Source organism: Pelophylax lessonae, assembly GCF_965119305.1.
Source record: "Pelophylax lessonae genome assembly, chromosome: 10".
NCBI classification, from domain to species: Eukaryota; Metazoa; Chordata; class Amphibia; order Anura; family Ranidae; genus Pelophylax; species Pelophylax lessonae.
This window is the reverse complement of record NC_138777.1, coordinates 17,847,865-17,969,760: the sequence shown is the minus strand read 5'-3', so window position 1 is coordinate 17,969,760 and position 121,896 is coordinate 17,847,865. Positions and strand designations below refer to the sequence as shown.

At 45.7% G+C, this 121,896-nt stretch overlaps 1 protein-coding gene across 1 annotated transcript; it reads right to left on the bottom strand.

Annotated features, from left to right (window-relative positions):
• Positions 1 to 1,002: 1,002 nt before the first annotated feature.
• LOC309565500 (uncharacterized protein) lies at positions 1,003 to 89,575 on the bottom strand (the record flags this gene model as incomplete). The annotated part of the gene is made up of 7 exons (XM_082270470.1): positions 1,003 to 1,064; positions 9,225 to 9,518; positions 22,281 to 22,634; positions 28,313 to 28,735; positions 48,153 to 48,485; positions 52,810 to 53,163; positions 89,488 to 89,575. The coding sequence occupies 7 exons, from the start codon at positions 89,573 to 89,575 to the stop codon at positions 1,003 to 1,005; spliced, it is 1,908 nt and encodes a 635-aa protein (XP_082126596.1).
• Positions 89,576 to 121,896: the final 32,321 nt, after the last annotated feature.

The following is a 121,896-nucleotide window of genomic DNA, read 5'->3' as shown; positions in this document are numbered from 1 at the left end:
TAATTAGATTATAGTGCACATGATAAAATAGTATGATAAAGGAGATATAAAATAAAATTACTATGTAAACCCTGCATCTGACTCCTAAATATATAAAATATAGTTCATACAAATGAATGGAGCTCACACACTGCAAGATGACAAAGGCTAAAGGTACAATAAAATTATAATGCAAAATATGTGATAATGGTGAGATAGAAATAAAATAAAATGAAAAAAAAAAAAAAAAAGATATCATATATTATAATATATATATTTACATATATATAAAAGGGGGTGTCCATATGCATATATACACAACACAAATAGTGTTGAATAAGGCTGTGAATCAAAGGGTAATAATAATAAAAATAACTATCTGCAATGGATTGGTGGGAAGAAAGATATACAGTATATCAAAAAGTGACACATCTAATCAGGTGTTAAGTAAAAAATGACTAATAAATAAATAGAGGCCAGGTGTGTGACAATAACAGACTCATAAAATATGCAAATACATAGATATAGCCAAAAAATATTAAGTGAGCTAAGAGTGACAGTAGAATAAATAATGATCAGACCTAATCCATCCTTGGGATAATAAAAGAAATTTCAAAATGTGAATAATCTGATAAAAACTCCTGATCTCTGCATTCTGAGTGCAACTCACTCCTGATCCCTACATTCTGAGTGAAAAGCACACCTGATCTCTGCATTCTGAGTGAAAAGCACTCCTGATCTCTGCATTCTGAGTGAAAAGCACACCTAATCCTTACATTCTGAGTGCAACACATTCCCGATCTCTGCATTCTGAGTGTTTAAAATTAAATTTTTGTTTTAACTATCATGACATTAAAGAATGGATGTGGGGGCATTTTGATGACTGTGATTTTTTTTTTTTTGGGGGGGGGGGGGGGCAGTATTTCATTCTTGGACACAGGCAGCACAATATCTTGGGCCAGCACTGGCCGCATTCATTAGTTATAAAGAAGCTGGCTCAGGTAATGGTTTGCTTTCATCTTCTTATTCCTCCATTTCCATGGTGGCTCCAGGTCCTTCATCTTGTGCGGTGTCTAGCGGTTGTTCTGTGGAGATACAGTAAATACATAGAAATATTAAATTGTAATATCATGGCTGCAGCAAATTGTCTTCAGCAGCCTGACATAAAAGCTGAATGTTATACAGTATAATGTGTATGTAAATCTTTTTGTAAATCCATCCTTTTACAATTATGTTGCAAAGTTTCTAACCTGGAGATCCTGCCAGTAATAGCATTTCCAGTTGTGTGCGCTCCCTTAGCTTGTCAATGGGCTGACAATCTGAGAGACCTGAACTGAAGGAGTACACACAGCAGGCTGACAACGGTTATTAGAGAGGCAGTGGCTCATCGTTGTCAGTCTGCAACAGGAAGGGCTGTTACTGGCAGGATCTCCAGTAAAGAACTATGAAATAGACTAACAAAGGCTTATTTGTTTAAGAAAATTGTACACAATCGGGGATAATGCTAATCATACTGAATCATAGATTTTGGGCCTACATACATGTGACGAATGCCCATTTTCTGGGACGTTCGCCACGGGCTACTGGAGGAGTGTGGAGGCCAGCCTCCTGCCCACGGACCACGGGCCTGGCTTGTAGGGGAGTGCACCTCTGGGTGGGGGTATATGCTGAAGGACCATGGGAGTAGTGTTGCTTTGGACTCAAATCCATGTCACCCCAAGATACAGACTGGGATCAATGTTACAGGCCTAAAGCTGCCTATTGCAGCAGAGGACTTCTCCACACATTGAGAGACTAAATAAATGCTAATGATGTCTACTGTGGGGATGTGTATTGACAGTTATAATAAGGTGTGTTGAAAATGGAGACTGGCAGTCTGAGAGCCTATGTCTTCTGCTTTCATCTGTTTAGAGGTGAAGTGTGTTAACACTTCTAGGAATGTGTATTCGGCTTGTTGTTTGTTGATTGTTGAATTAATTATGATAATGTTGCAGTCCCATTCACTTATTGTCTCTTTTCAGAAGGCCAAGGTATGTTAACTATGTTCTGTATACCATACATTTGCATATAATAATGAAATCAAACTCATGAGACTGTATATATTGGAAGTGAGTTGGTGAATAAAGTGTCTTTTGTTTTACCCTTCATCAAGCTTAGGCTGATGTTTGGGGGGGGAGTGAGGGGAAGGTCACTGCATCATGTGAGATTCTGGAGACAGAAATACTTGGACCAAGTATTAGGGATCTGTTACACTTGTGGCAAGTGGTGGGATGCTTCTCTGAATAGATCCCAAACCAGAAATGCAGTGAGGAGCCCAGCAGCATCTCGGTCTAAGGAGGAACTCAGGAGATGGAGCAAGCTAGCCCCCGGGCAGTGTCCCCATATGAGGTGGAGTTCCAGCGGAGACTACAAGACATACTGGCAAAGGAACAGGGCCATATGTCAGCCAAGGACAAGGGGAACTGGAGAAAAAATGTAATGCAAGAACTCTGGCAGGAGTCCATGGAGGTAGCACAGCTTCGGCGGAAAGAGAAGCTTCCAAGTACAGCGCAACGCTGGCAGGAACAAGTGAGCCAACGGATGTTTATTCTGGGAGAACAACCCTTGACGCTGTGGGAAAGGCACCTTGAGTGCCTGGTCCAGAGAGAAATTATGCTGGACGACTCGTACCGGGCACTATGGTGGTACGCAGTCCAACGAGACCCTTGGTAGGCAGAAGGCATTCAACCAGAGGGAGGGGGGGGGGCTATGATGGCCCAGGCCTGTTGTGGAAGGCCATGGAGGAGGATAATGATGATTTTGGGAGTCCTGCGATGTTGCGGTTCTGGGCTATTTATTATTACCGGAGAAGGATGCTACCAGTCCAGTTGTTGTTGAAGCTGAGACTAGACCTCATCTACCGATCGCACAGGCCAGCCGGGAGAAGCACCGGAGGGGAATGGGAGGGGGGAGATGTCCCCTCTGAACTGACGCTATGATTGTTTTTACGGTGCAGGAAATCAAAGGCAGAAAAAGAAGATATCTGAATAATGCCTGCAGCTGCACCCATTATTCAGATATCTCCAATCAAGACGGCGTTGGGCGTGAAGTGGTAAATACAATTTTGTAACAAATAATTTTTATACAAAATATTTCTCTGTGTATTTATGTCAATGCTCTGAAAAGTCCCATATTTCTCCCATTTTCCTTTAGAGACAGTGGTTTTACTCTTCCCTACCTAAAAAATTTTGACTTCCCCCATAGAGACAGAACAGCGATGTAAACAAGGCAGACCGCCATTCTGTCAGAGATGAACACAGTTCCTGCTATTTAGGAACACAGATCTCTATGTTCATCTAGTGAGTCCATCCCCCACACAGTTAGAAAGCACCCCCTAGGGATACATTTAACCCTTTGATCACCCTTGGTGGTAACCCCTTCCCTGCCAGTGTCATTATACAGTAACAGTGCATATGTTTTAGCACTGATTACTTTAGTAATGTCACTGGCCCCCTCAAAAGTGTTAAGAGTGTCAGTTAGGTGTCCGTTCTGTCCGCCGCAATGTCGCAGTCCCCGCTAAAAATCGCAGATCGCCGCCATTACTAGTAAAAAATAAATACAAATGCCATAAATCTTTCCCCTAGTTTGTAGATGCAATAACGTTTGCGCAAACTAATCAATATACACTTATTGGGATTTTTTTTTACCAAAAATATGTGGCAGAATACATATTGGCTTAAAATGATAAAAACAAATTGATTTTTTTAATTTTTTTCATTGGCTGTGTTTTATAGCAGAAAGTAGAAAATATTGTTTCTCTTACGTCCTCTGACAGTCGCCTCCCAATGGTATTAGCCTTCACTAATGGGTAATGGCGCACTCTGCAGGAGCAGGCTAGGCAGATAATTGATTATCCGGTTAATACAAAAAAACTGTTATACACTAGCACGCCACTAGGGGGCCATCCCACAGCCATTATCCATCCCAATCTGATATTACCTCAGTTTGAAGCTGCCTAGCGTCAGGAGTAGAGCTAGGTCTTCCCTGCTGAGACCTAGAGTCTCGGTTTTCTTTATATTTTTTTCTAAATTTATGTATTTTTTTCTTTACACAATAGATTTTTATTTCTCTCACTATCACTAGTTAGTCAGGGATTCCTTTCCTGGAGGACTACAAGTGACTGCAGAGCTGGACCTTGGACTGCCATCGAGCGTCGCAGGTTACTGGTATGCCCAGGCCTCATAACGACAGTGCCCCTCCATATGGGGATGAGCCGCGGAGTTGCGTTTTGCTGAGGATGTCTCAACCCGGATCGACCGCCTGTTGCCAGCGTTCCTCCATGGCTGACGGCACCCCCATTTAGGGTGGGAGGTCTCCCGTATCTGAGTGGTGCTCGCTTCTGGACTGGTGAGTACTGATACCCCCTTGTTCCTGGGGAAGTTTGGGGGGTTGTGGGCCCACTCTTAGGGGATAGCAGTGCTGGTGGTCTCTGTAGGATCCCCCTTCTGGCCGGGTTGTGGGCTGTCCTCCCTTCCCTGCTCCCGCTGGGAGTGCTGTATGGTGCCGGGGTCTCTCTGGGGTCCCTGATGTTGGTCAGAATGTGTTTGTACACTTATTTTGCCGCCGTTTGGGGCGGCCGCCATGTTTTATGGTGGGCAGAATCTAAGCTCTGTGTAAGGACAGCAGCCATCTTGGGATTCTGCACATGCTCTTCCCGTCCATTTTCCACCTGTCCCCTGGTTGTCTCAGCCATCTCATGGGGGCTGTGCACGATTTGCTTGCCCGAGGAGTCATTGTGCCCGTTCCTTTCAGGAATGGTTTCGCTGTTTTTACTCCAACGTGTTCACAGTGCCCAGGAAAGAGGGTACAGTGCGTCCGACTCTGGACTTGTAGTCCCTGAACTGCCTTGTGCGGGAAGTTCAAGATGGACTCCATCCGGTTGGTGATGGCCTCGTTGAGGCCTGAGGACTTCCGGGCATCCATCGATTTGCGGGATGCGTATCTCCACATCCCTATTTTTAGGGTCATCAGAGATGTCTCGGCTTTGCGGTGGCTGGGGAGCATTACCAGTTTGTGGCGTTGCCTTCCAGTCTCGCTTCGGCTCCCAGGGTTTTCACCAAGGTGTTGGCTCAGGTTCTAGCTTTGCTGCATTTACGGGACATTGCGGTCCTCGGTTACCTGGACGACCTTTTGTTAAGGTCGAACTCATGTGTGATCTTGGCGAAAGATCTGGCCGTGACGGTTCAGACACTTCAGGTGTTTGGGTGGACCGTCAATTTTCAGAAGTCAGCACTGACTCTCTATACTCGTCTCCAGTACCTAGGGATGGTCCTGGACTCTGCTCAATCTCGGGTCTTCCTTCCGGAGGCTATACTCGGGACTCTGCAGGAGGAGATCTGAGCTCTCAGGAACGATGATCTCTCCTCTTTGAGGACCTGCATGCGGGTTCTGGGCCTGATGGTCTCGGCTTTTGCAGCAGTTCCGTTTGCTCATTTTCACACCAGGTCTCTGCAAGCGGGGATCCTGGACAGGTGGGACAGGACACCTCAGTCCTTGGAAAAAAGTATTTCCTTGAGTCATCCGGTGCGGTCGGATCTCCTGTGGTGGCTCCGGCCGCGGTCCTTGACACAGGGTCGGTCCGTCTGACCTTTATTATGGACGATTGTCACCATGGATGCCAGCCTGTCGGGCTGGGGAGGGGTTCTGGGCACGCTTTGCGCCCAGGGGACGTGGTCGGCGGGGGGGACTTCGCTACCGATCATCGTCTTGGAGTTCCGAGCGATCAAGCTTTGTCTGTTCCGGTGGTCATCTCAGCTTCAGGGGTGTCCGGTGCTGGTACAGACGGACAATGCCATGGCTGTGGCTTATGTCAATCTCCAAGGGGGCACAAGGAGTGCCCGGGCGGCCAAAGGAGTGGCCGAGATTCTGTCCTGGGCCGAATCGCATGTACCTGCATTCTCGGACATTCTCATTCCGAGTGTGGAACACTGGCAGTCGAACTATCTGAGTCGCCAGACTTTGGACCGAGGGGAATGGTCCCTACGTCTGGAGGTGGTTCACCTCCTGTGCACCTGGTGGGGGACCCCGGGCGTGGATTTGTTCGCGTCCTGTCTCCACCAAGAGGTAGTAAGGTTCGTGGCCAGGACTTGCGTTCCTCTGGCAGACGCCGCGGACGCTTTACGGTGCCTTGGCACCGCTATCGGCTACTGTATGCCTTTCCTCCGATTCAGCTGTTGTCCAGGTTCCTCCGCAGGTTGGCGTCGGAACGGATGTCAGTGATTCTGGTGGCCCCGGACGGGCCTCGCCGTTCCTGGTACGCGGACGTCGTTCAGATGGTCGTCGAGCCTCACTGGCGGCTTCAGCTGCGAGACGATCTTCTGTCTCAAGGACCAATCTTCCATTCTGTTTTACAGGCTTTGGCTTTATTGGCATGGCTATTGAAGGCCCGGTCCTGAGGGATAGAGGTCTTCCTCGGACGGTCATCCCTACCTTGTTAAAGGTTCGCAAAGCCACTTCTAGGAAGTTTTCTCACCACACCTGGAAAGCGTATGTCGTTTGGTGCGAAGTGCATGGTTTTCACCCTCGTTCCTTCTCGGTGGCGAAGGTCTTGGCCTTCCTGCAGAAGGGCGTGGATCAGCATCTTGTGCTGACTACGGCCTTGGCCGTCCTTTTTTTTTCCAATGACCTTTGGCGTCGCCTTCTTGGGTCTGCACCTTCATTCAAGAGGTGCGGCATTTGGCTCCCCCGAGGAGAGCTCTCTTGCTTCCCTGGGACCTAAATTGTTTTTTGTCAGTGTTACAACAAACCTCCCTTTGAGAACATCAGAGAGATTTCTCTGTCTGTGTTGTCACGAGAAGTTGCCTTTCTGGGGGCTATCACGTCGTCTCGCAGAGTGTCTGCATTGGCGGCCTTGTCCTGCCGTTCTCCTTATCTGGTTCTTCCTAGAGATAAGGTAGTCTGCGACCGACTCAGTTTTTTCTTTCCACGGTGGTTTTTTTCTTTCCACCTCAATGAAGAAAATGTTGTGTGCATGATCCTAGCATCCTAAGGAGTTTGCCTTGCATTCTCTGGATGTGGTTCGGGTGGTCGAGGCTACCTGTCCGCCACGGAGTTGATTCGGCAGTCTGATTTTCTATTTCTTCTTCCTGAGGGACCTCAGAAGGGATCGGCCACCTTCGCGGCGACCATTTCTGTGTGAATCAGACAGACGATTGTTCAGGCCTTTTCCATCACGGATCAGGTTCCTCCTTTCCCGGTAAAGGCCCATTCTATTCGAACCGTTAGTGTCTCTTGGGCTTTTTGCCATCAGGCGTCTGTGGCTCTGATGTGCAAGGTGGCGACCTGGTCGTCCGTGCACATTTTCAACGGTTTTCCAAACTTGCTGTTTTGGCATCTTCGGATGCTTCCATTGGCCGCACAGGTTTGAGTGCGGCAGTTGTTCAAGGGGACGTTATTTTTACTGTCCCTCCTTATGGGGTGTTCTTTTCTGGGTTCGTTCCAGTTTTTTCCTGTGGGCTCAGGTTGTTACTGGCCCGGCTATTTGCGTTACCTTCTACATTTGTTGCGTTGCTTTCCCACCCCTCATACCTGCACTGCTTTGGGACGTCCCATTAGTGAAGGCTAATACCATCGGGCGGCGACTGTCAGAGGACGTAAGAGAAAATAGAATTTTTGTAAGAACTTACCGTAAAATTCTTTTCTCTGAGTCCTCTGACAGTCGCCGCCCCTGCCCTTCTGGTTTTTGGATCTGGGGGTTGTTGCCTTCTGGTACTGCTTGCTACAAACTGAGGTAATATCAGATTGGGATGGATAATGGCTGTGGGATGGCCCCCTAGTGGCGTGCTGAGGTATACCAGTTTTTTTTTATTAACCTGATAATCAATTATCTGCCTAGCCTGCTCCTGCAGAGTGCGCCATTACCCATTAGTGAAGGCTAATACCATCGGGCGGCGACTGTCAGAATTTTACGGAAAGGTCTTACAAAAATTCTATTTTTTTTTTCAAAACTGTCGCTCATAGCACAAAAGATAAAAAACCGCAGAGGTAATAAAATACTATCAAAAGAAAGCTCTATTTGTGGGGGGAAAAAAGGAAATCAATTTTATTTGGGTACATCGTCACACAATGCCGCAGTCGTCATTTAGAGTAACACAGTGCCATATCGCAAAAAAATGGCCTGGTCAAGAAGAGGGGGTGAACCTTCCGGAGCTGAAGTGGTTAATATTTGAACCCAGTTTTGCAACCTTGTCAAGTGTTAGGAAAACCGTACATATCTTTGCAATTACCTTCTAGGGGGGGTCTATGTATAAAAAAACAATATTGGATGAATGTGACAAGAATTTGCTCATCCTTGATGACTTCTGATCATATTTTTGATATCTTAATGCATAGAATGCGTTAAGATAAAAAAAACCTTCGACTTTACAACTTCTTTAACCTGGGGGTCCATGGACCCCTAAGTAGTTCATGGATGGGTTTCAGGGGGTTTATGGAGGTTAGAAAAAAATAACATTTACTATACTATACAGCCCCCCCCCCCCTTGTCCCAATCAATGGTTTCCCATTGACAGAAATCTTTGTACCCTGCCACTGGTGACCACTTAAGCCCCGTACACACGTACCGAATGTCGGCCGAACGATCGGCCGTCTTTTGTCCAGGGCTGTCGTGTCTGTTGAAAACTGCAAAAGACTGCACACGAGTTTTGTCGGCCAACAACAGCCGACTGCAGAAGTGATGTCATGTGATGGTTAACTTTCCTTGTCTTTTTTCTTTTCTGAGCATGCCCAGTCTTGCAAATCTGCTGTCTGTCGGCCGAAATCTGTACTGGCTGGCGAACAATCGGCCGTTCTGCTGTCGGCCTACAAAAATTTTAAAGCATGCACATCAGATTCTATTCGGCCGAAAGTGCGCTGTCGGCTGTCGGAAGCATCATACTAACAAGCCTACAATCGGCCGATCGTTCGTCGGCCGAATATTTACGTCCGACAATCGGACCTTTTTTACCTTTTAAATTTGTATCATCGTGGGGGTCCATATCTTTTCTCAGGTTTCCAGAGTGGTCCATGACTCAAAAAAGGTTAATAACCAGTGATCTAAATGGTTTCTATGTCCCTGGAGTAAATAGTGTTACGCATAATTGAAATATCATTTTTTGTGGAATTGATCTTTGGAAACAAAGATTTGACAGCTACTAGTGAACATATAATTTTTTTTTTGTCTTAGTTTTTATACATTATCTTTTTTACCACTCCTTATATCTACTCACTGAAGGTCCATTCTCGGATCTTGGGATCTTCGAGGCTCTCATGGCCAACTTTACACCTAAACTTCTTCCCGAGGTCCTCCAATTCAAAGGTGAGCTTCAAAGTGGACACAACATTGTAGAGGCCATGGTCATCAACCCTTGTGTCCCATGTGGGTGGCAACAACTCATCCTCCTTATACCAGTCTACCATCAGCTCCCGCGGATGGAATCTGAGGATTTTGCAGGAGAGCTCCATCTGCTGACCAGCAGACGGTATTGCTGGTTTGGATTTTATAGGGTTCACGACAGGTACAGCTGAAAGAAGAGGTAGATTGTAGTAAAACAGCCGAATTTTTTTTTTTTAGGGAAAACCAGTACCACAACCCTCCACCATATGGTCAAATATATACATTGCAATGATTTAATACTCAACTCCGGCCATCCCCCTCCCACCCCCCTCAAACAGTAATTTTTGATTTAATACCTACCTTTTCCACATGTCTTTAGGTTGCCTGATCATGTGACGTACAGGGTCCGCTTTCTATATGGAAATGGCAGGAGGTCCTCAGTGATGCATTGATGTATGTGAGCGCAGGGCTCCATGTTTTTGTTTTTTTTTTTTAAACCCCCGCTGAGGGGACTATTTGTGAACCTAATACAAGTATACCCACTGGTTAAGCGTGCAGTTTATCTGAAAATGCATAATAAAATGTCTTAGTACTTTTTTTGCTTTAGTGTTATTTCTCCTTCCCCTCCATTTGGTATGAGAGGATCCTCATAAAGACGCTTGGTGACTTGCGCCAATGTCACATGTCTTAGGAGCCATTTAGCTCCTTGGGAACTGTTACACCCACCATAAGGCTGTAGGCAGAGACAAAGGGATGAATGACATCCTTTAACACTCATTGCCTGTAGCTATGTGGGGCCAAGACTTGATCTCAAAGGGGAGGTGGGCTGAGAGGCATACACACTACTACAGTGTACAATAAGGTGACCAGATTTTCAAACAAAAAAAAATGAACTAATAGTTGAAGGGGCCTAAAGGGCATGGTTTAAAAAGACCTGAGCCTACTTTGCTCTGTGCAGGCCTACTGTAGGTGTGCACTGCAGGTCATCATCACAAGCAAGGGTAAGGCAGCAAATAACCTTACCTAATGCAACAAAGTCTGCACAAGCTGAGAGACAGGGGACTGGGAAGACCGTGTAATATCAGCATGTGAAATAATCAATAACCCCTGACACAGCTGGGAGCAGGCACACCCTCCTCTTACTCAGTCTAGAGCAATCACAGAAATGTTGCTAAGATGGATTACGACAGGGCTCGACAAACCCCAGGCACCAGGTCGCATTGGCGACCAGAATTAGCGGCCTTGTGCCTAGGCTACACCGTGTCAGGTGTCCTCCCACCATGCAGGCCCCCCCCCCGCAGGTGTGAGTTGCCGCACCTGCCGGTAATTGAGGCTGCGGCTTTGCGGCCTGCTGGAGCGAGATGCTTACGTCAGGGAACTGGCGCCCTCTTGTGGTGGCCAGGGCTGCAACAAGCAGTCACTGGCGGCGCTGAGGGTTTCCCCTGCCTGTTCTCACTGCCCGCCCATCTCTTTCCAAAGAGAAGAGGTTGAAGGTGTTGCGGACTTGACCTGGCACCCTGTCCTTACCGGTGAGTGGACAGAGAGTGTGGAGCAGCTGGTTGGAACGGCCTCAGTTCCATTTACAACTCCACAAAGATGAAAACAGTTTGTTATTATTATTATTATTTTTTTTTTTCATTAAAATTAAATTTTTATTATTTTTCTTTCTCTCCCTGTCATGCCACACAGCCGAAGGCCCCTTTCACACGGGCTGTCTGATCAGGTCCGCCTGTCAGTTTTTCAGGCGGACCTGATTGGACCCTTCAGTCTCCTCTATGGAGCAGCAGATGTCCGCTGACAATCGCTACCATCCGATCCTATCCTGGTCCTATGGGTAGAACTTAAAAGGGAAGGCACTATAGGGAAGGTAATATTGGGCGTATGCTATAGGCCCCCCAACCAGAGGAAGGAGGGGGAGGCGGACCTCCTTTTACAGATAGGATTGGCAGCAAGGATGGGAAATGTCATTATAATGGGGGACTTTAATTATCCAGATATAGATTGGGCAGAAGAAACCACGCATTCGGCCAAGGCTTGGCAGTTCCTAAATGTTTTGCAGGACAATTGCATGGGTCAGATGGTGAATTCACCGACAAGAAGCAATGCGGTACTTGACCTACTGATTACCAACAATACAGACCTGCTCACGGATATAGAAATACGGGGCAACTTAGGAAACAGTGACCATAGGTCAATTGGTTTCAGTATTACTCATAGTAATAGGAAACACAAGGGTAATATAAGGACACTGAATTTCAAAAGAGCCAATTTCCCAAAACTGCGCTCTCTGCTAGAAAATATCAAATGGGATAGAACCCTGGGAACAAAGAACACGGAGGAAAAATGGGAGTGCTTCAAGAGCATACTAAACAAAGGGATTGGCCAGTGCATTCCAAAGGGAAATACATTTAAAAGAGCAAAACTAAACCCTGGGTGGCTAAACTCCAACATAAAAATGCATATTAATGCTAAAGAAAGGGCCTTCAAAAAATACAAGACTGAGGGGTCATTGGCAGCATTCAAGCATTACAAAGAGTGTAATAAGAAATGTAAAGACGAAATCAAGGCGGCTAAAATAGAACACAAGAGACATATAGCGGAGGAGAGTAAAAAGAACCCCAAGAAATTCTTTAAGTATATAAACAGTAAGAAAGCAAGACCAGAATACATTGGCCCCATAAAAGACGACAAAGGAAACTTGGCCACAGAGGACAGAGAAAAGGTGGAAGTGTTAAATAATTTCTTCTCTTCAGTCTTCACAAAAGAATCGGAGGGGCTACACTAACCCAGCTTGTAAGGCCAAACTAAATAATACACCTCAGGAAGTACCGCCATGGCTAACAGAAGATAGACTTAGAACTAAACTAGAGAAACTTAACATAAATAAATCACCGGGATTGGATGGCTTGCACCCGAGGGTTCTTAAAGAGCTCAGCCAGGTGATTGCCAGACCATTATTCTTGATCTTTAAGGATAGTCTACAGACGGGCATGGTGCCAGCTGATTGGAAAAAAGCCGACGTGGTACCAATATTTAAAAAAGGGCCGAGATATATCCCGGGTAACTATAGGCCGGTCAACCTAACATCAGTAGTCTGCAAGATTTTGGAGGGGATGTTAAGGGACCACATACAAGACTTTAGTAATGAAAATGGTATTATTAGTAGTAATCAGCATGGATTCATGAAAAATCATTCTTGCCATGGATTCATGAAAAATCGTTCTTGCGAAACCAATCTATTAACCTTCTATGATGAAGTGAGCTGCCACCTAGATAAAGGTAAACCTGTGGATGTGGTGTATCTGGACTGCAAAGGCCTTCGACACCGTTCCCCACAAACGCTTACTGTACAAACTAAGGAAGGTAGTTATGGACCATAGGGTGAGTACCTGGATAGAGAACTGGCTCCAGGGGAGAGTGCAAAGGGTGGTGATTAATGGGGAGTACTCAGATTGGGCGGGTGTGGAAAGTGGGGTCCCCCAAGGTTCTGTCCTGGAGCCAATCTTGTTTAATTTATTCATAAATGATCTAGAGGAGGGGATATCTAGTACAATCTCAGTATTTGCGGATGATACTAAACTAAGCATGCCAATATCTTCTATGCAGGATGTGGAAACCTTACAAGCGGACCTGAACAAAATAATGGGGTGGGCAACTACATGACAGATGAGGTTAATTGTTGAAAAATGTAAAGCAATGCACTTGGGTGCCAGAAACTCGAAAGCAAGCTACTCACTGGGGGGAACCTCTGGGTGAGTCTAGGATGGAAAAGGACCTGGGGGTACTGGTAGACAACAGGCTTGGCAGTGGCATGCAATGCCAAGCCGCTGCAAGTGGCATGTATAAAAAAGGGGATTCACTCCAGAAATAAAGAGATTATTCTTCCACTCTACAAGACTCTGGTCCGGCCACATCTGGAGTATGCTGTCCAGTTCTGGGCACCGGTCCTCAGGAAGGATGTGCTGGAACTGGAGAGAGTCCAGAGAAGGGCAACAAAAATAATTAGGGGAATGGAGGACATCAGTTATGAGGAAAGACTACAAGCACTTAACTTATTCTCTCTGGAGAAGAGACGATTGAGGGGGGATATGATATCAATGTACAAATACTGTACTGGCGACCCTAGCATAAGGAAAAAACTATTCAAAGGGAATACAATAAGGCACGTGGCCACTCACTAAAACTAGAGGAAAGGCGGTTTAACCTTAAAATTCGTAAGGGGGTTCTTCACCGTCAGAGCAGTAAGGATGTGCAATTCTCTTCCACAAGCAGTGGTATCAGCAGGGAGCATCGATAGTTTCAAAAAACTATTAGATGGGCACCTTAAAGACCACAACATACAGGGGTATACAATGCACGGTTAATAGCAAACACACACACACATCATAGGTTGAACTGGATGGACTGTATGCAAAAAAAGAAAAGAAAGAGGCGCCTCTAAGTGCAGACTAAAATAACCAAATTTATTCCATAAAATATGCACTCACATTGTGCGTATGCAGAAAGCATATGTAGTAAATTCTCCTGGGGAACTCCAAGATGGATCCGGTTTTAAAAGTCATCCATTCCGTGCTGCCGACTGGAGAGCCGGTCTCCTCTTCGCCGCAGCCTTGACTGGAGCTTTGATGAAGGAGCGCGGCTGCCCGCCCTACGGCAGCACGCACGGTCGAAAACGCGTCGCAATCCAGTGACGTCATCCATATGTTCCTGCTGTCCCTGCCGACCAAGCCTTGCTTTCAACACACGGACGCTTCCGCTCCACTTCCGCCGCTCACTGCAGGCTGCGGCGAAGAGGAGACCGGCTCTCCAGTCGGCAGCACGGAATGGATGACTTTTAAAACCGGGTCCATCTTGGAGTTCCCCAGGAGGATTTACTACATATGCTTTCTGCATACGCACAATGTGAGTGCATATTTTATTGAATAAATTTGGTTATTTTAGTCTGCACTTAGAGGCGCCTCTTTCTTTTCTTTTTTTGCATACAGTTTGGAGAACCTTTGGCTCACTGGTTCTGGACGGCTGCCCTAATTGTTGGATTTTTTTAGTGTCCCCCCCCCTATCCTTAATTATTATACCATTTACCCACACCCATTGGACATTATATGGACTTACATGGACTTATGTTGTAATATGTGGCTAAGCGCCTGTCATATGTTTTTATGTTGAACTGGATGGACTGATGTCTTTTTTCAACCTCACAAACTATGTAACTGCCCATCACACCATCAAGCCAAGTACACACACGGGCCGAATGCCGGGCAACATCAGCCGGTTCAATAAAACTGGCCAACATTCGGCCCGTGTGTATGGCAGCAGGTCCAACAGAAGCCAGACATTCGGCATGCGCAAAAAATACTGGGTCCTAACTTTTTTAGCTGGCTCATAGATTCCAAGCACATTTGTCAAGCCCTGGATTACCATCACCAATATTAATCACTTAAGGACCTCCCTATATCAGGTATACTGCTACAGGGCGGCCTTCCTGTGTAGAATCGTGTGTGTTTTATATTACCAAAAGTATTGGGACGCCTGCCTTTACACACACATGAACTTTAATGGCATCCCAGTCTTAGTCCTTAGGGTTCACTATTGAGTTAGCCCACCCTTTGCAGCTATAACAGCTTCAACTCTTCTGGGAAGGCCGTCCACAAGGTTTAGGGGTGCGTCTATGGGAGTGTTTGACCATTCTCCAGAATCACATTTGTGAGGTCAGTCACTGATGTTGGACGAGAAGGCCTGGCTCGCAGTCTCTGCTCTAATTCATCCCAAAGGTGTTCTATTGGGTTGAAGTCAGGACTCTATGAAGGCCAGTCAAGTTCCCCCACCCCAAACTCGCTCATCCATGTCTTTATGGACCTTGCTTTATGCACTGGTCCAAATCACTTGGTGGAGGGGGGATTATGGTGTGGGGTTGTTTTTCAGGGGTTGGGCTTGGCCCCTTAGTTCCGGTTAAGGGAACTCTTAAATCGTCAGCATACCAAGACATTTTGGACAATTTCATGCTCCTAACTTTGCGGGAACAGTTTGGGGACGGCCCCTTCCTGTTCCAACATGAATGTGCATTGTAGTAGTGTGAACCCAGGCTAGTCTGTGTGACTAAAAGCCTCTGTTTATTCTATGTGTAGCACTACTCCCTTGGGAGCTGCTGAGTGTGGGTTCCCCTGGGTTACCATTAGCAACAATAGAACAGTCTGGCATGTTTCCAAGTGTTTTTAGACAAGGACCAGTCCAGTTTCTTTGGTTTTTATGATTCATTTGGAACTGGTTAACGTTGTGTAACGCTGTGTTGAGCTAGTCATGGCTAGGCCGCATCTTCACTTTGCCCTTGGCTGTGAAAAGAGTCATTAAGCTTCCTGAGGTAATCCTTTACTGAGGAAGCCATTCTTTAAAGGTATACTGTACTGCTGAACAACTTCAGGGCCATTCCTGGCACCCCCTTTATTCCCTAATCTTCAGGGCTTAACTATTTGGCACCCCCTTTACTGTAACACTCTGGGTTAGCTAGCTCTTTGATCCCCTTGACCTCTCTGGAGTGGTCCCCTCTCCTAGGCAGACCCCTGGGCAGATCCTTGAGTACTCACGACACTGTTTTTCCTGAGGTAATCTTCCCACCAGCTCCACTAGTCAGCACACTGGATCCTCTGCAGAACAGCTCAACCCCTGGTCCCTAGGCCGACTGCCTGGACCACCTTCCTCACTTCAGCAGGAGGAGAGACAGCCGTCACCTCCTCCTGGGACTTTGCTCCTGCCAAAAGACACTCTGTCACATGCTCCCTCAGGATTTATTCCCAATCCCAGGATGCATTACAGCAATGCCCACCTACTGGGACAGTCATAAATCCTGGTGTGCTATTGGCTAGGTTTCCTCCACTGTCCAACAATATCCCTCATTGGATGCAGTGGGGAGACTCCCCAGACCAAATAAGTCACACCTGGAAGCATGTGACAGGCTAACTAACAGATCAGGCTCTCCTGATAAGCAGAACAGAGCCACACATATATTTTACCTAGCACCTATCTAGGAGGGTGCCACATATGTGACAGTCAGGTGTTTGGACAGCGGTAGACTGTTCCAGACCTGGTAGACAGGTTCCTGTGTTTTGCAGTTAGACAGCCAAAGTGGCAAGGGTTTATTTTCTGTTGTTTTATTTTTGCTGTTTTGATACCTGCACTTTGTAACCACAGACTTGTAAATAACACCCCGTTCACACTGGGGCGACCTGTCAGGCGACCTGGTTGCCTGACAGGTCGCCGTAGGTCGCCTGCCATAGAGAAGCTGTGGACCCGTTCTAATAGGAGCGACACAAGTCGCTCCAACTTAGAAAAAGGGTCCGGAGCTTCTTTGGGGCGACCTGGAGCGACCTGCATGGACTTCAATGATATGAAGTCCATGCCGGCCGCTCCGAGGTCGCGGTGCGAGCTGCGCACCGCGACCTGTGAGGTCGCCCCGGCAAGAAGCGTCGCCCCAGTGTGAACGGGGTCTAATTACCACAGTTTTGTTTTCACAAAGATCCTGCTGTCTGTCCGTGCCTACCTCACTAGTGTGACCCATCCAAGGGGTCCTGCACACACCACTACTGAGATAATCCCTCACATACGGTAGAAGTTTTGCGGGCAGGTGAAGTAAGGCCAGCAATGGAAGAGATACAGAGACAGCTGGCTCTGGCAAATGCAAATCAACAGACAAATGCAAAATTGCATCAGAGCCTTGCAGCCCAACAAAAGGCCCAGCAGCAAGCCATTGAACAGGCGGAGGCCCGTCATAGGGAATTTCTGGCACAGCAGCAACAGAGACACCAACGGCAAAATGAGTGAAACAGCTTCAGCAGAGGCAACAGACCAAGGCTGGGAGCGAACCCAGTAACATACCAACTTTTCGGGTAAACCATCTGTTGCCAAAAATGACTGTGGATGATGACCCGGAGATGTTTTTTACCCTGTTTGAAAGTACAGCTGGAAAAGAGAGCTGGTCTAAAGAACAATGGACTGAACTAGTGCCCCCCCCCCCCCCCCCCCCCCACTATCTAAGGAGAGCCCCAAAAGGCTTATTTTTACTTAGAGCCTACGGAAGCAAAGAATTATGATCGTTTGAAAATGTAACTATTGGCACGACTGGGTGTAACCCTGGCTGTCCGTGCTCAGCATTTCCACAATTGGAGTTATTGGCTGGGAAAGCCACCCTGGTCACAAATGTATGACCTTATCCATACCTTCCAATTTTTTGAGATGGGAACGAGGGATTCCTATTAGCAATTGTGTGTAGGCATAGGACATACACCCCCCTCGCGTGTGCCCGGCGGACCCGATGTCCACCGGACACTCGCGATCGTCCGTTACACCAGGAGAAAGGCAGGCGGCTAATGTAAACACAGCCTGTCATCCTCCCCTGTGTAAGAATAGTGATCATACGGTTCTGCTATGTAGGACCGTTGATCTCTGTTCTTACATCACTAGCCACAACCAATCACAGTTAGAATCACGCCCCTAGGGACACACATAACCCCTCCCTCTAAAAAAAAAAGTTAACCCCTTCACTGCCAGTGTCATTTTTACAGTAACAGTGCATATGTATAGCACTGATTACTGTAGTAAAAAATGTATATATCTTCTACTTGTATACTCCCAGCTGTTCAGTTATTATAACGTGTTACAGCTTATATTTTTACTATTTTGGTAATACATATATATATTTACATCTTTGTATCTTCAGCCAGTGTCATATCACTTTCCACTACACGCTTCCTCGCCCGGCTCTCCACTGCTGCGGGAACTCTTGTCCCTTCAGCTCCCGGACCAGACGTTGGTACCCCCACTCTATGGCAGCACTCAGCAGTCTGATTCAGCCAGATGTAAGTGTGATTTCCCCATTCGGGTTACACATTTGTTGAAATCTCACTATCATTGGCCAAATATCTTAGTAAACGTTAATATTCTGATTAAATTAAATTTTTTACTTCCAGACATATTCATCTCTATACTCCTGATGAGTGGGCATATAGATCCACGAAACGCGTCGAGTTTATAACATAGATGTACTCATTGCTAGAATATGCAGACGCTGCAATGTCATTATTATGTGCACATTGTTATGCTACAATTGTGTCATTGGTTCACATGCTCTGTATGTTTTGCAACTATGCCTCTGGCTATGTATATGTGTATATTTAATTTATATATTTATATTTATTGTATGCCTGTATTTTTTTTTAATACATTTTTTTTTTTACTTTCTTAAAATCATTGTGTTAACCTCATCTAAAGTCCCATGGGGCATCCTCCTTTTGTTGATTACTGTAGTAATGTCACTGGTAACCCCAAAAGTGTAAAAAATGTCAGTCAAGGGTCCGATCTGTCCGCCGCAATGTCGCAGTCCCGCAAAAAAAAAAAAACGCAGATCGCCGCCATTACGCGTTAAAAAAAAAAAAATGACAAAAATCTTTCCCTTAGTAAACGCAATAACTTTTGCGCAAACCAATCAAAATACGCTTTTTGCAATTTTTTTTTTTACCAAAAATATGTAGCATAAAACAATTTGGCCTAAAATGTTAAAAAAAATTTAGATTTTTACATTTTTTTGGGGGGGAATTTCATATAAAAAAAATGTGAAAAATATTGTTATTTTTGCTAAATTGACGCTCTTTTTTTGTTTATAGTGCATGATCAAAAAATCGCACAGGTGATCAAATACCACCAAAAGAAAGCTCTGTTTGTGGGAAAAAAAGGACGTCAAATTCATTTGGGTACAGCGTCGCACAACCGCGCAATTGTCCGTTAAAGTCACGCAGTGCCGAATCGCAAATTGGGCCCTGGTCAGGAAGGGGGTAAAATCTTCCAGGGCTTAAGTGGTTAAAGAAGAATTATACAAAAAAATATTAGTTAAAACCACGCCTGCTTTTTTTTTTTACCACTGCTATTCCTTTATATTGGCTTTTGAAATATTCAAAAGCAGCAATTTAAAAAAAAAAAGAAAGGTTTTGCTCTGGGAACTGCGTTTTGAAAGATAAATAATGCTTACAGCTATAAAGATCAGACCAAAATGAGGGGCAAATGAGGAAGACAGAGGGACTTTATTCCAAATTGGGGAGAGTCCCTCAAAATCAGGGACAGTTGGGAGCTATGCCTTATCCATTTGACCAGGAAATGGCTGCAGCCAGAAACTCTGTCTGGACCAAACATTGTGGATCGGGTGGTCATGGACAAATTTCTGAGGTCTCTTCCTACCAGCTTGCAGAAATGGGTGAGCCATAGAAATCCGGAAACAGCAGACAAACTTGTAGACCTTGTGGAAAGGTACCGAACGACTGAGAATCTTGCATCTTCCCTCAAAGACGCACGGACTTTTACACCCCAAGACCAGACCATCCCCAGCTATGGGTAAGACTGCACCAAGAGATGGGGGTAGAGAGAATGAAAAAGGGGGAACTAAAGGAATTTTTCAGACTGCTTTTAATGTCTGTGGCCTGGAAGGCCAATCCCACAGGAGGTGGCTAGAAAGGTAATTTGTTACCGCTGCCGGTAAAAGGGACATGTAGCGACAGTTTGCCAGCTATCGATGAACCAAATGCACTGTGACTTTCTTACAGAGGAACAACAGTCCGTATTTGCAACTACATGCACTACAGTAAGGGGGAAATGAGAAACCTTTATGCAAAATGTGAATAGATGGTAAGAATGTTGTATTGTTGGATTCAGGTTGCCTGTAACCCTGGTAAAAACTGAACTGGTGGTGGGAAAAACCTTGCACCCTAGGAAAATGGCGGTCATTTGTGTACATGGTGAAACTCGAGAGTATCTGGTGACCACGGTGACCTTTGAAACCTCCCTCAGTAATCTGTGTAATCAGCTGGGTTTGGTTCCCCGACTACCACATGACGCCATTTTGGGAAGGGATTTCCCAAAATTCTGTGAGCTCTGGGATTGCCCAGATTCACCATTAAGTGGTTCTTTCAAGCGTAAAGGTTCTCCTAGGGAATCCTCTAGGTGTGAGGACTCTCCTTGTCAGTTATAGTAGTGAAAACAACAGGGCCTAGGGAGGGGCCTGCAACCTCAGAAGAGGAACAGCGACCTGTAGTGTTTGATGATCTAGAGCAGGGGTGGGGAACCTTTTTTCTGCCAAGGGCCATTTGGATTTTTGTAACATCATTCGGGGGCTGTATGCATAAATATAATAGGCATTGCTTTGCGGCAAAAAACGCTGTAAAAAATTGCGTGACTTTGAGGTCACAAAAGTATGAAAGGGGCCTTCAGTAATCAAGGTATAGTGTGCCCCCTTTCAATGCGGAGTGACCACAGCGTGCCCCCTTTCAATGCGGAGTGACCACAGCGCGCCCCCTTTAAATGCAGACTGACCACAGCGTGCCCCCTTTCAATGCAGACTGACCACAGCGTGCCCCCTTTCAATGCAGACTGACCACAGCGTGCCCCCTTTCAATGCAGACTGACCACAGCATGCCCCCTTTTAATTCAGACTGACTACAGTGTGCCCCCTTTTAATTCAGACTGACCACAGCGTGCCCAATTTTAATGCAGACTGATTGACCACAGCGTGCCCAATTTTAATGCAGACTGATTGACCACAGCGTGCCCAATTTTAATGCAGACTGATTGACCACAATGCAGAGTGAACAGCGTGCCAAGCCCCAGTGCACTTGACTTACCTGTTGTAGCGGCGGATTCCTCTCTTCAGTCCTCGCGTCTCTTCGAGTCCTCCCGCGTCCCGCCTCGGCCAATGGCACTGGCCAAGGAGGAAGCAGGATCCGTGAGACAGTAGCAAATTTTCATTCGCTATTGTCACACAAATGGGCGGGCTCGAGGCGCACTGCTCTGCGCCTCGGGTCCACCCTTTTCGGAGATTCACAGTGTCAGAACGGAGCCATCGGCTCCTTCTGACACAGCAGCATGGGGGGGGGGCGGACAGAACGATCGTGCGGGCCGCTTGCGGTCCCGCGGGCCGGAGGTTCACCACCCCTGATCTACAGGTACACAGAGAAAGTAAACCCTTGCCACTTTGAGCATCTAACTGCAAAGCACAGGAACCTGTCTACCAGGTATGGAACAGCCTACAGCTGTCCAAACACCTGACTGTCACATAGAATAAACAGAGCTTGCTTTCCCAGTCCTATACATAAATTTGGTTCCAGGGTAGAGCATTTCCCCAAGCAGCCTTGGAGGTTTATAGAGCCTTGAGTGCTTAATCTGTTACACCTGAGCTCGTTAACCCTCATTGAGCCCAAACAGGCTCACTACACAGCACAAACACTAAAGCAATCAGGGTACAGCATGAACATGGGACAAATATATCTCCCATCCTGGACACAACCCATAGATTTTTCTAGCTTCCTGTCACACAACATTCCCTTTGTCAAATCATGTGTAGTGACAATAGTTATATTAAAGTAATTTTGATCAGTTAAAACCCCATTGAATTTTCAGTTTAAGTCAGCTAAGTACATTCGTAATGCATCAAAACAAAAAGCATGCTAAGTCTTACAGTTTATTTTTATTTTTTTCTAAAAGAACCACAATATGAGTAGAAAAGCCTGTCTCCTGACAGTGTGCTGCAGAGCAGGACCCTTGCTCTCTGTGTGGAAGCAGTGGTCTCTCTGTATAGGTCTAAGATGCCCCTCCCAGCTGCATCAGACCTATAGCTCTGCAATCAGCAAAGCTCATGCTACCTGCCGATTGGAACTTTGACGCAGCAGGGGGCGTGTCAGATTTCTGCAGAGAAACCACTGCTTCCACACACACAGAGAAAGGGCCCTTCTCTGCAGCATGCTGGCAGGAGACAGGCTCTTCTACTTAGTCTGTGTCTACTTTCTAAAGAAAACAAGCTGTAAGACTTTGCACACCTTTTGTTTCATTGTGCCAGAAATGTATTTAGCTGATTTGAACTGAAAGCTCAATTTGGGCTTTCAATAATATCGATACGATTTCAATGACAAGCACATACCTCTTACATACGTGTCGAAGTTCAGTTGCTTGTTTAGGCTTAATGCGGGATAATAAACTCGGCACATGTATATCTGTCCATGATCTTCGCTAACATTTGCTGTGAAGGTCAGAGAGCTGGAAGAACTGAAGACACGACCCTCCTGGTGTTCTTTAGGTGCATGTGAATATCTGCCATTACAAGTCACTCCTTTCTTATAGATAATCTGAGTCGGCTTCTGTTTCATCATGTCTTTTTTAAGCCAAATAATTTGTAAAGGTCCTGGGCTGTATTTAGTTATGTTGCATGTAAGAGTCACCTCTTCACCGTGGATTGAGTGTTTTGGGGTGATAACGGGTGACAGTTTGAGATAATCTACATAAGAAAACACAACACATATTATAAGAGGCAAAACACACACTTTATAAAAGGAATCCATAGTCTTTTTTAGTAAAAATTGGATGCAAAGAAAAGTAAAAGCCCCACATACACAAAGTACCCCTGCAGACAGGGCCGGTGCTAGACCATTTTATGCCCTAGGCAAGACCAGCTACTTGCGCGCCCCCCCCCCCCCCCCCCCGGAAAAAAGGGAAGGGGTTAAACACTCCTCTATGTGACCCTGATCTGATGGTTCCTCCATGTTATGCTGTCATACCCAGTGACCCCCATATTCCTCCATTTCACACCCGGGGACCCTAATGTCCCTCCGTGTCACACCCAGGGACTTTGATGTTTTTCCATGTCACACCCTGGGACCCCAATATTACTGCATGTCATGCTGTCATACCCACTGACCCCGATGTACCTCTATGTCAGATCCTGATGTTTTTCTATGTCACATTTGGGGACCCTGATGTTCCTCCATGTCACACCTGGGGACCCCAATCCCTCATGGCACACCCAGGGACCCCAATTCCTCATGGCACACCTGGTGACCCCGAACCCCTGTTAAACGTGGTAGCTCCTGGTGGAGGGAAAAGCAGCAGTCAGAGAGCTCCACACATCCTTCATCACTAACCTCCTCAGACCATTCTGGTGCCTCGTTGCTTCTGCCCCAGTAAAGGTTCCGCCCTCCAGTGCCAAGCTCTCGCTCAGGTGCAGCTCTCCTCCGCTCCCTGCTTAATACCGACCCAGGGAAATAAACGGCTGACCACCAGCTCAGTGCAGAGAGTCACTCGCCGCTCAGCTCCACCTGATGAGGATCATCATGCAGGCAGCACTCTGGGGGGCTCCCTTCTTGCCTTTTGGGGGCACCTCTAACAACTGTGGAAAGCCAGGGCCTGGTAGTTCCACCACTGCCCAAGACACTTGGCATCTTCCGCTGTCCCTTCTTCCCCCCCACCTCCGCCCTTCGCCTCAGCTCACAATAATCATTCATGATGGAGAGAGAGTGCAGACTCCTGGCTGTGCCCCTAGGTGGCAATGCGCCCTAGATGGCTGCCTAGTTTGCCTAGTGGAAGCACCGGCCCTGCCTGCAGACACATAATGTTCACAGGCACACCATTATGAAGCACAGGTAATCATTAGTCTCCTATTACACTACACATACACTATATGGTCAAACATTTGTGGACACATGATCATCACACTTATATAAGTTTATTGGACATCCCATTCGAAAGTCATGGCCATTATTCTGGAGTTGGCAACTTCTGTTTGTTGGTATAACATCCATTCTTATGCCTCGTACACACAATCGGACGACTTATCGTTCCCATTTTGTTGCATGACACTAGTATCGAATTCAACAATGCGCACTAAACGTATGTTTTTTTTCCGTATGATTCTAGAAAAGCTTCCTGTTCCCGTAGCTACGTATCGGATAGTGCAAAACAAAAAAAATGGCAACCAGGCTTTTTCCGGGTTATTTTCATGTTTCTGATCATGCGTGGTCTTTGTCTATCAATTTTTAGCGAACGCATACTGTACTGATTAACCACTTACCGCATATCGACCTATATTTACGCCGGCAGACTTTGTGGGGGTATACCGGGATGATGCCTCTAGCTAGAGGCACCATCCCGGTACTGTGGTTAACAGCCAACGGTCGGCTTTCCGTCGGTAACGACCGATGCGGCTCGGGAGCCGCTCGATCGTTACCCGGGTGAGCGGGAGGGGACGTCTCCCCCCTCCCACCGCCTTCCGTGACTTTGCTCGGGGCTCCCGTCCCACCGGGAGCCCCGAGCACCCAGCCGGCACGTCCGCCGGCTGAATGGAGTCCCGATCAATGCCGGAAACAGCTTTGATCGGGTCTCCGATGACGTAACACGGAGGCGGCGTCCATGACGTCACTTCCGGGTTACTGTGCTGCAAAAGGGGTCTAGGGTCTTTTAGACCCTCGATCCCTCCATAAAGAGTACCTGTCATTACATATTTGTGTCACAAGGGATGTTTACATTGCTTGTGACAGCAATAAAAGTGATCAGATTTTTTTTTTTTTTTTTTAAAAGCCTGTAATAAAGTTAAAAAAAATAAAAAATAAATAGGAAAAAAATAAATAAAAATTTAGCCGCCTCCGTCACCGCGCACAAAAAAAAACGTATACAGAAGTCGAGCCGCAAATGAAATCGCTGTTCAAACCACACATGTGAGGTATCACCGCGATCGCCAGAGCGTGGGCAATAATTAAAAAAAAAGACCTACACTCTAACTCTAAACTGGTAACCGATAAATAAATTTAAAGCGTCGCCTATCGAGATCTCTATTGACCGTAGTTTGCCGCTATCCCACGGGGGGGCGCAATTTTAAACCGTAACATGTTGGGTATCTATTTACTCGGTGTGACATGTTCTTTCACAATATACAAAAAAAATGGGCTAACTTTACTGATTAGTATTTTTTAAATGCAGTGAAATGTGATTTTTCAAAATTTTTCCAAAAAAATGGCGTTTTAAAGACCGCTGCGCAAATACCGCGTGACAAAAAATATTGCAATGACCGACATTTCATTCTCTAGAGTCTTTGCTAAATATATATATATATATATATATATATATATATATAATGTTTGGGGTTCTAAGTAGTTTTCTAGGAAAAAATGCTGGTTTTAACGTGTGAACAAAAAGTGTCCGAAATAGGGCTGGGGCTTAAGTGGTTAAATGATTGTCGTTCGCTAGGCTATCGTATGACAAAATTTTTTCGTGTTTTTCCCTTCGGATTTTGTTGGATGAAATGTCATGATCGGCTGTCGAAAGCTGTGTACTAATGATCAGATTATTGTGCGATCAATTCAAAAGTGATTTTTTTCGTACGATTATCTGACCGTGTGTACGAGGCATTAGGAAGGCTTTCCACAAGATTGTGGAGGGTGGAGGGTGTTTCTGGGATTATATGCCCATTTGTGAGGTCAGGTATGAATGTTGTGTAGCACAAATCCCAGCCATGGTGCTGGATGTGGGTCCCCCTGACACGTTTAAATATGTTTCTCCAAGTGTGAGCACTGAGACAAGAACCAGTCCAGTTTCTTTGTTTTTTTGGGTTTATTTAGGAACTTGGTTGGGAGAAGGGATGAGTGGGTTACTCCAACAACTGAACTATGCAGAATTAGGCAGGGACTCTAGAAAACGCTGACTTGACTCTGGTTACCACTGGCTGAATGCCTGTTAACGCTGACTTGACACTGACTTTGGCCTTTACTTGCTAAAGTCCTTTAAGCTCCCTGAGGTACTGCTTCCTGAAGTAGCTGATGATTGACTTTGACTGTACTGCCGAACACTTCAGGGCCCTTCCTGGCGCCCCCTTTTACTTCCCTATCTTCAGGGCTCTAACAATTGGCACCTTTCACTGCCACAACTACTGGTTAGCTGGCTCCTGGATCCCCTTGACCTCCTGGAGTGGTCCCCTCTCTTAGGCAGACCCCTGGGCAGATCTTAAGTACTCATGACACTGTTTTTCCTGAAGGTCTCTGCCCAGCAGCTCCACTCGGTCAGCACACTCTGGATCCCTTTCTGCAGCCCAGCTCAAGGATCCCTTTCTGCAGCCCAGCTCAACCTCTGGTCCCTAGGCCGACTGCCTGGACCACCTGCGCACTTTTCAGGAGAGGAACAGCTGTCACCTCCTCCTGGGACTAATGCTCCTGCCAAAAGAAGCTCTGTCACATGTTCCCTCAGGATTTATTTCCAATCCCAGGGTGCATTGCAGCAAACTGCACCCACTGAGACATAAACCCTGGTGTGCTATTGGCAAGATTTCTTCCACTGTCCAACAAGATCCCTCATTGGATACAGTGGGGAGACTCCCCAGACTCAACAGGCACACCTGGAAATATGTGACAGCTAACAATTCAGGCCCCCCTGATAAGCAGACAGGGCCACATACTGTATGTGTTTACCTAGCACCTACCTAGGAGGGTGCTACAGTTGGATGAGAAGACCTGGCTCACAATCCATCACAAGGGTTGAGATCAGCACTCTGTGTAGGACACTCCAGTTGCTCCACCAGGTCTTTGTGGACCTAGATTTGGACATAGCGACACAGTCATGCTGGAACAGGAAAGGACCATCCCCAAACTGTTATCACAAGACTGGACAAGCACAATTGTCTATAATGTCTTTTTATGCTGTAGTATTCAAATACAAGAGCCTTTGTGAGGTCAAGTACTGCTGTTGGATGAGAAGATATGGCTCATAATTGGTCTTTTAATTCATCCCAAAGGTGGTCAGTAGGGGTGAGATCAGGGTTCTTGTAGGGCACTCCAGTTCCACCACAAAGTCTTTATGAAGGCTTTCCACAAAATTTTAGAGTGCGTCTCTGGGAATATGTGCCCATTTTCGAGGACAGGTACTGATGTTGGATGAAAAGACCTGGCTCTCAATTGGTTTTCCAATTCATCCCAAAGGTAGTAAGTAGAGTTGAGCTCAGGGCTCTGTGCATTACACTCCAGTTCCTCCACCATATCTTTATGGACCTGGATTTGGACATAGGGACACCATCATGCTGGAACTGTTATTACAAGACTGGACGAGCACAATTGTCTAAAATGTCTTTGTATGCTGTAGTATTCAACTACAAGACCATCTGTGAGGCCAGGTACAAATGTTGGATGAGAAAACCTGGCTCATAATTGGTGTTCCAATTCATTCCAAAGGTGGTCAGTAGGGGTAAGATCAGGTCCTCTTGTAGGACACTCCAGTTCCTCCACCAAGTCTTTTATGGAGCTGGAGTAGAGCACAGGTACATCGATTGGGGAATTTCCTTTTCTGTTTTAGCATCAAACTGTTACTTCAAGATTGGAAGAGCACAATTGTCTAAAATGTCTTTGTATGAGGTATTATTCAACTACCATTTGTGAGCTCAGGTACTGATGTTGAATGAGAAGACCTGGCTCATGATTGGCGTTCCATTTCCCAAAACTGCTCAGAAGGCCCCTCAAGCTCCCCCGCAGCCAAACTCCTCATACCATGTTTTTTTGAAGCTGGTTTTGTGCACAGGGATGCAGTCATGATAGAACTGAAAAGTGCCTTCCCCAAACTGTTATCGCAAGGTTGAAAGAGCATAATTGTCTAAAATGTCTTTGTGTGGTGTAGTATTAAGCCTGCATTTACACCTAAGTAGAGCCTATTCCTCCTAATTTTGAAATGTTTTTTTTTAATCATTCTTCAGGTGAATTGTAGGCTGAACCAATCAAATTCTACCTAGGCAGAAACAGTTCCTTCCACTGATCGTCAAGGAAGACTTAATGGGGGAATTGATTGGCTGTGTATTGCCATTGGTGGCATTATTGTTGTCCTTGATTGCTAGGATAGAGGCAGCAGAAACCACTTTAGTTAGCAGCAGGGGTGGCCAATAGAGACAATTTACACTGAAAGACTCTACGCATGTAAATGTAGTTGCATATGTATAGAGCATATTCTGATGTGCCCTGTGAATAAGCCTTTAGCAGGTAAATAACATTTCAGGATCTACAACAGCTAAATAAGAAAGAAAAAAATGATAACTTATTATAAGATATTTAAGTAACTAAAACAAAAAAAAATTGTCTGGAGCTTCTCTTTCAATAGCTATCAGTTATCATGGGGAAAACAGACCTTTAGAGATATATAATTAAGTCTTACCTCCATTCACCTTTAGGGTACATTGTTCTGAGATGGGAGATTTCAGAGCAGGATGTTCCACTTGTATGGTCAGTTCTGCCCCATCATCGGTCTCAATGTTTGGAGTTATGTGGAGAGTACATGGGCAGTTGTAATAAATAATAGACCTTTTTGGGCTCAGAGGTTCCAATTCAGTTTCCAAGGTATCGGCCTCCGCATCATCTCTATTTAGTGGTTGGGCTTCGATATCTTGACTTTGATGTCCTCTTTGCTCTTGGGGGAATTTCCAAGAGCAGATCCGACGCTTCTCAGAATCATTGACTCTCTTCAAATATACATTTACTTTAAATTCATTTGGTTTGAATTCCGATATAAAAAAATTCAGGTTGGATTTTTTCATGTGAACTAAATGTTCCCCTCCAGCGATGCTTAAAATCTGTGGAGCTGCAGGAAATACAATTAGTGCAGATATGATGATGTTAAAATAAAAATAAACCCAATAAGTAGCTTTTAACAGAAGTTTTAACATGTAATACAATCTCAGAAAGAATACCCGGTGGTCCATGTTTGGGTACTTCCTGTTATGGGATGACGACTGTCTTTTAAATGCTCTCCTGTGTTGTCACCCTCTCACATGTGCTTCTGATGTAGATAACGGACAATGCCAAAATACATTGCATGTAAATGGTCCACAGTTGTCACTATCAGAAAACCAGCCCAGAGCAATAATTGCGAGTTCATGTACACGGGAGTTGGTAAAGGAGACAGCAGTAGGGATGAGCAAATTTTGCCCAGGTTTGGTTAGAGCCAGTTTTTCCGAACCCAGCGGGAAGTTTGTTAACCCCAAACCTAATGCCAAACCTCATTCTTAAAAAAATAGCATAGGGAGCTGGGAATTGCCATGGGGTGCATGTGCCCACACAATTTTTTTTATAATTTTCATGTGGCTTGAAGGGTAACATTAAAAATACATAAATCCTTTAGGCCCTTTACACCCACCTAACACATATTTGTGACAGCAAAATAGTGGGCTTTAACTTTAAATCTTCACATAATTTTTGGAGGATCAGATGTGGGACAGAGGTTCTTGTTTCCCAAGACTAGGACAAGGTACCTTGAAAGGGTGTTGAGGGTTTGCCACCCACCTTGCAAGGTACCAGCCCCAGTACCCAAAGGCATATGGCCAGACAGCATGAAAAAGGTCATGTTGTAAAGGTAAACAAAACAGTCCGGGATTTGGGAAGGTGAACTGGACAAATTGTGCCAAATAGTTTGCCAGGTCCACAAACTTAGACCGGCCTGGGTTCATCTTTAGCCCAGGTCTGACCTGAATTCAAATCTCACCCCTAATCAGCAGCACCTTAGCATTTATATCCATACAGATAGCACCAACACCTTGATCCAATTGCCATGGAAAGGAAGAGGTCTATGGACAGGATGGAGGGTGCGAAAATGTAAAAAAAATTATGGAACCACCCTTTTCTGGTTACATAGCCCCATCCTTGGTGCCCAGGGACCAGTATCTGCTTTTTGGCTCCCACCACACAAACTGGAACACAAACTGGGGGTCATTAAAACTTTGCATCATCAGGCTAAAGGCAAAGAACACAAGCATTACATGAGTGTTTTGGAAGTTTATGGCTACCCAGACTTGGCTTTTGTAAAACATGCACATGGTCAAGCAAACATCCAAATGTCCATAAGGTAAATTTAAAACTCCGGGTCATCGAAAAGAGCGGAGGGGCAGAACACAGAGTAATATAGTCATCCTATATTTAGCTGGAGTCTTGGAAAATCTTAGAAGGATCTTTATCCATTTCCCAGTGGCCGTATGCATATATATGAGGCCTCTGGGCAGGTGGGCTTTAACACCTAGAGGCCACATATAGCGTTGATAGGTCAACCGTTTACTGTGCTGAGAGCGTGCTCACTGTGGACTCCCAGTAAAGTAACTAAATTGTCACAGAGACTACTGATGCATATTTGTGATCGGGAGCTTTTAATCATGTGATCACTGTGACATCCAATCACAGCTGTGACATGATCTAAATGCCCGCCTCTGCCTCCCTGCATTTGGATCCTGTTAAAGGCCTGGAGGCGGCTGCTGGAAGAGGTTAGCAAACATTGCATTATTGTGTCCTTCAAGTCCAGCCATAAACTGAGACAGAAGCTATGACATCCAAAAGACCCAACGCAAGGAAAGTAACCTGGTATATAAGGGCGGTGTAGTGAAGAAGATCTGTACTTTGGAGAGATGAGGCAACCTGTCCAGAAACCAAAGGCCCAACATTGAAGGCAACGTTATACAGGTCAAGACTAGTGGTTTACCAACAACTTAAGGAAAAACACATTGTTTTGGGAACAGTAAAGTGCATTTTTTTGACAGAGAAGACAACTGATTTGCAAGAGGTGTGAAAGAGGCCATCTACATCGAAATGGAACAGCCATCCCTGAACAGAGGGGGAGGTCTTCAATTTCATCTCTCTTCTACATATAATGCCGTTTTAACATCTGTATCATGGTGTACCCTGGCTTTTTGACAACAGGTCACACCTTAATGGAAGAATTAACATTAAGGCTCCATTCACATGTAGGCGTTTTGGGGCGTTTTTGGGGAGTTTTTCTGCTCTAGGATCAGCTCTCAAAATGCCCAACAAGACAAATCCTATTCATTTCAATGGCCCCTGTTTACATCTGAGCGTTTTGACGCTGTAAGCAAAACCCCCAACGCTCAAAAAAGTACATGAGCTTCTTTTTGGGCAGATTACAGACGTTTTCCATTGGTCTCTATTCAATCTAAAAACGCCTGCACAAAAAATCGCGGTACAATCGCGGTAAAAAATGATCAGGTGTGAATATAGCCTTATGAAATCTTCTTGCCAATAAGAATGGAAGAAGACCTATCATCCTGTTCTTGGACAACAATATCTGCTTTTCCATGATGATTGGATCAAGGCATTGGTGCTGTTTGTGTGAATATAAATGGGGTATCTTCAAGACACCCATTAAAACTGAAGAAGTAGCTTGGATAAGTTGCAAAATATCCAAAAAGTCCATATATACAGAACAAGCCCAGTTGAATACCTCTAGCTACAATATACCATGACCTGGATACATGAGAACCTTCACAGACATACTGAAAGAAGTATATACGGTACTTTCCTTAGCATATCTAAAAAAAGTTAGTTTTGGTTGTGAGTAGATCTTTAAAGGAAGTGAAATATATTCAAAATATGTCATATCATTATGTAATACATCAAAGCAAGCTGTACTATAACTAAACCCCTGTACTATAGTTTCTATTGTTCAAAGGACTTTCCTGAGTAAGTGGGATACACATGCATCCTTCTAATGGCTGATTAGTGAAAAATCTTTAATAGAATAATAATTAAAGTTAGCCTACCTGAAAATTTGGAACTTGTACTGGGCTACCTCTAATCCATGGTTCTCTTAGAATCCCTTGCCATGTATTAAATACTTCTTTGTGAAATTAAGATTCTATATGTCTGTTTGTCTATCCTTTCATTATCTATCTATCTATCTATCTATCTATCTATCTATCTATCTATCTATCTATCTATCTATCTATCTATCTATCTATCTATCTATCTATCTTTTCTAAATAGAAGATCCTGCATATTATTTTGTCTGTAGTTTTAAAAATTGACTCATAACATTGAAAATAGATACATCCTTACCTTTTTTATAACAAAAATGTATCCAGACTGCTGCTACCATCGCCACCACCACCAGGGAACAGGGAACAAAAATACTAACAATAATGGAATTCATCCAAGAGGTGGTGGGCTGTTCTGCAATGATAAAAAAAAAAAACAAGACAAAGTTAAAGTGGTAGTAAGCCCTGGTGCGATTTTCCATGCGATTTCACAGTTCAAAACCGCATGACAAGTTACACCCCATTGCCGGGCAATGAAACTGTTCAAATCATTGCGACTCAAGTTGCAGCAACTTAAAACAGTTCCTGCACTACTTTTTTGGTATTCAATTGTGACTTGCATATACTTATGTTCAATGAAGTTGCAAGCCGCAATGAAATCAGAGGTCTAAATCGTACTAAACGGCAGCTTTGAAATTGTGTTGAAGTAGCGTGTTTTCCAAGCCGCACTGGGTTTTACTAGGGCTAATCCTCAGACATGAAATCTGAACAAAACATATTTCTGTAGTGTTTACTTGCCTCTCGGCAAAGCACTGAGAATTTACCAAACCTTGTGTACTCAGAATCAGGCGCAGCTGTGCAAGGTAGCCAATCAGCTTCTAACTTCAGCCTGTTCAATTAAGCTTTGACAATAAAACCTGGAAGCTGATTGGGTTCTATGCAGAGCTGCACCAGATTTTGCACCATGCAGTTTTAGTAAAAAACCCAAGTGAGTGTCATTTCTCACTACTGTCTAGTTCCCCTGATTTCTACAGGGGTCACTTATGACAAGTTTTCCTGATTCCAGCAGCTAAAAATGTGACAGGGGAGAGAGCTCCAGCACGCAACCTGTGATTGACAGCCTAAGCTCTGTTCCTGAGTTCTGTGTGAAAGGGGGGGGGGGTGTCCCTTCCCTCCAGTCAGCTTTCAGAGTTCCTCTACAGTGCAAAACTACAACTCCCTGCTTGAGTTGTAATAGGATGTACAGGACAAATAGTTGTAGATAAACAGGTGCAACTTATGTAGGAGGACTTGTCTCACCTTCTGTGTAGCACAGAAGGCCACTGAATAAGGGGTTATAACCACTTTAACAAAAGTTATGAGAGTTGCCAACTTGGTTTATTTTTGGTTGATACAGCGAGTAACCTTGTCAGTGAGAGCGACAGGAAAAAAGAGGCTTTTTTTTCAGCTGGAACATAGTGGAACTCAGTTTCACCTCCTCTGGCTCAGGCCCTCTGCTCCCTGCTCACCACTATCACTTGTAAACACAGAAGTCCAGCTTCTGTGTTTACAGATGGCAGCTTGTCTCCCACTGGCTCCCGTAGATCTGATCTCCTGAGTGGTTCCAACTGAGTGCAGGATGGGGACAACGGAGATGCAGGTGCAGATGCTGACACCCCCACTGGATGATCTCCAAGCAAGTGAGAGAGGCAGAACCACCTACAGTGTGGGGGGAGGCACTAGAGCCAAATGGGTGAGACGCATGGAAGATGGTGGAGCTTTAACCACTTAAGGACCGGAAGGTTTTACCCGCTTAATGACCAGGCCATTTTTTGCAATTTGTCACTGCGTGACTTTAACTGATAATTGCGCGGTCGTGCGACGCTGTACCCAAACAAAATTTATGTCCTTTTTTTTTCCTCACAAATAGAGCATTCCTTTGGTGGATCACCAATGGGATTTTTATTTTTTGCGATATAAACGAAAAAAATACCGAAAATTTTGCGACAAAATTATATTTTTTACTTTTTCTTATAAAAAATATCCAATAAACTAAATTTTTGTCATACATTTAGGCCAAAATGTATTTAGCTATATGTCTTTGATAAAAAAAAATCTCAATAAGCATATATTGGTTTGCGCAAAAGTTATTGCAGCTACAAACTATGGTGTACTGTACTGTATATACTGGAATTTAAGCAGCTTTTACTTTCTGACTGCCTCTCATTTCTTGAAGTGCTAAAATGTCAGGGCAGAAAAAAACACCCCAAATTACCGCTTTATTGAAAGTAGACACCCCAAGGAATTTGCTGAGAGGCATGTTGCGCCCATTGAATATTTAATTTTTTTTGTCACAATAATTTTTTTTCTTTTTTACACAAAGTTTGATTGAAATGATATATTGCTCACACATTCCAAGGGTATATGTGAAATGACACCCCAAAATTTATAGTGCTGAGACTTTTTGGCAGTCTAGCCACGTACAGGACCCAGAAAATCAATCACTGCCTTCAGGCTTTCTAAGGGCGTAAACTGTTGATTTCACTCCTCACTACTAGTGATGGGCCAAACACCCCCCTGTTTGGTTCGCACCAGAACATCTCGAACAAGGGAAAAGTTCTAGCGAACATGCAAACTCTATTAAAGCCTATAGGACACTAAAATTAAAAATCAAAAGTCCTCATTTTATAGGCTTATAAGCAAGTTATTGCCATAAAAACTGTATGGGGACCGGGGTACTGCCCTGGGGGACATGCATCAAAGCAAAAAAATGTTTTTAAAACTATCGTTTTTACAGGAGCAGTGATTTTAATGATGCTTAAAATGAAACAATAAAAATGAAAAATTCCTTTAAGTATCGTGCCTGGAGGGGTCCCCTTAATCTGCCTGCAAAGAGGTATATACAGATAAAAATGAAAAAAAAAAAACCAGCGTAGGGCCCCCCCCCCCCCCCCCCCAGTCCATACCAGGCCCTTTGGCCCAAGTCCCCCCCAAAATCCATACCAGACCCTTCTCTGAGCACGCAGCCTGGCAGGGCAGGAAAGGGGAGGGGAAGAGCGAGCGCCCCCCTCCCATAGGTGTGCGCACAGGGTGTGCCAGGTGTGCCTGGGCACAAACTAATCACCCCATGTACATTAACATTATCACTTTTTGTGCTGGTAGGAAGATGGGAAAAATCTCTCTCTTACTGGCTCTGCCATAAGAGAAGTATTTAGGCACTTGCCTTTCAATGTGCCGGCAGGGAGATAAATGTGCTGGGGTCATATATATGTAGACACACACAAACATGTGTGTTTGAGCTTTGGGTTGCACACCCTAATTTAATAGGCTGCGCACGCCTATGCCCCCTCCCCTGAACCATACCAGGCCACATGCCCTCAACATAGGGGAGTGGGTGCTTTGGGGTAGGGGGGCTCTGCACCCCCCACCCCAAAGCACCTTGTCCCCATGTTGATGGGGACAAGGGCCTCTTCCCAACAACTCTGGGCTGTGGTTGTGAAAGTCTGCAGGGGGGGGGGGCTTATCGGAATCTGGAAGCCCCCTTTAACATGGGGGCCCCCAGATCTCGCCCCCCCATGTGAATGGGTATTAGGTACATCGTACCCCCACCCATTTACCCAAAAAGTGTATAAAAAAATAAACACATAGGACAGTTTTTGACAAGTCCTTTATTCAAAAATCAAAATCAAAAAAGTAGTGTCCCCCGATGTAAATCCATTGTCAATCATGCTGCCCACTGTACCTGCTGACCTGAAAAAAAAAAAAAGCTCCGCTCTCGGTAAACGCTTCCTGCGGACTGCCTATTCCCGGTTTGACAGTTCTTATATAGGGAATGGGCAGGGCAACGCCAGTTATGTCACCGGGTGGTCTCGCCCCTCGTGATGTCCTGGACTGGTGCATGCTGGTTCGGTGATGTCACGCGGGGCTGGCGGTTGACGTCAACGGTGTGGTCCCGCCCATTCCCTAAATAAGAACTGTCAAAACGTGAATAGGCAGTCCGCAGGAAGAGTTTACCAAGAGCAGACCTTTTTTTTTATCCTTTTTTCGGGTCAGGGGGTGCGGCGGGTGGCGTGATTGACAATGGATTTACATCGGGGGACACTACTTTTTTATTTTTAAATAAAAGATTTGTCAAAAACTGACTTGTGTGTTTTTTTCTTTTGTACACTTTTTTGGTAAAAAGGTAGGGGTACGATGTATCTGATACACATCCACATAGGGGGGGGGGGCGGAATCTGGGGGCCCTCTTTTTAAAGGGGGCTTCTTTCCAGATTTCGATAAGCCCCCCACCCATAGACCCCCACAACCACAGCCCCGGCTTGTCGGGAGGAGGCCCCCAAAGCAACCTCCCCATGTTGAGGGCAGGCAGCCGGGTATGGTTCAGGAGGGTGGGGGGGGAGGCGCTAGCTCATCCCCCCCTTTCCTGGCCTGCCAGGCTGCATGATCGGATAAGGGTCTGGTATGGATTATGGGGGGAAGCCATGCTGTTTTTTTTAAATTTTGGTGTGTAGTTCCCCTTCAAATCTATACCAGACCTGAATATAGATTTTGGGGGGGAACCGCATGACGATTTTTTTTCTTAATTCTGTCATGGGGTTCCCTTTAAAAGCCATACAAGACCCAAAGGGTCCCCCAAGCTGTTTTTGATCCAATTTTTTAAATTTACATTTTCTTTTTACAATTATCTTTTTAAATTCAGTTCTCAGGAGGGAAGCCTTAACAACCTGTTGTGTCAGGACCTAGAATTGAACCTGGGACCTCTGTTATGTCTCTGCTTGCTGAGCCACCTGGAATGCTGGACAGATCCCTGGACAAATCCTTGAATGATCCTGCCGTCAATCTTAATTGCCTTGAACCTTGAACCCTTTGCTCCTCCCATGAACTTCCTGATTTAAGCCATGTCTCTGCACTTTCTGGTTGCCAGAATATTGTTCCTTCACCAGCCAATATCTCGCTTGTCTCTCCTGCTGCCGTCCGTATCTTTGCTACCAACATTTGGCTTGCTCTTCAACTATGCTTCTGCTTGATCCCTACCTGCTATATCTGCTACTGGACCCTGGCTTGCTCACCTCACCTTCACCATCAGGAGCTCTGGTGAGCATCGGTTATTACTTACTGTAGACAGGGCCGGTTTTAGACAAAGTGTGGCCCTGGGCAAACCTAAAAGTGGGGCCCCAAATTTTTTTATATTCTTCCAAAAATATTGGCGCATTTAATCAATTTAGCCAAATAAAACATACAACTACATAAAAATATGCTTTAATTAAATAACTTTAAATTAATTATAATCATAATCATTATAATCACATCAATTATAATATTCTATTATGTTTACTGCTCCTCACCGAGATCTATTATAAGTAGGCCTGGGTGAGGAGCAGCAGAGCCATATAAAGAACATACACAGCTCTGCACATAGCGCTACTCATTTACACTAAATAGAAAGCCCCAGGGCAACAAATATAGAATAAAAACTCTAATACTATCACCAATGACGGATTACACTGTAAAAAAATTGCGTGACTTAACAAACAATCATTAGGTTGGTTCAAAAATGACCAGCGTGTCCCCATTAATGCACAGTGACCAGCATGTCCCCCATCAATGCACAGTGACCAGCGTGTCCCCATTAATGCACAGTGACCAGCATGTCCCCCATCAATGCACAGTGACCAGCATGTCCCCCATCAATGCACAGTGTCCAGCATGTCCCCCATAAATGCACAGTGACCAGCATGTCACCCATCAATGCACAGTGTCCAGCATGTCCCCCATCAATGCACAGTGACCAGCATGTCCCCCATCAATGCACAGTGACCAGCATGTCCCCCATCAATGCACAGTGACCAGCATGTCCCCCATCAATGCACAGTGACCAGCATGTCCCCCATCAATGCACAGTGACCAGCATGTTCCCCATCAATGCACAGTGACCAGCATGTCCCCCATCAATGCACAGTGACCAACGTGCCCCCCATCTATGCACAGTGACCAACGTGCCCCCCATCAATGCACAGTGTCCAGCATGTCCCCCATCAATGCACAGTGACCAGCATGTCCCCCATCAATGCACAGTGACCAGCATGTCCCCCATCAATGCACAGTGTCCAGCATGTCCCCCATCAATGCACAGTGACCAGCATGTCCCCCATCAATGCACAGTGACCAGCATGTCCCCCATCAATGCACAGTGACCAGCATGTCCCCCATCAATGCACAGTGACCAGCATGTCTACCATCAATGCACAGTGTCCAGCATGTCCCCCATCAATGCACAGTGACCAGCATGTCCCCCATCAATGCACAGTGTCCAGCATGTCCCCCATCAATGCACAGTGACCAGCAAGTCCCCCATCAATGCACAGTGACCAGCAAGTCCCCCATCAATGCACAGTGACCAGCATGTCCCCCATCAATGCAGTGACCTGACCAGCATGTCCCCCATAAATGCACAGTGTCCAGCATGTCCCCCATAAATGCACAGTGACCAGCATGTCCCCCATCAATGCACAGTGACCAGCATGTCCCCCATCAATGCACAGTGACCAGCATGTCCCCCATCAATGCACAGTGACCAGCATGTCCCCCATCCATCAATGCACAGTGTCCAGCATGTCCCCCATCAATGCACAGTGACCAGCATGTCCCCCATCAATGCACAGTGTCCAGCATGTCCCCCATCAATGCACAGTGACCAGCAAGTCCCCCATCAATGCACAGTGACCAGCAAGTCCCCCATCAATGCACAGTGACCAGCATGTCCCCCATCAATGCAGTGACCTGACCAGCATGTCCCCCATAAATGCACAGTGTCCAGCATGTCCCCCATAAATGCACAGTGACCAGCATGTCCCCCATCAATGCACAGTGACCAGCATGTCCCCCATCAATGCACAGTGACCAGCATGTCCCCCATCAATGCACAGTGACCAGCATGTCCCCCATCAATGCACAGTGTCCAGAATGCCCCCATTCAATGCACAGTGACCAGCATGTCCCCCACCAATGCACAGTGACCAGCATGTCCCCCAACAATGCATAGTGACCAGCATGTCCCCCATTAATGCACAGTGACCAGCATGTCCCCCATCAATGCACAGTGACCAGCAAGTCCCCCATCAATGCACAGTGACCAGCAAGTCCCCCATCAATGCACAGTGACCAGCATGTCCCCCATCAATGCAGTGACCTGACCAGCATGTCCCCCATAAATGCACAGTGTCCAGCATGTCCCCCATAAATGCACAGTGACCAGCATGTCCCCCATCAATGCACAGTGTCCAGCATGTCCCCCATAAATGCACAGTGACCAGCATGTCCCCCATCAATGCACAGTGTCCAGCATGTCCCCCATCAATGCACAGTGTCCAGCATGTCCCCCACCAATGCACAGTGACCAGCATGTCCCCCAACAATGCACAGTGACCAGCATGTCCCCCATCAATGCATAGTGACCAGCATGTCCCCCATCAATGCATAGTGACCAGTATGTCCCCCATCAATGCACAGTGACCAGCATGTCCCCCATCAATGCACAGTGTCCAGCATGTCCCCCATCAATGCACAGTGTCCAGCATGTCCCCCATAAATGCACAGTGACCAGCATGTCCCCCATCAATGCACAGTGTCCAGCATGTCCCCCATCAATGCACAGTGTCCAGCATGTCCCCCATCAATGCACAGTGTCCAGCATGTCCCCCATAAATGCACAGTGACCAGCATGTCCCCCATCAATGCACAGTGTCCAGCATGTCCCTCATCAATGCACAGTGACCAGCATGTCCCCCATCAATGCACAGTGACCAGCATGTCCCCCATCAATGCACAGTGACCACCATGTCCCCCATCAATGCACAGTGTCCAGCATGCCCCCCATCAATGCACAGTGACCAGCATGCCCCCCATCAATGCACAGTGACCAGCATGTCCCCCATCAATGCACAGTGTCCAGAATGCCCCCATTCAATGCACAGTGTCCAGAATTCCCCCATTCAATGCACAGTGTCCAGCATGTCCCCCATTAATGCACAGTGTCCAGAATGCCCCCATTCAATGCACAGTGACCAGCATGTCCCCCATCAATGCACAGTGACCAGCATGTCCCCCATCAATGCACAGTGACCAGCATGTCCCCCACCAATGCACAGTGTCCAGAATGCCCCCATCAATGCACAGTGACCAGCATGTCCCCCATCAATGCACAGTGACCTGACCAGCATGTCCCGACTCCCTGGTGACCATGCTGCTCGGGAGTCGACTTCTTCCTCCTCCATGGCGTCGCGACTCGGTTGGACCAGTGTCCTCCGACCGGACACTGGACTATTCTTCCTCCATGCGCGCCGCCCACTGCCTCTTCTCTGATGGCGGGTGGGAAGGTGACGTCGGGACGGGGGGGGGGGATAGGTAGTAGTGAATGATCAGGTCTGAAGGGGATCCCATATTGGGATGGGGGGGATCACAGTGTTGTGTTGAATTTGGGGGGAGATCATATATTGGTGGGGGGGGGGGGCAGTGCTGAATCATCAGCCCCGAGTGTCAGTGGTGAATTGTGTGTTGGGGAATGAGAGCAGTATTGAATTTGGGGGAGATCACATTTTGTGGGGTGTAAGGGGGGGGGGGGTGACACAGCAGTGGTGAATTTGGTGGGGGATCACATATTAGGGTGGGGGGGGTGTCAGTGGTGAATTGTGTGGTTTTGGGGGGGCTACACCACCATTGTATCATAACCCCCCCGCACACAATTCACCGCTGATCTCCTCACCAAATTCACCACTGCTTTGTCATTCCCTCCGAATGACAAAGCAGTGGTGAATTTGGTGAGGAGATCAGCGGTGAATTGTGTGCGGGGGGGTTATGATACAATGGTGGTGATTGGTGAATTTGGTGGGGAGATCACATGTTGGGGTGGGGGGGGGGGGGGGTGTCAGTGGTGAAATGTGTGGGGTATGACACAGCAGTTGTGAATTTGGTGAGATTACATATTGGGGGGGGTGTCAGTGGTGGTAAGGGGGGGGGGGATGACACAGCGGTGGTGAATTTTGTGGGGAAATCACATATTGGTAGGGGGTTTGTGCCACAGACCCCCTACCAATATGTGATTTCACCACTGCTGTGTCATCCCCCCCCCCCTTACCACCACTGACACCCCCCCCCAATATGTGATCTCCCCACCAAAGTCAGCACTGCTGTGTCACGCCCCCACCCCCGACACCACACAATTCACCACAGAGTCTAAAAAAAGTCACAGAGTCTAAAAAAAAAAGCAATTCCAGAGAGAGAGAGGTTGGAATTGCTTTGACAAAATCTGTTTCCCACCATATTAAGGGCTGCTTCCAAAGCCTATGTAGCACACTGACACCCCCCTCCCCCCTCCCCTTGCTACTGTGCTTCAGAATCGGAACTTACACAGATAAGCACAGTAGCAGAGCAGCACTCTTATCTCCATTCTCCTGCACGAACTTCACAGATAAGCACAGTAGCAGCCAGCAGAGCAGACTAGGAATCTCCACGTACCTGTCACAACCTGTGGGTGGCTGCCGGCTGGGCTGGCTGAGAGATGACTTCCGCTCTCTTCTCTCTCTGCACTCTGGCTGCCCCCCGCGGCGGGAACGTGTGGCCCCGCCCCTCAGCTGAGCAAGAGTGTGTAGGCACCTCCAGGGACAGACTGCTGTGGGGCCCCCCCCTTAACCACGGGGCCTCGGGCAGTGCCGCCCGACTGCCCGAATGATCAGTCTTCCCCTTGCCCGCCTGCATATAGTGTCACGCTGCCTCCGCTCCGCTGACAGGGGGCGGCTGGGGGCCCCTGGACACTCGGGGCCCTGGGCAGTTGCCCAGTTTGCCCCCCCCTAACGCCGGCCCTGACTGTAGATTCCGCACCTCAGGTGAGCCTGCATCATCTGCCAGGGTGAACTGCCTGTGTTCCTATTCTGCTGGTTCCGGTGTGAGCTTCCATTGCTAAAGAAACTGGTCTTCGAGCCTGAACCTTGTTCATGACATATTGACTGTGCACTGGGCGGGCGAACATCCTGCTAAGTGCCGAGAAAGTTCAGGTGTTAGGCGAGTACCTGATGGTGGGCAGGTAGAATTCCCATTGAATGTCAGCCAGCCGAGCACTGGCATTGTAGGATCGCCGGAAATGGCCACAGACTTTTCTGGCCTGCCTCAGAAGATCTTGTAAGCCTGGGTACCTATTCAAGAAATGTTGCACCACCAAATTTAGGACATGTGCCAAGCATGGAACATGTGTCAAGTGTCCCTGTCGGAGGGCGGAGAGAAGGTTGGTGCCATTGTCACATACAACCATTCCTGGCTCAAGATGCCGTGGCGTCAACCACCTCTGTGCCTCCCCCTGTACAGCTGACAGAATCTCTGTCCTGGTGTGGCTTCTGTCCCACTGAACTGAAATATTGTAATATATTTTAGCTAACCAATCATTAGATGTGGCAGCTGCATTAGTTTTCCTTTTTTAGGCTTTTCCCTCTGTTTTCACCTGGTGATCTGGTCAGTAACACACCTCCTGTATTAAAGTGCCCACACTCTGAATGTAGGAGCACCGGAGGCACCTTTGGACAGCAGCATTGTCAATATGGGGGGAGGGGAGTGTTAGATGGACTAGCAAATTTTAATGCACTAACACTTTATAAGCAGTTGCAGAAAAATGATTTTTTTTTTCTTTTAGGATAAAGGTCTTACATAAATAAATAAAAGCGGATCATTATAATCACCCCTGTCAGTGGTTAATGTTTTTTTCTGAACACTCTAATTGCTACATCTGCAGGGCAGCATGTTCTTTTGAAAAACAAAAAACATACTGGCTGGATCAACAGGTGAAAATAGAAGAAAGCCTAAAAAAGAAAGTCAAGAAAACGAATGCAGCCATCACATCTACTGTAAGAACTGGTAAACTGAAATATAATAAATGTTTGCTTTTGGGTTTAGTACCACTTTAGACTCTATTTACCCATGCTCTTTTAAGCCATCTCAATATTCAGCGTGTTTTAGCCACGCCCATTTTTGTTGCGGTGTGCTCCGCTTGTCTTTTACATCCCAGTGTCCCTCATTCTCAAGTTTTAAAGTTGGGAGGTATGCTAATTCTGTGATCAGTAAATTATATGTACGCTGTATATAGTGATACTGTGACCTGGAGTGAAAGGGTTAACTGGGGGGTGATCAGGGGGTGAAATATGAGCCTATGTGTACTGGTGTCAGTGTAGTGCTTGTGTACTCACAGTAGATGCTCCAGGAGAGGAGATTGCATAATATCCTGTGCCTGTGTTTACATTACACAGGAACAGGACATTCTGTGATTCGCCAGAACCAGTCAGCAGGTACAGGCCAAAAAATCATTGGCCTGGACCTGACCAGTGATCGGTTCTGGAATGATTCAGATCACCGCCGGCGGCGCCGGGTCAGAAGGTGCGCGCGCCCCCTACCCACAAGCCCAAGCGACTTACAGGTAAGTCAATTTGCGTAGCCAAGCCACCCTGCAGCAGTAAATCTGCAGCGGGTGGTCAGCAAGTGGTTAAGGAGGTGAGAAGAAGATGGGGGCAGTGAAGGAGGGGGTTGCATGCAGAGGTCAGAAAGTGAGATGTGGATGTGGGATGCAGAGAAAATAAACAGTGGAAGAAGGCTGCACTCATAGGTGTGCTCAGCCTTTTGCATTAGGGTGTTCACCCCAAAGCTCAAACCCTCTCACTTTTGAGACCGAGAAAGGGACTGAGGACAGAGATTCCCCAGTCCATTTCTCTGGAGCCTCAGCTCCCCATTCCATTTCTCTGCAGCCTCAGCTGCACTGGACAGTCAATGAATGGGACGTTCTCTGTGCTGAGTGGCTTCCTGTTTATTCACAAACTGAATCATAGTAAACACAGTTTGCTATGCTTCAGTTATGAATGAACACAGTGAGTAATTAGTACCAGTCACTCATTGTGTTTATTTAGAAAAAGAAGGGGCTGCTAAATGACGTTCACTGGCCCCTTCCACATTTTCCATCCTGAAACAATCTGCCGCAGCATTCTGAGGGAGAGGAGAAGAGAGAAGCCAGCAGCGCTACAGGGGGGACTTAGGGAGAAGGGGCCCAGGCACCTATGGCTGCACTCTGTGTGTAGCGCACCCACGAACTCTGCACTCTTTGTGTACCGCACCCCTGAACTCTGCACTATGTATGCACCGCACCCACAAACTCTGCACTCTGTGTATAAATCCCCCCCCCCCAAGACTCTGTACCTAATGCACTCCTGGTATTTCATGCCCCTTTAACCACTTCCCATCCGTTCTATAGCCGAAAGGCGGCTACAGCGCGGACTTTAATTGCCGGGAGGGCATCCATTTACGTCCTCCCGTGCTCGAGCTGCCTGCCGCTCCCTACGGAACGCGCGCGGCTCACTCTGTGATTAGCGATTCCATGAGACTCAGCTGATCACAGATCAGAGTAAGAAGCTGGTCCCAGCCCCTTACCACGTGATCAGCTGTCAGAGAATGACAGCTGATCATGTGATGTAAACAGCAGCCGGAGATCAGCTTTTTTTTTCTCCTCACGCTGTCAGAGGAACATTGGTACCGAGGAGAGGAACATCTGTGCCCCGATGCCAGCCGCCAGTGCCCACCAGTACCACTTATCAGTTCTCTTCAGTGCCACCTATCAATGCCCAACAGTGCCACCTATTATTGCCCACCAGTGCCCCATAATCAGTGTCACCTAGCAGTGCCTATCATTGCCCATCAGTGCCACCTATCAGTGGCCATCAGTGCCACCTACCAGTGCCACCTATTAGTGCCCTTCAGTGCCACCTACCAGTGCCCTTCAGTGCCACCTTATCAGTGCCCATCAGTGCAGCCCATCAGTGCCTATCAGGGCCCATCAATGCCGCCTCATCAGCGCACATCAATGAAGGAGAAAAATTACCTGTTTGCAAAATTTTATAACAAACTATAAAAACTGTTTTTTTTTTTCTAAATTTTCAGTCTTTTTTTGTTTGTTCAGAAAAAAATAAAAATCCCAGTAGTGATTAAATACCACCAAAAGAGAGCTCTATTTGTTTGAAAAAAAAAAAAAAAAAAAAACTTCATTTGGGTACAGCGTTGCATGACCGCGCAATTGTCATTCAAAGTACGACAGCACTGAAAGCTAAGAATTAAATAAACGCCCAGTAGGCAAGTGGTTAAGACTCTCCCACTGCTAGTGACATTTGACCACACCCACTATTTAAAGCAGTTTGGAGGGTGCATGTATTGGGGCGAAGGGGGTTTTTGGGGGGTCGTGGTTCCTGTACCTATTTTCTGAGAAAAAAAGACCTGCAATAAACAATATTGGAATCACCATATCCACCGTGATTGTTCTAGCCCAGTGTTTCTCAACATTTTTTCAGTCGAAGCATCCTTTAAAATTTAGACAATCTCAAGGCACTCTTTACAATTATAGACAAGGCACCCCATTCTAATATGTAAAAAACAATTCTAATAGCTTTACCTAATGCAGCAACATCTACACATGTAGGACACCCAACCTTAGGGGTGATTTATTCTTCCATACACTTTGGCACACTGGTACTGACTAGTACCCCAATGTTTCTCTTCTCCCTTAATTTCTCTCCATCAGTCAGCTAATGTCACCCGAGTGCTGAGAAGAGGGGCACAGGAGGGTCAAAAAAGGATGCTGTGGAGGCAACAGACCTCCTCCTTATTAACTGATGATGATGTCATTGGTTGTTAGGATGCCAGTGTCTAGAAAGTCGTAATGGTGCATAATGAAAACTTGTGGCTTTGTGTAACTTAAAGGCAGGCTTCATCCACCTGCTGGCTTGTACACAATTTTTAGGCATTTTGCCAAGGCACCCCTGAAGAAACCTCAAGGCACCCCAGGGTGCCTGGGCACCCTGGTTGAAAAAGGCTGTTCTAGCAACCCAGTCAGCCTCCTTTTTTGCACACGTTTACAATACTGTATTTTCCGGCGTATAAGACGACTGGGCGTATAAGACGACCCCCCTAATTTTCAAGTTAAAACATAGGTTTTGGGCTATACTCGCCGTATAAGACTATCCCCCTTCTGAAGCAAGGCAACACCATTGAAAAACATCAGATTTCTCATATGGCGCTTTTCCACTGCATGGAACCGTACCGGTTCGGCATGCTTTTGTGCTTTTCCACTGCTGGTACATGGTATAGGGTCGGAACGGTTCGGTACGGTACGGTATAGGTTTGCTTTTCCACTGCATGGAACCGAACGGTACGGTACGGTACGGTACGGCTCTGAAAAAACAGTACCTATTCGATTGTGGTTCCAACAGGTACCAAACTGGTACCATATCCCACAATCCTTTGCATGCAGTCACTACTAGCCACTGATTGGTCAGAGAATCCCACCCACCCCGTTGTTATCCCACCCACTTAACTTTAGTACTACTTTAGTGGAAAAGCAAACCTATACCGTATTGTACCGAACCGTTCCGACACTATACAATGCGGTACCAGCAGTGGAAAAGCAAACCGGGCCAAGCAGGGCCGAGTAGAGCCGAGCCGGTACTTGCAGTGGAAAAGTGCCAATAGATCTCCAAGGTACCCTAGTACTGTAATACATGTAATCTCTCATAATATCTCCAAGGTACCCTAAGTATTACCAGTAGATGTAATCTCTCAAGACGCTGGCTGTGTGGGAATCCTGTACCGGTATACCGTATGTACCGTAGCTTTGGCTACATACAGTATACCGCGCTGAGCCAATCACAGTGAGCGATGTATTCTATTATTGAATGCAAAGCCTGCTCGGATTGGCAAAGTCAGAGAGGTGGGCTGATGTTACTCCGCCAATCCGAGCAGGCTTTGCATTCAATAATAGACTACATCTCTCTCCCTGATTGGCTCATCGCAGTACACTGTATGTAGCCGAAGCTACGGTACATACGGTATACCGGTACAGTATACCCACACAGCCAGCGTCTTGAGAGATTACATCTACCGGTAATACTTATACTGAGGTTACCTTGGAGACAATATACGTGGCATATAAGACGATACCCCCCCATTTTTGGGGGATTTTTTTGAGGTTCAAAAGTAGTCTTATACGCCAGAAAAATTCAGTAATTTAATAGGTATATGAAAATCATGAAAACTGCTAACTCTGAATTTTCTAGCATTTATATTCTGTATGGTTGTTTACGGAAAATGGCTGAGATGTACTGATACCAGAGACATCCAGGCAACTAGTACTTTGAAAAAGAGGCCAGAAAATGGCAGCATCCATGGGAGGTGTGCTGGATCAGACCGTATTGTTAGAATCCTGGTTGGATTTATGCTATAAGCAAAGTTCCACCGGTATGTCTCTATGGAGGCTGAGGATCCTCAGGGAGGCACTGTGGGCCACTATGGGAGGCTTTGGGGGAGCTATGAGAGGTTAAGGGATATGCAGATGGCTGGAGGGTTGGGAGAGGGGAGGCTGTGGCATTGGGCCACAGTCCGGTGGTTGAGAATCACTGCCCTAGACAACAGATCACATGTTGGGGTTCCCTGAGCCACTGAAATTGTTACATACATAAAAATATGGACTCCCTGAAGACAGCACTGATTGAACCAGCTCTGTCACATGGAGAGAATCACATACAGAGATGTTGACCCAGCACTAAGCTTACCAGGGAGATCTAGTAGTAGAGTGCAAAGCAGCAAAAAAGTTATCAAAGTATGTGAAGGAATATGATGAACACTTGTGAATTAAGCAAAATTTTTCTATGTGTATTTTTCTCTACATGTACATATATATTTTTCCTCTGTCGTCCTTACTCAAAATGGCCGTTACTAGATACCTCACAGCCCGCCCACCGAGATGGAACGTGAAAAGAAAGATGGAGCCTTGGCACAGTGCCTTCAAAAGAAGATAACATTCATGAACTGGAAGGGGACCACCTTATAACGGACCTGACTAATCAGAAAGCTGCAAATAATCAGTATTATGCTAATATTATGCTTATGACGTACTAACATATGTCACCGCCTACTAACTATATAATATACTGTCCATTAGAAATAAAAGTAGTATCATTTACCTGAACAATGTGTCAGTCTATGATATCCACGTGCATGCACTCTAATTACCTATTTAATCAGATCCAGCAGCAAGAAATCTATTTTGAACCTGATTGAGGTTCCTTAACCTTTACAAGTATACAGGACATAGTAATAGTATGCTTCGTTCTTCTGTCTTGCTGCTCCCATCCTCCTTCCCTACACACTTGCTGGCATTTCCCAGCTATCAAAATGACAGCCGGGTGTTGCAGTGTAAATAAAGCACCTGTAATAGCAGCTACTGTCAACAAATGGACCGTCTGGCACAGTGTTTATAAACATTGTTAGATGAGATGGAGAGATACAAAGTAACATTGTTAATTTTGTATTTATTATGTTTCATTCATCTGCAGATCAAAGGGATGAGCTAAAATCTGTATATGGTGTCAGGTAAAGCGAACACGGTTATAGGTCTACTTCCCTTCTAATTACCTTTAATCGCCAGAGTACAATTCAACTCCTCATCATTATTGTTGAAGGATCTGTGGCTCACAATGCAGGAATATATATCTCCATCTTCTTCTTTGCTGGAGGGTTTTACAACTATGAGGCTGGTGGCACTGAAGGTCCCATCGCTGTTCTCATCCGGCACACTATTGCAGGTCTCTTTATCCAGAGCTCTTCTGTCATTGGAACCTTTGCTGAACTTAAACCATCTTATTGTAATAGATTTGGGGTAAAACCTGTTGACTTCACACACAACAGATCTCTCATGGCCGAGTTCAATGGTAAGTTCATCGAATGTTAGAGTAATATTTGGTCTAGCTGCAAAAACAAAACATTATACATTATTGTAAAATAATTAAGATGCGCTGTTTTTGACTGATATTATCCTAAAAGTGATTAGGCAACATAAGCAATAAACAATGTGCAATAAGCAAAACCAAACAATAGTGAATGTTCAAATGGCAAAGTGTCACAAGATGAGTAAAACTCTTGTTGCCTGGAACGGTGTAACAAGTGAATTGCATCAAAAATTATTTTTTTGTGAATTAGTAGCCACCATCTGTTCACAAAAAATTAACAATAATAAATGGTGCAAAAAAGTTCATAAATAGTCCAGTCAGGGGAGGACTGGGTCAGGGGGGCAACTGCCCCCTGGCCGCTCTGAGGCCCCGTAAAAAGGCTGCACCGCTTCTGCCACAGACATGATTAAAGGATTCCTGGTGAAGAAAAGTAAAAAGTTTCCACTGCTGACCTACTGAGTGCGGGATAAAGACAAGGATAGAGCGCTTGCCTCCCCCCTATCATGGATGGTGTAAACTGTGTCTGAACAGAGGCCAGTTCCATGCCCCACTGGAGACTTTCTTCCCCTGGCCAGCCCAGATCGAGCTGTCCCAGCTCCCCCCAACCGCCCCCTGCTGGCCAGGTCAGGACCCCGGTTTGGCCGATGAGTAGAGAGTACCTGGAGCAGAGCGTCAGCCTGGAATGGGGGTCAGGAGGAGGCCGGGAAGATGAAGAGTGGAAGGGGGGCCGAGTCGCTGCACCGTGGGCTTCTGGTTTGTACTTGCCCCCTGGGCTGAAGGTTGCCAGTCAGCCCCTGAGTCCAGTGCTCCACAGTTCAATGTGTTTAGTGAAGAGATGATGCTCCAACTTTCCCACATGCAAATACAACAAACTGTAGTGCAGCTGAAATAATCCACAATGGAAAGTGCGTCACTGCTGTGCTCTATATGTGAAGATTGGCCGCTTACCAAATCAAATGATTCCACCAAGAGATCATGTGTGTGAGTGGAAGCGCCTCTCAAGACAAGTGGTCTGGGGAATGTATCCAGGCTTATGGTGCTCCTTAACCACTTCAGCTCCAGAAGGTTTTACCCCCCCCCTACCTGACCAGGCCATTTTTTTGTGATATGGCGCTGCATTGCTTATAACTTTCAATTGTGCGGTCGTGCGACGCTGTATCCAAATAAAATTGATGTCCTTTTTTCCCCACAAATAGAGCTTTCTTTTGATCGCCTTTTTTTTTATTTTTTTGCACTATAAACAAAAAAAGACATACAAATTTGAAAAAAAAAAAAAAAAAAACAATACTTTTTACTTTCTGCTATAAAACACATCCAATAAACAAATGGAAAAAATCTAATTTCTTCCTCAGTTTAGGCCAATATGTATTATAGTAAATATTTTTGGTAAAAAAAATCCCAAAAAGCCTACATTAATTGATTTGTGCAAAAGTTATAGTGTCTACAAACTATGGGATAGATTTATGGACTTTTTTCTACTAGTAATGGCAGCGATCAGCGAATTTTAGTGACTCTTTTTGGGGACCAGTGACACCAATACAGTGAGCAGTGCTAAAAAAAAAAAAAAAAGTACTTTCACTGTATAAATAACACTGGCAGAGAAAGGGTTAACATCGGGGTGATCAAAGGGTTAACTGTGTTCTCTGGGAGTGCTTTCTTAAGCCCGTACACACGAGTCGAAATTCGGCCGGGTATTTTCGTCCGACGACCGATCTGCCGATTTTCGGCTTGTTAGTATGATGCTTCCGACAACTGACTCCAACTTTTTCGGCCGAAAAAATCCTGGTGTGCAGGCTATATAATTTTTGTCGTTCATCAAAACACGTCCGATTTTTGTCTCATTAGTACAGATTTTGATGGGGAAAAATCTTATGAGCAAGACTGGGCATGCTCAGTGAAGAAAGAACAAATAGAAAACAATCCAACACATGACATCACTTCTGAAGTAGAATTCTGTCGTGCGGGAAAATTTGTGTGCAGTCGTTGCGTGTGTACGAGGCTTTACTGTGTGGGGGATGGACTGATTGGAGGAAAAGAGACATCTGTGTTCCTGATTAGCAGGAACACAAGATCTCTCTCTCCCTCTGTGACAGAACGGTGGTCTGCCTTGTTTACGACGCTGGTTCAACTCTTCAAATATCAATCTACAATATTTATGTGAGTGTGTCTTAATTTCTTTCAATTAATACATGAAGATAAATAAATAAATAAAATTGGTGCAATCAATCAATTAATAACGATTTGTGATCCTCCAACACTGGTTAGGGTTAAATCAAATAACCATAAAATAACTATAAAAATAAATGTGCAATAAATAAATATTCAAATATATTTGAGTGATATAATATTGCAAATTATTAAGTGCTCAGTATTGAATAGTAAAATGAAGTGAAATACACAAAAGTGAATCAAAGATCTAGACATCTGTAAAGTCCATGACTTCTCAGACTTCCTGATAACGCAATAGCGAAATGCATTGTGGTCTGAACATCGCCCGGATTTCCTGTTAACCAGTGACGTCACTTCCCCTGCGCCAGTGGGACGCATGCCGGTGTTCCGTGAGAATTACCTACCCGTGAGAAAAACCTACCCCTCGTCACTTCCGGTACTCGGCACTGTATGTAATGCAGCGGGTACATTAAAACAGCTGTGCTGAAATAGGAGTGATCTCCGCTCCTGTCCCTGTCACTTCCCTGCTCTCGGATAGTAAATATAAAAGCGGCGGCGGCTGTATGAAAACATAAATCACTGAGCCGAAAGCCGCTTTTATATTTACTTGCCGACAGCAGGGAAGTGACCGGGACAGGTGCGGGGATGACTCGTATGTCAGCACAGCTGTTTTAGGTAAGTGCCGCGTCGGTAGGTTTTTTTCACGGTACATCGTGATCGTTTTATACTAGTGCGCATGCGCACTAGTAAGCTCCTCTGTTCTGCCTTTAGGTATCCGGCGCTCTGGGCATGCGCACTGCTGCGCTGCTCAGATGCTTCTGGCCGGAAGTGACGAGGGGTAGGTAATTCTCACAGGGTAGGTAATTCTCACGGAACACCGGCCGCAACTACAGGACGAGTTAGGAGGAGGTGTGCGTTATCACCCTACATACAAGGGAGGCAGTATCTAATTGAGGCGATCTTACCTGTGCCAGGGGGGCACCTAATAATGTAAGCACATACTTTTTAATTTATTTATTTTAAATAAAAATGGGATTACGCTGTTTTTGTGCTTGCTGTTTCCTTCCTTTACACTGCTGGAGAGGAGTCTAGCCCCGTACATACGTACCGATTGTCGGCCGTAAATATTCGGCCGCCGAACGATCGGCCGATTGTCGGCTTGTTAGTATGATGCTTCCGACAACCGACTGCGACTTTTCGGCCGAACAGAATCTGGTGTGCAGGCATTAAAATTTTTGTTGGCCAACACCAGAACGGCCGAATTGTTCGCCAGTCAGTACAGAATTCGGCCGACAAACAGCAGATGAGCAAGACTGGGCATGCTCAGAAAAGAAAAAACACACGGAAAGTAAACCATCACATGACATCACTTCTGCAGTCGGCTGTTGTTGGCCGACAAAATTTGTGTGCAGTCTTTAGCACTTTTCAACCGACAGGACAGCACCGGACAAAAGACAGCCGATTGTTCGGCCAACATTCGGTACGTGTGTACGGGGCTTCTATTACCTACCCTCTGGAAGCCAGTAACTATGGGAGCCAATCATTACCAAGGGGAAGAGTGAAGGGAGACCACCCATGTATGCCGTATCTGGAGTACCTGTGAAGTGATATAGGTCCTAGGGACCTGCTGGGTTCTGGTGAGCATATTGTATATAATAGCTCACAAGGTGGATCTTTTCTCAATCTTCTCTTCAAGACACGGTGTTGGACACATTATATTGACTTTACAGATGTCTATTTAGATCTTTGATTCACCTTTGTGTATTTCACTTCATTTTACCATTCAATACTGAGCACTTAATAATTTGCGATATTATATCAGTCACATATTTTGGAATATATTTTTATTGCACATTTATTTTTATGGTTATTTTATGGTTATTTGATTTAACCCCAACCAGTTTTTGAGGATCGCAAATAATTTTTTTATTGATTGATTGATTGCACCAATTTTATTTATTTATTTATTATTTATCTTCATGTATTCATTGAATGAAATTAAGACACACTCACGTATTAATTGTAGATTGATATTTTAATCAGCGCCCACTTTCATATTTTGATTTGTTCATATTTGTGTATCTCACACATTTAAAGGGACAGCAGGTCACCAACATTTTGTATATATTAATGACCAGGCGACTTCACACAGTTTTATAATTGATGTCACTTACCTGACACTCGTACATTGATTTTGGAAGTCAGTTTATTGGGTGTCACATAAACTGAACAGGTATATTCCCCTTCATCACTTTCCAGGACGTCCCGCATACTGAGACTGGCGTTGCCACTTATGAATTCACTCTCCTCTATATTGGACTTATTTCTATGTACTGTGTGGACGTAATCTGTCAGTAGGTACACTGTATGCACAGTGCCATTCATTGATGTCATATCCCAGCGTACTGAAGCAGTTAGGAGATCGAGGTTCAGCATTGGTTGATCACTATCAGTTAGAACACAGGGGAGGGTCACATCTTGTCCCAGTGATGCTTCTACATGTTGCGGATGGTTGATGATCTGTAGTACTTAAAGAAAGAAAAAAAACAAATGTTATTTTGAAATAATATCTGCAGACAAACTTTCTTTGATGTTGAGAGAATTCATAAAGTACACCTTTTAAAAGGTTTCTGGGTGACAGGTGACAGGTTTCTTAGGCCAGGAGATATAATGTGGGTAAAAGAGTAGAACACAACCACCCTAGGGCAAAAATGGAGAGGTCCTTATACTGTCCTACTTTCAACCCCCACAGCCATTAAGGTGGCCGAGGTGACCCCCTAGATTCCCCACTCCAGTGTAAAACGAGTTGCTGACCACAAAGACCCCTGGATAAGCACAGTAGACCCTCAGGAACCTTTAAAGCTAAAAATGACCAGAGAAATCAGAGGGAAGAACTCCAGCCCTGCACCTGACACACACTTGGAAGCTGTCATGGCTGCGCACGGCGGGAGATAGTTGGACTGCAGCCCTGCTCCCAACACAAACAGTATTTCACAAAAGTGAGTACACCCCTCACATTTCTGTAAATAATTTATTATATCTTTTCATGAGACAACTCTGAAGAAATGAAACTTTGCTACAATGTAAAGTAGTGAGTGTACAGCTTGTATAACAGTGTAAATTTGCTGTCCCCTCAAAATAACTCAACACACAGCCATTAATGTCTAAACCACTGGCAACAAAAGTAAGAACACCCTTAAGTGAAAATGTCCAAATTGGGCCCAATTAGCCATTTTCCCTCCTCAGTATCAGTGTGACTCATTAGTGTTACAAGGTCTCAGGTGTGAATGGGGAGCAGGTGTGATAAATTTGGTGTTATCGCTCTCACTCTCTCATACTGGTCACTGGAAGTTCAACATGGCACCTTATGGCAAAAATCTCTGAGGATCTGAAAAAAAGAATTGTTGTTCTACTTAAAGATGGCTTAGGCTATAAGAAGATTGCCAAGACCCTGAAAATAAGCTGCAGCACGGTGGCCAAGAGACCATACAGCGCTTCAACAGGACAGGTTCCACTCAGAACAGGCCTCGTCTTGGGTCAACCAAAGAGGTTGAGTGCACGTGCTCAGCATTCTATCCAGAGGTTGTCTTTGGGAAATAGACGTATGAGTGCTGCCAGCATTGCTGCAGAGGTTGATAGGGTGGGGTGTCAGCCTGTCAGTGCTCAGACCATACGCCGCACACTACATCAAATGGGTCTGAATGGCTGTCGTCCCAGAAGGAAACCTCTTCTAAAGGTAATGCACAAGAAAGCCCGCAAATAGTTTGCTGAAGACAAGAAGACTAAGGACATGGATTACTGGAACCATCTCCTGTGATCTGATGAGACCAAGATAAACGTATTTGGTTCAGATGGTGTCAAGCGTGTGTGGCAGTAACCAGGTGAGGAGTACAAAGGCAAGTGTGTCTTGCCTATAGTCAAGCATGGTGGTGGGAGTGTCATGGTCTGGGGCTGCATGGGTGCTGCCGGCACTAGGGAGCTACAGTTCATTGAGGGAACCATGAATGCCAACATGTACTGTGATATACTGAAGCAGAGCATGATCCCCTCCCTTCGGAGACTGGGCCGCAGGGCAGTATTCAAACATAATAACAACCCCAAACACACCTCCAACGTGACCATTGCCTTGCTAAAGAAGCTGAGGGTAAACGTGATGGAACAGTCAAGCATGTCTCCAGACCTAAACCCTATTGAGCATCTGTGGGGCATCCTCAAACTGAAGGTGGAGGAGCGCAAGGTCTCTAACATCCACCAGCTCTATGATGACATCATGGAGGAGTGGAAGAGGACTCCAGTGGCAACCTTTGAAGCTCTGGTGAACTCCATGCCCAAGAGGGTTAAGGCAGTGCTGGAAACAAATGGTGGCCACACAAAATATTGACACTTTGGGCCCAATTTGGACATTTTCACTTAGGGGTGTACTCACTTTTGTTGCCAGCGGTTTAGACATTAATGGCTGTGTGTTGAGTTATTTTGAGGGGACAGCAAATTTACACTGTTATACAAGCTGTACACTCACTACTTTACATTGTAGCAAAGTGTCATTTCTTCAGTGTTGTCACATGAAAAGATAAAATAAAAAATTTACAAAAATGTGTGAGGTGTACTCACTTTTGTGAGATGCTGTGAATATATATATATATATATATATATATATATATATATATATATATATATATATTGTGTATATATATATATATATATATATATATATACATATATATATATATATACTGTATATATATATATACAAACCCGATTCCAAAAAAGTTGGGACACTGTACAAATTGTGAGTAAAAAAGGAATGGACTAATTTACAAATCTTATAAACCTATATTTTATTCACATTTTGAAATGTCATGCCAAATATTGGCTCATTTTGGATTTCATGAGAGCTACACATTCCAAAAAAGTTGGGACAGGTAGCAATAAGAGGCCAGAAAAGTTAAATGTACATGTAAGGAACAGCTGGAGGACCAATTTGCAACCTATTAGGTCAATTGGCAACATGAATGGGTATAAAAAGAGCCTCTCAGAGTGGCAGTGTCTCTCAGAAGTCAAGATGGGCAGAGGATCACTAATTCCCCCAATGCTGCGGCGAAAAATAGTGGAGCAATATCAGAAAGGAGTTTCTCAGAGAAAAATTGCAAAGAGTTTGAAGTTATCATCATCTACAGTGCATAATATCCAAAGATTCAGAGAATCTTAAGTAATTTCAGGTTGTCTCCATTAACCACTTCTCCCTGGGTGGACGTCATATGACGTCTGTAAACTTTGCGGGGGTATACCGGGATGATGCCTCTAACTAGAGGCATCATCCCGGTACCGTGGTTTAGAGCCGACGGTTGGCTTTTCGTCGGTACCGTCCGATGCGGCTCGGGAGCCGCTCGATCGTTACCCGGGGGGGGGGCGGGAGGGGACGTCCCCCCTCCCGCCGCCTTCCGTGGCTTTTACCGGGGCTCCGGAAATGGCTTTGATCGGGTTTCCGATGACGTAACGCGGAGGCAGCGTCCATGACGTCACTTCCGGGTTAGTGTGCTGCAAAAAGGCGGCAAATTTGAAAAACGGCTGTATGCAAAAAACGCCGTTTTCGGCGTTTTGAATACAGGGAAGTGTAGTGGAGGGGTTTGGGGTCTTTTAGACCCTCGATCCCTCCATAAAGTGTACCTGTCACTGCATATTGCTGTCACAAGGGATGTTTACATTGCTTGTGACAGCAATAAAAGTGATCAGATTTTTTTAAAAACTGTAATAAAGTTAAAAATATAAATAAAATAAATGGGGAAAAAAATTTAGCCGCCCCCGTCACCGTTAGCTCGCGCACAAAAAAAAAACGTATATGGAAGTCGAGCCGCAAATTAAATCGCTGTTCAAACCACACATGTGAGGTATCGCCGCGATTGCTAGAGCGTGAGCAATAATTTAAAAAAGAGCTACACTCTAACTCTAAACTGGTAACCGTTAAATAAATTTAAAGCATCGCCTATTGAGATCTCTATTGACCGTAGTTTGTCGCCATCCCACGGGGGGCGCAATTTTAAACCGTAACATGTTGGGTATCTATTTACTCGACGTGACATCATCTTTCACAATATACAAAAAAAATGGGCTAACTTTACTGTTTAGAAAAGATAAATTCGAATTCTGTGTTTTAAACCTGGGATCTTGCCAACATCCCTAATGAATATGGAACAACAATAACCCCTGAGGATTGGGACTTTCAACGGCAAGAATCAGGACTTGAGTATGAAAATATATAAATTTAACTTTACTGTTTAGTATTTTTTAAATGCAGTGAAATGTGATTTTTCAAAATTTTTCCCAAAAAAATGGCCGCTGCGCAAATACCGCGTGACAAAAAATATTGCAATGCCCGACATTTTATTCTCCAGAGTCTTTGCTAAAAAAATATATATAATGTTTGGGGGTTCTAAGTAGTTTTCTAGGAAAAAATACTGATTTTAACTTGTAAACAAAAAGTGTCCGAAATAGGCCTGGTGGGTAAGTGGTTAAATATGGGAGCTTGATTACTCTTAGTCCGGATTATTTAAGATGGTTATATTTCTATTTTCTCTACGTGATACCATTATTTGTCATATTAATGTACCAATTCTCTTTGTACCACCATCTTCTGTTTCCTTTCAATAAAAGTTTGTATACAAAAAGAAAAAACAAAGATTCGGGGGAATCTGGAACAATCTCTGTGTGTAAGGGTCAAGGCCAGAAAACCATACTGGATGGCGGTGATCTTCAGGCCCTTAGACGGCACTGCATCTCATACAGGAATGCTACTGTAATGGAAATCACAACATGGGCTCAGGAATACTTCCAGAAAACATTGTCAGTGAACACAATCCACCGTGCCATTCGCCTTTGCCGGCTAAAACTCTATTGGCCAAAAAAAGAAGCCATGATCTAAACATGATCCAGAAGCCCAGACGTTCTCTCTGGGCCAAGGCTCATTTAATATGGACTGTGGCAAAGTGGAAAACTGTTCTGTGGTCAGACGAATCAAAATTTGAAGTTCTTTTTGGAAAACTGGGATGCCATGTCATCCGGACTAAAGAGGACAAGGACAACCCAAGTTGTTATCAGCGCTCAGTTCAGAAGCCTGCATCTCTCATGGTATGGGGTTTCATGAGTGCGTGTGGCATGGGCAGCTTACACATCTGGAAAGGCACCATCAATGCTGAAAGGTATATCCAAGTTCTAGAACAACATATGCTCCCGTCCAGACGTCGTCTCTTTCAGGGAAGACCTTGCATTTTCCAACATGACAATGCCAGACCACATACTGCATCAATTACATCATGGCTGCGTAGAAGAAGGATCCGGGTACTGAAATGGCCAGCCTGCAGTCCAGATCTTTCACCCATAGAAAACATTTGGCGCATCATAAAGTGGAAGATGCGACAAAGAAGACCTAAGACAGTTGAGCAACTAGAAGCCTGTATTAGACAAGAATGGGACAACATTCCTATTCCTAAACTAGGGCAACTTCTCCTCAGTCCCCAGACGTTTGCAGACTGTTATAAAAAGAAGAGGGGAGGCCACACAGTGGTAAACATGGCCTTGTCCCAACTTTTTTGAGATGTGTTGATGCCATGAAATTTAAAATCAACTTATTTTTCCCTTAAAATTATACATCTTCTCAGTTTAAACATTTAAAAAGGTCATCTATGTTGTATTCTGAATAAAATTTTGAAATTTGAAACTTCCACATCATTGCATTCTGTTTTTATTCACAATTTGTACAGTGTCCCAACTTTTTTGGAATTGGGTTTGTATATATATATATATATATATATATATATATATATATATATATATATACAGTCAGGTCCATAAATATTGGGACATCAACACAATTCTAATCTTTTTGGCTCTATACACCACCACAATGGATTTTCAATGTAACAAACAAGATGTGCTTTAACTGCAGACTTTCAGCTTTAATTTGAGGGTATTTACATCCAAATCAGGTTAACGGTGTAGGAATTAAAACAGTTTGTATATGTGCCTCCCACTTTTTAAGGGACCAAAAGTAATGGTACAGATTAACAATCATAAATCAAACTTTCAATTTTTAATACATGGTTGCAAATCCTTTGCAGTCAATTACAGCTTGAAGTCTGGAATGGGTTTCATCCCTGGTGATGCTCTGCCAGGCCTATACTGCAACTTTCTTCAGTTCCTGCTTGTTCTTGGGGCATTTTCCCTTTAGTTTTGTCTTCAGCAAGTGAAATGCATGCTCAATCGAATTCAGGTCAGGTGATTGACTTGGCCATTGCATAACATTCCACTTCTTTCCCTTAAAAAAACTCTTTGGTTGCTTTCACAGTATGCTTCTAGTCATTGTCCATCTGCACTGTGAAGCGCCGTCCAATGAGTTCTGAAGCATTTGGCTGAATATGAGCAGATAATATTGCCCGAAACACTTCAGAATTCATCTTGCTGCTTTTGTCAGCAGTCACATCATCAATAAATACAAGAGAACCAGTTCCATTGGCAGCCATACATGCCCACGCCATGACACTACCACCACCATGCTTTACTGATGAGGTGGTATGCTTTGGATCATGATGAGCAGTTCCTTTCCTTCTCCATACTCTTCTCTTCCCATCACTCTGGTACAAGCTGATCTTGGTCTCATCTGTCCATAGGATGTTGTTCCAGAACTGTGAAGGCTTTTTTGGATGTTGTTTGGCAAACTCTAATCTGGCCTTCCTGTTTTTGAGGCTCACCAATGGTTTACATCTTGTGGTGAACCCTCTGTATTCACTTTGGTGAAGTCTTCTCTTGATTGTTGACTTTGACACACATACACCTACCTCCTGGAGAGTGTTCTTGATCTGGCCAACTGTTGTGAAGGGTGTTTTCTTCACCAGGGAAAGAATTCTTCGGTCATCTACCACAGTTGTTTTCTGTGGTCTTCCGGGTATTTTGGTGTTGCTGAGCTCACCGGTGCGTTCTTTATTTTTAAGGATGTTCCAAACAGTTGATTTGGCTACACCTAATGTTTTTGCTATCTCTCTGATGGGTTTGTTTTGTTTATTCAGCCTAATGATGGCTTGCTTCACTGATAGTGACAGCTCTTTGGATCTCACATTGAGAGTTGACAGCAACAGATTCCAAATGCAAATAGCACACTTGAAATGAACTCTGGACCTTTTATCTGCTCCTTGTAAATGGTATAATGAGGGAATAACACACACCTGGCCATGGAACAGCTGAGCAGACAATTGTCCCATTACTTTTGGTCCCTTAAAAAGTGGGCGGCACATATACAAACTGTTGTAATTCCTACACCTTCCACCTGATTTGGATGTAAATACCCTCAAATCAAAGCTGAAAGTCTGCAGTTGAAAATCCATTGTGGTGGTGTATAGAGCCAAAAAGATTAGAATTGTGTCGATGTCCCAATATTTATGGACCTGACTGTATTTTGAAGATGTTGCAGAGGTTGAAGCAGCAAGCTTTGGACAGTGATTGGATGTGGGGCAAAAGGAGAGTTCAGAGTCCAGGATAACACCTAGGACCGTGGCATGCGGGACAAGTTGATAGTTGTATCATTGATCTTGACAGAAAAGTCAAGGGAAGAAGTATGTGGGGGGAGGAAACATTATGAGCTCGGTTTTGGATAGATTATGTTGAGAAAGTAGTGTGACATGCAGACTGATGTCGGTCAGTAAATTAATGATGTGTGAGGTGACTGATGGAATGAGTTGAGGGGTAGACAGATAGATATATTTGGGAGGCTGACATAAGGAGGAGGTGTAAATCCATAATAGGTGAGGTCCAATAACAGAACCTCGGAGACCCTGACGGAGAAAGAAAGAGAAGAGGAAGAAGAAGAACTGTAAGTGACACTGAGGGTGGGTAGGATGAGAGCCAGCAAAGAGCACAGTTATGGAGACCAAAGAAGTGACGTTTTATGAAGAGGATGCGGTGATCATCCATATTAAATGCAGCCAAAATGTCCAGAAGTAGGAGAGCAGAATAGTGTCCATTTTAACCACTTAAGCCCCAGCCCTATTTCGGACACTTTTTGTTTACAAGTTAAAACCAGTATTTTTCCTAGAAAACTACTTAGAACCCCCAAACATTATATATATTTTTTTAGCAAAGACTCTGGAGAATAAAATGTCGGTCATTGCAAAATTTTTTGTCACGCGGTATTTGCGCAGCGGTCTTTAAAACGCCATTTTTTTGGAAAAAATTTGAAAAATCACATTTCACTGCATTTAAAAAATACTAAACAGTAAAGTTAGCCCATTTTTTTTGTATATTGTGAAAAATGATGTCACGCCGAGTAAATAGATACCCAACATGTTACAGTTTAAAATTGCGCCCCCCCCCCCGTGGGATGGCGACAATCTACGGTCAATAGAGATCTCAATCTGCGACGTTTTAAATTTATTTATCGGTTACCAGTTTAGAGTTAGAGTATAGCTCTTTTTTTTAAATTATTGCCCACGCTCTGGCGATTGCGGCGATACCTCACATGTGGGGTTTGAACAGCGATTTCATTCGCGGCTCGACTTGCGCATAGGTTTTTTTTCGTGCGCGAGCTAACGGTGACGGGGGCGGCTAAATTTTTTTTTTTTTCCTATTTATTTTTTATTTTTTTTAAACTTTATTACAGTTTTTTTAAAAAAAAAAAAAATCTGATCACTTTTATTGCTGTCACAAGCAATGTAAACATCCCTTGTGACACCAATATGTAGTGACAGGTACACTTTATGGAGGGATCGAGGGTCTAAAAGACTCTAGACCCCTCCACTACACTTCCCTGTATGCAAAACGCCGAAAACGGCATTTTTGCATACAGCCGTTTTTCAAAACTGCCGCCTTTTGCAGCACAGTAACCCGGAAGTGACGTCATGGACGCCGCCTCCGGGTTACGACATCGGAGACCCGATCGATGCCGTTTCCGGCATTCATCGGGACTCCATCCAGCCGGCAGACGTGCCGGCTGGGTGCTCGGGGCTCCCGGTGGGACGGGAGCCCCGGTAAAAGCCACGGAAGGCGGCGGGAGGGGGGGGGGACGTCCCCTCCCGCCCCCCCCGGGTAACGATCGAGCGGCTCACGAGCCGCATCGGTCATTACCGACGGAAAGCCGACCGTCGGCTTCAAACCACGGTACCGGGATGATGCCTCTAGCTAGAGGCATCATCCCGGTATAACACCGCAAAGTCTGCTGACGTAAATATACGTCAGTTTGCGGTAAGTGGTTAAGCTGTTAGTAAATCGTTTCTGAGTTTTAGATGTGCAGTTTCTGTGGATTGTTGAGGCCAAAATCCAGACTGAAGGGGATCAAGAAGGTTATTCTCGGTGAGGTGGCTCCGACTTAGAAAAAGGGTCCTGTACTACTTCGGGGCAACCTCGGAGCGACTTGCATAGACATTCATTATATTAAGTCGCGCCGAAGCCGCGGTGCACGGGACTTCACAAGTCGCCCCCGAAGTAGTACAGAGTCGTGCCGCTTCAGTATGAATGGGCTCTCACCCTTTTCTTCAGTAAGCAATAAGATTTGTATTTCCATTGTGTCGTTGTGTCTTTGGGGATTATAATCAAAAAGTGTCCAGTGGGTTGGAAAATTCTCAGGGTCAGGTGAGTGCAGAGGAACATCTGCTAACCAGCAGCCCTCAAGGGGGCGGTGCTACACAAGTTATATGTAGAAAAATCTATATAGAAATAACCTATGCTATGCAAGGGAGCTGGGAGTGCAGAGTTTAAGATGAAAACCATTTGCCAGATAGTGTTGACCCTTTTTGTTTAGCAGCTGCACCAGGCAGTCTCAAAATACAGAGAAACAGTATTAGGCTTCATGTACACGGGATGTTTTAAAACCTTTTCTGAATGCTGGAACTTGATTGCTAATAAGCCACTTTTACATGCCGCGTTTTTGCACGTTTTTTTCCATTTAGAAGCGTTTTTTACAGATATCTCTCTCCCTCTTCGGTATTTTTTTTTCCCCCATTGTAAATGGTCAGAAATGTTTCCCCATTCCAAAACGCCTATAAACATAAACGCTTATAAGCGCGAGTTACCGCGTTTACACGCTGTTACCAGTAGTGTATTTAGGTTTTGTGCTGCCTTAGGCCTGACTAAACTTGTGCACCCCCTAATTTAAATATGACCCACCCCTTCCTATAAAGGTCACACCCTTCCTGTTTATGACCCGCCCTGTCATCTATAAATCACAGACCACAACCACAGTCTATTAGTACTCATCAGCATCGCCTCATCAGTTCCCATAAGTTCAGCATCACCAGTGAAGCCCTATCAATGCCACCTCATTAATGCCCATCAGTGCAGCATATCAGAGTGGCCTCATCAGTGGCCATCAGTACAGTCCCATCAGTGGCCACCAGTGCAACCTATCAGTGCCCATTAGTGTAGTCTATCTGTGCATCACATTCAGTGTCCATCAGTGTTGCCTTATCAGTGCAGCCCCATCAGTGCAGCTTATCAGTGTCGCCTCATCGGTGGCCATCAGTGCAGCCTCATCAGCGGCCATTAGTGCAACCTATTAGTGCCCCTCAGTGCAACATATCAGTGCCCATCAGGGCAGCATATCAGTGCAGCCCCATCAGTAAAGCTTATCAGTGCTGCCTAGTGCTCATCGGTGCAGCCTCATCAGTGCCCACCAGTGCAGCATATCAGTGCTGCCTTGACAGTGCAGCCTCATTAGTGCCCATCAGTGCAGTTTATCAGGACCCACAATTGCCGCCTTATCAGTGGCCATCAGTGCAGGACATTAGTGCCCATCAGTGCAGCCTATTAGTGCCCATCAGTGCAGCATATCAGTGCCCATCAGTACAGCATATCAGTGCCCATCAGTGCAGCCAATTAGCACCCATCAGTGCAGCATATGAGTCCTGCCTTATCAGTGCAGCCCCATCAGTGCAGCTTATCAGTGCCACCTCATCAGTGGCCATCAGTGCAGCCTTATCAGTGCCCATTAGTACAGCCTTATGTCACTGGATGAGTAAGATTACTCCTTTCTTTTAAGATATTTGGACTTGTGTTTGCTGCCACTGATTGTAATCATAGGATTATTTCACTTATTTGTATAATAAATAGCAAGTCCAGAGTCATTATACAAATAGGTGAAATAATCAGTGGCAGCTAACACAAATCCAAATATCTTATAAGATAGTAGTAATCTTACTAACCCAGTGACATATTGTGATAGCACCTATGAGGTGAGCAGGTCTAAAATATTATTGCCATCATATATAATTAAAAGTCTTTATTTGCATATGTTGCAATTCAGTATGCTCACTCAAGGACAAGGATGTTTAAAGAAATGAAATTACATTATTAACATGATGCCTGACATACCTGGGGGAGGGGGTACATTAGGCTGCAGTGCCACACCTATTAGCATTGGTGGCCGTTGGCCCAGTTGTATTAATTGTGGTCAGCGACCTGCTGTCTGTTCGCATGTGCTCACTGGCAGGTAGCAGTGTGACCACTTTATGGGGGTGCCAGACTGATTTGCCTCCTGGACCCTGCCTTCGGGCCCAACACGCCACATAAAACTGGCACTATACTAAAAGTGTAGCGCAAGCCGGCGGTGACCCTTTTAGTGCAGGAGCTGGAAGGAGGCTGTTTTTTCATGCGGGAGCAGCTTTTTTGCTGCCCCCCTGCAAAGTGCCGCCCTAGGCCTGGGCCTTGTTGGCCTAGGCCAGGATACAGCACTGGCTGTTACAAGCATTTGGTGTTTCATGCTGCTAAACTACCATCCTGAAAGTGATTCTTTGCTTTCAGAAAAATGCTTCTAACCTCAACTGCTTCTAAACTACTATAAACGCCTAAGTGTGCATGTACCCACAAGATAACATTAAGTAGAATTCAGGGGCTGCTGAAAATAAAAAACACCCAAATGCTCTTAAACGTCTGTTTATCAGCTGCAGTGTACATGAGGCCCTAATCTCAAAACTAGAGTTGAGCGGACACCTGGATGTCCGTGTTCGGCGGGTTCGGCCGAACTTTAAAAAAAAGTCCGGGTCCGTGTCCCGGACTTTTGCCGAACTTTTCCCGGACACCGAACCCCATTGAAGTCAATGGGGACCCGAACTTTAAGGCACTAAAATGGCTCTAAAACACCAATGGAAAGGGCTAGAGTGCTGCAAATGGCAGCAAAACGTAGTTAAGAGCATGGCAAGTGCTCTGCAAACAAATGTGGATATGGAAATAACTTAAAACAACAAAAAAAAAACCCAGAAAAATAAAACAATGTTCTTCATCTCTGAAGGACGAAGCCCATATGGAGTAGGAGGGAGGTTGAGGTGGTGGTGGATGTGGCGGTGTCATAGGCGTGCGCACAGGGTGTGCCGGGTGTACCTGGGCACACCCTAATCACCTAGGGCACATAGCATTATCGCTCTGTTTGCCAGTGAGGAGATGGGAAAGATCTCCCTCGGACCTGCTCTGCTCTATTTCTCTTTGCCAGCAGGGAGAGTAATGTATCGGGGCCATGTACATGTAGGCAAACACATGCATGTGTATTTCAACTTTGGGGTGCACACCTTAATGCAATAGGCTGCGCACACCTATGGGCGGTGTAGGTGGAAGCGGCGGTGGAGGAGGACCAGGGCCGGATTAAGAGCATCATGGGCTTGGTGCTGAGGATTTTGAAGGGCCTTAAGGGCCGTGCCTTGGCATGCACCCAGAGGAGTAAGGGTGCAGCCATGCATGCCTAATTCAACATGGGATGCTGTCTCTGAAGCCCATAAACACATCCATGCATCGGCAACTGTCCCTCCTTGTCCGGCCTTCGCGCTGTGTGGGGAGGTTCTGAGGGAGCTGCCTGGGGAAGCGAGCATAGAAGCCAGACTTCTGTGTTTACAAGTGACAGAAGAGCGGTAACAGTGAATATGGCCAACCCGGGGCCTATATAAAAGGTAGGGGCCTGGAGCTGCAGCTCCAATAGCCCCTACGTTAATCTGGCCCTGAGGAGGACGAGGTAGCCAACACTGTTTCTTTTCACAAATTTTAAATGAGGGTACACCCCAAAAGAGTGAGAAAGAGCAAAAATGGAACAATGGGTGGGTAAGGTCGGTATCCATTGCTATTCTGCACAAGGTACGGAAAAGTCCCGTGGGATCCATGCCTGGTTCATTTTAATGAACGTGAGCTTGTCCACATTGTCTCTGGACAGGCGGCTGCGCTTGTCTGTTATAACGCCCCCAGCCGTGCTAAATACCCGTTCAGATAATACACTGGCTGCAGGGCACGCCAGCACCTCCAAGGCGTAAAGGGCAAGCTCAGGCCATGTGCCCAATTTGGAGACCCAGAAGTTGAAAGGGGCAGACCCCTCATTCACTACATGTAGGCGTGTGCACACATACTGCTCCACCATGTTGGTAAAATGCTGCCTCCTGCTAAGACGTTCCATCTGAGCTGCTGGTGCTGCTGTTTGTTGTGGCGTGCTGACAAAGCTTTTCCAAATTTCGGCCATGCTAACCCTGCCTTCTGAGGTGCTGGCGGTGCCCTGGTTGCGTTGGCGACCTCTTCCTCCTCCTCCTCCTCCTCCTCTGCCTTGTGCTTCCACTGTGGCCCCGCTGTCAGATGGGAATGCCAGCAGCATCGCGTCTAACAGCGTGCGCTTGTACTCGCGCATCTTGCGATCGCGCTCCAGTGAGTGAATTAAGGACGGTACGTTGTCCTTGTAACGGGGATCCAGCAGCGTGGCCACCCAGTAATCAGCACAAGTTAGAATGTGGGCAACTCGGCGGTCGTTGTGGAGACACTGCAGCATGTAATCGCTCATGTGTGCCAGGCTGCCCAGAGGCAACGAAAGGCTGTCTTCTGTGGGAGGTGTATCGTCTGTGTCCTCTGTATCCCCCCAGCCACGCACCAGTGATGGCCATGAGCTGGCCTGGGTGCCACCATGCTGTGAACATGGTTCCATCTCCTCCTCCAGCTCCTCCTCCTCCTCATCCTCCAGAACTGTGCCCCTGCTGGACAATTGTGTCCCTGGCGTTTGTGTGTGCAGGAACCCACCCTAAAGGCAGGATGAGGAAGAGGAGTAGGAGGAGTTGGGAACAGGAGGCAAACTGAAGCGCCCTTCAATCCTTGGCGGGGGAAGGAGATGCGCCAAACAAATTTAAAAGGTGTATCTCACACGTACCGATACAGACTATGCCGTAATTTAATTTTTTACACTCCAAAAGGGTGTCTATTGAATAGCGGAATAGGAAAAATTTTATAATACGGTGTATCTCACACGTACAAACACAGACTAGGCCCCGCCGATTACAATTTTTTGTACCCTAAAGGCAGGATGAGGAAGAGGAGTAGGAGGAGCAGGCAGGAGGCAGACTGAAGCACCCTCAAAACCTCTGCAGTATGAGATGCGCCCCAAAAATTGGAAAGGTGTATCTCACACGTACCGACACAGACTATCACGCAATTTAATTGTTTATACCCAAAGGTTTTGATTAAATAGCGGAATAGAAAATATGATAAAAAAAAAAGTGTATGTATATCACACGTACAGAAGCACACTAGGCCCCAATTACTACTGTTTGTACCCCTAAAGGCAGGATGAGGAGTAGGAGGAGTATGGAACAGGCAGCACCCTCAAATCTTCAGAAGTATGAGATGAACCTCAAAAACTTGGAAAGGTTGATCTCACACGTATCGACACAGACTATCCCGCAATTTAATTGATCCCCAAAGGTTTTTATTGAATAGCGGAATAGGAAATATGATCAAAAAAAGTGTATGTATCTCACACGTACACAACCACACTAGGCCCCAATTACTATTGTTTGTACCCCTAAAAGGATGGATGAGGAGTAGGAGGAGTATGGAACAGGCAGCACCCTCAAATCTTCAGAAGTATGAGATTGTGTTCACTGCACCCCACAAAGATTGTGTTCACTGTACCCCACAAAGATTGTGTTCACTGCACCCCACAAAGATTGTGTTCACTGCACCACAAAAGAATTTTGTTCACTGCACCCCAAAAAGATTGTGTTCACTGCACCCCACAAAGATTGTGTTCACTGCACCCCACAAAGATTGTGTTCACTGCACCCCGAAAGGATTGTGTTCACTGCACCCCACAAAGATTGTGTTCACTGCAGCCCAAAAGGATTTTGTTCACTGCACCCCACAAAGATTGTGTTCACTGCACCCCACAAAGATTGTGTTCACTGCACCCCAAAAGGATTTTGTTCACTGCACCCCAAAAAGATTGTGTTCACTGCACCCCAAAAGGATTTTGTTCACTGCACCCCAAAAAGATTGTGTTCACTGCACCCCAAAAGGATTTTGTTCACTGCACCCCAAAAAGATTGTGTTCACTGCACCCCAAAAGGATTGTGTTCACTGCACCCCACAAAGATTGTGTTCACTGCACCCCAAAAGGATTTTGTTCACTGCACCCCACAAAGATTGTGTTTACTGCACCCCAAAAAGATTGTGTTTACTGCACCCCAAAAAGATTGTGTTCACTGCACCCACAAAGATTGTGTTCACTGCACCCATAAAGATTGTGTTCACTGCACCCCAAAAGGATTGTGTTCACTGCACCCCACAAAGATTGTGTTCACTGCACCCCAAAAGGATTTTGTTCACTGCACCCCAAAAGGATTGTGTTCACTGCACCCCAAAAAGATTGTGTTCACTGCACCCCACAAAGATTGTGTTCACTGCACCCCAAAAGGATTTTGTTCACTGCACCCCAAAAAGATTGTGTTCACTGCACCCCAAAAAGATTTCGTTCACTGCACCCCAAAAAGATTGTGTTCACTGCACCAAGATTGTGTTCACTGCACCCCACAAAGATTGTGTTCACTGTACCCCAAAAAGATTGTGTTCACTGCACCCCAAAAAGATTGTGTTCACTGCAGCCCACACACAGCAAAATGGATGTGGATCACTGACACCTGCCTATCTCCTATCCCACACCACACAGCAATATCGATTGTAGTTTGTAGAACACACTTTCCCTAAAAATCAGCAGACTCTATTCCTAACAGGATTGATAAGAGATCGTAGATCGGGACTGAGTGCAGACCCCACACAGCAATATCGTTTGTAGTTTGTAGAACACACTTTCCCTAAAAATCAGCAGACTCTATCCCTAACAGGATTGATAAGAGATCGTAGATCGGGACTAAGTGCAGACCCCACCCCACACAGCAATATCGATTGTAGTTTGTAGAACACACTTTCCCTAAAAATCAGCAGACTCTATCCCTAAAATGCCTACAACTCGCCCTGCCTAAAACACTCCGACCTGTCCCTCAATTCTATCCGGACACAAATGGTTTTTTCCTGCCTGTCTGTCCCTAATCAGCAGCCAGCACGTTGATGTGTGCTCTCTCCCTGATCTAAGCAGCAGAATGACGCCGCTGCGGCGCTGCCTCGAACTTATAAAGACATGGTCACATGCTTCAGACGGCCAATAACAGCTACTGATACATTTGCAGGCATGGCTGGGATGGCTTAGGCACACCAGTTAAACGCTTGTTGATTGGCTGTTGAAAGCCCGCCATGAAAAGCGCGCCAAAGCATGCAAAACCCGGAAATAAAATGACCGAACACGGATTTTTACCCGAATATACAGTAAAGTGTTCGTGTCCATGTTCGGGTAACAAAAATCCAATTATTCGGTACGAACACAAATAATACAGTCCGTGTTCGCTCAACCCTACTCAAAACTTAAAATAGGGAGCGCTTCGAGAGTAGCTACTTGTGTAACTAAACATTAAGGCAGCCTTTCTCAACCTTTTCAACACAGAGGAACACTTGCTAAAAATTTCTGGTCTCGGGGAACCCCTGCTAAAAATTAAAAACCTACAACTCATGACACATTAGTGTGACAGTCAGTGGGAAGAATGCTCCTTACTCTTGTCATCTTTGGGAAGAATTACCCCATTACAGATAGCTAAAAGGAACAATGGTGTCATTGGGAAGTTATCTGGAAGGCAGAAATTACCCATTGCTCAAGGAACCCCTAGCAACCTCAGGAGGAACCCTAGGGATCCACGGAACCCTGATTGAGAAACCCTAATTAAAGTGATTGTAAAGTCTTGTTTTTTTTAAAATAACAAACATGTTCTACTTACCTCCTCTGTGCAGTTTTGCTGGTTTTGCACAGAGCAGCCCGGATCCTCCTCTTCTCGGGTTCCTCTTCTGTGCTTCTGGCCCCTCCATCCTGTTGAGTGCCCCCACAGCAAGCAGCTTTCTATGGGGGCATCCAAGCCAAGTCACAGCTCCCTGTGTCCATTCAGACACGGAGCCGCGACCTGGCCCTGCCCCCTCTGTCTCCTCATTGGCTGACTGACTTTAACAGCAGCGGGAGCCAATCGCACCACACTGCTGTCTCAGCCAATAAGGAGGGAAGTCCCGGGCAGCTGAGAAACTCCTGCAACATCGCTGGATAAATATGGGCTTAGGTAAGTATTGGGGAGGCTGAGGGGGGCTGCTGCAGACAGAAGGTTTTTTATCTTAATGCATAGAATGCATCTTCTGCCTTTACAATTCCTTTAACCACTTCCGGCAAACTCACGTAGATCTACGTCGGCTGTAATAAGTAGTTGTAGCGGGGTGATGTCTGCAGCTAGAGGCATCATCCCAGTACCATTTTTTAGAGTCGGCGGTCGGCTTTCAATCGGTAATGGCCGATGCTGCTCAAGAGCCACTCGGTCATTACCCCAGCGAGCGGGAGGGGACGCCCCCCCCTCCCACCGCCTTCCGTGGCTCTGCCCGGGTCTCCCGTCCCACCCGGAGACCCGACGAACCAGCTTGCACCTCCGCCAGCTGGTTGGAGTCCCGAACGAAGCCAGATTTGGCTTTGATCGGGTCTCCGATGATGTAACCCGGAAGCGGTGTTCATGACGTCACGTCCGGGTTGCTCAGTGGTTAAAGGCGCCAAATTTAAAAAAGTGACAGTATTCAAAAATGCAGTTTTCGGCATTTTGAATACATTGAAGTGCAGTGAAGGGGTCTGGGGTCTTAGACCCCCAATCCCTCCATAAAGAGTACCTGTCACTCACTGCCTATTGCTGTCATAAGGGATGTTTACATTGCTTGTGACAGCAATAAAAGTGATCAGATTTTTTTTTTTTTAAAACCTGTGCTAAAACTAAAAAATTGAATAAAATAAATAAAAAAAATTTTTTTTTAAAGCTCCCCCATCGCCGTGAGCTCGCACACGAAAGGAAATGTATACGGAAGTCGCGCCCTCAAATGAAAGTGCTGTTCAAACCACACATAAGGTATCGCCACGATTCGCAGAGTGAGAGCAATAATTAAAAAAAAAATAGCTACTCTGTAATGGTAACCGTTAAAATTTTTTAAAGCGTCGCCTATGGAGATTTTTATTGACCGTAGTTTGTCGCTATTCCGCCGGTATGCGTAATTTTAAACCGTAACATGTTAGGTATCTATTTACTCAGCGTGACATCATCTTTCATAATATACAAACAAAATGGGCTAACATTACTGTTTAGATTTTTTTTTAAATGCAGTGAAATGTATTTTTTTCCAAAAAAGATGGCGCTTGAAAGACCGCTACGCAAATACCGCGTGACAAAAAATATTGCAACGACCGCCGTTTCAGTCTTTGCTAAAAAAAAATATATATATATATATATATAATGTTTGGGGGTTCTAAGTAATTCTATAGCAAAGAAATACAGATTTTAACTTGTAAACAACAAGTGTCAGAAATGGGCTCGGTCCAGAAGTGGTTAAACAATGTAATTTTCTCACCATTTTCATTACCTATCACTTGCATGACACAGGACAGCATTCAGGTTTGTACAGCTGCAGATTCTCTGAAGTCCAGAGCTGAGCCGGAGTTGTAAAAAGATCAGGACACAGACTCACTGCAAAAATATGCTGTCCTGTGTCAAGGAAGTGACAGATAACAAAACAGTGAGAAAATTACATTGTTTCAAGTTTAGCTTACACAAGTGGCTTCTCTAGCCACAAAGGGTCCTTTCACACAGGCTTTCTGCCCAGCGGACTCCGTTTTGCTCAGCTGGGATCGATCTGCTGATCCCCGCTGAGCAGGCGGATGACAGGTTCTTCTTTGCTTACTTTGCAGAGACGGAGCTGGCAGATCCCCGCTCTCCTCTATGGGAGATCGGATGAAAACGGAACGCCTGTCCATTTTCATCCGATCCTCCAGACGGATGGAGAAAAGGGTTTCCATCCGTCTGGATTTCACGGACAGGATCGGGTCAGATAGCAGTGGGTGTCAGCAGACATGTCACTGCTGACACCCGCTGCTCCATAGGGCTGCATGGAGCATCCGATCAGGTCCACCTAAAAAAAATGACAGGAGGATGATCGGAAAGCCAGTGTGAAAGGGGCCTTACTGACCGCACCATAACAGATTTACTGCTACAGGGCGGCTGTGCTGCAAAGGATACATGCGTGATCCCATATTTCCGGGTATCGAGGGCGAGTGCGCGATGCCGGCAGCTTGCTCCCGCTGTGATTTTACACAGCCGGTAGCTGATCAGTGGATCCTGTGGACCCAATGTCCGCCGGCACCCGCTGATCGTTCTGAACACAAGCAGAACGGCGATCTACCTACAGTATGTAAACAAAGCAGATAGCCATTCTTTTAAGCCCCGTACACACGCAACAAATTTCCGCCAACTGGTTTTCCGTCTTTTGTCCAGAGTGGTGTTTTGTTGGTTGGAATGTGCCTAGACTGCACACGAATTCTCCCGCACGACAAAATTCTACTTCAGAAGTGATGTCATGTGTTGGATTGCTTTCTTTGTGTTCTTTCTTCTCTGAGCATGCCCAGTCTTGCTCATAAGATTTTTCCCTGTCGAAATCTGTACTGACTGCATGAAAATCGGACGTGTTTTGACGGAGGACAAAAATTTTATAGCCTGCACACCAGATTTTTTCGGCCGAAAAGTCGGAGTCGGAGTCGGTTGTCGGAAGCATGATACTAACAAGCCGAAAATCGGCAGATCAGTCGTCGGACGAAAATTCCCGGCCGAATTTCGACTCGTGTGTACGGGGCTTTAGTACATAAGACATAGATCCTGTCTCTCTGTAAAGCAGGAACATCGACCCATGCCTTCCACTAGTAAAAGCACCTCCCACACTACACTGAAACACCAGCTAGGCACACAGATAACCCTTTGATCGCCCCCTGATGTTAACCCCTTCCCAGCCAGTGTTATTAGTACAGTGACAGTGCATATTTTTAGCACTTATCACAGTATTTGTGTAACTGCTTCATGAACAGTGATATGATAAAAATCACACAAATATAAAATTAATAAAATAGGTGACCCCGGCTGTCTGTGAACAATTCCTAAATGTCTATAAAGTTCAAAGAAGAATGACACTGACATGATATAATCCATGTAGAAAAAGAATAAACCTTCCACTAAAATAATTTCACAAATCCTCCCAAATGCTCTTCCCCTTGTTTACTGTATATACAGTTGTATTTAAAATAATAGCAGTATGTTTAAAAAAAGTGAGAAAAGCTCAAAATCATTTTAATAGCTTTTATTTCCATACACGCAAATGCATTGGGAACACTGCACAGTCTATTCCAAATCAAAACATGAAAAAAATGTTTCAAATTTGTTATTACTTTACAGAAAATGAAGACAAAGAAATATTAGGCTTTTCCAAAATAAATAGCAGTGTCTGCATCAGTGGCGAACCAACCAGCATATATAAAGAAGCAAAGGGACATATCACGATATAATCAGCAATAAGATATTTTATTCAATAAAACAGATTGATTCTCACTTACATAATAGTAAGCAGCTATCAGGGATTCCTATCTCTCTGCAGGGCTCTCTCTGTATCTCACTGCAAAAAGTGGTCACCTCCCCCACCTATAACTGGTCTTAACAGTAAGGAGCACTGGAAGGGCAAACGCATGTCAAAAAAGCAAAGGGATTTCCAGTCACTACTTACCAACCAGCCAGCGACCAACCGAATTAACCTGTCTAAAAGTATGCGCTAAAAACAGGGGTTTAGTTGCAAACATTTGCAAATACATGTGTAAGCTGCAGGCCACGGCAAGGCACCCTGATATCTGCAGACCCTAACTCCACCTTTAAAGAGTCTCCACAATGGGAGCACATGCATTCTGATGAGATAGATGGAGGACAGGTGACTATAGGGAGCCCACCCCTCCTTAAAGGCGCAGGGTCACACTGAACACCAAGCACATTGCACAATGGCAGCAAAGATGTTAGTGCGTTGCCTGACCAATATAAACGATATTGCAAAAAGTGGTCACCTCCCCCACCTATAACATTGGTCAGGCAAGGCACTAACACCTTTGCTGCCATTGTGCAATGTGCTTGGTGTTCAGTGTGACCCTGCGCCTTTAAGGAAACGGCTTTGATCGGGTCTCCGATGACGTAACCCGGAGGCGGCGTCCATGACGTCACTTCCGGGTTACTGTGCTGCAAAAGGCGGCAAATTTAAAAAACGGCTGTATGCAAAAACGCCGTTTTCAGCGTTTTACATACATGGAAGTGTAGTGGAGGGGTCTTTTAGACCCTTGATCCCTCCATAAAGAGTACCTGTCACTGCATATTGGTGTCATAAGGGATGTTTACATTGCTTGTGACAGCAATAAAAGTGATCAGATTTTTATTTATTTTTTTTAAAACTGTAACAAAGTTAAAAAAATAAATAAATAGGAAAAAAAACAAAACTTTTAGCCGCTGCCGTCACCGTTAGTTGGCGCACAAAAAAGAACGTATACAGAAGTCGAGCCGCGAATGAAATCGCTGTTCAAACCACACATGTGAGGTATAGCCGCGATCGCCAGAGCGTGAGCAATAATTAAAAAAAAAATAGCTACACTCTAACTCTAAACTGGTAACCCTTAAAAAAATGTAAAGCGTCGCCTATCGAGATTTCTATTGACCGTAGTTTGTCGCCATTCCACGGGTGCTCGCAATTTTAAACATGTAACATGTTGGGTATCTATTTACTCGGCGTGACATCATCTTTCACAATATATGAAAAAAATGGGCTAACTTTACTGTTTAGTATTTTTTTAAAGGAGTGAAATGTGATTTTTCAAAAATGTTCCAAAAAAATGACAAAAAATATTGCAATGACCGCCATTTGATTTTTCAGAGTCTTTGCTAAAATAATATATATAATGTTTGGGGGTTCTAAGTAGTTTTCTAGGAAAAAATACTGATTTTAACTTGTAAAAAGTGTCCGAAATAGGGCTGGGGCTTAAGTGGTTAAAAAAAACTCCACACTGCAATTATTTTAAACACACCTTCAATTAATGATTCAATTACACAGAATCAGCAGCATGCATGTCATGGCTGTTGGGTCTTTTGGTTTTCTATTACTCTACTACACCTACTATTAGATTATTTACCATGAAGAGATATCATTTATACCAAAAACAGTGATTGATCTGGTTAGTGATGTTGGACTGCTATTATTTTGAACACAACTGTAGGTACCCTCTGAAGAAGTCCTGTATAGGATGTAATCTGTAAGGTGGAGCCACACCGATGACATGATCACACTGCAAGGACACTGTGTAACGCTAGTTACCATTGCAGAGCGATCTATAATCACAGTGCCGTAAAAAGTATATAATTTTTTTGTGTACCTAATGGATCAATGCCTTACTTTCTGTGTTTTACGTGTATACACATTTTTTTTTTTATATTTGTTTAGGATTAGAATAGTGCTGCTCTTTCAGTTAATTGGTGTAAAAAACGTTCAAGTGCTTGCAGACTGAACAAACTATATATATATATATATATATATATATATATATATATATATATATATATATATATATATATATATTATACACACACACACACACACTGCTCAAAAAAAATTAATGGAACATTTTGAAAACACATCAGATCTCAATGGGGAAAAATCTCATGCTGGATGTCAATACTGGTATGGACTGGGTAACGTGTTAGGAAGGAAAGGATCCCACATCGCTTAATGGAAAAGAAAATTATCACCCTACAGAGGGCTGAATTCAAAGACACCCCGAAACTCTAAGTGAAAAAAAATGATGCAGCAGGTTTGTCCATTTTGCTGAAATTTCATTGCAGCAACTCAAAACGGTCCTCAGTAGTTTGTATGACCCCCACGTGCTTGTATGCATGCCTGACAACGTCAGGGCATGATCCTCTTGAAACGACGGATGGTGTCCTGGGGTATTTCCTCCCAGATCTGGACCAGGGCATCACTGAGCTCCTGAACAGACTGAGGTGCAACCTGACAGCGTTGGATGGACCAAAACATAATGTCCCAGAGGTTTTCTATTGGATTCAGGTCAGGCAAGTGTGGGGGCCAATTCGAAGGAATCAATTCCTTCATCCTCCCGGAACTGGCTGCATACTCTCGCCACACGAGGCTGGGCATTGTCTGCACCAGGAGGAACTGAGGACCCACTGCACCAGCGTAGGGTCTGACAATGGGTCCAAGGATTTCATCGCAATGCCTAATGGCAGTCGGTGCCATTGTTTAGCCTGTAGAGGTCTGTGCGTCCCTCCATGGATATGCCTCCCCAGACCAACACTGACCCCCCACCAAACCGGTCATACTGAACGATGTTACAGGCAGCATAACGTTCTCCACGGCTTCTCCAGACCCTTTCACGTCTGTCACATCTACACAGGGTGAACCTGCTCTCATCTGTGAAAAGCACAGGGTGCCAGTGGTGGACCTGCCAATTCTGGTGTTCAATGGTAAATGCCAACTGAGCTCCACAGTGCCGGGCAGTTAGCACAGGGCCCACCAGAGGACCTCGGGCCCTCACGCCACCCTCCTGAAGTCTGTTTCTAATTATATGGTCAGAGACATTCACACCAGTTGCCTGCTGGAGGTCATTTTGTAGGGCTCTGGCCAGGGCTGCTGTTAGAAATCACGGGTCCCCATACAGCCTTTCTGACAGCCCTCAACCCCTCACCCAGGGGTCAAAGTGACTGAGGATATAGACTTATAAGTCCCTTTCTCTACAGCCTCAGATAAATAAATAGGAAGCACCCCCAGGGAGGTCTGGACAGCAGATGGAAGGAGCACATGTGCTAGAACCAATCCTCTTACAGTACAGCCGAAGGGGAGGAGAAGCTGGCAGCACTGCAGTGGGAGACAGAGGAGGATTGGTGTCTGCAGTAGGACAATACAGTTGGCCCTCCTGCTCAGCAGGTGCCTGGGCCCCTCTTTTGAACTGATGTGACCCAGGCCCAGTACAGAAGGGCTGGCTGTACTGCCTTATCAATGGCCCTGGCTCTGGCAGTGCTCATCCTGTTCCTCCTTGCACAAAGGAGCAGATAACGGTCCTGCTGATGGGTTAAGGATCTTCTATGGCCCTGTCCAGCTCTCCTAGAGTAAGTGCCTGTCTCCTGGAATCTATTTTATGCTCTTGACACTGTGCAGGGAGACACAGCAAACCTTCTGGTAAAGGCACATATTTATGTGTCATCCTGGAGGAGTTGGACTGACTCTGCAACCTCTATAGCAGGGATTCCCAAACTACGGCCCTGCAGTTGTCCAGAAACTACAATTCCCATCATGCCTAGTCAGGTCTGTGAATGTCAGAGTTTTACAAAGCCTCATGGGATGTGTATTTCTGCAACAGCTGGAGGGCCGTCGTTTGGGAATCCCTGCTCTATAGGGTCCATGTATCGCCTCATGCTACCAGTAGTGACACTGACCCTAGCCAAATGCAAACTAGTGAAAAACAGTCAGAAAAGATGAGTAGGAAAAAAAATTTGGTGGCCTCCACCTGTAAACCCATTCCTGTTTTGGAGGTTGTATCATTGTTGCCCATCTAGTGCACCTGTGTTAACTTCATTACCACCAAAGCAGCTGAAACTTATTAACAACCCCCTTTGCTACTTAACTGACCAAATCAATATCCCAGAAGTTTAATTGACTTGATGTTACACTCTGATAAAAAAGTGTATACATTAAGCATAATTGAGCATACAGTTCACCTAAAGCAGTATTAAACCCAAAACCAAAATAAAATGCATGCAGCTTATCAATTATCAGATGTGGTGGCTGCATTCGTTTTCTTTATTTAGGCTTTTTTTCCTCTGTTTTCACCTTGTGATCTGGCTGGTAACACACCTTCTGTATTATAGCGCCCCTACACTGGATAAAGGAGCACAGGGGGCACCTTTGGACAGCAGCATTGTTAGTCTGGAGGGGAGGGGAGTGTTAAGTGAACTAGCAGATCCACATACAGTACATTATAAAAAATTGAAGCTAAACTCCGGCTAATATTAAGCAGTTATAGCAAACAGTTTTTTTCTTCCTTTTGGGAGAAAGGCTTTACATAAATAAATGTTGATTATTGTATGCACCCCCCGCCAGCGATAAACAGTTTGCCTCATCTATGTAACAGCAAGAGAGCTTTTCTGTTGAAAAACAACAAACTTACTGGCTGGATCACCAGATGAAAACAGAAGAAAGAAAGCTTAAAAAAGAAAACTAATGCAGGCACCACATCAAAGAATTGGTAAGCTGCAATACAATAAATGTTTGCTTTTGGGTTTAATACTGCTTTAAAGTGATTGTAAAGTCTCATGTTTTTTTTTTTTTTTTCAAAAAAATAACAAACATGTTATACTTACCTCCTCTGTGCAGTTGGTTTTGCACAGATCAGCCCCGATCCTCTTCTTCTCAGGTCCCTCTGCTCTGCTCCTTGCCCCTCCCTACTGTCCAGTGCCCCCATAGCAAGCAGCTTGCTATGGGGGCACCCGAGCAGAGTCACAACTACGTGTATCCATTCAGACACGGAGCTACCATTCGACCGCGCCCCTTCTCTCTCCTGATTGGCTAACTGACTTTAATTGATTGGGAGCCAATGGCGCAACGGCTGTGTCTCAGCCAATCAGGAAGGAGAGTCCCCGGCAGCTGAGGGACTCATGGACATCGCTGGACAGAGAAGGACATCAGGTAAGTATTAGGGGGTGCTGGGGAGGCTGCTACACACACACAAGGCTTTTTATGTTAATGCAAATGTAGCGCACTGCCATTATCTGATAATGCAGACTTACTTTCCACTGTTTTAGACTGTCTCTGCATCCTTCCAGTGTTGGTCTCAGGTTTCATGCATCATACTCCTGAGTCTGGAAGAAAGGCATTGTGGGGACTGTAGTCTTTTACAGGGTGATGATCATGAGGCTAGAATACTCAAGGAACCGCCTTTCCCAGAAAGCAAGGAGACAGTGGAGCATCTTGGGAGGAGCTATAAAACTATCACTACTGCACAAGGCCTGACCCACTTCCAGAACCCAGCCTCGGTGGAGCGGATGCCTGTCGCTATACTGCGGATGTCACTGTAGTAACGCTGAGACAGAAAGTGGAGGTTGGCTGAATAACCTGAGGCAGCAGAGCGCAAGTTTTCCAGATGCCGGAGCGTGGGGGACTGCATCACCTGTTCCATAGGGCCCTCACAGACGGACATCAGAGTTAGTGAGAGGGTGCCTGCCTTTGATCCAGACTGCAAGTACACACCTTATCTTTACCCTGAGCACAAACAGTGAAGCAGATACCAAACCCCTTAGGATTACAATTTAACATCTTTCTATACTAAACCACAGTGGAAAATGTCTTGTATGAGCTCCAACTGCCGGTGAAGAACATTAGCAAGGCCTTGCTAGGGGGAGGGACATTGCTGTATAGTTGCTCTTAAAGGGGACATGTTCTAGTTATTTTGCTATATCTTTAATTAGAATACTGATGGAATAGATTAGCTCAGAGTTCTTCTGTAACTTGAGTATTGCTTTATTTACAGTACAGAATATCGATATACTTATAGAATATTACGTTGAATACTGTTCCTTGATATAATAACATTCTGTATACCTGTTGTTTTTCTGTGTCAGTCCTGATGAACCCTGATAGTTTATGTAGGGTTTAGCTGACTGACATAATATGACTTGCTTATTCATTGAGTAAACGTTAAAGCTAATTTATAGTGTGTTAGTGTGTTCCTTAAAGATCAGTGGGGTGGAACTTATTTTTGGGGTTGAAAGGCAGAGTGCGGGACCCGTTATACTTAAGCGGCTCCTACAGGGGTAGCACTACACAAAGAATGCATTAGAATAAAAAAACCTTCTGACTTTACAACTCCTTTAACTTTTCTATGCTAACATATTTGTATAATCACACAAGATTATTATTATTATGATATATATATATATATATATATATATATATATATATGATAATAATTATATTAACTCAATGAATCTACATGTGTATTCACACTGTAAGCCTTTTGCCCTGGGTTACATCTTGAGATTCTTTTATTGAGGCCTGTATGTGAATCGATCAAACTCCACATTGATTGCGAGGAAAATAAACCGGATCTTCGAGCTGCCAAATATTTACACAGCGATGGGAGTAGAGCAGGATTTAGTTTCCAACTAAAACATCAAAACAATAGTCTCCTAAAGCTGGACAGCAGGCCAACAGCTAAATACACTGCTTAAAAAAAAATTAAAGGAACACTTTTTAATCAGAGTATAGCATCAAGTAAATTAAACTCCTGGGATTTTGATCAGGTCAGGTAAGTAGCAGAGGGGGTTGTTAATCAGTTTCAGCTGCTTTAGTGTTAATGAAATGAACAATAGGTGCACTAGATAGGCAACAATGAGACAACCTCCAAAACAGAAATGGAGGCCATAAAATGTTTTTTTCCCTACTCATCTTTTCTGACTGTTTTTCACTAGTTTTGCATTTGGCTAGGGTCAGTGTCACTACTGGAAGCATGAGGCAATACCTGGACCCCTATAGAGGTTGCACAGGCAGTCCAACTCCTCCATGATGGCACAGCACAGTCCCAAGAGCATGGAGGAGATTCCAGGAGAGAGGCAGTAACTCTAGGAGAGCTGGACAGGGCTGTAGAAGGTCCTTAATCAATAATCAGCAGGACCGGTATCTGCTCCTTTGTGCACAGAAGAACAGGATGAGCACTGCCAGAGCCCTACAAATCGACTTCCAGCAGACCACTGGTGTGAATGTCTCTGACCAAACAATCAGAAACAGACTTCATGAGGGTGGAATGAGGGCCCGACGTCCTCTAGTGAACCCTGTGCTCACTGCCCGATACCATGGAGCAGTGGCGGCTGGTGCTCAAAATTTTTTTTGGGGGGGGGGGGGGGCACAAAAAGAAAAATGTAATAGGTATTGCTTTGCGGCAAAAAACGTGGTAAAAAATTGCGTGACTTTGAGGTCATGATACAGGCACGGCACAGGTGATGGTACAGGCATGGCACAGGCATGGCACAGATGGTATAGGCATGGCACAGGTGATGGTACAGGCATGGCACAGGTGATGGTACAGGCATGGCATAGGTGATGGTACAGGCATGTCACAGGTCATGGTACAGGAGATGGTAAGGGCATGGCACAGGTCATGGTAAGGGCATGTCACAGGTCATGGTACAGGCATGTCACAGGTCATGGTACAGGCATGTCACAGGTTATGGTACAGGCATGTCATAGGTCATGGTACAGGCATGGCACAGGTCATGGTACAGGCATGTCACAGGTGATGGTACAGGCATGGCACAGGTCATGGTACAGGCATGCCACAGGTGATGGTACAGGCATGGCACAGATGGTATAGGCATGGCACAGATGATGGTACAGGCATGGCACAGATGATGGTATAGGCATGGCACAGGTGATGGTACAGGCATGGCACAGGTGATGGTATAGGCATGGCACAGGTGATGGCATAGGCATGGCACAGGTGATGGAATAGGCATGGCACAGGTGATGGTACAGGCATGTCATAGGTCATGGTACAGGCATGTCACAGGTGATGGTACAGGCATGTCACAGGCATGGCACAGATGGTATAGGCATGGCACAGGTGATGGTACAGGCATGGCACAGGTGATGGTACAGGCATGTCACAGGCATGGCACAGATGGTATAGGCATGGCACAGGTGATGGTACAGGCATGTCACAGGCATGGCACAGATGGTACAGGCATGGCACAGGTGATGGTACAGGCATGGCACACTCATTCTCCCAACTAGCTCTGATGAAGGGGGAACACCCCGAAAACGCGTAAGCGTTTTTTTGGAGGTCTACAGGCATGGCACAGGTGATAGAATAGGCATGACACAGGTGATGGTAAGGTCATGGCACAGGTGATGGAATAGGCATGGCACAGATGGTACAGGCATGGCACAGGTGATGGAATAGGCATGGCACAGATGGTATAGGCATGGCACAGGTGATGGAATAGGCATGGCACAGGTGATGGTACAGGCATGGCACAGGTGATGGTACAGGCATGGCACAGGTGATGGTATTGGCATGGCACAGGTGATGGAATAGGCATGGCACAGGTGATACAGGCATGGCACAGGTGATGGAATAGGCATGGCACAGGTGATGGAATAGGCATGGCACAGATGGTACAGGCATGGCACATGTGATGGAATAGGCATGGCACAGGTGATGGAATAGGCATGGCACATGTGATGGAATAGGCATGGCACAGATGGTACAGGCATGGCACAGGTGATGAAATAGGCATGGCACAGATGGTACAGGCATGGCACAGGTGATGGAATAGGCATGGCACAGGTGATGGTAAGGTCATGGCACAGGTCATTGTACACAGGTACAGGCATGTCACAGGCATGTAACACACCCCCCCCCCCCCATCAACGCAGAGAGAGACCAGCGTGCGTGCCCCCTTCAAGGCACCAGACTGTGACAGTGTGCAGGCCGGCCCGTTCCCCCCCCCAAGGCATCACTTACCGGCTCGGCGGCTCAGTCTCACTGCTGCTGTGGGTCTGTCTGCGGCCTGCGGGACTCGGGAGTAGCGTCTCTGGGCTGGCTCTGCGGAGTCTGCGGACTGTTATCTCACAGCTGGAAGCTGGAACCCGATATCGACACTGCGGAGGGGGGCCGGGTGGAGAAGAGGAGAGTGCCAAGGGAGAGTGTTTTCTCACAGCGGTGTCGGAGGGAGTGTCACTCCACTCGTCGAGTCTGTCAGCCAGGTCAGGTGGTCCGTGGTCACTCCTGTAGACCGGTGACGGTGCGTCACTGACGCACGCACCAGCACCGCCCCCATTGCGACGTCAGCGGGGTCAGCAATCGGATGTCCTGGATGATGATTGGTCCAGGCTGGAGACTGGACCAATCACAGCCAGGATATCACGAAAGGCGGGGTGTCCTAGCGCTATGACCTGTGCCCAGGTTACGCCCCAGAAGGCAGCCAATCGACGCCTCTGCTGGGTCGTAAACCCCCCCCCCCCCATAGCCACCACATAGGCCCGGCGAACGGGATTTTTTTCTTTTAACTTTATTGTTCTTTTTGTAAACTTTTTTTCTTTCCTTTTTTTTAGGGGGGGGGGGGGGCAGCGCCCTGGCGCCCCCTATGCACAGGCCGCCACTGCCATGGAGCTTGATTGGCATTTGCAATTAAATACCAGAATTGGCACCCTGTGCTTTTCACAGATGAGAGCAGGTTCACCCTGAGCACATGTGAAAGGGTCTGGAAAATGCGGGGAGAACGTTATACTGACTGTAACATCGTTTAGCATGACTGATTTGGTAGTGGGTCAGTGATGGTCTGGGGAGGCATATGCATGGAGGGACGCACAGACCTCTATAGGCTAGACAATGGCCCTCTGACTGCCATTTGGTATCAGGATAAAATCCTTGGACACATTGTCAGACCCTACACTGTGCAGTGGGTCCTGGGTTCCTCCTGTTGCACGACAATACCCGGCCTTATGTAGTGACAGTATGCAGCCAGTTCCTGGAGGATGAAAGAATGGATACCATTGAATGGCCCCTACACTCACCTGACCTAAATCCAATAGAACACCTCTGGGACATTATGTTTCGGTCCATCTGACGCTGCCAGGTTGCACATCAGACTGTTCAGGAGCTCAGTGATGCCCTGGTCCAGATCTGGGAGGAAATACCCCAGGACACCATCCGTCGTCTCATTAGGAGGATGTCCCGACGTTGTCAGGCATGCATGCAAGCACGTGGGGGCCATACAAACTACTGAGGACCATTTTGATTTGCTACAATAAAATGTCATCAAAATGGAAAAGCCTGCTGCATCATTGTTTCACTTTGATTTTCGGGGTTTCTTTGAATTTAGCCCTCTCATACTTGCCAACTGTCCCATTTTTGCCGGCATAATCCTTTTGCTGTTGAGTGTTGGTCTGCGGATCAAACTTAGAAACTAAGAAGGCCTAAATGGATCTCCCTTTTCAGGGGGATTGCCTGTTGGGCGCTGCCCTGGATGACATGTAAAGGTCTCATGGGGGGGAAGAGTGCTTTTCTTCCACAGGCTAACAAGGGTAAGGGCCTTAGTAGCAGACGGGGTTCCCTCCTTTTCGGCTCACAAACAGTTTCTTCGTCCCTCGGGGACAGCCCATGTGGCGAAGTCCTTCAAGACTTCCTCGGGTGGTTCCAAATGACCCTGGTCTGGCGAACAAGAGATCGTTTTTTTCCAGACCTGCGGACAAGGCCTACTCGGCCTGAAGGTGCGTCCTTACCCTTTTATGGGGTGGGGGGACGTCTTTGCCGGTTCTTGGACCTGCAGCTGGCCCAGGTCCCAGGCAGCTGGGTTCAGGAGGTCATGCGGTCCAGTTGTAAGATCGAGCTTCGATCCATTTTTTTCCTGTAAGGTTTTCCCTTCCAATGTACGGCTGTCTTCGGATCGCTTACAGGCGCTCTATTGGGCAGTTCAGGTTCTGGTTCGACAAGGCTTGGTATCAGTACGCACGATGGTTGCTTCCCTTCATCAGGGGGATTCCTGGCCTTCATAGACATCAAAGCTGCCTACCTTCACATCCCATTTTATGCAGGACACCCACGGGTTCTTCGTTTTTGCTGTATGGAAGGATCTCTATCGATTTGTGGCGTTACCCCTTGGTCTCGCTTTTGCTCCTCGGGTCTTCACAAAGGTGTTGGCTCCGGTCCTGGCGCTATTTCGGCAGCGGGGTGTATCGGTCCTGGGTTCCTGGCCGATCTGCTTCTCCGTGTGGAGTCCCCTACGATGCTGACGACTAATTTGTAAGTCACCATGAAAATCCTGGAGGGGTTCGGATGGGTTCTGAACCTTCAGAAGTCATCCCTGGTCCCTTCCATGAGACTGGACTATCTGGGCCTGACTTTGGACTCGTCCTCAGTCAGGGTGTTTATCCCTCAAGAGAAGAAACTCTTTGAACTTCAGACTGCGGTTCCACTGTTACCGTCCAGCACATGGTCGTTCCTTCGGACCTGCATGCAAGTTCTGGGACTGATGGTGTTGTCTTTCGGACGGTCCCTTTCGCTCAATCCCTCTCAAGGATCCCTCAGAAGGCAATACTTCTCAAATGGGACTAGAATCCAAACTCCCTGGACACTCGGATCCGGCTGAGTCAGGTGTCCAGGGAGTTTGGATCTGGAATCCTTCCTCCCCTTTTTTACTGGACAATTGTGACCGCGGATGCAAGATTGTGCGGGTTGGGAGGAGTCCTCGGCAGGTTCTCTGCTTAGGGAGTATGGTCCCTGGAGGATCCAGGTTAACGATCAATATCCTGGAGCTGAGAGCGATCCGGCTTTGCCTAGTTCACTGGACCAGGCACCTGCAGCTGTCCAGTGTGCATTAATTTGGACTATGTCATGACCATGGCTTATGTCATTCACCTAGGGGGCACCAAGGGTGTCCTTGCGGTCTTGGCAGTGACAGGCATTCTTTGTTGGGCAAAGTGCCTTGGTCCAGCTCTCTACGCTGTTCCCTTTCCAGGTGTGGAAAAATTGGCAGGCGGATTGCCTCAGTCGACAGCCCTTGGATGCAGGGGAATGGCCCCTTCATCGAGAGGTGTTCCAGCAGTCGTTTCTTTGATGGGGCACTCCAGACGTGGATCTGCTGGCGTCGCATCTACAGGATAGTGCAGAGGTTTGTGGCCCACTCCCAGGATCCTCTGGCAGATGCACTGGTGGTACCATGGGTTCGGTCATAGGCAAGAACTTATGCTAAGTTAAACATGAACGATGCTGAGAAGTTTAGCACTGCCCATAGGCATAGCCAGAACTTTTTTTCTGCCTAGTGTCCTACTCCTGTAAGGGGCAGTATAACCCTACTAATATGGATCAGAGGACTGCGTCCGTCAATGAACTTAAGAGAAAAGGATTTTACGGTAAGTCAAAAATCCAGTTTTTATTTACCCCCTTGTGGACCGCCCACTGTATATTTACTGTGGAAGAGTGGCCGCTCTGTGCCAGATCACCTAGTACATGATCTGACACTTCTGGGTCCAGGTCGTATGAGCACCGCTGGTTAGAATCACAGCGGGAGCCCAGCAGCAGGTACCGCAGATTCAACGTCCGTCGACACCCGCCGATTACACAGGGCATAGGCAGATTTTTTTTGTGCAAACCAATCAATATACGCTTATTGAGATTTCTTTCCCCAAATTATGTAGCAGAATACATATTGGCCTTAACTTATGAATTCATTTTATTTTTTACACTTTTTATTGGATGTGTTTAATAGCATTTTTTTCCAAATTTTCAGTCTTTTTAAAAGCACAGAGGTGATCAAATACCACCAAAAGAAAGCTCTATTTGTGGGGAAAAAAGAACATCATTTATTTGGGTACAGCCTCGCATGACCGTGCAATTGTCAGGTAAAGTAACACAGTGCGTATTGCAAAAAATGGCCTGGTAATGAAGGGGGGGGGGGTAAATCTTCCGGTCCTGTTCTGGTTAAGACAGCATTGCAACTTATGAAGCTCACTTTAAAATAAACTTTCCCCTCCTAGTTAGGGCTCATGTACACAGAGCAGCTGATAACCTTTTCTGAATGCTGGAAACTGACAGCTGGAAAATGATAGTGAAAAACGCCCATTTTGCAACTTTTAAACAAGTCAATTATTAACTATCTCAGCCATTCTGTGAGAAAAGAGAGTAGCAGCAGAGAGAGTGGTGTGCTTGTAGATACAGGACTGTTTGTGGCTAATTTATGTATTTTCACTATGGATCCCATCATGAGCATGTGTGAGGAAATGCTCCTGATGTTGCAGAGGCTCGGAAGGCGTAGTAACCTGCGTTAGAGTTCATCGCTACTGGACTCATCCATTGATCCAGGCATGTGGTGAAATTTGTGTTTTTTATTTTTAAAAAGTATCAGAAATTGTTTCCCCTTTAACTACTTCCCACAAACCAATGTACCTGTACTTGAAGAAGTGGTTGTACCGCGGTGAAGCCTGCAGCTAGAGGCATCAACCCAGTACCAATTTAAGAGCCCGTAGTCAGCTTTCTGATAACAACCAATGTGGCTCAGCAGTCGCTCGCCCATTATCACAGGGAGCGGGAGGGGATGTCCCCCCTTCCCGCCACCTTTCGCCGCTCTGCTTGGACCTTCTGTCCCACCGGGAGACCCGAGCAACCAGCCACCACGTCCGCCAGCTGGTTAGAGTCCCGAATGAAGCTGAATTCGGCTTTGATTGGGTCTCCGATGAATTAACCAGGAAGTGATGTCACAACGTCGCTTCCAGTTTGCTCGGCTGCCACCGCTGTCGATTTTAAAAAAGTGACCTATTCAAAAATGCCAATTTTGATATTTTAAATACTTTTAAGTGCAGAGGAGGGGTCTGGGGTCTTTTACTGTCACTGACTATTTCTGTCACAAGGGATATTTACATTCCTTGTGACAGCAAAAAAAGTGATCAGATTTTTTTTTTTAAAGGAACAGTGAAAGAAATAAAAAAAATAATAAAATAAATAGGATAAGCGTCCCCATGTACTTGCGCACCAAAGAAAACGGATATGTATATAGCGCCCACAAATGTTCAAATCACATGTGAGTTATCACTACGTCAGAGAGAAAGCAATACTGTAATCCTCACAAAAGACCTTCTCTGTAACTCTAAACTGGTCGCCCTAAAAAACTTTTAAAGCGTCGCCTATGGAGATTTTCAAGTACCGTAGTTTGTCGCCAATTTTAAACCGTAATATATTAGGTATCCATTTACTCGGTGTGACATCATCTTTCACAATATAGAACAAAACTGGGATTATTTTACGAAGGCAAGACACAAAGGATAAAAAACAACAAAGACGCAAACACACACAAAACCAACATATTGGGACTTTCAGGAGGCAATGCCAATTCTAAGGCTACGTGCCTCCATCCCTAATCAAGTATATATGGAGGGGAAGGGGATAAAATGGGTAGATAAGGGGTAGTTCAGGAATCGGCATACTGGGTAAGGTAATATATAATAAATAATATATATAATAATCCATGACATCATGTGGATATTACTTCTTAAGAAGCCGATAATCCGAAGTTACTATTAAGGTAAAAGGAGAAGGGGTGGAAAAAAATCGGGACTTTGTATGAGGTGTGTGGAGTCGGTTGGGATATAGAATGGTACAATAACCTGGTAAAGGGTAAAAGCTTTAATAAGTATCGTCATAATAACATACAAAAAGTACAGGATGAGTACATGTGACAATAGGGTCAAAAAGACAATAAAGACATCTCATTGTTAGATCATGTAAAAATAGTGGGATATACATTGAAAAGAAAGTTATTGATAATGAGCCTGTATAAAATCCAGATAAAAATAATTTTGGGGATGCATCCAAGGTGAGCTCAATGCATTTTGTGGACAATATCCACTTCATCAGGAGCAGATGTATCCCAAATCAATATTTATACATAGAGTTGATGTAGATAAGAATGTTGTGGATAGTGATCCAGGGCCAATAAGTCTGTGCCTGGAGCTGAAGGAACTCATAGCTGCGGCCTGGGGCACACCCAATAGGCATACCAAGGTGACATATGAATGACCAGATTGGTGGATGGTGAATAGTATCGAGATATTGATCTCCAATGATATCTATAAGGATAAATGTGTAAACGTGGTGGATTAGTATAAAGTGTACACTGGTGCTACAGTGACAACAATGTAAATAGGTATGGGAAGAGATCTATACCATGATGGATAGTCAAAGGAGAGTGGAACAAAAAAAGAGAAGGAGAAAAAATAATAAAGAACCAGAAGATGGAAAAGGGACAGTGAATAAATAGTTAGGACCATATCACCAGAATGAGCAATAGATAAGTGAGCCCGTGACCAAGTGTAGGTGTATCCACTGATAAAAACAATATATTGTTAGGGAAAAAGACACAATTGGTGAAATAAGGAATGTCATTTGGAAGTACCCAATTTCAGCTGCAGCAGAGGCTCCTAGCGTCACGTCCACTCTCGATGAGTGAAGGCATACGTTGCCGCATCCCGGGCGAAATTACAGTCCTGGATTGTGGCACGGAAATCCTCCCCTATGTTTGAGCGCGATTATGGTTTAGTTTTTTTTTTAATTCAGTGAAGTGTACTTTTTCCAAAAAAAATTGCGTTTGAAAGATACTGGGTGACATAAAATATTGCAACGACCAGCATTTTATTCTCCAGAGTCTTTGCTTATATATATATATGTTTGGGGGTTCCGAGTAATTTTCTAGCAAAAAAATACTGATTTTAATGTGTAATGAACAAGCGTCAGAATAGGCTTGGTCCTTAAGTGGTTAAAGGAGGCACAGGCAGAAATAAAAACCTGAGAGGAGTTCTAATCCCTCTCCACTCTATCCAAACCTAAAAAAAATTATTTTGCCTTTAGTTATACTGTAATGTTTCTAGTTAGAGATCTTTGCTGTATATATAATGTAAAAACGAAATAAATACATTTCTTTAAAAATGGATACATCTTACTTCAAGCCTGAAAGCAGACAAAACAAGTTACAACAAAAAGTTACATTGTAACTCTTCATTATTGTTTGCAAAGTGCTGAGCTCTGCGGGTAGAGAAAAAGAGGAAGAGATTGTTACCTGCTTCTGAACGAAAGCACAAGAAGAAGAAGATAATAACCCGAAATCCTCGTAAGACTTGATCACTTTGTTTCTTTTCGTGGTCCATTTTGGACTAATTGCCAAGGATATCCTTCATAAGAGCCCAGATTAAATTGGTCCCGTTGTGCTTCTCATACTAACATGATCCTTCACTGTTCCTGTCTAGCTGCAAATGGTTGTCCTGGAATGCAAGGTTTCACTTTTGATTTCCAACTACAGCAAAACCTTGTCTCAGCCAATCCGGAGAGAGAGTCCTGGACGGATGAGGGACTCATGGACATCACTGGAGTGAGATGGGGCTCAGGCAAAGGCGGATCCAGAGTCTAGCCTCGGGAGGGGCACTGCCAGAAAATAAGTTGTTGCTTACAGAACTGTATTGTAAAATGAACTGCACTCCTGTGATCCATAGAAGTACAGCCAAACAAGCTTTCCCCGTACTTCTCCTTTAAGTGTGTACCCAGCTAAAAGTGGAAAGGGCTTTAGGGGGGGGGGGGGGACATAAAACAGAATTTGTGCCTACTTGCTGTATACACTGCACACACATACCACAGAATGCTCCTAAGTACCGTGCCACAGGTAACCGTTTTATAGATACATATAAACCTCAGAATGAACGATCGTTTTTAAAAAAAATTAAATGTTTCCATTACATATGCTTTACTTCACACAGAAACTGATCACTGAGCCTACTTTTCATTACAACCTGCAACTGTTTGGATAATAAACACTTTGGTCAGGGCTATGTAATGTTCAACTGTAATGTTCTGGTACCTTTGGTACCCTAATTCCACTTTTCCTAAGTGTATGCGCCCCACCATTCTCTTTTGGTAAGGTGCGCATACACCTTTAAGACCGATGCTGTCATCACTGAGCGCCGCTGGAGCGGCTATTTCAACCTCCGGCGGTCTCACTCACATGTTCGTTCAACGCCGCATAATCTGCCTTGAAGCTCTCATGCTTGCAAGCATACCTCGCTATCGGAACCACGCTGCTGATCCCTGTATCCCGCTACCGGATCATCCGCTCTTGCCGAACCTCTCCTCTACTACATTGCTACTAGTGATAAGTACCCCACAGGGGAAACCTCTATAACCTTCATACTAAAGCTTACACTATCTAGCTCTGCATACTAAGGACTATTACTACATCTGCATTAACTAAGATTGCTAGCTCTTGAGCCTAATACCATCTGCTCTTGCACTGGGTTGGTCTATCCCAGTGATGGCGAACCTTGGCACCCCAGATGTTTTGGAACTACATTTCCCATGATGCTCATGCACTCTGCGTTGAAGCTGAGCATCATGGGAAATGTAGTTCCAAAACATCTGGGGTGCCAAGGTTCGCCATCACTGGTCTATCCTGTATGTTCACCTGCTACTCTATCATCTGCTACCATACATGATTGCTTAACCTATCTGCATCCCATCTGCTACTATCTTACTTTCAAGAACATTCCTTTCAAGTGTCTGTCATCTACCATCTCTACGCAACCTGTCTCTTCAGCCTATCATCACTATATTACTATACATATAAATCACTCTAGGAACATCTTATTCAGTGTGTGTATCTACTTGCTGAATTGAGACTATCCACACATGATGAGTCTTGGGAGTCGGGATTGGTGTCTCAGCGTTTCTCTACATGACTACTGAAGTGGAATATTTCTGCAGCTGTAAATCCACATTATACATAAAACGCAGGAGCGTTACAGATTGAACGAACCTCAAATGGATTCAGCAGAAATAACCACTCAGGTGACACAATTAAAACAGCAAGTAACTGCGTTAATACACGCACTTGCTGAATTAAGAGAAGAAAATCAGGCTCTGACGCAGCAGGTAACCAGATTGACACAACTTACCACTGCTCAGTCCCCTGAACCCAAAATAAATCCTCCTTTGGTATTTACAGGCGATCGCAAAAAATTTCGCGAATTTAAAAACGCATGTGAGTTACTTTTCTTGTTAAAACCCCGTACCTACCTTACTGATCACATTAAGGTTTGTACTATTATTTCTTACCTAACAAGCGATCCTCGGGCCTGGGCAGACTCTCTTTTTGAGAAAAATGATCAGCTTCTCAAATCCTATACCTTATTTCTAGCAGAACTTACTAGCCTATATGATGATCCCAATAGGCAGAGTACTGCCGATCTTCAATTAAGGTCCTTGAAACAAGGTAGGAGACCTGTGGAAGACTTTGTCGCAGAATTCAAGAGATGGACCCTTGATTCAGAATGGAATGATGCATCTCTGAAAACTCAATTTAGGCTTGGCCTATCAGAGGCCGTTAAAGACGAGCTCGCCCGAGCGGATCTGCAACTCAGTATCACCATAGATAGAAGACTACGAGAAAGAAAGGCTGAAAAAATGGGAATGCCATTATCCAGTTCTTCTCGGATTTCGGCCGATGACCCCACTCCTATGGAGGTAGGAACCATACGCCCACCTCTATCAACTATGGAAAGAGCCAGAAGACGATCTGGTAATCTCTGCTTGTACTGTGCATCCCCGGATCACAAGATATACGTCTGTCCCCTAGTCTACAAAAAGAAGGGTGAGTGTTCACATGTCCTGCTAGGGGGATTGACAACTTCAATTACTAACCCTTACCTTTTTGTTTGCCTAACATTACAGTGGGACCAGAACAGGATTACTACTAAGGCCATGATTGACACAGGATCTTGTGGAAATTATATTGATATATGTTTTGCTGCTTTAAATAAAGTCCCTATTATTTCTAAACCTAAACCTGTCTCAGTGAGTCTTATTAACGGTGTTCCTTTATCCTCTGGTCCGATCACTGATCAGACACAGGCACTCCTAGTCACTACTAATGGGTCTCATATGGAGACCACTACCTTCGATCTAATACCTTCACCCCACTTTCCCATTGTTTTGTGACTTCCCTGGTTACACACACATCAACCAACCATAGATTGGAAGGAACGGACCCTGGCCTTCCTCTCTTGCTATTGCGAGTGTACGTGTAACCTCCCGTCTTCCGGGAAGATCCTGTCTGTGGTGACAGATGAGATTGCACCACTATGTTATCAGGATCTCTCTGAGGTTTTTCTTGAGAAAAATGCTCAAGCACTACCTCCCCATCGAGACTATGATTATAGTATTGATCTACTCCCAAATAGCAAATTGCCGTTCGGTCATGTTTATCCTCTTTCACAGGATGAACTTTCCCATCTCAAAGAATATTTGGATGAGAATTTGAAAAAAGGTTTTATTAGACCTTCCACTTCTTCCACAGCAGCAGGACTCTTTTTTGTCCGCAATAAGGACTCAAGTCTCAGGCCTATCATCGACTATAGGCAATTGAATGCTATTACAATAAAAGATCGCTATCCTCTACCGCTTATCCCGGAACTCATTGAGCAGGTGCGTGGAGCTACCTATTTTTCAAAATTGGACCTGAAAGGAGCATACAATCTCATTCGAATCCGTGATGGACACGAGTGGAAGACTGCATTCAGAACCAGATACGGATTGTTCGAATATCTTGTAATGCCATTCGGGCTATGCAACGCCCCTGCAGCCTTTCAACGATTTATAAACGATATTTTCAGAGACTTACTAGATGTCTGTGTTGTGGTATATCTGGACGATATACTTATATATTCACGATCCTTGTCTGAACACATAAGACATGTAAGACTAGTATTATCGAGATTGCTTGCACACAACCTATACGTGAAACTGAAAAAATGCTTGTTTCATAAAGAAGAGGTACTGTTTCTAGGCTACATCATATCCAAAACAGGAATCAAGATGGACATGAGTAAGATATCCTGCATTCAGGATTGGCCTACACCAACCACCCGCAAGGCGCTACAGCGATTCCTTGGATTTTCTAATTTCTACAGGAAATTCATCAGGAACTTCTCTGCCATTGTGAGACCCCCCACACAGCTCACTAGCATTAAGAGACCATTCAAATGGTCAGATGAAGCAAATAAAGCTTTTCACCTGTTAAAGACAAGGTTTACTTCTGCTCCCATACTACGCCATCCAGACCCATCCCTCCAATACATTCTGGAAGTAGATGCGTCAAACATGGCAGTAGGAGCAATACTCTCCCAACGACCAACTAACACTTCACCACTCCATCCAGTCGCCTTCTTTTCTAAATCCCTAAGCAGTCCAGAGGTAAATTACCCCGTGGGTGAAAAGGAACTGCTTGCTATAAAATTGGCTCTGGAGAATTGGCGACATCTACTCGAAGGCACCCGATTACCAATACTTATATACACGGACCATAAAAATCTTCAATATCTTCAGACTAACAAAACTCTCTCTCACCGACAGGTACGATGGTCACTATTCTTTCTAAGGTTTAACTTCCTAGTGACCTACACACCTGCAGATAAGAACAAAAAGGCGGATGCACTATCACGACTAACTGAAGAAAACTACTTCGAAATCCCTTCCGTTCCTATAATACCTCACAAGCGTATTATTGGAGTTGTCCGTTCTTTGAAGGAAGAGGTTTTGCATGGTATAAGTTTGGATTCACCCCCACCACAACTAAATACCGATGCAGAAGGCTTCCTCTACTACAACGACAAACTTTACATACCACCTACCATGCGCACCAAGATCTTGGAATTAACGCATGATGTGCCTATGGCAGGACATATGGGTATGACAAAGACTCTTAATCTGATTACCAGACAATTCTGGTGGCCTGACATGAAAACATCTATATAAAAATTCGTCTCTTCATGCAATGTCTGTGCCAGGTCCAAAATTGACACTACGAGACCATCCGGTCTACTATGCAGTCTACCAATACCCCAAACTCCATGGGAAGTTGTGTCCTTGGACTTTATAGTAGAACTACCTCCTTCCAAAGGATTTAATACCATCTTGGTGTCAGTGGACCATCTGACAAAGATGGCACATTTCATTGCTATTCGCAGACTACCTTCGTCCAAACAAACGGCAGAACTCCTGATGAAACATGTCTTTAAGTTACATGGTATCCCAAAAACTCTTCTGTCTGACCGTGGATCACAATTTATTTCCAAGTTCTGGCAAGAACTATGTCACATACTACGGATCGAGCGGAAGCTCACTTCTCCTTACCATCCGCAGACCAACGGACAGACTGAAAGAGTCAACCAATGCATCGAGCAATATTTACGTTGTTACACTTCTTACCAACAGGATGATTGGGTGGATCTTCTCCCTCTGGCAGAATTTGCCTACAACAACGCAACCCACAGTACGACCAAGCAGAGTCCGTTCTACTTGAACTATGGGTTTCATCCCTCTATTCTTCCACCACGCATCCTTCCTTCAAATAACCCAGTAGCCTCAGACTATCTTACCCAAATAAAGGACTCTCTGGGTTTGCTTAATACTACCATTGCACACGCTCATAGTCAACAAAAGAAGTACTATGATCTTCGCAGAAGACCTTCTCCTCAGTATGCTATTGGGGACCTCGTTTGGCTCTCAACAAAAAATTTAAGACTGAAAATCCCTAGCAAAAAGCTTGCACCTCTCTTCTTGGGACCTTTCCCAATCAAGAAACTTATTGGAAAAGCTGCAGTACAGCTTACATTGCCAATAGACCTCAAAATACATCCCATTTTCCATGTGTCGCTACTGAAGCCCCATGTTCCTGACCAAGGAATAAGGCCTACTATCCCACTTCCTCCTCCTGTACAAGTTGAAGGTGGAGAAGAATATGAGATAAAAGAGATTCTGGATTCTCGTATCCACAGAAGAAAACTTCAATACTTAGTTCGATGGAAGAACTATGGGCCCCAAGACGACACCTGGCTAAACACCTCTGACATACATGCCCCTAGATTAATCCGCAACTTTCATGCGAAGTACCCAGACAAACCAGCTCCAGAGGCCTTCAGGAGCCGGCCTTAAGGGGGGGGGTACTGTAATGTTCTGGTACCTTTGGTACCCTAATTCCACTTTTCCTAAGTGTATGCGCCCCACCATTCTCTTTTGGTAAGGTGCGCATACACCTTTAAGACCGATGCTGTCATCACTGAGCGCCGCTGGAGCGGCTATTTCAACCTCCGGCGGTCTCACTCACATGTTCGTTCAACGCCGCATAATCTGCCTTGAAGCTCTCATGCTTGCAAGCATACCTCGCTATCGGAACCACGCTGCTGATCCCTGTATCCCGCTACCGGATCATCCGCTCTTGCCGAACCTCTCCTCTACTACATTGCTACTAGTGATAAGTACCCCACAGGGGAAACCTCTATAACCTTCATACTAAAGCTTACACTATCTAGCTCTGCATACTAAGGACTATTACTACATCAGCATTAACTAAGATTGCTAGCTCTTGAGCCTAATACCATCTGCTCTTGCACTGGGTTGGTCTATCCTGTATGTTCACCTGCTACTCTATCATCTGCTACCATACATGATTGCTTAACCTATCTGCATCCCATCTGCTACTATCTTACTTTCAAGAACATTCCTTTCAAGTGTCTGTCATCTACCATCTCTACCCAACCTGTCTCTTCAGCCTATCATCACTATATTACTATACATATAAGTCACTCTAGGAACATATTATTGAGTGTGTGTATCTACTTGCTGAATTGAGACTATCCACAGAAGATAAGTCTTGGGAGTTGGGATTGGTGTCTCAGCGTTTCTCTACATGACTACTGAAGTGGAATATTTCTGCAGCTGTAAATCCACATTATACATAAAACGCAGGAGCGTTACAACAACATACTGTGTAGAGTGCAGGGGTCAGGAGGAGTAAGTAACATACAAAACATCATAATGTATATAGTACAGGGGCCATGAGTAAAGCTCGTCATACATGGTTCAGTATTTTTCATTCAGCCAGCTGAACAAAAACTGAATACATTTTTCCCATCCACAGGAAAAAATGGATTCGGATCCAGTGATTAGAATGGATATTGCCAGCATCCCTGGATAGAGAGACTGAAAAAGAGAATTCCCCTAGCGTATGGGACTTTATGGGCAATAACCATTCCTTGAGTAGTGAATACAATATACATTTATTAATGTTGTACAAAAATATATATGAAAAGATATATACAGACAAAACAAACAACAAATTTAAAAAACATGTGGCCGTGTGTTACATCACTTGGACTGAAGGTGACAGAGTTCCAAAGATTACCAGACGCGTTTCGGACAGTCGCCTTTTTCAACGGTCAGGTGGAAAAAGGTCTCAGACTAAGGGTACGAAAAATTGATATCAGTGACAAATATAAAGTGTCAACAAAATATACACAAAATTTCAACATGTATGGCAAAAAATGCAGAGTATTTGCGGTGACATAATATGCATCCATAAGTTAATTTTTCAGAGTGGGAAGCATATATACGTACCACAAGAGGTAGTCCATGGGAAGTATAAGGCCACAAATTTTAAAACCAAGCAGACATAAATCTGCATCCCAAGAGACTGCCGTAGCCCTGACGGGGTCCAATGTGTCTCAGTCAGAGACAAAAATATAAGGTGCTACAGCTGAATAGAAAAGGCTATGGAGACAACAACATGTCGTTTCATAGTGGGGATGGCCGCACCCCACCAGTAGTTCCCACAAGGATCCCTATGATCGATCCAAAAAAGAAGGCGTCAGTAAACGAAGGAAGTCAATTCTTCCTTTCCCCCTCTGGTCTGTTTTTTCTATTCTCCTTTGTCATCCCTCTCCCCCTGATTCTCTCATCCTTTGGTGGTTGGGGATAGTCTTTTGACACTTTTGATATGCATGTCAGTACTTACCATCTACATTCCTTACCTCCCTGGGTTATGCTGAATCCTCCTTGTTTCTTCACCTATTATTCTTACTCTGTTCTGTGCATATCCAATTGATTCATTATTTTTCTGCTATAGATTTTCCTCGCAGGAAATTATCAAAACAGCTATCCCCACAATATCTCAAGTCTATATTTTCTGGACTGTGATAGGTCTACACATATAATACAGTACGTATTCTAACTTTAAAAGAAGAGTACTCCAACTACACCTTTTTTCTTCTTAATATATATCTTACTTTCTTGTATGTATCCTCCATAATTTACTTCCTTCGTTTACTGACGCCTTCTTTTTTGGATCCCATGGACTACCTCTTGTGGTACGTATACATGCTTCCCACTTATGGATGCATATTATGTCACAGCAAATACTCTGCATTTTTTGCCATACATGTTGAAATTTTGTGTATATTTTGTTGACACTTTATATTTGTCACTGATATCAATTTTTCGTACCCTTAGTCTGAGACCTTTTTCCACCTGACCTTTGAAAAAGGCGACTGTCCGAAACGCGTCTGGTCATCTTTGGAACTCTCAGTCACCTTCAGTCCAAGTGATGTAACACACGGCCATATGTTTTTTAAATTTGTTGTTTGTTTTGTCTGTATATATCTTTTCATATATATTTTTATACAACATTAATACATTTATATTGTATTCACTACTCAAGGAATGGTTATTGCCCATAATGTCCCATACCCTAGGGGAATTCTCTTTTTCAGTCTTTCCCCATCCACACATTCACGGTGAATGGGGAAATCCTCCCTGTTGTGTCTTTATATTCTGACAGCAGGATTCCCCCACTGTCAGAATACACTGATCAGCATTGCAGTCACTGGCTGCATGTGCTGACCGAATACTGCAGGACTGTTTATCAAAGGTCAGTCTATCAGACAAAACAGTTAGAGTCTGCAGTCAGGACAAGCCCCCTTTTCTCTTACGTCCTCCGACAGTCGCCGCCTCTTCATATTCGTCACAATGGGGTAATTGACTTCCGCTTCATAGGAGTAGCTAGGCAACAGAATATGTTAATATTAAAGCTTTTAACATATCCCACCCCCAGGGGGTGGTCCCCTCAGGCAATTACCTCCCTGCTTCCTGAATTCCTCTCCAGTTTCATTGTCTAGCTTGTCAGGAGGGAGGCTGCGTTGCCTTAGGCGCGGTTACGTTTCCCACCCCTCATGTTTACACTGCTTTGGGACGTCCCCATTGTGACGAATATGAAGAGGCGGCGACTGTCGGAGGACGTAAGAGAAAACGGAATTTTTGTAAAATCTTACCTGTAAAATTCCTTTCTCTGAGTCCTCCGACAGTCGCCGCCCCCGCCCCTCTTTTGGGGTTTTTTTGGTATACTCTACTGCTATTCTACTGAAACTGGAGAGGAATTCAGGAAGCAGGGAGGTAATTGCCTGAGGGGACCACCCCCTGGGGGTGGGATATGTTAAAAGCTTTAATATTAACATATTCTGTTGCCTAGCTACTCCTATGAAGCGGAAGTCAATTACCCCATTGTGACGAATATGAAGAGGCGACGACTGTCGGAGGACTCAGAGAAAGGAATTTTACAGGTAAGATTTTATAAAAATTCAGTTTTTTACATGAATGTCCCCCCTTTATCAGAGTCCTCCCTCTTTATCAGAGTCCTCCCCCTTACGTCCCCAGAGTCACCCCCCCTTACATCGGGGTCCCCAGAGTCACCCCCCCTTACTCCAGGGTCTCCAGAGCCACCCCCTTTACATTAAGGTGCCCTGAGCCACCCCCCTTACATTAGGGTCCCCCGAGCCACCCTCCCATGCATCAGGGCCCCCAGAGCCCTCTCTATTACATCAGGGTCCCCAGAGCCGTCCTCCTTACATCAGGGTCCCCAGAGCCCTCCTCCTTACATCAGGGTCCCCAAAGTTGCTCCTTGTTACATCAGGGTCCTTAGAGAGCCCCATACCTTACATCAGGGTCCCAAGAGCCCTCCTTGTTACATCAGCATCCCCAGAGAGCCCCCCTCCTTACATCAGGGACCCCAGAGCCCTCCTTGTTACATCAGGGTACCCAGAGAGCCCTCTCTCCTTACATAATGGGACCCCCAGAGAGCCCCCTCTCCTTACATCAGGGTCCCCAGAGAGCCCCCCTCATTACATCAGGGTCCCCACAGAGCCCCCTCCCCTCACATCAGGGTCCCCACAGAGCCCCCTCCTTACATCAGGGTCCCCACAGAGCCCCCTCCTTACATCAGGGTCCCCACAGAGCCCCCTCCTTACATCAGGGTCCCCACAGAGCCCCCCCTTACATGAGGGTCCCCACAGAGCCCCCCCCTCACATCCGGGTCCCCAGAACTGCCCCTATTCACGTTTTTAGGCTGACACTCAGATTCACACTGTGCTGGCCATGCCTGGAGTAGTATTTATAAGCATATTTTCCTCAAATGATATATGCAGTGTATGTGGGATGTGTTTATGGAATGATTGTATGAAATAAATGTTATTTCTCACATTTCGTTTATGAGATAACAAAAAATAAAAAAAGATACTTCTTAGAATTTTTTGGGACAGGGCTACCAAATGTTAAGAAGATAAGATAGAGAAAAAACTTGGAGGAAGGGACGGGGTGGCAAAATTCAAAGCCAATCCGGGCAGGGGCTACTCCAGACAATTTTTTTAAGGTTCCTATGGTGGTGCTTGAGGTAAAAGCGAGGGTGTTACTGTGGCGAGTGAATCGCACACCTGCAAAAGGTAAGAAATATTCGCTGCGATGTGCAAATAGCTGTGATACCCCCTATATATAATCATAATAAAATGTACAATTGATGTGCATATTTTAAATTTTATTATTATATATTGGGGGAAAGGGGGTCACCACTATTTGCACATCGCAGCTCTACAATATTTCTTACCTTTTGCAGAGAGGGTGACACCATCACTACTATATTGTAATACATTGGTTGATTTGCACTAGATATTCATTCATAGGTTTTACCATTGCACGTGTAAGTCCATTTGTACAATTTCATAGATGAATTGTAGGGCAGTGCTGCAGTTTTTGCTTTTTATTGAATCGCATTAGATGAAGGAACCAGCTAACAAGATTATTATTGCTTTTGAGATTTGTTTACCGTAGTTGCATGGTAGCTGTTTTACTTGATTTGGTATGTTCTCTGTATATTGGTAACCACCGGTCCTGCATATTGGTGGTGTGCCCCTGTATGCTGGTGTTATGTGCAGGGTTCAGGAGGACACTACGTGCAGAGGGCTGGGCTCGGGAGGACGCTACATGCAGAGGGCTGGGCTCGGGAGGACGCTACGTGCAGAGGGCTGGGCTCAGGAGGACGCTACGTGCAGAGGGCTGGGCTTGGGAAGACGCTACGTGCAGAGGGCTGGGCTCGGGAGGACGCTACGAGCAGAGGGCTGGGCTCGGGAGGATGCTACGTGCAGAGGGCTGGGCTCAGGAGGACGCTACGTACAGAGTGCAGGGCTCAGGAGTGTACTAAGTAGCGAGTGCAGGGCTCAAGAGGATGCTATTTACAGGGTGCAGAGTTAAGATCAGTGGCGGCCGGTGTGTTGGGGCCCAAGGGCACCGCCCCCCCATCCATGCGTCCAGCCCCCTAATCTACATGCGGGGTGCCGGACGCATGGAGCTCTATGGGCTTTTTTTTTTTTTTTGCATCACCTGATTAGAGCCAGAGGCTCTAATAGGCTTCAGCAAAGGGTGGACGACCCGGGGTGCAGAGCAGTGCGCCCCGAGCCCACCCATTGTGTGACTATAGCGAGTGAAAATTCGCTATTGTCACACAGATCCTCCTCCTGGCCAATCAGGAAGCGGGTCCGAAACGCGCTTCCTGATTGGCCGAAAGGCAAACCCCATGCCATTGGCTGGGGAGGAGACGCCGCGCCGGGGAACTGAAGAGAAGAGAAGCCGCGAGCCGCTGCTGGCTCAGCACAGCACCGGCACAGCAGCGGGACAGCACCGGCACACCATGGAGATCAAAGAACAGGGAGCGCAAATGGAGCCGCTGCTATCTACGGTAAGGAGTCCGATCCCCGGTATATAGATGGAGGGCGCCGATCCCCGGACCGCCGCTCATCAATGGAAGGGATTTGTGCGACATCCCTCCATCATATGCCATCTATATTTATTGTATTGTCATCACATTGCTGTCTGCATGGGAAGATGTCTATATATAATGAATTGATCCAATATCTAAAGATGTCTATATATATAACGGATTGTGCCCATATCTAAAGATGTCTATATATATATATAATGATGTCTATGAGGTAAGTGCACTAGTCATGCCCGGGGGGGGGGGGGAGGGGGCACGCTTACGCTGGTCACTCTGCATTGAAAGGGGGCACGCTGGCATCTCTGCATTGAAAGGGGCATGATGATCTCTGCATTGAAGGGGGCACGCTGGTCACTGTGCATTGAAAGGGGGCACGCTGGCATCTCTGCATTGAAAGGGGGCACGCTGGCATCTCTGCATTGAAAGGGGGCATGCTGGCATCTCTGCATTGAAAGGGGGCACGATGATCTCTCTGCATTGAAAGGGGGCACGCTATACCTTAATTACTGAAGGCCCCTTTCACACTTTTGTAACCTCAAAGTCACGCAATATTTTACAGCGTTTTTTGCCGCAAAGCAATGCCTATTACATTTTTCTGTTTGCGCCCCCCCAAAAAAATTTTTTAGCACCAGCCACCACTGGTTAAGATAACAAAAAACCTTCTGACTTTACAAATCCTTTAAGAGCCAAATACTGACCTAGGCCCAACTGTAGGAGAGGAATTGTCCAGTGAAGAAACTTTTGCAGAGAAAGCCCTGAGGCTTACACCAAGATAAGCTATCACCACAAGAAGTAGACCTCCCTGCTTAGCTTCAAAAGGATTCCTAGACTCAATGATGCCCAATCTCAAAAATTGAGCTTCCATTTTCAAGCTGTCAAAGGCAGCTTAAAGCTGGATGGCAAAACATATTCCTTGGGAACAGATGATCCTGAACCCAGTAGATGCATTGGAGCAACTTTAGGTTGGCGTACAACATCTACCTGGATCAGCCTGGAACACAGGAATGCTTTCCATTCCCAACATGCGAGACAAACGAGGGAAGAAAGTATAGAAAATCACAGGAGCATCCTACCAAAGGACCACTGCACCTGAGCCAAAACTGGTTAGCCTTTAGTTTGACCTCAGGGGCCCGGTAGTCAACCTCTGAAGTTGCCTACCTGGGTCATACCTCCAAGAATAGCTCCAGGGGTAGAAATCAGTCTCACAGGTTTCGCACTGCTGTCAGATGCAGCCTTCCTGCCAAGATGTATACCTGGAATGCTCATGCCTGTGTCCTGCCAAAATTTCCAACCTGCAGAGATCTCCAACCCATGTCACTTCCGATCGGAGATCTCGGCAAGTTGCTGCTACTGCGCATGTGCGAACGTCAAAGCACGTTCACAGAGAACCCCAATGCCGTGCATGAGAGTTAGAAATTTTTGGGAACGCATTTTAATACTACTGTGCATGCGCCCGTGGATAGTGCCTGACAGTTGGAGCTTTTGGCAACTAAAAACCCATGCACAGTGCTATCCCCCACTGTAACTTGTACAATTGTGAGCGTCTCTATGCGCTGTTTGAATGGGCAGAGACACAGCCAGTAGTTAGCAAAGCTGTGCCTGAAAGTACATGCTGGGATTTATAGTTCCTCTAAAAAAAAAAACAATTGTGAACAGCGCAGAGACACATGCAGGATGTAGCTAAGCCTGAAAGGCCATGCTGGGATTTATAGTTCTTCTACAAAAAAAACAATTGCGAAGCTAAGACTGAAAGTATATGCTGGGATTTATAGTTCCTCTAAAAAAAAAAACACAATTGTGAATAGCGCAAAGACACTGGCAGGATGTAGCTGAGCCTGAAAGTACATGCTGGGATTTATAGTTCCTCTCCAAAAAAAAACACATTTGTGAACAGTGCAGGGGGACAGGTTGGATGATGGCGGGGACACGGGCTGCATGATGGGGGACAGGCTGCATGATTGGAGACACGGGCCACATGACGGCGGGGGACACGGGCTGCATGACGGCGGGGGACACACTGATGTTGCACAGATGAGGCACAAATGAGCACTGATGAGGCATGATTAAGGCACAGGTGGGCATGAATGAGGCACAGGTGGGCATGAATGAGGCAGAGATGGGCATGGATAAGGGAGGAATAGTACCAATCGGTGTGCACGGCATGCGAGGAGAGAGCTGAACCGGACATGCAGCAGTCTGTTGACAAATGATCGCTCCGTCATTAGATGAAGCGATTACGTGGTAAAGGGCCCCTGTCGTTGGCCCTTTACCACAATCCATGGGAAGCGCGATTCTGGGAGGATGTCTGTCATTTGATAGCTGTCATTGGGCAAGTAGTTAATCTGCATAGTCTTAGCTATCCGATAGTACCCGTGAAGCGGGGCTTTGCATTACCTATGTTCCGCAGTATTTGGCCAAAGCTGATCACTAAGTTCATTCTTCTTCCTCATGAATGTACACACAGCACCCCATACTGACAGAAAAACACAGAATTGTTGACATTGTTGCAGATTTATTAAAAAAGAAAAACTGAAATATCACATGGTCCTAAGTATCCAGACCCTTTGCTGTGACACTCAAATATTTAACTCATGTGCTTTCCATTTCTTCTGATCATCCTTGAGATGGTTCTACACCTTCATTTGAGTCCAGCTGTGTTTGATTATACTGATTGGACTTGATTAGGAAAGCCACACACCTGTCTATTTAAGACCTTCCAGATCACAATGCATGTCAGAGCAAATGAGAATCATGAAGTCAAAGGAACTGCCTGAAGAGCTCAGAGACAGAATTGTGGCAAGGCACAGATCTGGCCAAGGTTACAAAAAGATTTCTGCTGCACTTAAGGTTCCTAAGAGCACAGTGGCCTCCATAATCCTCAAATGGAAGACGTTTGGGACGACCAGAACCCTTCCTAGAGCTGGCCGATCTGGCCAAACTGAGCTATCGGGGGAGAAGAGCCTTGGTGAGAGAGGTAAAGAAGAACCCAAAGATCACTGTGGCTGAGCTCCAGAGATGCAGTCAGGAGATGGGAGAAAGTTGTAGAAAGTCAACCATCACTACAGCCCTCCACCAGTCGGGGCTTTATGGAAGAGTGGCTCGACGGAAGCCTCTACTCAGTGTAAGACACATGAAAGCCCGCATGGAGTTTGCTAAAAAACACCTGAAGGACTCCAAGATGGTGAGAAATAAGATTCTCTGGTCTGATGAGACCAAAATAGAACTTTTTGGCCTTAATTCTAAGCGGTGTGTGTGGAGAAAACCAGGCACTGCTCATCACCTGTCCAATACAGTCCCAACAGTGAAGCATGGTGGTGGCAGCATCATGCTGTGGGGGTGTTTTTCAGCTGCAGGGACAGGACGACTGGTTGCAATCGAGGGAAAGATGAATGCGGCCAAGTACAGGGATATCCTGGACAAAAACCTTCTCCAGAGTGCTCTGGACCTCAGACTGGGCCGAAGGTTTACCTTCCAACAAGACAATGACCCTAAGCACACAGCTAAAATAACGAAGGAGTGGCTTCACAACAACTCAGTGACTGTTCTTGAATGGCCCAGCCAGAGCCCTGACTTAAACCCAATTGAGCATCTCTGGAGAGACCTAAAAATGGCCGTCCACCAACGTTTACCATCCAACCTGACAGAACTGGAGAGGATCTGCAAGGAGGAATGGCAGAGGATCCCCAAATCCAGGTGTGAAAGACTTGTTGCATCTTTCCCAAAAAGACTCCTGGCTATATTAGATCAAAAGGGGGCTTCTACTAAATACTGAGCAAAGGGTCTGAATACTTAGGACCATGTGATATTTCAGTTTTTCTTTTTTAATAAATCTGCAACAATGTCAACAATTCTGTGTTTTTCTGTCAGTATGGGGTGCTATGTGTACATTCATGAGGAAGAAGAATGAACCTAAATGATTTTAGCAAATGGCTGCAATATAACAAAGAGTGAAAAATTTAAGGGGGTCTGAATACTTTCCGTACCCACTGTATCTGACGCTGGTATGAAGGGTTCCGGGATGGTTGCTTCTAGAGAACAGGGACTCATGCTTTCTGACGGTTTAACTTAGCTAATGCCGGTAAGGGGCCAAAAGGTGAATAGTTCATAAGAGAAGGGGCCCTATAGACCCGTGGAATGCACGCGGACATATCTTATCACATCTGGACGCTTTCTACATTCCAGGAGTCGCACATCCGGTCAGCGCGTCACTTCCAGACGGAAGTGACGCTGAAAACCAGAACAAGCTTGAGATTGCGATTGGCACAATGAGTTGTTCAGCGCCCCTTAAAGGGCTCCAGGCTGCAAATCACCCTACATTATTCCCAACTGCGGCCACAGAAACTACAGAAATGTCATATGTAGACAAATACTGGGCACGTCAGCCCCACCTGAAACTGTTATAGGGATAATTGGAACATGTATAAATGAATAAAATTGAATGTGATTTAATACCATTGGACCAAAAATGCACGTTTAAAATTAGCTAGCCATCCTGGAGGTGACAAAACTGAATTTTTGTAAAATCTTACCTGTAAAATTCATTTCTCTGAGTCCTCCGACAGTCGCCGCCTCTCCATATTCGTCACTATGGGTAATTGACCTTTTCTCCGTAGGAGTAGCTATGCAACAGAATATGTCAATATTAAAAGCTTTTAGCATATCCCACCCCCAGGCGGTGGTCCCCTCAGTCAATACCCTCCTGCTTCCTGTATCCATACCTCAGTTTCAGTAGAATAGCAGTAGAGTACATAAACAAACCCGAAAAGAGGAGCGGGGGCGGCGACTGTCAGAGGAATTTTTGTAAAATCTTACCTGTAAAATTCCTTTCTCTACGTCCTCCGACAGTCGCCGCCTCTCCATATTCGTCACTATGGGGACGTCCCAAAGCAGTGCATACATGAGGGGTGGGAAACGCAGCCGCGCCTAAGGCAACGCAGGACCCACATTAGAGAAAGGAACCTTACCAAAAGGAAGGAAACTAGGTGGGCAGCATGAAAGAAACTTTGCTCAACAGGAGCAACAACCTAGGAAAAACAAATAACCTAGGGATAAAAACATCCCAAACAGCCAAGGGCCCAAAAAAACAAGGGACCCTAAGGTACTGCCGCACTAAGAACCTTGCGGCCAAAGGAAGCATCTGCCGATGCCTGAACATCCACTTTGTAGAACTTTGAGAAGGTGTGAACGGACGACCAAGTCGCCGCCTTACACACCTGGGCCACAGAAGCCCGATGATGACAGGCCCAAGACGTACTCAGAGATCTGGTAGAGTGCGCCTTCACAGGCATAGGGGGAACTTTTCCCTTCAAAGCATATGCCTGCTCAATAGTCTGTCTGATCCATTTGGCGATGGTAGAAGCCGACGCCGCCAAGCCCTTCCGAGGTCCCTCAGGAAGGACAAAGAGAGAATCCGTCTGGCGAAAAGATTTAGCCGCTGACAGGTAAACTCCGATCGCCCGAACAACATCCAAGGAATGCAAGGCCACCTCCTTCGGATGCTTAGGCTTCGCGCAAAGTGAAGGCAAGACAATGTCCTCATTGAGGTGAAATTCCGAGATCCTTTTCGGAAGAAAAGAAGGATTAGGTCGCAAGACCACCTTATCTAAGTGAAGCACCAGATACGGAGACCTGCAGGACAAAGCTGCCAGCTCCGACACTCTGCGAGCCGAAGTGATCGCCACCAAAAAAGGCGACCTTCTTAGACAACAGAGGCAATGAGATCTCCCTGATCTTTTCAAAGGGAGCATGTTGTAACACGGACAGAACAAGGCTCAAGTCCCATGGAGGCAAAGGCTCCCTCCGAGGAGGGACCAGGTGTCGCACCCCTTGAACAAAAGTGCCAACCAGAGAATTAGACGCCACAGGGCGTTGAAAGAGAACGGCCAGTGCAGAAATCTGACCCTTAATCGTGGCCAACCCCAAACGCTGGTCCACACCCGTTTGAAGGAAAGACAACACCCTAGACACCGAGTATGAGCGGGGGGAAAACCCCCTGGACTCACACCAGGCAAAATAGTCCTTCCAAGTACGGTAGTAAGTCTTCCCCGAAGAGGCCTTTCTAGCGTTGATCAAAGTATGAATGACCTCCGGGGAGAGACCCCTATCCTTCAGGACCTCGGTTTCAAAAGCCAGGCCGTCAAAGCCAGCGACTGTAAAGCAGGATGGAATATCGGTCCTTGAGACAGAAGATCTTCTCGAAGAGGCAGACGCCATGGAGCGTCGACCGCCAGATTCACGAGGTCTGCGTACCAAGACCGGCCGGGCCAGTCCGGCGCCACCAGAATTGCCCTGAGCTTGTCTTCCGGTAGGAAGACCTTCGCCTGAACAGATTCCAGGATCATTCCCAGATAGGGAAGACGAACCGACGGGCACAGCGTCGATTTTGGGAAGTTTATCGTCCAACCAAACTCCTGCAGAGTCTGCATCGTGACGGACAGGTCCCTCACCAGACCCTGACTGGTCGCAGACCGAACCAGAATGTCGTCCAGATACCCCAGGATTGAGATACCCTGGGCTCTCAATAAGGCCAGAACTGGTGCTAGCACCTTGGTGAACACCCGCGGAGCCGAAGCAAGACCGAAGGGTAACGCCACGAATTGGTAATGATCCTCCGCAATGGCGAATCGAAGGTACCTCTGGTGACCCTCGAAAATGGGGATGTGAAGATGCGCATCCATCAAGTCGATGGATGCCATGAATTCTCCCGGAATTAGAGCAGCCACCACCGAGAGCAGGGATTCCATGCGGAACTTGCGAACCCGCACAAAGCGGTTCAGAGCTTTTAAGTCCAGAATTGGACGTACCTTGCCCTCCTTCCTGGGCACAGTGAACAGATTTGAATAAAACCCCCGAAATCTGTCCCGATGAGGCACCGGAACCACCACTCCCTGAGCCCGCAGGTCCCGCACCACCAGGTGCAGATCCCGCAAACGCTCCGGAGACAGTTGAAGATTTGAGGGAAAAAACCTGTTCGCCGGCCGAGACAGGAACTCGATCTTGTACCCGGACCGAACGATCTCCTGAACCCACCTGTCCCGAACACGGGCCAGCCAGGGTTGAAGAAAACCGAGCAAACGTCCCCCCACCCCAGAACTGGGTGAGGGCGTCCCTTCAAGCCGCGTTGTTATGGGCAGCGGACCCGGACTGGCCGGACTTCTGCTTACCGGTCCACGGTTTCTTTTGGGAGCCTTGACCCTTGAAGGGCTTGCCCTTATAGTGCGACCGAAAGGCACGAAAGGACCCCTGAGAGGGCCTAAACGAAGCATGCTTCTTACCTTGAGCACCCTTAGCCTTGTGAGATTGGGGCAAGAGCGTGCTCTTACCCCCAGAGATCCCCTCAATCAGCGTATCCAGTGAGTCGCCAAAAAGGGGAGATCCCGTATAGGGCAAATTAGCCAAAGTCTTGCGAGAAGATTGGTCCACAGACCAACATTTCAGCCAAATCAAACGGCGTGTCAACACCGCCACGCTGTGCACACGTGCAGCCAAAGGAATTACATCTAATTCCGCATCACACAAATACATGACACCCTGATGAATCTGATCCACCATAGCCAACGTTGTCGGCGGGGAAGAATCAGACACCAGGACGCGCCTGAGTACCTGCGTCCAATCCGCGACAGCCTGAGCTGCCATAAGGGAAGCAAAAATAGCTTTTAGCATGGAACCGGTAACCGAGTAAGTATGGCGGGCGAGAGACTCCAGTCTCCTGTCCGTAGGGTCCCTGAACACCGGGGTATCCTCTGCCGGAATCGCAGTGGATTTATTCAAAACTGCCACCGCGTGATCCACCGGAGGTGGTACACACCAGCGTTCATCAGTGGCGGGCGTGAAAGGATAACGCAGCTTTTTTAGATTGCGCCATTGTTCACTAACAGCGCGCTGAAAATCCTCAGTGCAAGGGAAAACCTGCGATGTTTTGCGTCTCCGCTGCGTCCCATAAGAAGCCAGAACGGCAGGCGGACATGGTTCATCCTGTAAATGCAGCGTTTGTTTGATAGAAGCAACCAATTCATCCATGATTGCAAGCTCTTCAGACGAGCCAGGGGGGGAATCATCAACCCCTTCAACCTCTGCCTCCCCTTCCGACCCTGCAAGGTCCAGGGACGAGCGGGACCCCGATAAGGGGACCCCAGCCATAGCAGCCCCATCACCATCATGAATCAGAGGAGATTGAAACTCTGGGCCGTTTTGTGGATTGAGCAGCCACAAGCATCTGTACCTGAGCAGCCAGGTTAGCCACAATGGTAGCCAAATCGCCCCCCTCAGGGGGAACAGCAGCAGCCCCTTGGCCTCCCATTAAAGAGGGAGGAAATTTGCTTTCCTGAGAATCCATGCCCCCAAAAGTTTGTAGGAGAAAAAAAGGGTAACTGCCCCTTTAAAAGCGCGGCGAGCGCAGCCCACCGCACACACACACCGCACACGCCGACCCCCACAGGGAAAGGCACAAACTTCAGGCAATGAATACAGGAATAGGATAAGGTAAAACCTGGAGAGATCACTGCTGCTGCTGCCTCGATCGGTGCGCCCAGGGAAAAGGAAGTGATGCAATAACAGCCGCTCCTATAAAGCCTATGGAAGGCTACAAAAAAATGGCCGCCGGGGAGGAAGTAAAGGCAGAGAACATGCAGTACTGACATGAGGCTGGAGCGATCGCCGCCAAAATGGCGGCGCTTGGCGCCAAAAGCGCCGCTCCCCGCATATAGCAATCGCCATCACACGCCTGCAGTATAATAAAATAATGGCGGACCGCAGCAGCGGCCGCCGCATGTATGCCCAAACACGATCAAATCATGCCCCACAGCATACAGCCTGTCACACAGTAAAGAAGGCACACAGTCTGAACACAGAAACAGTGCAGGATGGCCCCCCTCCTTGCAGCCCACAGAATGCAGCCAAAACAGACAGGGAGCCCAATAGTGTGTACAGAAGCAGGGTTATACAGTCCCAGACTGACACCCACTAAACAGACAGGTCCCCACACAGATACACTTACCTCCTGAATGGCGTGGGGAGTCCGCCCAAGCGATCAAGCCGCTGCACGGAGGACAGGGAGAGTCGCAGCCAGGACGCAGCAGAACTGCGGTGCGAAACCGCATGGCGTCCAGTGAGGTAGCCACCTCACCGCAGCATCCCTGCAGCGAACAGGGATGGGTCGTTCACACATGCCAGGGGAAAAACCTGACTGAACGCTCGATGGCAGGCTGGGAAGCCACTGACCCACAACCTGCGACCAGGGGGGCCAGCCCGAGACCCAGCCCGCACGATCCTCTTCATCAGAAGAACTAACTAAAGCTGAAGAAAGAAACAGCTAAGTAAAGATAGAGAAAAAAACACTCAAATAAAATCAAAAAGAAGATAAAGGCTGAGGCAAAAAGCCCCAGCACAGAAACAGCCTGCTAACTCCTGAAAGCTAGACAATGAAACTGAGGTATGGATACAGGAAGCAGGAGGGTATTGACTGAGGGGACCACCCCCTGGTTGTGGGATATGCTAAAAGCTTTTAATATTGACATATTCTGTTGCCTAGCTACTCCTACGGAGCAAAGGTCAATTACCCATAGTGACGAATATGGAGAGGCGGCGACTGTCGGAGGACGTAAGAGAAAAAAGATATCATTCTTGTAAAATACACAATTCATAAACATTTCTACAAAAATCATTTCTCTAAAAAGTCTAAAATTACTAAAAACATAACATAAAGCGCTGCAGAGTATAGGAGAGGATGTAAGAAATATTATCTTAAATAAATGATTCAACAGAGGGGGTACATAGAACCTGATGTGCATGAATGATGCACACTCGTGTCATGTACAGTGTTGATCGAAAGTTTGGGCACCCCAGGTAAACATTTGTATTAACCGGTTGCCGACTGCGCACAGTATATTTACTGCGGCAGTCGGCCCCGGCCAGGCAGAGTGACGTAGGTCTACGTCGCTCGCCTGTCACTCCTTCTAGAGCCAATAGCGGGCGGGCGCGCGCCCGCTGAGGCGCGCGCCCGCCTCGGCTCGTTCACGGAGGAGTGCGGGAGTGTGACTGGCGGACCCGATGTCCGCCGGTCACACTACGATCGCCGGTACAGCGGGAGAAAGACAGAGCGGCTTATGTAAACAAGCCGCCTGTCAGTTCTCCCTGTGTAAAAGTGAAGATCAGACAGTTCTACTATGTAGAACTGTTGATCTTTGTTTTTACACTAGTAGACCTGTCCCTGCACAGTTAGAATCACGCCCCTAGGACACACTTAACCCCTCCCTGTCCAATACTGTTAACCCCTTCCCTGCCAGTGTCATTTTTGCAGTAACAGTGCATATATATAGCACTGATTACTGCAGTAATGTCACTGGTACCCCCAAAAGTGTCAAAAATGTCAGTCAAGGGTCCGATCTGTCCGCCGCAATGTCGCAGTACCGCAAAAAAATTGCAGATCGCCGCCATTACTCGTTAAAAAAAAAACACCAAAAATGACAAAAATCTTTCCCTTTGTTAGTAAACGTGATAACTTTTGCGCAAACCAATCAAAATACGCTTTTTGCGATTTTTTTTTACCAAACATAGGTAGCGTAAAACAAATTGGCCTAAAATTTTAAAAAATTTTGATTTTTACATTTTTTTTTGGGGGAATTTCATATAAAAAAAAGTGAAAAATATTGTTGTTTTTGCAAAAATTACGCTCTTTTTTTGTTTATAGCGCGTGATCAAAAAATCGCACAGGTGATCAAATACCACCAAAAGAAAGCTCTGTTTGTGGGAAAAAAAGGACGTGAAATTCGTTTAGGTACAGCGTCGCACGACCGCGCAATTGTCCGTTAAAGTCACGCAGTAAAAAATCGCAAAAAAACCCCTGGTCTTTTAGCAGGAAAATCCTCCGGTGGTAAAGTGGTTAATGTGCATAAAGAAGCCAAGGAAAAATGGAAAAATCTCCAAAAGGCATCAGATTACAGATTAGACATTCTTATAATATGTCAAGAAAAGTTAGATTTTATTTCCATCATTGACACTTTCAAAATTACAGAAAACAAAAAAATGGCGTCTGCAAAAGTTTGGGCACCCTGCAGAATTAATAGCATGCACTGCCCCCTTTGCAAGCCTGAGACCTGCCCGTGTCATGGATTGTTCTCAATCATCATCTGGGAAGAACAGGTGATGTCAATCTCAAAGGTTTTAAATGCCCAGACTCATCTGACCTTGCCCCAACAATCAGCACCATGGGATCTTCTAAGCAGTTGTCTAGAAAACTGAAACTGGAAATAGTTGACGCTCACAAAGCTGGAGAAGGCTATAAAAAGATAGCAAAGCGTTTTCAGATGTCAATATCCTCTGTTCGGAATGTAATAAAGAAATGGCAGTCATCAGGAACAGTGGAAGTTAAAGCAAGATCTGGAAGACCAAGAAAAATATCAGACAGAAATGCTCGCAGGATTGTGAGAAAAACAATTCAAAACTCAAGTTTGACTGCACAATCCCTCCAGAAAGATCTGGCAGACACTGGAGTCGTGGTACACTATTCCACTATAAAGAGATACTTGTACAATATATATGGTCTTCATGGAAGAGTCATCAGAAGAAAACCTCTTCTACATCCTCACCACAAAAATCAGTGTTTGAACTTTGCAAATGAACATATAGACAAGCCTGATGCATTTTGGAAACCAGTTGAGGTTAAAATCAAACTTTTTGGCCGGACTGAGCAAAGGTACGTTTGGAGAAGAAGGGGCACAGAATTTAATGAAAAGAACCTCTGTCCAACTGTTAAGCATGGGGGTGGATCAATCATGCTTTGGTGTTGTATTGCAGCCAGTGACACAGGGAACATCTCACGAGTAGAAGGAAAAATGGATTCAATAAAATTTCAGCAAATTTTGGATGGTAACTTGATGCCATCTGTGAAAAAGCTGAAGTTAAAGAGAGGATGGCTTCTACAAATGGATAATGATCTTAAACACACTTCAATATCCACTGGGGATTACATCAAGAGGTGTAAACTGAAGGTTTTGCCATGGCCTTCACAATCTACTGACCTCAACATAATTGAAAATCTATGGATAGACCTTAAAAGAGCAGTGCGTGACAGAAATCTCAAAGAACTGGAAGACTTTTGTAAGGAAGAATGGGCAAAGATACCTCAAACAAGAATTGAAAGACTCTTGGCTGGCTACAAAAGGCATTTACAAGCGTTGATACTTGCCAAAGGGGGCAGTACAAGATATTAACTCTGCAGGGTGCCAAAACTTTTGCACACATCCTTTTTTTTGTTTTCTGTAATTTTGAAAGTGTAAATGATGGAAATAAAATCTAACTTTTGTTGACATATTATAAGAATGTCTAATCTGTAATTTGATGCCTTTTGGAGATTTTTCCATCTTTCCTTGGCTTCTTTATGCACATTACGTAATACAAATTTCTACCTGGGGTGCCCAAACTTTCGATCACCACTGTATAGCCTCCATGATTCGCCTACACGTGACACACACACACAAGTGGAATCTAAAGTGCTTATTTTGCTTTGGGGACGCCATGCATTTAATTCATATTGATGCCCATAATAGGCTGTTCATCAAATAAATGAGAGAGAAGCAAAAACGGGGAAAAATGTAAAAGGGAGAAGGGGGGGGGGAGGGGTGCAAAGGTGGGGGCCCAAGGACGAGAGCGATGCGGGACTGGATTGTGAACCTCTATGTCTTCATTGAACCCTTTGGGTGCTAAGCTGCCAAGTGTGAAGATCCAGAAGCTTTCGCACTTACATAGTCTCTGCTTTCTCCTACCCTTGTCCAATTCATCTGTAATAGCTTCAATACCGAAAACCTTCATGCCTATAGGATACATGTTGTGTTTGGCATTAAAGTGCCGGGGAACTGAGTATTTAACTCTATTATGAATGATATTTATAGTAGCTTGGCCTGCTTTGTTAATCTAAGGCAGGGTCGTAGTCTGGAAATTTGAGGGGCTATACTACAGCTTGGACCCCAAATAAGTCCGGGGGGGGGCATATTTGGCACAGAAGTAGGGGAGGCCTTCCTTTACCACCCCAAACATTTTGGGATTTGTTAGCCCAAAATGTCCTGGTCAACTTTTTCTAGGGCCCCTTGAGAGTATGTGGCCCCGGGCCGTACGGCACAGCAGGGAGTGCTGGATACCCCAGGAATCCCTTGACTATTCTGCGGTGGTCAGCTAAAGTCTACCCCAAAGCAGGTCCCTTTGAAAACTAAGCATTGGCCCCAAACAAATGTATGTGGCCCCTGGGGATCATATAGTATTCCTGTGCCAAACTTGGTGCCCCTGGGCACCCTGGTTTACCTACCACAGAGCCCTACATTTAGGCTAGCCTGGCCTGCTATGTTAATCTATGGTGCAGCCGCGATCGGGAATTTGAGGGACCATAGGGCCTAGGCCTAGTCTATGCCTAGCCTTTATGTTAATATATGGCATAGTAGGGAATTTTGAGGGGCCACAGCTTGGGCCTCAAACAAGTCCAGGGACTCAAGCTGTGGGAACCTTGACTCTTTCGGGGCCCGAGATGTGGCCCCTAAAATTTCCAACCGTGACTGAGCCATAGATTAACATAGCGGGCCAATCTACCATACATTTATTCATGGCCCTGTGGTACCAGAATCACAGGGATATTAGATGACCCCCAGGGGGCCACACACATTTTTTCGTGACCGATGCCTAATTTTTACGAGGATTGGCACGAGGGTCGAATTTTCACAAATACTGTGGAACATAGGTACCAGTCTGCCCTGCTTCGCAGGTACCATTGGATAGCTAAGAATATGGAGATTAATATGTTACGCAGCAGTCCCTGCTCCACAGTAATGACCCGAGGACAACACACTCCCAAGTGGCCCCTGAAAAAGTTGACCAGAAAATTTCAGGCTAGCTACTCCAATATTTAGAGTGAGTGGTAAAGGAAGATCTCCCCTACCTCTGTGTCAAATATGGGCCCCTGGACTTGTTTGGTGCCCAAGCTGGGGCCCTCCAACTGTGCACACTCGAAGATTGCCATACAGCACCAAGCTGACCTAAATTATGGGCCTGGTGGTACCTGAACCCTGGTGGGTAGGGGGCCTCAAACTTGGCTCAGAGATACTATAGCAGTGCTGGAGAAGATGTTTTAGAACTACATTTTCCATGATGCCCCTGCACTCTGTAGTGTAGTTGAGCATCATGGGAAATGTAGTTCCAAAACATCTGGGGTGCCAAGGTTCGCCATCACAGTACTCTAGGATACCCAGGGGCCACATGCATTTTTCAGGGCCGATGCTTAATTGTTACAGGGACCTGCATAGGGGTTGATTTGGCTAACCACTATGGAATACAGGAACTGCAGAGCCCAGCTCTGCAGGTACTGTTGAATAGCTAAGGGTCCAGGGATTCCTGCGGTACCCAGCACTCCCTGCTCCGCAGTACGGGCCGAAGGCCACAAACTCTCAAGTGGCCCTGGAAATAGTTGACCAGGAAATTTTTGGCTAGCGACTCCAAAATTTTTGGTAAAGGAAGACCTCCCCTACCTCCGTGCCAAATATGGCCCCCCAGACTCATTTGGGGCTCGAGCTGCAGTCCCTCAAATGTCCAGACTATGACTGTGTCAAAGTTTAACATAGCAGATCAAGCTACTTTAAATTTAGTGCGCTGTGGTACCCAAACTACAGGGGTTAAGGGCACCATACTTGGCAAACTAATACTAGAGGATTTCTAGGAGCCACACACATTTTTTTGTGGCCAATGCTTAATTTTTACATGGGCTGGCATGGGGATTGACTTTGGCCAAATACTACAGAACATAGGTAATGCAAAGCCCCACTTCACGGATAGCTAAGACTATTAATATGGTACCCAGCACTCCCCACTTTGTGGTATTGACTGGCAGCCATATGCTCCTAAGTGACTTTATACAAATTTGACAAAGTAATTTTAGGCTAATGACCCCAACATTTTTGGGATGGTAAAGTTAAACTTCCTCTACCTCCGTGCCAAATTTGGAAACCCCGGACATGTTTGGGACATGAGCTGTGGTTCTGCAAGTGTGCCCACTCCAAGCTTGCCATACTGCACCAAGCTGACCTAACCCCGGGGGGGGGGCTAGGGGCACCAAAATTGGTACAGGGATACAAGAGGCCCCCAGAAGTAAACCTCCCCATCTCTGTGCCAAATTTGGGACCCTGGATGCATTCAGGGCCTGAGCTGTGGCCCATCAAAATGTGCCTAACGTGACTGCACCTATAGTAACATGATGGGGCCCCCCACTCCTCTAACCGCTTATTCTTCCCCCCACTGACAGATCCCCCATCTTCATGCTACAGCCGCTGACTATTCGGATTGCAAGGGGTGTGTCCCCGCCGTCATGTAGCCTGTGTCCCCGCTGTCATTCAGCCTATGTACCCCATCATGCAGCCTGTGCCCCCCATCAGGCAGCCTGTGTCCCCACCGTCATCCAGCCTGTGTCCCCACCATCATCCAGCCTGTGTCCTCCATCACACAGCCAGTGTCCCCGCCATCATTCAGGCTGTCCCCCATCATGCAGCCTGTGTCCCCCATCATGCAGCCTGTGTTCCCCGCCGTCATCCAACCTGGGTCTCCCATCACGCAGCCCGTGTCCCCGCATTTACGTAAATCAATGATTGTGAAAATGAGGAAGTTCCGCCTGGACTGAGATCCTCCCTGTAAGGGGCGTGGTTGTGGACATGGCGCCGTGAGACAGCGTGCAGCGGGGCTCCAGGACCGTTGGTGAATCACCGCTCTGAACAAGCTAGCGTTCCCTGCCAGATTCCGAGGATGATTGCCCGGAGGGAGTGAAGGGAGAGAACCGGAGCCTGGCAGCTTGGCGGAAGCAAAAAGGCAGACCCAGAGGCAAAAACTGCTCTCACCTGGCGCACGGTGGTGCACTGCGAGCCGACCCTTGGAGGCGTTCAGCTGGCCTGCGAGTGGTGGAGGGGAACGTGCGGCTGCTGCGGTGCTGAGTGGAGGCAGCGTGTGTTGGGGCCCTGGGACCGTGGGTGATTTACCCCTTAGAGCAAATCAGCATTCTGGTGAGCGCTGGGAGCCGACCCCTGAGGCGATAATACCGACTGAAAAAGGACAAAAGCTTTATCTGGTCTATGAGTGGTGAAGGGGAGAGAGCGGCCTCTACAACGCCGGTAAGACATTCAGACATTTCAGAGTATTTTATTCGAAGTCTCCCCACACAAGAAAAAAGTGTTTTTTATCCTAAAATGGCACAGACACGCTCAGGGTCGGCTAATGCAAATACCTCTAAAAAAGCTGGTAGCAATCAGCGGGAAGCTATTGAAACCTCCTTAGGGAGTCAATATCAGCAAGGGGCAGACAGAACTGTACAGGGAACAGACTCTTTCACTCCCCAGGGTCCCCGAATACACAAACAAAACCTGGATTGGCAAGAGCTGCTGGCGATAATCCCTACAAAACAGGATATGTCAGAAATGGCATCCTCAATTGTCAATGCACTGACACAAGAAATTAATTCCCTTAAAGGTCAAATGGATGTAATGTCCAAAAAAATAGAAATGGTGGAGGTGGGGACTAGTGCCCTGAGCGCCAGAGTTGAACACATGGAAGACACCCACAAGACGTTCGTCAGGCAACTAGTAACATTAAAACTCCAACAAGATGATGGGGAGAACCGGAGCAGAAGGAACAATATACGCCTACGGGGGTTAACAGATAAAATTCAAGGCCCAGATTTGAAACCGAAAGTGGTGGCTATTTTAAATATACTCTTGGAAACTACCCAAAATGAAGCCATAGAAATAGATCGAATACATCGGGTAAGGGCCCCTAGGAGTATGGGATCAGATTTCCCCCAGGATGTCCTAATAAGGATTCATTTTTTTTCAATCAAAGAAAAAATAATGAAAAACGCATGGAAAAAGGGTCCATTTGACTTTGAAGGTTCAACCATACGGTTATTGCCAGACCTTTCAAGACAGACACTCAGGATGAGAGCGACCTTAAAACCGGTATTAGAAGTTATACAGAATGCCGGGGCCAATTATCATTGGGATCACCCTTTTCATTTAATCGTATCTAAAAAGGACGGTTCATATACCCTGAGGTGGCCGGATCAGCTATCAGGACTTTTTACATTTTTAAAGGTCCCTCCTGTGGTGGTCCCAGACTGGCTGGGGATACAGGGGTATAAAGACTCCCTGGGGTCCCTGGGAGCTGGGAAGTGACCATGAAAAGGGGATAGCCCCCAGGGTGGGAGAGTGTTTACCTCAGGCTGTGGGAGAGGTATACACGCCTGGGGGGTGCAGTCTCCCATTCTGGGGGTTTTGAATGGTGTTGTTTTCTCATAGATCAAAGGGATTTTTCATTAAGAGTTTATTTACAGGGAATATTCAGTAATGGTGTGGAGGAGTGAGGACTGCACGAAGAGGCCATAGGGTAAAGAGGTTGTATTGAATAAATAAGGGAAGAATGGAATTGTGAATGTTTATAGTAAAACCTAAATTGGACACATAAGCAGAATGCCTCTGCTGAGGTTTAAATATACGTAAGGATTAAAAACTATTCCCTTAAACAAAGGTGCCTATCGTGCGGCCCCGCTCCTCACAACATAATGTCAGAGCGGTCTCGCCAGGTCCTATGGAGCCGCGCTCGCAGATTAAGCGAGAAAGTGATTGTTTTTTCTGTTTGTTTGTGCTTTCTTTTTTTTTTTTTTTTTTTTTTCCTTTCTCTTTTTATATAATGTAACATATGTCTCATGGAGCGACCCTCCCACACGCCCCTGGAATAGATAAGCGCGTAGCTGCGCTTAGGTCAAGGTTTGACAAGTAGGGAAGTAGAGGGGAATACACAGAGAGGATCGGGCGCTGATATATCCCCTCCAAGGGAGTGATATTGGAAAAGGGGAAATTTACCCCCCTTTTTTTATTTTATTTATTTATTTTTTTCTCTTTCTTCTCTTCCTTTTTTCCCTCTCCTCCTCCTCTCCGCCTCCCCCTCCCCGCCCTATTGAGTGTGCGGGGACAGTGCCTATAGTAATATGGGCAGAGGAGGGGTATGTGAGATGGCCAGGGCTGTCAGAGCGGGCTTAAAGCTGACCTCTTTAAATGTGAGGGGGTTGTCTACCCCAGAAAAACGTATGCGGGTATTGAACGATATGAGAAGAGGACATACACAGGTTGCTTTTTTCCAGGAAACATATTTTAAATGTGAAAGTGTACCTACATTTTGCAATAGAAATTATCCATGGGCGTACCACGCCGCCTCTCCAATCCCGAAGTCAAAAGGGGTCAGTGTTGTCATAGCAAAAGAAGTAGACTGGACGCATCGAGAATCAAAGGTAGATCCACAAGGAAGATACCTTATGATAAAGGGTACAATAGGACAAAGGGTGATAACATTGGTCAATGTATATTTTCCAAACATGAACCATTTGACATTTCTACAGCAGTTGTTGCCATTGATCTTGGACTTTCGGGAAGGCTTGTTGATAATGGGTGGAGACCGGAATTACGTGGCTGAACCTTTATTGGATACGTCACGAGGTTCCTCCCATTTATCATATGCAAAACTTAATGGGCTTAGGAAGGAACTCTCCCTCCTCGATTTAACTGACCCGTGGAGGATCATGCATGCAGGGGAGAAGGATTTTTCATACTTCTCTGCATCTCATAACACATACTCAAGGTTAGACAGATTCATGATTCCTCAGGGCGATTTGGGAAGGGTTAAAGCTACCACTATTGGAACGCCCATTATGTCAGATCATGCTCCAGTACATATTGTGATTGACCTGGACTCTGTACCACCAAAACCTCCCACATGGAGATTAAATGAAGCTTTACTGCAATCTCCGGAGACGAGCTTAGAAATAGAATTAGCCCTGGTAAATTATTTTAAAGAAAACACTGAATTGCAGGCATCCCCGTCTATGGTTTGGGAAGCACACAAATGTGTTATCAGGGGGACATTAATGATGCTGGGATCTCGCCGTAAAAAGGAATATGAAAAGAGCGTATTGGAATTGACGACACAGATGGGAGAGCTGAGTGCCATACACAAGAAATCGTTGGCGCAGGAACATCTACAATCTCTCATTAAGACTAGGGAAGAGTTGAATACTCTTCTATATCAAAGAACAGTAAAAAGTCTATCGTTCATGAGGAGACAAATATATGAGTTCTCCAACAAACCGGGGGCCATGTTGGCCAGGGCACTCCGGGGACCCCAGAAAAAGACAGCAATTGTACAGATACAAACAAATAAGGGTGGGAAAGTTACAGAGACAGGGAAGATTGTGGAGGAATTTGGTAATTTTTATCAATCCCTCTATAATATAAATACAGGGGGAGAAGTAGACAAGGAGCCCAGAGCTCTGTTTTCAAAAGCACGGGAGTATGTTGAAACATCTGGGATGCCTCCATTAAAGAAGGAACAAGCGGAGGCCCTGGAAGGAGACATCCTAGAGGAGGAACTAGAATATGCTCTAAATCAAAATAAACCACACAAAGCTCCGGGCCCTGATGGACTAACTCTGCCGTATTACAAACAATTCTGGCCACAGTTAAAAGCTCCTCTATTATCCAATTTTAATAGCATTGGTAAAGGAGGTTCAGTACCCAAAGACAGCTTACGGGCATATATTTCACTTATACATAAAGAGGGTAAGGACCCCTCTTTATGCGGTAATTACCGCCCTATAGCTTTATTGAATCTGGACTTGAAACTATTTGCTAAGATCATTGCGAATAGAATCATAGCATATATCCCGCAACTGATACATTTTGATCAGGTGGGATTTGTGCCCTCGAGAGAAGCAAGGGACAACACAACCAGAGTAATTGACCTTATATCTCATGCCCAGCGTTTACAAAAGCCAATGATGCTCCTTTCTGTTGATGCCGAAAAGGCTTTTGACAGGGTGGCCTGGGACTTTATCGAGGCCACCCTGTCATATATTGGACTGGGGGAATGGATGAGAACGAGCATCATGGCTTTATATTCGGGACCTACAGCTGTAGTAAATATAAACGGCTGGAGGTCAAACTTTTTTGAAATCAAAAATGGCACACGCCAAGGATGCCCGCTGTCTCCATTAATTTTTATTTTGACATTAGAGCCTTTTTTATGTACAATTCGGAAAGATCTAGAGATTAAGGGGCTATACGTGGGGGGAGTGCATCATAAATTAGCAGCCTATGCCGATGATTTAATTTTCTTTATAACAAACCCGGTGCAAATGCTACCTTTAATCCTAGGGGCAATTCAGGAATATGGGAAACTTTCTTACTTTAAAGTAAATTTAGCAAAATCAGTTGCGATGAACATTTCAATCCCGGTTGAGGAATGGAGGGAACTACAACCATCTTTTACTTTTCAATGGACAGGAGACTCATTTGTATATCTAGGAGTGCATATTACACCTCGAGTAGAAGATTTGTTTGAGGCTAACTTCCCCCCTTTATTAAGGATTCTTAAGAGAGACACTTTGAGATGGCAGACCCTGGCTTTGACGTGGTTTGGAAGAAGTAGTGCCTGGAAGATGAATGTACTCCCACGAGTGCTATATCTCCTACAGGCACTACCAAT